The 144,179-nt window shown below is 35.7% G+C and overlaps 6 protein-coding genes and 1 pseudogene across 14 annotated transcripts in view; 3 read left to right on the forward strand and 4 right to left on the reverse strand.

Annotated features, from left to right (window-relative positions):
* LOC126694810 (G-type lectin S-receptor-like serine/threonine-protein kinase At4g27290) overlaps positions 1 to 1,937 on the reverse strand; it is a 5,400-nt gene extending 3,463 nt beyond the window's left edge. Inside the window, exon 1 of the mRNA XM_050391303.1 lies at positions 281 to 1,937. Coding sequence (XP_050247260.1) covers positions 281 to 1,640 — 1,360 coding nt within the window. The 5' untranslated portion in view covers positions 1,641 to 1,937. The remainder of the gene's footprint in view (positions 1 to 280) is intronic.
* A 23,401-nt stretch (positions 1,938 to 25,338) lies between these two features.
* LOC126694819 (G-type lectin S-receptor-like serine/threonine-protein kinase At4g27290) lies at positions 25,339 to 30,449 on the forward strand. The gene is made up of 7 exons (XM_050391326.1): positions 25,339 to 26,824; positions 28,453 to 28,587; positions 28,755 to 28,900; positions 28,970 to 29,180; positions 29,303 to 29,540; positions 29,618 to 29,768; positions 29,972 to 30,449. Exons 1-7 carry the CDS (start codon positions 25,567 to 25,569, stop codon positions 30,278 to 30,280), a joined length of 2,448 nt encoding a protein of 815 aa, XP_050247283.1. The 5' UTR covers positions 25,339 to 25,566; the 3' UTR covers positions 30,281 to 30,449.
* Positions 30,450 to 51,557: 21,108 nt separating this feature from the next.
* LOC126694827 (uncharacterized) lies at positions 51,558 to 63,578 on the reverse strand (annotated as a pseudogene).
* A 2,937-nt stretch (positions 63,579 to 66,515) lies between these two features.
* Positions 66,516 to 72,853, forward strand: LOC126694812 (G-type lectin S-receptor-like serine/threonine-protein kinase SD1-1). 5 transcript variants are annotated; one of them, XR_007645887.1, is made up of 8 exons: positions 66,516 to 66,719; positions 66,955 to 68,765; positions 70,804 to 70,938; positions 71,117 to 71,274; positions 71,346 to 71,556; positions 71,679 to 71,916; positions 72,022 to 72,146; positions 72,281 to 72,555. XR_007645887.1 is itself a non-coding variant. In XM_050391305.1 (8 exons), the coding sequence occupies exons 2-8, from the start codon at positions 67,490 to 67,492 to the stop codon at positions 72,569 to 72,571; spliced, it is 2,460 nt and encodes an 819-aa protein (XP_050247262.1). In that variant the 5' UTR covers positions 66,519 to 66,719; positions 66,955 to 67,489; the 3' UTR covers positions 72,572 to 72,853. The 5 variants fall into 5 exon arrangements, 4 of the variants coding, with proteins under 4 accessions (XP_050247262.1, XP_050247263.1, XP_050247265.1 ...); XM_050391305.1 differs by having other exon boundaries at positions 66,519 to 66,719; positions 71,996 to 72,146; positions 72,281 to 72,853; XM_050391306.1 differs by lacking the exons at positions 66,516 to 66,719; positions 66,955 to 68,765; positions 70,804 to 70,938 and having other exon boundaries at positions 71,120 to 71,274; positions 71,359 to 71,556; positions 71,996 to 72,146; positions 72,281 to 72,853.
* An 11,041-nt stretch (positions 72,854 to 83,894) lies between these two features.
* Positions 83,895 to 84,738, forward strand: LOC126695956 (probable glucuronoxylan glucuronosyltransferase IRX7). The gene is made up of 2 exons (XM_050392747.1): positions 83,895 to 84,052; positions 84,199 to 84,738. The coding sequence occupies exons 1-2, from the start codon at positions 83,895 to 83,897 to the stop codon at positions 84,671 to 84,673; spliced, it is 633 nt and encodes a 210-aa protein (XP_050248704.1). The 3' UTR covers positions 84,674 to 84,738.
* Positions 84,739 to 84,814: 76 nt separating this feature from the next.
* LOC126694813 (G-type lectin S-receptor-like serine/threonine-protein kinase SD1-1) lies at positions 84,815 to 90,179 on the reverse strand. 5 transcript variants are annotated; one of them, XM_050391309.1, is made up of 7 exons: positions 88,765 to 90,176; positions 86,594 to 86,728; positions 86,251 to 86,408; positions 85,969 to 86,179; positions 85,609 to 85,846; positions 85,379 to 85,529; positions 84,815 to 85,244 (listed from the first exon to the last, which is right to left on the reverse strand). In XM_050391309.1, the coding sequence occupies exons 1-7, from the start codon at positions 90,038 to 90,040 to the stop codon at positions 84,954 to 84,956; spliced, it is 2,460 nt and encodes an 819-aa protein (XP_050247266.1). In that variant the 5' UTR covers positions 90,041 to 90,176; the 3' UTR covers positions 84,815 to 84,953. The 5 variants fall into 5 exon arrangements, 4 of the variants coding, with proteins under 4 accessions (XP_050247266.1, XP_050247268.1, XP_050247269.1 ...); XR_007645888.1 differs by having other exon boundaries at positions 84,970 to 85,244; positions 85,379 to 85,503; positions 88,765 to 90,178; XM_050391310.1 differs by lacking the exon at positions 85,379 to 85,529 and having other exon boundaries at positions 85,209 to 85,244; positions 88,765 to 90,179.
* An 899-nt stretch (positions 90,180 to 91,078) lies between these two features.
* Positions 91,079 to 92,431, reverse strand: LOC126695957 (uncharacterized). Its single transcript, XM_050392748.1, has 3 exons — positions 92,262 to 92,431; positions 91,737 to 92,082; positions 91,079 to 91,654 (listed from the first exon to the last, which is right to left on the reverse strand). Exons 1-3 carry the CDS (start codon positions 92,429 to 92,431, stop codon positions 91,079 to 91,081), a joined length of 1,092 nt encoding a protein of 363 aa, XP_050248705.1.
* Positions 92,432 to 144,179: the final 51,748 nt, after the last annotated feature.

The following is a 144,179-nucleotide window of genomic DNA, read 5'->3' on the forward strand; positions in this document are numbered from 1 at the left end:
TAGTAACTCAATTTTAAAAAAGGGCCTTATGTTTTAAATGGGGAATACCTTTCTCTGCATTCAGCAAGAAATTTTAGTGAATTGTGGAAGTACTATGCCTGCAGGACAGTTGCTGCCAGTTTGAGCTTTTATTGTGTATCTTTCTATGAATCAATTCACTGATTCATCCAAAAAAGAAAAGTACCAACAGAAAACGAAGCAATATAGGTGGCCAATTTGTCCTTTATTTATAATAAATGAGAAAAATCAAAAGAAAACATACAAGAGAAGTAAAAAGTACCTATTTCTGAACTGGCCAGCCTTATATATAGGTCTTGCCCACCATGGGAGTATACTCTCATATCGTTCAGGTTATTGAACCAAAGCAAGCAGCCACTTCCTTTTCCCCTGATATCTAAATTTGAATATGCTGTGCAAGAACAGTTTTTCAAACACAATCCCTCACATTCTACAAGGCTCATGGTCATATTAAACCAGGAAGAAGATGTGTCAGGCAATTTCAACCCCGTGTATTTCTGGAAGACGTCTCCATCATTGCATTCCAATTGAGTCCTCCGAACACAACCATCAGACCAATCTACTGAATTCCAATGTTTTTGAGATTTGGACACAAACCCTTCCAAGCATGTACATACTGGAGAGCTATTAGCATTGCAGGTAGCATATGCACCACAGAAGGCATAATTTTCACACTGATCCACCTGGGATGTAGAGTAAAGCTCCCAACCGTGTGTCCGATCATTCCATGTAAAGCGTCCCGCAATGCCTGATGGGCTAAATACAAGCCTTGAAATGACTGAACTGTTCACAAGTGTGAACTCGTAATATACCTCATTCTCATTCAACACAAATTCATACTGAAATATTGGATTTGGTATTAACCCAGGATATCCTGTAAAACGTAGGCCATTCCATGACCCTGCTCTAGTAGTTATTTTATCTCCCTTCATAGCAACTAGCTGTGGAAACCCATGAGGATTTATTCTTAATAAAAACTCGCCTTGAGCAGGATTTTCTGTGCTCTTCCAAGATGTTAAAGAACATTCTAGACCTGTCACAAAGTTCTTTCCCAACTTCATTCCTGGCAGCAATGTGTCGCAAGGATAATCAAAACTCTGCCACAAAAAGTTCTCCAGGTCATCGTCATTTCCTTCTTTCACAACAAGATTTCCTGAATCCAAGAGCTGTACGACTGGACCCTCTGCAGCACTTGACGTATTGGATGACCAAACGATAGTATCTGTGTTGCTGAGAACAACAATATCTCCTTCATTTGTAACCTTCAAAACTCCGGAGCGATTAGGAACTGGAGTCTCCCTGTTGGCTACCCATACAACTGCGTCAGTAGATATCCTATACCATATTCCCAAGTATCGGCCTTTTGAATTTCCAGGACTGAAGAATCCCAGTTCAAAGGTTCCACCAGCTGAAATTAAAGTCTCACCGTCTCTGATGGAATGGCTTGGAGTGATAGTGTCTATTGCAGCAGAAAATCTTAAGAAGCAGGACAAGAAACAGTACACAACAAGAAGTTTAAAGACAATCATTGATTGTAGTGTACTTCTTTGTTTAGAGAAAGTAATATATATAGTATATATTATACAATCCCCTTGCTGCAATGAATGGAATACGCATATCATTGATCGTGGGTGAAATATAAATTTTTGCTTAACGGGTATCAAAGTGCAAGCTTTTGATGGACTATAAATAGGAAAAGACAATCAGTAATTTTCATAACGAGTAACAGACGATTCAAGAAGCTAGTTTTTTTATATTAAAGAGAAAACTGTTATTTGTTGTAATTCTGGGTCTCTGTACCTTCTCATACGTTTACACAATGTGCAGACGGATAGAGAGTCGGCAATTCTAAATCATCCTTCATATGAATTGGTGATGACTTTAGAGGATACCATGTTACTGTAAAAAATTTGAATATGGACCTTTATTGTTTGTTTACATTGTACCGGATAAAGTAAAAGAAGAATTTCCCTTTGAATATGGACCTTTATATATTTACATTGTTCCAGAAAATGTAAAAGAAGAATTTACCGTTTTGAGTATAGACCAGAGGTTCCATATTAATTAGTGTGAATGGAAAACATATTAATTTTGAGGATCCTTTTTCAAATACATGCAGTAGTAGTCCAACTTGTTATAATCAGGTTTTCTCTATGACCCGTCACGTGGGATTGAAAATTATTCTGATTTCCCAGCCCAAGCTGTCAGGTCATTCAAGGAACCTGGTTGCCGGTTGGTGGATTCTGAAATGTTTCTGTCTTTCTAGAGAATGAGAAATTTCTTCAGTTTGACGAGTAGACTTAGTTCAGGGTTTGACAGATCTCGAAATGCCATAGTTTTGATTTGACCAAAAAAAAAGAATCGAAGGAAGAAAAATAACTGACCCGATACGGTTTTTTTTTTTTTTTTTTTTTACTCGGGTAAAAACCTGACCCGTTTAACTCCAAATCGGGTCAACTTTTGACCGGTCTCAACCCGATTTTAAAGTAATTTTTTCCATATATCAAATTCGAAACAGTACATACATTCTTTTTCTGATGAATAAACAATAACTTTATAGTATGATGGAATTAGAGATCTTGACTTCAATTATCATTTATACCAACAATTAATTGATTTTTTGGTTTGATGATAAAAAGCGTAATCATTAAAAATAATTGTCATAAATTGAACCTCTATAAAAAAAAATACAGTACCTATATTCATTTCAATTGACAAACACATCTATGATTCACAGCATTTATGGTGGTGATATACCATACCTAAAACAATTTATGATTCATAGCATTTATAATATATTTTTCTTTTTCTTTTATGGTGATGGAAAATTAAGGATTGTGTAAACTTAAAAATTTATGCATTATTTAATTTTTATTTTTGAGTAATTTGTTATTAGTTCTCTTATATGTATTGAAAAGAAGACAAAAATAATAAATATATATATATATATATATATATATATGTGTGTGTGTGTGTGCGTGTGTTGGGGGGGGGGGGGGAGGGGGGATAATTATTATTATTATTATTATTATTTTGTACGAAAAAAATCCGAGTTGACCATAACCCAATCAACTTGACTCTTAACCAAATTGATTTGACTCTCTTGTAACCCATTTATCTTTTTTTTTTTTTTTTACTGGAACTAGATTAACCCAACCGAACCAATTTGCCAAGTTATCTAGGGTTGCATTCTTAAAATATTTTGTAAGAATCATTAAATAAAAAATATCTCATGTTTCTGAGATAACGTTTTCTAGAAAATGAATTATTTTCCAAAAAGTATTTTCTATAAAACTACCTCATTTTTCTATGTTCAGTAGAAACCTTAAATGAATTGAAAAATAATCTTCTAACTTCCCTTTTTAATTTGCTGAAAGATAGTCGTTTTCCAAAAAAATTTAATGGAAAACAATCTTTAAAAATAAGTCATACTTTTTCTGTTTATCAAAGATAGTTTTCATTTGACTCTTTTTATTTTTTTTTATTTTTTTTATTTTTTTTTATGTTACCAAATACTGAAAAACACAAAAAATTATCTTTATACAAAGTTTTCCATCAAAACGGACAAAGCAATATAATTTTTTATAAAATTTGAGGAATCGAATTGAATGCAATACGTAGGAGAGGCCCAATCCAATGTTTGCTATTACAAAGAAAATAATAAAGTGTAGAGTGAACCCATTAAAATGGAAGAGGAATGGAAGCATATCACTTGTATTATAAGTGTTAGATTTAGACACTTGAACAAATAGTATTTAACCAGTTTTAAGGCCAAGTTGTTAATTAGATTAATTATGCAAGCCTTTGGTTAAACAAATAATCAACCATATAATGCACAATGAAAAAGTAAATAATACAAGATATGATGACCTATGAAAACCAATAAAATAAACTAGTTTCACAGTAAAAAATTGGGGAACAAATCCCAAAGAAACAATTTCACTATAAGCTGGAGATTTACAATCTAGAATAACCCTATTTGTAGTAAATCTAACTTTAGTTACTTAACTGAGCTCTAAATCTCACAGATTTTCTTTACAATGAACTGTTACAACATGAACCTCCAATCCACGCACTTAAAAATCCCATTGAAGTTTTAAATCAACTTAAACCTCCTCCAGTCTATGACTTCAATACTACCCTTGAAGATTTAGATCTCTAGCAGCTTTGATGACTAGAATGAAGCAACAACTTCTACGACACCGGATCTTGAGTTTCTTCAAAGAATATTACCGATAGAAGATTTGAGAGAGTTTTGGGAACAAAAACCCTATATTTAGAATTGGAGGTACAAGAGGCACTTCTCTCTCTATCAATATAGTCTCTTATATAGTGTAAAATAAGTGGCACAAAACCCTAGTAGATAGGATGATGAGCTGGGCTTTAAAATCTGCAAATCAATCAATCGAAATTTCTAGATTTGCACTCTGAATTGTAGAACTTTGCAGCAATCTTGTCTTCAAAAATAATATTCTAAAGATACTTAAAACTTGTTTTTTGCTCATGAATTGCCAACATTAAAAAAAAATAAAAATAAAAAATAAAAAATAAAAAAAAACCTTAACAATAAGGATAATTATTGATTTACATTTAGCAGCACTACTCTTATAATTGATCGAGGACAGATTGTATGCCATATTGCTTTGTTTTCAATGAGTGCTTTTTTTTATTTATTTGAATGAATCAATGAATTGATTCCAAGAATTAGCAGAATATAAACCAGAACTAGCAGCTACTGGGCTGAAGACACAGTACATATTTAGGGTATTTCAGAGCAACAGGCTAGACCCAAAAAAAAAAAGGCCCTAAGGCTTGTAAGCTTAAAGTACTAGCAATTCATGCCCACAGATCGTGAAAACACAGCCCATGCAAATAAGCTCATGAATTTGGTCTTTCTAAGTATCTGTAAGGCTAAACCAGCATAAAAAGGCCAAACTTGGACCCATGAAGTCGGTGTCAGCAAGTAATTTCAGCCAGATCCATTTTACTGTGGACCAAGTCTACATGAAAAAGTAAGAAGCCCAACAAAGGAGTAATTGGGAGCGGTAAATTGGAGGAAAAAGGGTCATTTTGCATAAGTTTTGGCCTTTTGGGTTCATGAAAAGTCTCTCTGCTGAGCTTTGGAACACTTCAGAAACCATAGAGCCCATGAGCAATGCAATTTGCACACCCCCAACTCATGGAAGAACTAAAATATTTGTTGAATGGATTTGAAATCCCTTACCCATCTCAAAAAAATAAAACAAAAAGACAAACAAACTTTACAAGATAGAAATATTTGCTCATAATAAAGGATATAATTAGCATTTAATGTTGATTATCCTAATCCTCACATTCAGCAAATCGAGAAAGTCAAATCCCTATTGAAGAAATATATTTTCGTGGCCTCGGCCAACTAATCGTGTGAGACTTAAGAGGAATCAGTAGCAGGTTGATGCTTTTCAGTTTTCACTACTCAAAGCAAGTCAATAGTAGTATCTAGCAAGCACATCAAGTTTTCCTCTCATTCAACGGATTTTTTAGTGACTCAAAAATCTTTAAATGGAGAACTTGAACACTAGGAAGATCAGACCTTAGAAGATCCGGAGCAATACAGGAAATTATATTTGTATGCCTTTTACACTCTTCATAGACTTTCAAAAACATTCAATAGATGGTTCAAATCACTTCCATGAGTTTGTGAGGGCACTAAACAAGAGTGATTATTTTCTCCTTCATCCCACTAATCCCTATTATCCTTTATTCTAAAACTAACACGGTAACACCACAATTTGTCTAAATTTTGTGAGCAGGCCATTGTGTTTTTCCTTCTTTTATAGGCTTGTCAAGTACAGTGGCGACTCTAAGAATTTTTTCCAAGATATTCCTCAACAAGCATAAATTACACAATCTAATAAAAAGAAAATTTTATATATTAACAACAACAACAATAAAAAAACACGCAAATAAAGTCGACATGAATTCACTTAGAAGATGAAGATGAATCTTACACAGGAGATGAATCTTGGGTACGTGGTTTTCTTATCAAATATTTGTCCATAATTTTAACAAAAAAAAAACAATAAACTATAAGTTCATTTGAAATATTAATTAAATTATTAATTATTGTTGTTTAACTATTTCATTAATTTGTTTGTCTTTTATAAATTATAATTTGTTATATTGTTGTTTCATTAATTATAAAATTATTAATTGTTGTTTAGCCTAATATAATATAATTTGTTTATCTTTTATAATGTATTGGTTAATTAAATTATTAATTATTATTTATTAGTTGCTTCATTATTTTTCTTTACTAACTATTAGCACACACCCATATGCATTATCCACTGCCAACCCACTGCCTGCCTACTTGTACTTCCCACCTGGCCCCATGCCCTATTCACCCTTCCCCCCACTCAACAATCAAGCCCCAATCACAAGAGCCAATCAGAGATTCACGATCACAAATCACAATAGACAACACACTAAAAGACAAAAAAGAGAATCAGTCAATCACAAATATTAATAAGGTTACAATAAACCTAAGCAATTGCAGTTCAATAAAGCTAAGCAATTCACCAAAAAAAGAAAAAGAAAAAAGAGAATCAGCCAATCAAATTAAGTCTTTAGTCTTAAAGAGAGAGAGACTCTCATTTCACTTTCATACTTTTAGTCTTCAGATAAAAGAAAGAGAGAGACAGAGAGAAGTAAAAGAGTAGAGAGAACCCATTAGAGAAAAAGGGAGAGTCAGAGAGAAGAAAAGTGTAAAGTAAAGATGAAATACCTTGAGGTTGAGGGAGTAGGGAGGCCTGAGGCTGAGGGGCGGTGCCGTCGGGCTGGGCAGCACGTTGAGGCGACTGGCGAGGAAGGAATTTCCAATTCGATCTGTGCTATTCCAATCTCCGATCTGACTGGCGAGGCCGAGGCAATGACCAATCTTTGATCTGATTAATGATGACCGATGGCGATGAGCTCTGTTGCTTGAGTTTGAGGCGGAGGCGCCGTCTGTTGGTCGTTGATGACTGATGAGGTTTTTTTTATTTAGGTTAGGTTTCTCGGTTTCTGATTTCAGTTTTCACTACCATCCGTGGGTTAGGTTTGCTACCATCTGTCTTTAGGTTGGGTTTTTATTTATTTATTTTTTTTTTTTTTTTTTTTTGAGAATCCGTGGGTTTGCTACCATTTGTTAGGTTTGCCATATGTTGTTTTTTTCTTTAGATTGGGTTTGGTTTCTCATCTGTTGTTTAGGATTGATGTTGGGCTTTGGGCAGTGGGCTTGCTCCGTTACAAATTTTTTTTTTGGGCTTTTTTTTTTGTTTGAAAAAAGAACAGATAATTTTTTTATTATCATTTGAGGGTGTTCCTGATTTTGTGCTTGACGGTGTTCCTATTTTTTTTTTTTTAAGGGTAAAAAAATAAGAAAATTTAAATTATTAAATATAAAAAAAAATTTATTTTCAGGTCAGGGTGTTCTTGGGAACACCCTGGCCTCAACGTGGCGCAAGAACACCCTGACCTCAACGTGGCGTCACCACGACTCAAGTGCTACGTTGTACTAGGATGTGTTGCTAGCCTTCATCACTATCCGAGTAGATGAGACTGGCGGATTTAGCTCCCCAAACTAAATCCAAGTCAACAAGGGTGACCAACCAAGTGTGTCATGAGGTGACTCAAAAAACCCTCAACATACTTCCATAAAATAACCATAGCATTCTTAAGTAGGTAGCTGCTAAGGACAAACTAAAGTGCCCTTTTACCCTGATTCATAAACAAACATCAGACCTAATCTCTTACAATTCACTAACTATTATTCTTACTAGCTACAGCTTACGGAGAATGGGATTCCCTATTTACAGCTACCGTTAGACTCTTTTTTAATTGAGTAACATAGCTCCCTTTTGTTAGCTACAAAAAGTAAGCAATGGGAGACTAACAAGAAAATTTCTTATTTTTGCTTTGCAAGAAGAACGGGTACAAAGAACAGAACTTACTCTTACTATGTTTATCACATTTGCATTTTCATCACACACTCTGCCACCACATGGATGGCTTCTATCATTCCTCCCTCTGCTCTGCCCCCATCTCCCTCCTAGCCACCACCCAAAAATAGGGTAAAAGACCACAAAATTAAGCTATATTTTTCTAAGTCACAGCTAGAACTTAATTGAAACAAGGACTTCAAATGCAACTTGACTTTACAAGTGATGGAATTTAACAGCCGCAATCAACAGTTCAAATTTTTTTTTTTTTTCCTTCCATTGTAACAACTCAAAACAAGCTATATATATATATATATATCAATGTCCCAGGCATCTTAGTAGGCTCTTTTAATCTACTACAACTTCCTGTTTAATAGCTTGAGTTATACTGTCCTCTGATTTGAGTTCACAGGCAATTGGTTCTTTTCAAACATGCTAGCATATGTCAATTCAGACATTGCTCTCCGTGCTTTTGGGGTGAAGACTGAAGAACCGACATTTGTAAAACTTAAAGAACATCTTTGGGATATTTGGTTGGGGAAATCTGACACAACTGCAAGCTATAGAGAATTGAAATAACAATGAAAAGTGCCTGAAATTTGGTGGTTGCATGGAAACTAGAATGTTGTGGTGGTATTTCACCCTACTCCTTTATCTACCTTATTTCACGTCATGCCACTATACTCCTTTTATTTTAGATTTACACTTCCTATTTACGCTCAAGATGAATTCTACTTTCATGTAATATACCTGGCAAGCTGCGGGTACTTATTGCTGGGGATAGTGGGGTCGGGAAGAAGAATAATGAAGGCTTTAAGGCGCATAGTTGCTGTCTTTAACACTATAATCCAAAGAGTTTGCTAAGGGTTGCAAGCAATTAATTAGTCTCTTAGATACAACTAAGCTTGAGTATTTGTAGATAATAATTAAACTCAAGAACTTCTATTAGAAAATATGTTCTGGCAGTAAAATAATAGAAGTGCAAGAAAAAAATGAACTTGCCCTCTATTTATAGATGAAGTGAGGATTTAAATGAATAGGCACCATGAAAGGACACCAATTAGGTGTTATACCCTTTCAGAAAATAGTTTGAACCATTTCTGACCGTTAGACGCATGAAACCATGTCAAAAAGATCAGTAAAACTTTAAAAACACTGTAGAATTAATTTACAGGGATAAGGGTTTTCCTGACACTCACCTAACATCTTAATCGACCCAACTTGTCAGAATTGCTGACAGAGATCGAACCTCACCTAATCCTCATCTGACATCTCATTCCACTGAGATAATGAAGACTTTCACAATAGGATTCTTGTTCAATCTAACTTCTAATATTACAACCTACTTATATTTAACAAATATACAACACTTATGAAGCTGGTAACAAATGAAGTTAGGTTTCCACTCAATTGTAATTTGACAAATCAGGATCAAAAGTCAGATAAAATTTTCATTCATTGACTTGAGATATCATGTCTGTCTTCATTGATTATGTTATTTAGACAGCTGATATCTATTAATTTTGTTTCACATGGGCTGAGGTTACTAGTTATTAAATATTATTGTCATATGTGTAATTAACTTTTTGTAACCTATGGTTATTTGAGCTATTATTTTGTTATATTACTTGTTCTATTTTCCACAGATATGTGTAATGTGTTTTGTTCAAGTATTTCAGGAATTACAAGTTTTCTACAATTGCGTGCTGTATTTTATTGATTCTTATAAGTTAGTCAATCCTATTTTAGTTTATGGTTTCTTAGGATTGTCTATTTTAGATGAGATGAGTCTGTATCAAGTGTTTTGTCACCTAATGGCCAGAGGAGGAGATTGATAGTTTTTTCAGTGTTGTCTCATTCGATGACATTTGCTTGTAATCAAACAAAATTCTTGAAGTATTTTGTTTGATGTAAAATGTGTTAAAGTCTTTGAAAGAAAGCTTGAAGAATTTTGCTGGAAGATTCTGCTCAAGAAGAGTTCAAGGATGCTCAAGTGGAGATAGAAAGGCGCGCTCAAGTAGCTCACTAATCCCGCTCAAGCGAGAATGTGAGAAACAGTTGCCTACTCTATTTCAAACTCAGTTTCAGCTAGTGTTTTAACCCTCATTCAAGCACCTATTTAAACACAACTTAAGCACGATTTTAAGAAATGTAGAGGCTGAAAATTGGTGTTGTTCAGAGAGAAAATACAATCTCCATCCTTGTGCTTTCATGAGACATCCATGCTAGTTTGTTGATCATATTTGTGATAGAAGATCTTGAAACCACAAAGCCTACATAGTCACGTTGCTGTGAAGAATCTTCGAGGTGGTCCCAAAGTCATGAGCAGGAAGTTTGTGTCAACAAAATCTAGACTAGAAAAGTCCAACAACGTTGGAGTTGCACGTGGACATGTGAGTAGATATCTAGTGGAGGTGGAGGTAGCCATAGAGATTATTTAAGAGTTGATATTAATTTATTGTAAGCACTTTGATTTTACTTTAGTGGCTTTTTCTCTTACACTCTTAGGATTAAATTGGACATTTCAGTAAAAATACATCTCTAACTCTCTACAAAATAGGATCAACCTTCCGGTTAGTTTTTGAAACTCAACTCTCACATCTCTCCCATATTCCACTCACCTTTTCTACTTTTCTTTTTTCTTTTTTTCTTTTTTCCTTTATCCTTACTCTAATCTCACGGTTTTTTTTTTTTTTTTTCAAATCTCCACAATTTTTTTTTAAAAAAAAAAAAAAAAAAACTCCTACTATAAAAAACCATTATTATTCCATATCCCCAACTTTCCTATCTCTCCCATATTCTACTCACCCCATGTTTTTACCTTTTTTTTTCCCCCTTTATCAAGACTTATTTGTTTCTACCTAAATAAAAAGAGACTTATCTATTTCTTTTGTCCCTTTTTATTTTCAATAAATTTCCAGTTTCCTTACTCTAATCTCACGGTTATTTTTCTTTTTTCCCAAATCTCTTCTTCAATTGAAAAAAAAAAAAAAAAAAGAAGAAGAAGAAGAACACTCCAACTATGAAACCACTACTATAACTTCTCATCCATATCCTTAAATTTAGGTACCACCATTTTTTTTTTTTTTTTTTTTGAATGGCAAGCCAGTTGCCAAACAAAACAAAACATAAATAAATGTTCTCTCCCCCTCCATCTCTTTTTCACGAAGACATAAGCAAAGGTACATATTTTTCTTAGTACTCATTCTTTTCTTCTTCTTTATATATATATATATATATATTTTTTTTTTTTTTTTTTTTTTCTTGCTTGCATGTTTGTATGTGTATCTTTGTTTTATCTGTATATATTAAGAGGATTTAGAAAGTTAGTTATGGTTTCGAAAAAATGTCAAAAATACCTCTGTGAGAATAAATAGGCCGAGCAAGAGTATGGGGCCGTGGGCCATGCCCAAGGACACGTAGGAGCCCGAGGACGATCGAAAGGTTTGATAAGCTGTGGGGTTTATAAGCCGAGGATAAGGGAAGATAATAATGGACAGGCAATAGTTCCCTAGGAGCCGAGCCTCCTCGGAAAGTATTATGGGAGGATGGAGCTCTACTATCCTAGAAATTCTATACAAAAGGGAGCAACTCTTCTGAGGATAAATATCAAGGAGAGTAGCCAACAACAAAGGAGAAAATATCTGGGGAGAAGGCTGCCACCACCATATTAAATGCTATACACCAAACCACCTGACCGCATTTACGTGGAGATAACACCTAAACAATGATATCTTAGTTTACAGCTATTCACAAATCTTCCAGGAGGTTTTTGATGGAACAAGCATCCAAGAGATCACCTATATGATCAACAAGTGAAAGGTTGGGATGAAGAATGGAAGGACTATATAAGGAAAAGGCCCCCGTGAAAAATAAGGGAGGTGATCAGAGAATGAAGAAAAAAAGAAAGAATACCTTGTACTTAGATAAACTTGAGTGAATATATGAGCACTTCAACCTCAAACTTGACTGAGGAGTGTTATTTCTACTAAATTGTGTTTTCTTATCTTCTTGGCACGAAACCAATTAATTAAGGCCCATACTTGATTTGCTGAGTCTTTTTCCTGTAAAACCCATTTTCTAACAAATATATTGTTTTGGGTTTATTGGGCCATCATCCATTATTGATGGGCTAAGGGTCTAATTCCAGTCCTTACAACCTCTAATCTAATTAGATAATCCTTATTCTTAAAAAATAAAAAATAAGGTTAAAATTTTAATTCAACAAAATTCAAAAGGATTCAGAAAGTTAATTATGGCTTCGAAAATGTCAAAAATGCCCCTAATCTAATTAGATAACCTTTATTCTTAAAAAAAAAAAAAAAAAAAAAAAAAAAAAAAAAAAAAAAAAAAAAAAAAAACCTACCATAGAAAATTTTTTCCTAAAAATTAGCATACTCTTTATTTTAATATATCTCATACATGTTTAATACATTTTTTTCCTAAAAACTAGCACACACTAAACCCAACAATTTACTCCATATCAAATCCTAAATATTAGTTTCTTAAAAATCTTTCTACAATAGATAAATTCAAATTAAAAAATTACAATAAACTCAAAATAAAAAAAGAGCATCATCACACGTGTGAAGCGCATGTCATGAGGCTAGTACAAGTTTATAAATTTGAAAACGGGTTACTAACTCTCTTTATACAATTGTATCTTTATTTAATACAAAATGGACACTCCCTCAAACTACTCACTTACAGGTTATGTTTTGGGTTTTTCTCTTCCCTTTCTTTTATGAAGATGTGGAATTTGATGAGATTAATGCATTTGTGAAAGAAATAATTTTTTGGTATAAATATTGTTGATGCCTACTTTGGCAAGAAGACCCAATAACAGGAAGCCCCAACAACAAGAAGCCCAACAATATAGAAGAGTATTCTAAGATTAATCTTTGTTTCTCTTTGTTGATTTTATTTTTCAATAACAAGGACAAAAAAAAAAAAAAATACAAAAAACAAATATGACCCGGGACCAACCCGAAACCCGACTCGACCATGGGCCAAAATTTTTGGGTTGGGTCGAGTTCCTCCTTGGAAATACCGGTTCAGGTTTTGGGTGGATGAGAAACCGACCCGACTCGACAAAAGCTCTACCCTAAAACGCAATAAGCCTAATAATGGAAAAGTTAGTTGATTTGTAAGAGACGCATTGGCGTATTGTAGCCTTATAATGGAAAGTTTAGTTGATATGCGCCTCTAGGCAATAAGGTTTGCTGATTTATTAATGGGTTTGAATGGAAATAGGTTGGAACTTTGGCCATGAAATGCAAGTAATTATAGAATACTCCAAGAGTATTGATAGGCCAAGATTGTATTGACCCCTTGTGATAAATTGACCAATTAATTAGCCAATTGAATTAATTAAGTTAATTAACATGCAATACACGTGGTAGCACAAACAAATCACCAACTAAGTTAATATGCAGCGGACCACCGCACACCTTTGGTGTGTTAGTCACTCCACAAGTATAAGTGCTTATGGGATGTAGGGGGCAAGGGCCAGGGTTCAAGTCTCTAGGAGGAAGTTTCACACATATATATATACTTAGATTAAGTTAGAGTAGAAATTTTATCTTGTAAAAAAAAAATTTTAAAAGTTAATATGCAGCGGAAAATAAAGTTGATACATTGATTTGTTTTTGAATGGGGAAAACTTATATAGCAAAAACCCCACTGGGTAATTTTAAGGTCACCACTCCCGAGAATCCACTATTATCAAAACAAGCAGTTACAAGTAAAAGAATCACAGTACCTTATACCAACCTACATTTGAACCCTTACCCTAATACCCAATTGGACTTGTTCTAGAGTAACAATCTCTCATTTTCAATGCACGACTCCCAGTACGTAACTAACTAATTGATGTGCAAATCCTAGTATGTGGCTTACACACCAACTTGAGAAAGATGTTAGCTACAAATTTCTTCAGTTCATCAACATGATAAAGATCACAAAACTCTTTGGTTACAAAACCATACGGCATACAAATGCAACAGCTTCTTCAAGAGAAAGATGAACTAGGGCATATGTCTCCAATTCATAATATGCTTGTGAAAAACTTTTGCATTGATGTGCATCAATTGTGACAGCCCTTAAAACAATCCTTATATATGTTTAGGGTTGTGAGAAAAGAAATCTTAAACATTTATACACGGATTGGAGTGAAATCAGATCTGAAAAACTAATTTTCTTAAATCTCAATAGATAGGGTATCTATCGAGCAGCTGTTGAGCATCGGCAAAGGCTGCTTTTTAAACCTCGATAAATGCTATCTATTGAGCTAGTTGTCAAGTTTTAAAATCTAGCACTTCTTCACTTGATTTTTGGACAGATTTGCATGGTTTAACATTTGGACTTGAAACCTTGTTCCTTAAAGCACTAAACACATCCTAGATCAACCCAATTACTAGTAAACTGCGTTTTGTCAAAGGATTAGCCAATTCTATATTGACATATGTTCCTAACATGATTCACATATGTCCTAACAATCTCCCCCTTTGGCAATCCGTGACAAAACCACAACAAACAAATGAACATATGAGAGAAGTCATAAATCACTTAACTCATATTCACTTGTTGAATACAATAAAATCTATCTTAACACAAACTCTTGAAAAACTTTGCAAGAAGAGAGTTCATGGCAAGAAAGACTTTGACAACCTATATTTCTAAAACACTTGAAACAAAACTCATCACGGCATCTTAGTGTGAAACAGAAATATAAGATTGCATACAATATATAAGAAGCATGTGCATAAAGAGAGAAAAGAAACAACATATTTAGAGATAGGTGAAAGAACTATAATAACAACCTCATTATATACATACATATATATATATATACATATATATATATATATATATATATATAACATCATAAGTACAAGATTTGCTAACACTAAGTAAGAACAATGTGTCTATAAAAGAAGAAAAGAAAAAAAAAAAAAAATACACAAGTCCTCACTACATCCCTCAAAAAATCAACACTCCCCCTATCACAAAAATGTCCTATGCTAACTCTCCCCCTAAATACATGACTACTCTCATCCCAAAACTACTTCCCCTTTTTGTCATGAATGACAAAGTGTAAGTAACTCAAGCAGTCATCTCATCATCGTCGTCGTCAGAGTCACCATCATCATCGTCGTCAGAGTCACCATCATCATCCTCGTCCTTAGATGCCTCTAAAGAAGGAGAGGGAGACTCTATAAAGCCACCAAGGCGAGCGTGCCATTGACCAATACGGCCGACATGGGTGTTTACCTAATACAACTCAGTAGTAAGTGTATCAAAGCGAGCATCCATGCGCTCAAGCTGCGCCATGATTGCCTCGAGGGTTACACCACCTGCTGATGAAGAAGGTGCAGATGTGGAAGGAGTGGAAGAAGCCGGAGGAGTCACTGTCTCTGTTTGTTGCCGCTTCAGTCGAAACTAGGCCTCGCTCCGTCTAACAGTAGCAGCGTTTATGGCACACATAGGGGAAAAGTGTATAGACTCTAGACAAGAGACAAAAAAATGGCAAAGAATCCGCGTGATAGCCGAAAGGAAAATAAGTTTATTACAGGTCATCGTATCCCTATAGACATCTATAAGGGATAAAATGAAGTGAGAAGGAAAATCAATAGTGAGTCCCTCAAGAAGGGATAACAAAAATCGAGCATGAAACTCAGTGATAGAGTTATAGTGAGACAATGGATGGAGAACGAATGTTATCACCATGTTAAGGAATCTCAGACTTTTTTCAAAGTCCAAGCAAGGGGTGTTTTGACAATCACCCCAAGATGAAGGTGTCTCACAAAAGCGAGACTAGACAGTCTCCTAAAACTACTCTCCCTTTGGACACAGTCCACAGACACTCACAACCGGGGTAGTCAGTAAACTCTACCCTCAGTACACGTAGCACCTTGGATATAAGATCTGGAGTGACTAAAATGCGTGTACCTCAAATGCGAGCGATAAAATGAGGTACTGTATAATCGAATCCGTGCATATTGGAGTAGAACTCATGTATGATCGTGGTGGGACAAGTGACTAGAATGCCACATAGTGACTCCTAACCCCTACTGTAGATGATAGTGGGAAGGTCGGTATCGGAAAAATCCGATAAAACGACTTGGTGTTCCAAATGAATGCCTCGTTGTGAGAAGTTCTTCAAAAAGTTCTTACGAGCTTTATCATCACGGAACCGGACGTGAGATGAAGTAGAATCAAAGGGGGAAGAAGAAGAAGAAGATGCCCCGAAATGAAGAGGGTTTTGGGATAGAGTAGATTTGCGTTTAGGTGCCATAGAGCAAACTAACGCAAGATAGAGAGAGGGAGAGAGAAAGACACACAGAAAAGCACCAAACAATTTAATATCAATATGATAGAAACGAAATTGGTATGTATGCATGAAAAATGCATGAACATGTGACATGCAGTAGTAAAAACATCATGGGCTCAGCCCAATGAAATACTACCAGCACACAACATTTTAACATAGTAATTACACATCTAAAATGCATGAACATTTTTAAAAATGCAAATGTGATATAGTGCATGAACATTTAGGATCATTTACACAAAACCCATCCCAAAAATTTGCAAAAACCTCATCAATTTTGAAAAACCCCAAAAAAAATTTTCAAAAACCCAAAAACTTAGGTCTAATGTGTGAGATGCATGAAGAATGAAGGATTAAGGACCCTTACTAGAGAAGAAAAGCTTGGTCTAGGCCGAAAATCACTTGGGAATGAAGTTTGGAGTGAGAGAGAAGTGTTTGGGAAGGTGAGAAGTCAAAAAGGATCGAGAGAGATCAAGAAAAATGAAATGGAAATCGCACTGACCCTTTATATAGAAATCCCAGTTTCTTAATGGATTAAGAGGCGTCGAGAGCTATCGAGAATTAAAATAGCCAGAAGGAGATATCGAGAAGTTATTGAGCATTTATCAAGCAAACAGAAACTTCCTCGATGGATCAAGAGTCTATCGAGAAGCTATCGAGCCTAATTCTCAAAAATCTCGATGGATCGAAATTGCGATAATAGCTATCGAGAAAGGAAGCTCAAGAGGCTTGATAAATAGCCTAGCTGTCGAGAGGTATCGAGAAGCTATTGAGATTGCTTAAAAAAAAAATTTCAAAGAATAGAACAGCATAGATATGAATGCAATCAAACATGCTACTCATCCAAAGATCCAAACAACATTTTAAGCTCTCAAAAACATCTTTCCTTAAGAAAAATGTCAAGCATTTAGATCCAAAAACACACACACACACACACACTAAACAAGTCTAACCAATTTTATATTTCAAAAACAAGTCTAGATAGTTTAGTAAATATACATTAACACATGTATTCCTTGTGATGGCCAAATTACATTGTACCTGCACATGTATCAAGAGTAGCAAAGACTATTGCATGTTGTGTGTAAAAAACATCGCAAGATTGCATAAGTGTCTACATGTTATGACAATTTAAAATATGAGAAAATCACTTTAACTGCTTAATGGGGACTATCACCTTCGAGGTATATCCTATAACTCCGACACCTCCTAGAAGGCACGCTTGCAATCATATATAAAGTATTTTGATTCTTTTTGATTTTATTATTATTATTATTACTATTATTATTATTATTATTATTATTATTATCATTATTATTATTTTTGCATATTTTTCTTTTAAGCAAACCATGCATGGGCATATAAGAGAAAGAAAAAAATACCAAATTATGTTAAGCTTTTAACATTACACTTTCGCTATACCGAAGCATACAGATGTCATTTCATGATTGGCAGGCAACAATGGTGAGATAGTTATTTATGCCTTTCTCTTAGGATTTTCTAGTTCTTCCCATCAAAAAGAGTGATATGAGTGTTAAGTACAAAAGATTACTTAATCTTACTTATCACAAACACGAGTCACAAAGTTCATTTGCTTAGTTGTGCATAGAGATGCTCATCTAAGCTACAAAAGATACAAAGTTTAGAAAACTTTGTTTCAATGGTCATCCAAGGTACACAAATACCAATGTACACAAACACACTGTTTTTGTATTTTTCTGATTTTTTATTTTTTTTAATTTTTTATGAAAAGCAAAATAAAACAAAACTAAAAAAGACAAACAAAAACATGTTAAACAAAGAAAAGCATAAATTAAACTGACTCAAAACAAGAAAGCAAAACACACAAGTAATGCAAACTTAAAAACAAGAAAAGGGAAAGAGAGAGAGAAAAAGTGACTAAATCACTTGGAGCCTTTTTCCTTCCACACCTTAGAAGAACCTTTCCGTTTTGCAAACCCTTGATCCGGAGGTGAGGGAGAAGAATTAAAACCATTCAAGTTCAAAAGGAACGTGAGGGTTTTAAGTAGATCTCCAAGAGGAGAAAAGGAGGATGGAAACTAATTCTGGTTTCCCGATGAGATCATACTGTTACTCTATTGAGTGGCTAACTACGTATAGAAATTAGGTCAAGTATGTCCAGTCACCCCACAGTGATGATAGAGATGATGCTTCTTCTGTTTAGGCTTTTAAGTGTTTCCCTTCTTAGCCCTAGGGTTTTTAATCTCTTTCTTATCAAGCTTAGGGGGTGCGCCTAAGATAGATTTACTCTTGTCTATGTTTTCACTAGCTAAAACAGTTTTCACATTATTGTTCTCAGATTCAACATTATTAGCAGGTGAAACCAAAAATAGTTATACTAGTAGAAGCAATATTGGGAGAAGAGAAATCATACCCTAAATTGGTTCGATCATAAGCAAATTTTTGAATGCTAAGTATCTTGTCAAGCTTTGCACTTGAAGTCCTTTCCAACTTAGCTCTGATTTGGAACAACTCTGTCTTAAGCTTCTTGGTCTTCTTAACCAAGAAATTGTTCTCAAATCGTAGTACTCCAATGGTCTGATTGGCTTCATCAAATTTCATGAAAAGCTCTTCTCGATCAAGTTCCACATCACTCAGCTTCTTGGTGGCCAACCTATACAGTTTCTCATGCTTCTCAAAGACCTTATACAATTTTTCAAAGGTTGTATGAATATCATCTTAATCATCCATTTTCTCGAACTTAGATTCCACCAAGTCTTCTTCATCATCCACTTCTTTATCAATCCCTTTAGTAGGATTTATAGTAGCAGTGAAGGCATTCAAGATTCCATCATCCTCATTATCAGAATCATCCTCAGGCTCAGTGTCGCTTAAAGTAGCAGCAAGTGCCTTACTTTTCCCGATGGTCTTGAGATACGTAAGGCACTATTGTTTCATGTGACTGAAACCTTGACACCCAAAGCACTTTGATCCTGAGAGAATAGTGTACTGACCGCTATCCCTAGCATTCTTCTTTCCTTTGTCTTAGTTCTTGAACTAAGACGAATTGGACTGCTTGCGATCTTTGTCAAATCCTTTAGCATTGGCATTCCTCATAAACTTTTTGAATTTCCTGGTGATATAGGATTTTATCTTTGAATCTTCATCGTCTGAGGACTCATCAGTGTCACTACTCTTAGCCTTCAATGCCATGCTCTTACCCTTACTAGATTTCCCAATCCTCGTCAAAACCAACTCATAGGTCTGCAAATTGACAACCAGCTCTGTCAAAGGAATTTTTTCGATATCCTTTGATTCCTCAATTGTAGTGATCTTGGCGTGAAATCTCTTGGGTAGAGATCTGAGCACTTTTCGAATAATCTTGGGTTTGGGAATGGTTTCCCCAAGATAAGGCTAAGTTCACTATGTCCTTGAGCTTGGCATAGAACTCATCGAAGGACTCATCTTCTTCTGGCTTAATCTCGTAGTAAGCCTCTGAAACTTCAAATCCTTGACAGCCTTAGTTCCTTCATAGGTTGTCTGGAGGATGGACCATGATTCCTTTGCAGTTTTACTGGAGAACATCTTCTTGAACTCCTCATTTGTGATTGCACTGAATAAGACATTCAATGCTCTGCTGTTGTAGTTAGCCACTTTGATCTTAGCATCATCCCAATCAGTCGACACTTCCTTTGGCTTGGTCCAGCCTATCTCCCCACCTTGCTACACCTTTTCATCTAATGACTGGAAAAAAGCTCTCATACATACTTTCCAGTATGCATAATTAGTGCTATCAAATAAAGAAGGTATAATAAGAGATTATCCTCTATCCATGACAAACAGGGATCAATGGATCACACAGGAAAAATTAAAACTTAATCAAAGTGTGTCTACTTTGATACCACTTGATAGGCTAAGAATGTATTGACCCCTTGTAATAAATTAACGAATCAATTAACTAAGTTAATTAATTAAGTTAATTAACATGCAATACGTGTGGCAACACAAACAAATCACCAACTAAGTTAATATGCAACGGAAAATAAAGTTGATACGGTGATTTGTTTTTGAATGGAGAAAATCTGTACAGTAAAAACCCCATCGGGTGATTTTAAAGTCACCACACCCGAGAATTTACTATTATCACAACAAGTGGTTACAAGTAAATGAATCTCAGTACCTTATACCAACCTACAGTTGAACCCTTATCCCAATACCCGATTGGACTTGTTTTATAGCGATAATCTCTCATTTTCAATGCACGGCTCCTAGTACATGACTAACCAATCAATGTGCGGATCCTAGTAAGCGACTTACACACCAACTTGAGAAATATGTTGGCTGCAAAGTTCTTCAGTTCATCAACATGATGAAGATTACAAAACTCCTTGGTTACAAAACCCTACGGCGTACAAACGCAATAGCTTCTTTAAGAGAAAGATGAACTAGGGCATATGTCTCCAGTTCATAATATGCTTGTGAAAAACTATTGCATTGATGTGCATTAGTTGTGACGGCCCTTAAAACAATCATTTTATATGTATAGGGTTGTGAGAAAAGAAAGCCCCAACATCTATACACGGATTTGAGTGAAATCAGAACTGAAAAACTGATTTTCTTAAATCTCGATAGATAGGGTATCTATCGAGTAGCTGTTGAGCATCAGCAAAGGCTGCCTTTTAAATCTCAATAGATATTATCTGTCGAGCTAGCTGTCGAGTTTTAAAATCTGGCACTTCTTCACTTGATTCTTGGACAGATTTGAGTGGCTTTAACACTTGGACTTGAAACCTTGTTCCTTGAAATATTAAACATATTTTAGATCCACCCAATTACAAGTAAAGTGTATTTTGTCAAAGGATTAGCCAATTCTATATTGACATATGTTCCTAACATGATTCACATATATCCTAACAAGTATCACAAATCTAGCGTGTAACACACAATTCATATAAGAGAAAGGAACACTCATTTATGGTACTCTTAAAGTATTCTATAATTTTTCTTAAAATGTTAGTTGTATGATGTGGGATTTGCTTCATTAGTTTGTTAATTATACGGTACAATGTTGAGGACGATAGAGTTTGATGATTTTGTGAAATTTTAGAGATAGATTGTATAGAAAATTGGTATTTGGATTAGAATGGGTAGAAGTGTATCTCCTCATAAAATCTAAATGTATTCCAAATATTTATCAATATAGACCAATAAAAAAAAACCCAAATATAGTGAACAAAAATCATATTTTTAAAGGAGAAGACTTTTGAAATTGTGGGTAAGACTATTGCTCAATTTTATTTTGAGTATTCTCTCTCTCCCTCTCTCTCTCTCAAAATAAAAGTAATTGGATAAATTACAAAGTTGGTCCCTATACTTTACATTATATTTCAATTTGATCCTTAACCTTTCAATTGTGTCAATTTGGTCCCTAACTTTTCAATGTTGTCTCAATTTGGTCCCTGCCGTTATCCATTGGATGGAAAAGTCTGACATGTCAAACGGTGCAAATAAAAATTATTTTTTTGACATGTCAACTGACACCTGTACAGCCAGTCATATTAAAAAACAAAAAACCAAATTTCAATTCACGTTAAGCTAGGAAAAAACTAAAATCCCTAACTCTCTCTCTTTAATACCTCACCGAATCACCCTCACCTTCCCTCTCATTCTCACTCTCACTCTCATGGCATCAACCCCTAATCCCTAACTCTCCCTTCCGATGGTAGAAGGTATCCACAGGGAAATTATGGGTATTAGGGATGAATTGGAGAGTATCAAGATTGCCATCGCATCTACAATAACTCTTAAATACTCCTCTCTCTATCTCACATAGGGTTCCATTGCTCTATTATTTGTTGTGGTGTTCCTGTGGAATGGAAATCTTGGGTATTATAGATGAAAAGGAGTGGCAAAATGATTTTAATTCCCCAGACCAAGGATCATGAAGAGGTTAGGATAGTCAAAACTTATGAGAGAGAGAGAGAGAGAATTGAAATTTAATTTTATTTTTCAATATAATGTGGTTGTACAATTGACAGTTGATGTAGTAGGTAAATCAATTTTATATTATTCCATTTGACACCTCAGACTTTTTCATCCGAGGGATAACAACAAAAACCAAATTGAGAAGACACAGAAAAGTTAGGGACCAAATTGACACAATTAAAATGTTAGGGATCAAATTGAAATATAATGTAAAGTACAGTGACCAACTTTGTAATTTACCCTATTTTTTTGAAAAAAGTATTATTGGTTTTTAAAGATTTATTAATAGAAGAAAAAAAATTTGTGTTGTTTATGTGTACTTAATGGCAACCCATTTAATGAAAGACAGAAGTAAGGTTGTTCATATATTTGCTAGAACACTCAATGGATCCAACCAAACTTGAATGAGAAATCAACTAATTTGGTGACTATAGTGGTCAGCGGTAGGTTTCCTCCTTCAAAACCCAATGATGATAGGTCGAGTAGAGGGATTCCTTCTTCAAAATTTGACAAATTTGATCCAAACCAAAAAAAGAAAAAAAAAAAACCCATCTACATTGGAATCTCTGCCTAGATTGGTGGATATCTCACAATAACCAATGAGAATTAGTGGAGATCTCATAAATCTTTGACAAAATATGGCAAAGATCTCGTGATCTTGGACGAGATCTACAAGAAAGCTCATCATCACCATTTATCAAATTTTTACAAAAACTGACCAACGCCTTTGGACAACTAACCTGGACCAAACTATTACTTTTCTACCACCCACTAGGTCCAAGTTGAATCCAAAATCAACTTGACCTAATCTGTGGACGCCCATAGATAGAAGGATTGAATTAGGAAAAAATTAAAGTTGTTAATAGCTAGTTTTTCTAAAGGTTCTACAAGCCGCACCCAATAAGGCTCAATTCCTTTTGGGCCCACTATCTTTATTTGTAGTATTTTATTTTTCATACAAGATCCAAGCCCATGAAAAATTAATGGGAAATTTGAAGTAGTGTGGTATGAGAAGTAAAGAGTGGGCCTATTTGGGCTTCCCCTTGGACTTCACTAAGTGAGCTTGGGACACTAGAAAAATCTATGAGCGTAAGAGAATATGTGCAGATTTGCTTGTTTACCCCAAATTTTGGCCTAATTGTCTCCACCATGAAAATAGAATCTAACCTTATCTAATTTTGATTGACTTTATTCCTTTAGTTTAGCTAGAACTTTAGGGGTTGTTTTCTCCTGAGAAGGCACAATAAAGCTAGCTTTATCAACATATTACCCAAAATTGTTAGAAAACCATATTGTTATAATATCCAAACAAGAAGGATAGACACTATACATGCCTTGAACCTATTATAAACCTAGGACCCAGTCCATACATTAATCAACCTTCATTACCTTACAACACTACTCTTATTTTTAAGCTAAACTTCTTATTATAAGAATAAAATAGATCTCAAAGGTGTTTTATGTATGAGTTGTTGCCAAATAGTTTCTCTCTCTTCTCCATCAATTCCTTATTTTTCCTCATTTTACTATATTGTGATCATTATAACAATAATGATTATTTTCTATTGATATTCTCTTAAAGTGAGTTCATGTCTTTGAGTATTTATTCACTATGCACTTAAGGTACTGTGTCTAAGTTTTACATTTTTTAAAAAAAATATAGAAATCAAACAATTCTTTCTCTATTCCCCTATGTAATTAAAATTTAGATTTATAGGAAAAATTCATGGTTGAAACTGTTAAAAAGCAAAGAGAAGCAAGAGAAAAAAAGATAGTGTCATACATGCATATTTTTTTGCAATGTTCTGAATTTCGTTCCATTCCAACTGGAGCAACAGGAAAATCTTGCATCGGTAAGCAAACCGGAATGATAATCCCCTCTATTCTACCTAGGACAAAATTTGGGGCTATTTTGGTGTGTTTTGGAAAATACCAGCCGAAATGGAAGATTCAGCTAGAATGGATTCTAAGGTTTTCATCTCCTTAAATTGAAAGCAACATATGATTTCAGAGTAGAAGGAAAAGACAAGTAACTTACTTGTTTACTTTGTTGATGTTTGTAGAAGGAAAACAGTGGATCAGATTTGCTAGTGGGAAAAAGGGGGGGGGGGGGGGGGGAAATGGAACGAAGGAGCCATAGAGGCCACTAGTCTGTGAGAGAAAAAAAAAATACAAAGAAGAAGATAAAATTAATACTTTATATATATATATATATATATGTATGTATATATGTGTATATATATATATATATATATGTATATATGTATATATATAAGATAGAAATTCTACTCTAGTCTAATCTAAGTGTATATGTGTGTGAAACTCCCTCTTGAAAATTTGAATCCCGTCCCTTGCTCCCCACACCCTATAAGCACTTATACTTGTAAAGTGACCATTGTGCCAAAAGTGCACGGTGGTAGATGAAGTTAATACTTGATAGGACTCAGGTATGGTAATTTATTTTTCAAAAGATGACCCACCCTAATTAAGAAGGAATGGTAAAAAGTGAAAACTAATAAATTCTCCTAGAGAAAGATAACATTTACGTGGGTTGGAGGGAAACTTTTGCAAGTAATAGGAAGTTTCTACTTTGTTGGATGGTGCATTATTTATACAATGGATTTTTTTTTTTTTTTTTCCCAAATGTCAAACATTGTATTTTCTTAACAATTTGAATATTTATAATATAAATAACTATTTTATACATATTAGTGATTATTCTAGAATGTACACTGAAATAGGCCAATATCAAGTCGGTATCGGTATATTCCGTTCCAACAAAGAAACCAGAATAGACACCGAATCAATATTCATAACATTGCTAGTATTTTGTGTAAAATATATGATCCACTAATTGAAAATTTGAAATGCCGTGAAAAAGGATAAAATTTGGGATAAATAAGGTATGCTTTTAACTAAAACCGAAAAATAAAATAAAATAAAATTAAGTGCAGTTAGGTGGGTCAAGATAAAGCTGAAAGCTTTTAGTGTCAAGGAGCTTTAGCAACTTTATTTTTGTTGAAGTTAGGAACTTTAAGACTTAAGAGTGCGTTTATGTCATTATTTGTTTTTTCAATATTGGGGGGCAAATTCTTCTGATAATTATGTCAAGTGAAGAAAATTTTGGAGCAGTTTTTGTTGAAGCTTTGAGTGTCAAGGAGTTTATTGCCGCCCGCCCCCCTGGCTTCGCCGTTGAATTGGCCAAACATCTTTCATGCGTATAGCTTACTCCATGCATTGCAAGGGGCTTGTGTATGTATTATTTCACAATATTTTCTCTGAACAAAGAAGCCGACTATTAGACAATCGATGTTAGAAACCAAACCTCTTTTTGTGTTCTGTTTACTATCCTTCTCTAGGCTCTCTGCTACGATAGACACTATCATTCCAAGCCATTCCATCAGAGACGGTGAGACTTTAGTTTCAGCTGGTGGAACCTTTGAACTGGGATTCTTCAGTCCAGGCAATTCAAAAGGCCGATACTTGGGAATATGGTATAGGATATCTACTGACGCAGTTGTATGGGTAGCCAATAGAGAGACTCCAATTGCTAATCGCTCAGGAGTCTTGAAGGTTACAAATGAAGGAGATATTGTTCTTTTTAACAATACAAATAGTACTGTTTGGTCATCCAATACGTCGAGAGCTGCAGCAAGTCCAGTAGTAAAGCTGTTGGATTCAGGAAATCTTATTGTGAAAGATGGAAATGACAATGGCTTGGAGAACTTATTGTGGCAGAGCTTTGATTATCCTTGCGACACATTGATGCCAGGAATGAAGTTGGGAAAGAACTTTGTAACAAGTCGAGACTGGTTTTTAACATCTTGGAAAAGCACAGACGATCCTGCTAAAGGTGAGTTTTCTTTACGGATAGATACTCATGGGCTTCCACAGCAAGTTTCTATGAAGGGAGATAAAATAAAGGCTAGAGGAGGGCCATGGAATGGCCTTAGTTTTTCAGGATATCCTCGTTTAAGACCAAATCCAGTATTCGAGTATGAATTTGTGATGAACAAAACTGAGGTATATTATGTGTATACACTTGTGAATAGTTCAGTCTTTTCAAGACTTGTATTTTACCCATCGGGTGTTTGGGGACGGCTCATATGGAGGGACCAGACACACAGCTGGGAGATCTACTCTACATCCCAGGTAGATCAGTGTGAAAATTATGCCTACTGTGGTGCATATGCTACCTGCAATACCAATCGCTCTCCAGTATGTGCATGCTTACAAGGATTTGTATCCAAATCTCCAAAAAATTGGAATTCAGTAGATTGGTCTGATGGTTGTGTTCGAAGGACTCCATTGGAATGCAATAGAGATGGCTTCCTGAAATTCACAAATGTGAAATTGCCCGACACATCTTCTTCATGGTTTAATATAACCATGAGCCTCGAGGAATGTGAGAAATTGTGTTTGAAAAACTGTTCTTGCACAGCATATTCAAATTTAGATATCAGGGGAAAAGGAAGTGGCTGCTTGCTTTGGTTCGGTAACCTGAATGATATCAGAGTAGACCAGGACGGCCAAGACATATACATAAGGCTGGCCAATTCAGAACTAGGTACTTTTTACTCCTGTTATTTCATATTTGCTCTCTTTGGATTTGCTCTTTTATTATAAATTGTGGACATATTGAACGCCTAAATTGCTTGGTTTTCAATTGTTTCTTTTCTTTTCTTTTTTTTTTTCTTTTTTTTTTTTTTTTTTTGATGAATCAGTGAATTGATTCAAAGAAAGAAGAGCAATACAGGCTAGAACAAGCCACTACTGGGCTGAAGGCACAGCACCTTTATAGAACAAACTCAGTATCTAGCAGCTATAGAAAATCTAAGCCATCTTGTCCTAATTCATAACCAACCATCAGGCCTAATCCCTTACAATTCACTAACTAATATTCTTGCAAACTACAGAGAAGGGATTCCCCAGCTTGCATAAGACTCTTCTGAAATTGAGCTATGAAAGCTCCCTTTTGCTGGGTTAAAAAAGTAAATAATAGGAGACTTACAAGAAAATTTCTTATTTTTGCTATGAAAGGAGCACTGCTTATTACATTTGCATTTTCCTTACACTCTAGTACTACATGGAAGGTTTGTATCATTCCTCTTCTCTCCATTCCCCCCATCTCCCTCCAGTCCTCCACCCAAAGATAGGGTAAGAGACCAGCCGGGTTTTTCTTAGTCAGAGCTAGGCCTCAATTGAAAGGACTTTAAATGCAACTTGACTTCTTGAAGTGCTGGAATTTAACAGCTGCCGGAAGGGGTTTAATTTGGGTTTTCTTCTTCAATGGTAAAAACTCAAAGAAAGCTATCAATGCCCCACACATTTTAGTTAGCTTTCCTAACCTATGAAGTAAGCACCATAGTAGAATTCCAAATTATTTAATAGTTTAAACACCTTCAAGCACCAACCAACCATAACTTCCCATTTCATAGCTTGGATTACAATCCTCTGATTTGAGTTGAAAGGCAATTAGTTCTTTTTAAACATGCTAACATATGTTCATTCAGGGGATAAGAACAAAATTTATTAAACTTAAAGAAGACCTTTTAGGTGTTTTCTTGGGGAAGTCTGACATGACTGCAAGCTATATAGAATTGAAATAACAGTGTGAAAACTGTAACAAACTTGGTAGTTGCACGGAAACTAGGATTTTGTGGTTTTGCACCTTAATGCTCTATCCACCTTATTTTTCCTATCCAATTCATAGCTTAGGTTTTATTGTCCTCTGTTTGAGTTGACAGGCAATTGGTTCTTTTCAAACATGCTAGCATGTGTTCATTCAAACCTAGTCCTCCATGCTTTCAGGGTGAACGTGGGGGTTTGGGGAGAAAATTGGATAAGAACCAACACTAATGAATAATTTTTGGATGTTTGCTTGGGGAACTCTGACATGACTGCAAGCTATATAGAATTCTAAAAACAGTATTAAATTGGGAGAGACCTGGTGGCTCCACAGAAACTAGGATGTTGTGGTATTGGGCCCTACTGTTCTATGCACCTTATTTTTTCCTATTTAAGCTCAAGATAAATTCTGTATAAATTCTCTTTTCAAGAATTATAACTGGCAAGTTGCAGGTACTTATGAAGCTGGTAACAACAGAATTTAGTTTCCAACTCAATTGTGATTTAAGGAATTTTGAACAAAAGTCACATATATGTTCATTCATTGACTCTACTTCTCATTTTCAGATAATAGTGAGAAAAACAGGCATTCCAGCAAAATAAAACAAGTACGAATCATAGTCGGCTCTGCACTACTAGTCATGGGAATTCTTATACTTGGAGTAATATCATATGTATGGAAGAAGAAAATTAGTTTCAAAGGTAAAGCTATAAACATGAACTTATAATTTCTGATGCATGACAATGGATTTTACCACAGAAATTTCAAATTGAAAGTCTTAAACTTAGAAGTGCATCAGATTAGGTGGTTAGCTGATTCAGTAATACCATTCAAATTATTCATGCCAATCCATCTCCTATAATTTCAGGAATCACAAGGAAAAATTACAACTATGTAGGTGGGAATGAAAACATGGAGTTACCTGTATTTGATTTTATGACCATAGCTAATGCCACCTGTCACTTTTCGGGCAACAACAAATTAGGAGAGGGTGGCTTTGGACCTGTATATAAGGTAAACAAAAATATCCTAACTAGCTAAGCTATCTTCTTTGGAAAAATTTCCTAATCTTTTGATTTTTAGGGTACCCTGCAAGAGGGGCAAGTGGTAGCTGTAAAGAGGCTCTCCACCAATTCGGGACAAGGAATGAACGAGTTCAAAAATGAAGTTTTATTAATTGCCAAACTTCAACACCGCAATCTTGTGAAGCTTCTTGGTTATAGCGTTCAAGAAAATGAGAAAATGTTAATCTATGAATACATGCCTAACAAAAGCTTGGACTCTTTTATTTTTGGTTTGAGATTTGACCTTTCAAACTCCATCACATTCATGTTTAGTATTGTTATCTTCTGTTAATAAAATTGCTTGTTGAGAATTCAGCTAGGACAATGCTAACATGAAAATAAATTTGGTCAGATCATACAAGAAGCAAATTACTGAATTGGCATAACCGCCTTCACATTATTGGTGGCATTGCGAGGGGGCTTCTTTATCTTCATCAAGACTCTAGACTCAGAATTATCCATAGAGATCTCAAAGCTAGCAATATTCTACTAGATGATACCATGAACCCAAAAATCTCGGACTTTGGCTTGGCTAGAACATTTGGGGGAGATCAAACCGAGGCCAAGACCAAAAGAATTGTTGGAACGCAGTAAGTATACTTAACTTCTTATAGGTTTTATACTAGATATTTTTAAATTTCTTTCACTGAGCAATGACATTTTGCAGTGGATATATGTCTCCTGAGTATGCGGGGTATGGACAATTCTCTATCAAATCTGACGTCTTTAGCTTTGGAGTTTTAGTGTTAGAGATAGTGAGTGGGAAAAGGAACAAGGAATTTTGCCACTTTGATGACCACCTTAATCTTCTTGGACTTGTAAGCATGAAGAATTTTATTGTACTAATATACTGTGTCAAATGAAGTTGCAGTTTTAAATAGTATAGTTTCCTATGCAAATATTTGAATAACCTTCTTTATCAATCATACAATGCCCCTGTTATTCTTATAATCCAGCAATAGTCAGGGCCAATTACAAGTCCATTTTAACAACTGATACATTTGGTTTCAACCTATTTCAGGCCTGGAGATTATGGATTGAAGATCAGGCAATGGAACTGATTGATAAATCTATAGGCGACATGTTCACACTATCTGATCAAGTGCTACGCTGCATTCATGTGGGCTTGTTATGTGTGCAACAAAGACCAGAAGATAGGCCAGACATATCATCTGTGGTTCTGATGTTGAGCAGTGAGAGTTTATTGCCTAAGCCCAGGCAGCCTGGTTTTTATTCGGAAAAGGCTCAACCTATAGCAGATTCTTCATCAACAAAGCATGAGCCAGTTTCAACCAATGAAATTTCCATGACATTATTAGAGGGACGGTAAAATGACATGACATTGCTCAGGATTTAACAACTCTTTTGGTTTAGACTTTAGAGCAAGGGTCCAAGGGAACTCTTACTCTAGTGTTCAGACTTTATATCTTGTCTCTCATACTGAACATTCTATTTTGTGTGCGTTTGGATTCAACTGAATCCTGCGTCCACGTTTTCCAGTTTTACGTTTTCCTTTTTTTTTTTTTTTTTTTTGCCCGCATTTGTTGACTCTGGGAGACAACATTTACTGTTATGAACAGTATATGCACTGTTTATGCATACACTGTTCACGTATTAAAAAATATTAAAAATGGGTCCCACAGTACTATTTACACATTTAAAAATTATTTTACTACAATGTTTTTAGTTTTCAGTTTCAACAACAATAAGTTTAATCCAAACGGACCCTCTGTGTTGCCACTTTATTCGCTGATTTGTACTTTAGTGCATACCAATAATTTTCCTCTGAATTAGTAGAAATGCCATTAAATAATGGAATTCGAGAGTTTGATGAACCATGTGTCCCTCAAAGCCATACAATTATGATCACTATTTATTTTGAGTTTAATATAATTTTTCAATTTGAATTTATCTATTATTAGTGAGATTACACAAAAATAGAATTTTAAGAAATTAAAATTTAGGATGTGAAAATGAGTAAACTGCTGGGTTTAGTATATGCTAGTTTTTAGGAAAAAAAAAAATATATATATATATATATATATATATATATCAAAAGTACGTGAGATATGTTTAGATAGAAAGTGTGCTAATTTTTAGGGATAAAAAGTTTCTTTAGTAGTGTTTTTTTTTTTTTTTAATTTTGCTGAATTATAATTTTAACCCTATTTTTTATTTTTTAAAAAAATAAGAATTATCTAATTAGATTGAGGATATTTTAGACATTTTTTGAAGCCATAATTAACTTTTTGAGTCCTTTTAATATAGAGAAAATGAAAAAGTATAATCACTTTTGTTTCTATATATATTTTTTACAAAATTGAAGAATTTGAAAAAAATTTGTAGGCTTCCAATAGGTCAGATAAAATCGGAAATGCCCTTCATTTCATACTATTCTTTTAATATATAATCTAATGATTGATTTAAAAATTTAAAAAAAAAATATATATATATATATATATATATATATTTCTCATATTGAATTCAAAATGCCAAGCTATTATTGCTTAATAGTCATATTTCATATAGTGAAGACGTGACTTCACTTCAATACATTTATAATTTATATATGATTTTATTTCTTCTACACTACCCCTCTAAAAATTATTTATTGGTACATAACTTAAATAAGGTAAATCCACAAATTCAATTCAAAATTTTTTTTTCTAGTCTGACTAACCAACCACCTAAACCTAGAATTGCCTTATTTTATGACTCATCAATCAAATATATTAATTTTTTTAATGAACTTAGGAGGGGGTGGAGAATAAGGATTTTTCCCTGTTTAATCATTCACTTTTCCCATTGTCATTGTTGTTAGGTACATGTCATTAGGTTCCCAAATTAAAATCAAATACATGTTTTGTGTTGACCAATAAAACACAAACACGGTTATACTTCCAAAAATGATAATTAAATTCAATGCAGTCATGTATTTGAATTTAATTACTATACTTTAAAAAATATACATAAGTTTTACCAATTTTTGCTAAGAGCCTTATAGCTTGACTACTTTGCAGTTTCTCGTGTTTCTAATAGATACATTTAGGGTTAAAATTCCTCCTTCTATTGTTAATTTGATAAGCCAATTGATATATGGATGGATACACACACAACAATGAGTTCCAAAACAATCATAGGCACCCAAACACCATGAAGAGTTTACCAAAAAAAAAAAAAAAACCAAATTGGGCAAAAGACTCTTTGGCACCTGTAGCATCAAGCCATCGACCAATTTCACTAATAAGGATAGTTGCAAACTTGCAATACGTCCCACTTACAAACCCTCCAAGTTATGTAAATGATAATGTATTTGAGTTTCTTAATCTTACCCACCATTGATTGCACCAATCTTTTCTCCTTGCTAGCCATTGGTTCTGTGAGTTAAGCTGCTAACCACAAGACCAAGGCCACTCCCAAGACTTCTTGAAGATTTAGGGATTGCTCTAATGATTCACAAACATCAACAAAGAACACTCAAGGTTTCCATGTGTGTAAGGCTTGGGTCTCCAATCTAAGGATTTGGCAATATGAAAGGGTGAAGGTAGAGACTAAAATGAGTATTTGTCCTAAGGAAAATAGGTGGTTCTCTAGTTCTTCAATTTAAGAATTTGAAGGGTATTTTTGTGGGTATTGTAAGATATATACGAGGGGTAATTGGATAGGAAGGAAGAAAGCAATAACCTTCTCTCAAGTTAGGAAATTCGCTTGACTGAATTAATCACAAGTTGCTCACGAAACTCTCAATCTAACCGATTTTTAAAAAGTTATACCTTCACCTGAAATTTCGCCTGACATGTCTTGATTTGATCAACTGAAATTCCCAGAACAACAACGTTAGTCTTCAGCATTTGACCCTTTAATCTTTTTTTCTTTTTTTTGGGTCAATAACCCTTTAATCTCATATAAAATACAACTCAAAAAAAAAAAATTATACAAGCAAATGAGTGCAAATACAATAAAATTTGTTATGATAAATACAAGCAAATAAGTGCATATATATATATATATATATATATATATTTTTTTTTTTTTTTTTTTTGTTATTAAGATCAATCTAATACTTGTGTATACAATATTTTTATAAATTAGTTATTATTATTTTTCTTTTATTCAATGTTTATTAATTTATATATCATTCTATACTAATCAAATTTGTTAAGTAACTAGTATTTCTTTATAATTTATCATAATCCAATAGCCATTAATCATAGTTATGGATTCTATTCCATTTCGGCATGAATGGCCAAAAATACCATATTGGTAAGCAAACTAGAACAAAAAACCACCCCCTCATTCCACTTGGGCTAAATTTTGGTCCATTTCGAGTCATTTCAGCCAAATTGTTTGGAAACGCCGGTACAATCTAGAATAGTTTGGCATTTGAAGCAAGACGAGAGTATGGTTATTCTTGTCCTGGATATGGGTGTTTGTTGTATAAGATGTTGTGAAACAATGTTTTGGATTTCAAATGAGTGTTTGAAAAAAAAAAGAACTATGAAGAATTGTTGTTGTGAAATAGTGTTTTGGGTTTGTTGAGGGGAAAATTTCTGATGTTTCCAAATAGAATATGGGGTAGCCAAGCTGAAACTCGACGATGGGCCCTTGAAATAAAGCCCAAAGGCTATCGGTATGGTGTAAGTCCGCCCAAGCAAGAGAATAAGGCTATACCCTAACAAGAAGACAACAATAAAGCATAATAAACACGTTAGTGTTGTTAGTTTGTTATATTATTAGTCTTTTTACGGCGTTATAGTTCAAATTAGTCCTCTAGCGGTACGGTATTATCTTCAGCGGTGGGGGTGAAATTATACTTAGAGTCCAGCAGTCAATGATTAAATAAATTTAGGAAAATGTTTAGTCCTGGGGGTCCTTGTGTGTCTCGGTTAGGGGAACTTATAGTACTTTTAGCCATCATTACATCAATGTGAGGGAAAAATTCAATTGTTACAAATACATTATATCCATCATCATAATAATAATAAACAAGGATTAAAGGATCCATTGTTACAAATAAAAGAGGAAAAATAGGATGGAATGAAGGGAGAGAGAGATCCCCAGCTCAGTGCAGCAAGTATTAAGCTAAGATTTTGGTGAGTGTGTGTTTATAAGGCATGAATGAGGTGAATGTGAGCTATTTTGAGTGAGTGAGATGGGATTAACACCAAGATCAAGGATTTTTTGTGAGTGGTCTGTTTATGACTAGTTGAGAGATATTTATGGGTTGTGTTTGTGTGAAAAGGGGGAGAGAACATCTGAGATTAGATGAGTGTGGGCTAAGGATGATTAGTGGTGAGCTTGAGGGAGGCTAAACCATGAGCAAGATAGCAAACAAACCCAAAATTTCAGAGAGGGTCGCTGTCCTTTGATCAATTATGGGACGTTTATGGAGTAGGAAGGTGTAAGCAAGGTGGTGAATGTTGGTATTATGGTGACTATAGGCTGAGAAATGTTGTGAGTGAGCTCTAAATAGCTTGGGGAAGCTTAAGGGAAGCTTAATAGGGGCTCAATATCTATAGAATGTAGTCAATGACAAAAATCTTTAGAGAGGCCTCCTCCTTCCCCATGGGCTGAGGTGTGCATGTTTTTATAATAAAACTTTAGAGAAGTATCGATTGACAAGAATCCAAAAATGCATGACTCATCAAGGGTGACGAAATCAAGGTTTAAATTTCCTGAGATTTTGACCAGAAGTAGAAAAATCCACTTTGAGGGGTTGTCTTGCTTCTTTGGGTAATGATGGGATTTTAAAGTTTTTTGCATTAAATGCATAGATTTTCGGGGCTGAGCTTAATTATTGTGTATCAAAAATGAATCCTAATGTTGCAAACTGAGATTTGGTCCCCCAAGAAGTAAGATTTCAACACCCCAAGCCAAGTGTCAAGTTCTAGTCTACTTTAGGGGGTTCCGCTGGAGATCCCTTTATGCCCTCTAAACCACATATTCCCAAATTTTCCCCTTTATGATTCATGGGCTTAGTACATGAATCATGTCTTGATCGTTTTTAACATTTATAGCATCAATTTATTGAAGTTTGGATAATTTGGTTTTAGCTCTCCTTCCGCTGGAGGTGCAGTCTTGAGGAAGATCATGGAGTCTCTTCATCCTTTTGACTTTGGCTGATATGACAGCCCTTGAGCACTGTTCACGTCAGGCAGAGGGTGGCAGAAAATTGATGGGACAACCCTTAGTCCATTCTCAAAGGCTTGGTTCCCTTGTATGAGTCTCTAGTTGCCTTTTGGTTAGTTGCTTGTGTTTTTTGCTTGGGCTTGCTCACATGGGCTGGGTTGTGTGCACATGTTGCCATGGGCTTTCATTCCTCATGGATTTTATTAGTAAATATTTTTGGGTTTTTTCATAAATACTTGCAATGGGCCTTTGGGCAATTAGTTGTAATGTTTGAAACAATAGGACAAGTTTCAAAATACTTTTGTAAATACTATTTACTTTGATGAATTCCATGTTGCAATAATGTTCATGGTTTCTAATAATTGCATCATAACTTAAATGATGAGCTTGTGGGTTTGAATGTTTACCATGAGTGTCGAAGGCGTATATTATGGATATCGCAATGCAAATGATGTCCATGCATTTCATGGGTTTATAACAATGAATATATGTCATGGGTCTAACAATCATAACTTTCCTTGGGCTTTTATAAGATGATTGCCATGGGTTTTGAGAGTAGATAATTCATAAATTCCATGAGATTGTAATATCGTAATAATATGTTTAAGAATTTCAAAGTATTGTTTATTATCGGACTTTTAAGTAAAATAATTATGATATAGTATTTTGTCAAGTATTTAATAACCTTCGGCTTTTGATAGAATAGTGTCAAGTAATTAGCTTGGGCTTTTAATAGTATCAACGCAAGTTGGGCTTTTGATATTGCCAATGAGAATTGGGCTTTGATGTTGCCAATGAAAATTGGGCTTTAAATAGTGCCAACGTAAATTGGGCTTTTGATATTGCTAATAAGAATTGGGATTTGATGTTGCCAATGAAAATTGGGTTTTGATGTTGCCAATGAGAATTGGGCTTTGGATAAATAAATTGCCATGTGTTTAAATCTTGGGCTTTGATCATGGATTTGAATTCCATTGATAAAATTGTTTTGCCATGGACTTGAATCATGGGCTTCTTAAATATTGCCAAGCATAAGTATTCTTGGGCTTTAAATAGAATATGATAATAAAATTGGATAAAATATGAGTTTTGGGGTTTTTTGTGATAGTTTGTATTATAACCCAATTTATATAATGAGATATGAAACATTTGTGATTAACATAATAATAGAGCAAAAAATATTTGGGAAAACTCAATAACTTATTAGTGGTGTTTGAAAATAAATAGGTGGTACCCAAATAAAATTAGGTGTAAAAAAAAAGTACCCTAACAGGGTTTTAAATATGCACTGTTAGACTCCCAAATTCCCTAACCAAACGGATTCATAGTATCGATATTATAAATATCTTCTATACTAACCAGTACAAAACTGTATTGATAACCTTGATTGAAATGCACATATAACCATTTTATAATTCAAAAATTATATATTACACAACATAGCATTCAATGGAAAAGGTTTATCTCAAAATTAGTTTGGAAAGAAACCCTTCAAACTCCTCTTATATATTTTTTATTAGATGTGAATTTTGAAAATCTAATTGTTGGATTGCATATTCTTATTATATTCTTCCTGTTTGAAAATTTTCAAGAAGATCAAATGAAAGTTCAAATATGTGTATAAATACCCTTGAACGTTTAGACCCCCAATATACAAATTAACCAATTCAAGTTTTATGTCAAACAACTAGTGTGCGGAAAATGAACATAAGTTATAATATAGAATTGGAAAAACTATCTAAGCCAAATTAAAATCACAACCCACAGCAGATAATAAAAGGCAAAGCTAAAGGGAAGGAAGATGCAAACACAAAGACAACACGCGATGTGTTATCGAAGAGGAAACCGAAGCCCTCGGCGTAAAACCTCTCCGCCGCCCTCCAAGCGGTAAACAATCCACTAGAAAATGTAGTTGGGATACATGGACAGCAATAGACCCTCCAAACCTAATCTACCTAGTGCACCTAAGCCCTCCAAGCTTCTTGCTCCAACAAGGTTGCGCCGAACCTTTTTCTTTTCTAGCTTCCCGGATTTTGCTACTAGACCGTAGCATTAACCAATGTAAATTGGTTCCTTCCTAACTGCTTCCCAGAATACCAAACAGTCCTCTCACAGTGATGAATATGGTGAGAACAAGGTTTTGGTAAAATGACTCTCAAGGGTTTGACAATGGAGAGGAAGAGAGTTGAGGAATTTGAAGAGACTCTAATGTATAGATTGTAGGTGAATCAATCTTGTTTTTCTTTAGGGTTTCTCTCTCAAAATTTTCTCTGGAAGCTCTCTTTCATTTGTGGGTATAAGGGGTATTTATACTGAGGTGAGAGGAGAATGTGAAACGTCAGGTTTTACAAAACAGGGGGGGCTCGCGGCTTGGCCTCGCGACTTGACTGAGTCGCGAGATCTAGTCGCGAGATAACCGTATGGCCAGTTGTCCTGTTTTGTCCTGTAGTGCTCCAGCTAGTATGACTGTTCACCTTCTAGCATGCTTGGCACATGTGCTGCGTTTGGCGGCTTGCAGCCGCAAGCCACCCGCGAGATCAAGCCGCGAGTCTCTGTTTTCTTGCACACTCTTGAGCAATTAATACTCTATCTCACTCACTACCCTTACAACAAACCCACCTAAATACAGGGTTACTAAATGCTGAAATATAAGCAAATTTGGCACGGAATAAAGCCAATAAGATGGTTGATTAAATTCAACATTACAATCTCCCCCTTTGGCTATTCCATGACAAAACCCTAAAATAGACTCTAGACTTAACATGTGAGTTGGGAACAGTTGAACAAAACTCACTCACACCTAACTCTAGAAGTTGTGAAGCACTTGAATCATAAGAACATGAAACTCCTGAAACACAACAATACACCATGATCATTGTATGTAGAAAAGTATGAAATGCATATGAAACAGGCTGAAGGTGATCAAGCAAGGATGAAGTGAAGTTTCAAATCATGGCTTGATCAACCAAGTAATCACCACAAGGTAGTGATCACAGTGTTCATTCACACTTGGAATGAACACTAGAACATACAAGTTAACAAGAACAAAGCAAGTTAATTGTATGCCTAACACTCAACCAATGCATAATACACTAAGCATATGCATCTAGGAACAATCCTACAAGAGCACAAGAGTGACAGTACTTAAAACAAAATGCAAGACATTTAGATAGAAGTACTGATTTAAACAAAGCATAAAAGGCTGCATAAAGCATGGTACAAACCATAAAGCCTACAAATATGCATAAAACATAACCCTAAAAGCTTACATAAGCAACATGGGTACAAATCACAATATATACTGAATAACATCAACAATCTATATCTATATATATATATATATATAATAGCAAAAGCTGAGAGAAAATGAGTTCCTAGAATTAAGGAGGTAATGACAAATAGGAAAAGTCCCTACCTAAAATTCAGACATGTGTAACTTTAAAAAGCGATACATTATATTGTTTGGCAAGGCCACAACACCGTTTAAAAAAAAAAAAAATTAACCGGTTAAAATACAATTAAAAGGACTTACAATACTCCCAAAAAACACTTGCGTTACTGAGAACGAAGAAGGAGAGAAAGATCGAGAGATCAAAAACTGAAACCCAAAACATCAGACACCAATCAAGATGAAGAAGAGTCGTACAGTCTCTTCCAATATCCCCAAACTCTCTCTCTCTCTTCTCACGAACCCTAATCTTTTTCTTGAAGAATATTCAATCCCTTCAATCCAGGCTACAGGTTTGTTCTTTAATTTAATCTTTTTCCAATTTAAGATTCACGTATTTGTTTCTTTCCCTCTATATTATTGAATTCCTCAAATTTTTAATTTTTTTTGAAAAATCAGATTTGAATCGATCTTTGTGTGTGTATGGCGAACGGTATGGATTCGGAGGAGTTTGTGTTGCTATCTTGAGTTCGGACGGGTCACAAGCGCGAGTTCACCTCCGCAATGAAGGCGCAATCAGAGATCTGCGGGTCCTTGGGTCGGACCTGGTCCAGGAAGACCCGGAATGAGGCTGTGGCGACCAATAGAAGCAAGAAATTGAAGAAGTCGGATCCGAAGGACGCCAAGAATGACGAAGTTATGGATCAGAAGGCGAAGGATTTGGTCGATTCGATGAGCGAGGAGGAAGCAAAAAGCGACGTGCTGGACCTAACGAGCGACGACGAGCCGAAGGGGCACTTGGAGAATCGGAATTGGTCGGAGAAGGGGGTTCCAAGAAGGACAAGTCAATGCCGGTTTTCGACGAGGAATTGAAGGGTGGAGTGGTTGCAATGGTTTAGAATCCTGTGAAGGAAGAGGAATTAGTGTGTGAAAGCAAGCCGAATGTGAATGAAGAGATGAAGACGGAGCCAGGAGTCGAGAAAACGAATGAGGATTTGGTTAACGATGAGAAGATTGAGGGGGTTAGCATAATGTTTTTTTTTTTTTTTTTGGTTTCTCTCTTAATCAAATATTGTTTCTGCCAGTAGTTTGCATGGTTAATTGATGGGGGTAATGCTCTTTTTTTGGGTGCTCTTTCTTTGTATGTTTTTCCTTGGCGTATATAACCTCTTGCTTTCTATTTGCTTTCTAATGTATTCTTTTTTTTTTTTTTAATTCAAATGTCTTTCGTTAATGTTTCCTTTACCTTTTTGCTTTCTCTATTTCTTATTGTGTTGATTATAGGGTTTTGATTGAGGATTTTGGGTTAAATATGGTTTCAATAAAGGTATTTTGGTTATAATTTGTTTTTGCTTAGCTTTGGTTTTGGTTTGGATATTTGGATGATTTTTTTTTTGGGGTAATTTTGCAATCATTGTAGAGAGCAGACTGAATCAATATTGGATAGCATCTTTTGCTTTTTTGTTAGATTTCTGATTCAATATCTTGGTTTCTCTGTTTGTGTTTGGCTTTTGGTGGGCATCCAGATTGGAATATATATTGACTTTATATGTGGCATTGAAAATTTCATTGTAATGTGGCAACTGTGGAATGATAAGGTAGTGGGCAATGATTATGATCATTGTCAAAGACAATTGTGAAGAAGGCTTTAGACCTTTAGATTTGTTCTATTAATGTTCTCCAGATTTTTTGCTTTCTTACTCTTTTTTCATGCTTGATCTGTTCTTCTTTCCCCCCTATGTATGATGCTTTTATTAGATTTTTTTCCCCTGTTTATCTGTCATTGATTTTCCATCTGTGTATAGAGTAGAAAGTAGAAAAGTCAATTTTTTTTCCTGATTTTAAATTCAGTTACTTCTTCATTCTGCAGCCTTTGAAATGATTTGGCTTTGCTTGGAATGTTTGGATTTATTTTTTGGGGTACTCCAGACTTATAATTCAAATGATAAGATATTTAGATTGTTTTAATACTTGGGCTGCTAATTAATATACAACAGATTTATCTTAACTGAGTTAACAGTGTTTGTTTGACTGTTGGCTGAGTCTTGTAGCATGATACGTGTTTGACAAAATGTCTTATGGACTTGCATTTTAATTCTTTAGAATTATGTTGTTCAGAAAATATATACGTGCAAAACAAATCCTCTGACTTTTAATACCATTAAGATGATTGCACTATAGACTCAGAGGTATTAAAAGATGGTTTTATTATTGACTTATAAAATAGATGCCTACAAAAGAGAAGGCCAAGGATGGCCCATGGCTGTATGATGCCAATTACTATCTTTTCGATCCAAGGTTCTTTTTCTCTCTTTTGTTTTTTTGGTAATATGTTTGAAATATTCATAGAGGAATGCCTCCAGACCATAACCACCACCTTATACTTTGTAGGGCTGGAGTTGTCATTGTTCACAAAGGTCAATGATCTGCTTATTTACTTTGATTTCAAGGAAACATTTAAAATATAAATGAAAACAAACCAGCAGTAGTTTTACATAAATAAATTTTTAAAGTAAACATACTAGAATTGAGATACTTACTTCAATGCTTTTGACTGGCTTAGTGTAGGGGGATCTCTTGGGTTCTACACGTCTAAATATTGTAGTGCTTTTTACACTTAAACTCACATGACTGAATTTAAATATATAACTAAAGGAACTTATTGTGCATTTTTCATTCTTGAAGAGAATTTTCATGTTGATGATCATGACATGTATTGGTTTGGGGAAAAAATATAGTTGCACTTTTAATGGTTTTCAGCTCACTATGAATATAATTTAGTATAAATGTGTCCACATCTTTATTTGATTAAGCTTCAGTTGCATAAGAAAGTTAAGCTTAAAGTACATAATATGGATATGTTTTACACATTTTGATGAATCGTTTTCCTTAAATGTCAAACATTGTAAGAAACAAAAAACAAATTGTTGTAGGAAAACCAAAGGCTGCCAACTCCATCAAGAATCAAAAAATAGAAGTAGCAGAAAGTTTAACTAATAATTCTCCACTTGCTTCCCTCATAATTGTTGAAGCTCTAAAATGCCAATCCAAATGCTTCACAAATAATTAAATAACTTATCTTTCCTATTTTTTTTCTTGAAGGAAACATATATTTTATTGCAATTGCATCAAGGATAAATTGTAAGTAGAAATTGCATCAGACTTGAATTGGGTTGAATAGAAAGTATTGACTTTTAAAAAAATAATAGAAAACTAATCCAAAAAAAAAAAAAAACTCTACGATATAAGTTGCATTGTTAGGAATATCCCGCGCATTGCGCAGGTTAAAGACTAGTATATATAATGAGTGAACCAAGTTTAAAAGTTATGAGTTAGAAACAAGAATACACTAAAACCACAGCGTATGAAACCCATAAAAACACTAAATACCCAAAAACATAAACACAGATAAGCAATGTCTGATTTTGATGTCTGATTTTAACTGCTCCCCCTCAACATATTACTCTCCCTTAAGAGTTGCTTTTCTACTTCTCATCAATAAAAATCTCCCCCTTTTTGACCGGAATGGCCAAAGGGTCACTATCCATGTTAGGTGGTGAAGCTGTCAAGTTTTGCAGACAAAATATCAATCTGGTCCTGCATGGCTGCCATCCTCTCAGAGTGCTCGGTCTGGACCCCTCTAATTCCATCAAGTCGTTCCAGAATGACTTGAAATGCATCTGGAGGTGTATTTGAAGAAGTTGATGCTCTAGTCCTTTTGCCACTCCTCCGGGGTGTTGAGGTTGATGCATGCCCTGCTGCCTCTGCCTCAGTCTCCATTGGGACACCCTCTCCTTCATCACCTTCATCTTCTTCACCTGGAAGCCGAACACTTATCCTTTTGAAGGTTAGCTTGTTAATTGCAGAAGGTGTGGACATGGGACTGATGTCTCGAGGGATTGGAACACCCTCCTTTCTAAAGATCCTCATAAGCAGACTAGGGAAGATCAGTTTAGGTCTAGAAGTGGTTCTAGTCTTATCCACAATAGTGTCATATATGTGGGAACTGATGTCAATGAAAGTCTTTTCTTTGAGGTCCATCAGAAAAATTGTTCTTGCACTGTTGATTGTAGTCAAATTCCTTATGGGATATATGTTGAACATCATGATTATAGTGAGGCACCTCATGTCCACTGGAAAAGCTATGGTATTCAGACACTTCCCTTCTCTTTGTCCACCTATCCTCTGTTGTACAGTTTCAATCGACAGAATCCTATCTTTGTAATTGACAAACTCTTGATCTTCTAATCCTTTAAGACCTAGCACATCATCAATGTCATGTGCATCCAAAGTGAACTCTTTACCTCTAACCCAGTAGCTTAGTTCATCCTCCCTTATCACAGCATTAGAATAAAACTCCCTAATCAGGGGTTCACACACAATTGGGAGATCACACAGAAGCTTTTCCCATCCTCTCCCTTCAAAACAGCTGGGGATAAAAGTGCCCCTTAAATCCTCCAAATCCACAAACCTTTCTTGAATAATTCCTGCCTTTAAAAAGAAGTCATTGTATCTCTCAAAGTGGGAAACAGACCTGAACAAGTTAGAGTCCATTTTCATTCTCTTATCTGCCTTCTTTGCAGGTGTTTTCTTCTTTGAGGATGAAGGAGCCATCTGTGAACAATCAGAAGAGGCCACAATAGCATAATACAATACATGTGTAGAACCAATCAGTACTTTGTTACTAACAAGAACAAAAATGCAACCACACAGATGAACTTAAAACAATTAAACCTCATGCCACTTAAATCAACCATACATATGAACAAGTCTAAAAGTGGATACACAAGAACAGCTGGTATAATGCAAGGGAGTATTAAAGCAACAGAGATAGAAAACATCCAAAAGACAAATATATGTCAATGAGACATACAAATTGATGAGAATGACATGACTCAAAGAACAAAAGACAGATGCACACAATAGATGGACATGCACATATTCAGCACAGTAAACCTCATAGCCAAAACAGGAACATTTTGAATCAACACATCAGCATAAGATCAAATAACAAACCCTAGCTAAGCACATAATGAAGAACAAAACCAACAACTAAATAAAGATCAAACTAAATCAATAGCTTCCACAGGCTAAGCATGGACATAGAGCAACAGCCGAAACAAAAACCCATCTAAAAAACATAAACAAATGCGAATAATCCAGAGGGAAAAACACAAAATCAAGTAAAATAGAGTTCAAGAAAGAAAACCCATACCTGTTACTTGAAGATTTTGAGCTGAAAGGAAGCAACAATGGAGTTTGAAAAAGGGTACACGGAGTGTTTGGGAAGGAGACAGTTGAGAGAGAAGATGAATAGTCACAAAATTTCGAGGGAAAACTGAAAAAAATTTAAAAACTGCCCCTATTTTTACCAAACACGCGTTTTTCGCGACTGAGGTGAGTCGCCAACAAGTCGCTAGGTCAAGCTGCCAAAACACTCATAGCCAAACTTTTGAAAAAATTTTCTAAGTGTTTTTCGCGACTAGAAGGTCTACCCGCGAGGGAGTCGCGAGCTGAGCAGCGAAAATCTCTGAGTAACCCTCGCAACTGGACCTTCCACTCGCGAACAAGTCGCCAAAATTGACTCGCGAACTCGTGACTGAGGCCTGCGACTTGACTTACCCGCGACTGAGTCGCCAAAACAGGGCAAAAGAGATTTTTGAAAATTTTCAATTTTAAAGAACAAAATACTTTCCAAAAACACTTAAAACACTCAAAAATCTTTTCGTGTTTGAATCAACAAAGATTGAGCATGTGAAAACACATTTCATCAAGTACAATTACACAAATGAATATGGCATTTATTGAATATAGACTTGTGTGTTGTGTGTGGATATCAACAATGAGATAGTCCTTAGTCTAATGTGAAGCTTCAATGATCAATTCAACCAAGGCATACATAATTAGCACTAGATCATGTGACCCATCTCAATTATAGAAATATGCATATATGACCTCTCACAAAACTTGATAACATATCTTGGAGCTTTATATTTGACTCCATTTTCAATCATAACAAATGATCTTTATGATCCTTTTCGAGACAATCACCTCTCATTGTGAGAGTGATATTTGATATTTCACTTTAATGAACTAGCTTTTGGCTTTTTGAATAAACATTCACTTTAATTTTTGGTCGCTTTCCCTTTTTTCTAGTCGAATACTAGTATGTGCGACAGGCTTTTGCAGCTCAATATCTCTTTTCATTTGGAGATTTACATTTGGTGAGCTCTTTTTAGCAAAAACAAAAATAAAGAGTGGGAAGATATATAAACACAAGTCTATGCATGTCTCAAGATCATCATAACCATTCACTCATCATTCATAACAAGTTTGAAGATCTATTTACAATAATCACATAGATTCCAAGATTTCTCCCACAGTGATAAGAGTGCAAAGAAACAAGCTATGCTCGAAAATGTACAAAGCCATTAGCACAAAGGTACAAGACAAAACAAGTTATGAGACAAAACTCAACTCTGTCAATCAAACTTTTTGGTTTTCTAATTTTTATGTGTTTTTTGGATTTTTGACACAAGAAGAAAAAGATAGATAAAAAAAAAAAAGAAAACCAAAAGTATGCATAAATAGACAAACAAACAACCATCAACATAACCAATAAGCAAACAATCAAACACCATCACAAAGCATAGGAAGTATTAATGTATGGACATGTTGTAATGCTTATGCATGAGTACCCTTTTTCACCCACACGTCACTTACGTTTGGGGTGATTTCCTTATAGGATTGGGTACGGGAGTTAAGGCTTTCAAACCTTCATGTGAAGCTTTCCAAGCAGTTGGTAAATGCACCAATCATCTTCATCACTTCATCATTCCGGGATCACCATTTTGATCTCTCAATGGTTCACTTGCCCAATTTCTTCTATCATTTCTAGGTCCTCGTGACCTTTGAGGAGTTGCACTATTCTTTGCTCTCAGCTTTTGGCAATTTGGTCGAGTATGCCCTTGAAGTCCGCAATGATGGCACATATAATTTGATCTAGGACCTCTTTATGGTTGTAGACGAGACTTGGCTCGGGATTCAGACCTGCCCACAGATTGATTACGTGAATTCAACAGCCGTTTGTTCCCCACATTTCTCTTCTCCTCTATCTTGGGCTTCTCAGCAATAGGACCAACATCAGCTGATTCTTTGGCCTTTATAAACTTCACTTCTTTAGTAACATTTCCAGATGAGCTACTTCCTCCGGTATATCCTAATCCGGATTTGTCTGAAAAGCTCTTTTGAGATGAAATAACATCATCTAGCTTCTTGGTGGTGACCCTCTCAATTTTAGCATTTGCTTGCACAAACTCTTGCTCAAGAAATCTCACTTTTGAATACGCTTCTGACAGCTCACCATTCAGTGTTTCTATCTCACATTTGGCCTCCCTATATTGGATTAGGAGACTTTTATAATCCTCCTCTACCTTTTTCATTTTTCTCACAGCTGCCTTGGCCACCCTTGTGTACTCACCTGACTTCTCTAGGAGTGAGTTATAATTCTCTTGAAGATTGGCTGTGCTTTCATCTTCTTCAGCATCTGATTCTTCAACAATTCCCAGTGATTCTTCATCACTATGTTCTCCAAGGTCTCGTACAAGCAGATTCAACTCGTCTGAAGACTCAACATGGGCAATAGTCATAAAAGCTGAATAGTTCCCCTCTCCATCACAGCTTTTTTCAGAATCTGAGTCGGATGAATCCGAGTCACTCAATGTCGTGGCATACACTTTGCCTTTCGATTTCAAATAATTCGGACATTCTTTCTTAAAGTGTCCATGCCCGTTGCATTCGAAACAAGTGACACCTTATGTAGATTGGGATTCTTTTCCATCTTTCTTTTTGAATTCCCTTTTCTCCCTTCCTGAACTTTGGAATTTTTTTTTATCACCAAATTTGCCATTATTCTTGAACTTCAAGAATTTTCGGAAATTTTTTACAAGGTATGCAACATTTTTGTCAACCACATCTTCTCCCGATGAGTCATGATCTTCTACCTTCTCATTAATGGTCTTAAGAGCAAGAGATTTACTCTTCCGTTGATTGGGCAGCAACATCTCATAAGTCTGAAGAGAACCAACCAGATCCTGGACTTTGATGTCATCAAGGTCCTTACTCTCTTCAATCGCTGTCACTTTAGCACGAAAGCTTTCCGGCAATGATCGAAGGATTTTCCTTACAATTTTGGAATCCTCCGTTTTCTCTCCCAAATTGAACTTGCTTACAATCACCTCATTCAGCTTGTTATAGAAAGAGTCAAAGGACTCATCCTCACTCATTTTTAACTCCTCAAACCGAGTGGTTAGCATCTGCAACTTGGTGTCTTTTACTTTCTTCGTGCCTTCGTAAGTGGTCTCCAATATCTTCCATGCTTCTTTAGCAACGGTAATGTGAGAGATCTTGTGAAATTCATCTGGAGACACACCACAGAAAATAGCATTGAGTGCTTTACTGTTAGCATTAGATGCAGCGAGTGTTGCCTTATCCCATGTGGATTTGGCTTCCTCGGGCCTGGTCCAACCTATCTCAATAGCATACCAAACAGATTCATCAATGGAACACAGAAAAGCTCTCATGCGAACCTTCCAAAAAGTATAATTACTACCATCAAAATATGGAGGTGCATTTAGGGATTGAGACCGATCCATCTCAATAGGGAGTCAATGATCACACAATGGTAATGAAACCACTAGAATTGTACCCGCTCTGATACCAATTGAAAGTTTAAATATGTGTATAAATACCCTTGAACGTTTAGACCCCCAATATACAAATTAACCAATTCAAGTTTTATGTCAAACAACTAGTGTGCGGAAAATGAACATAAGTTATAATATAGAATTGGAAAAACTATCTAAACCAAATTAAAATCACAACCCACAGCAGATAATAAAAGGCAAAGCTAAAGGGAAGGAAGATGCAAACACAAAGACAACATGCGATGTGTTATCGAAGAGGAAACCGAAACTCTCGGCGTAAAACCTTTCCGCCGCCTTCCAAGCGGTAAACAATCCACTAGAAAATGTAGTTGGAATACATAGACAGCAATAGACCCTCCAAACCTAATCTACCCAGTGCACCTAAGCCCTCCAAGCTTTTTGCTCCAACGAGGTTGCGCCGAACCTTTTTCTTTTCTAGCTTCTCGGATTCCGCTACTAGACCGTAGCATCAACCAATGTAAATTGGTTCCTTCCTAACTGTTTCCCAAAACACCAAACAGTCCTCTCATAGTGATGAATATGGTGAGAATAAGGTTTTGGTAAAATGACTCTCAAGGGTTTGACAATGGAGAGGAAGAGAGTTGAGGAATTTGAAGAGACTCTAATGTATAGATTGTAGGTGAATCAATCTTGTTTTTCTTTAGGGTTTCTCTCTCAAAATTTTCTCTGGAAGCTCTCTTTCATTTGTGGGTATAAGGGGTATTTATACTGAGGTGAGAGGAGAATGTGAAACGTCAGGTTTTACAAAACAGGTGGGGCTCGCGGCTTGGCCTCGCGACTTGACTGAGTCGCGAGATCCAGTCGCGAGATAACCGTATGGCCAGTTGTCCTGTTTTGTCTTGTAGTGCTCCAGCTAGTATGACTGTTCACCTTCTGGCATGCTTAGCACATGTGCTGCGTTTGGCGGCTTGCAGCCGCGAGCCACCCGCGAGATCAAGCCGCGAGTCTCTATTTTCTTGCACACTCTTGAGCAATTAACACTCTATCTCACTTACTACCCTTACAACAAACCCACCTAAATATAGGGTTACTAAATGCTGAAATACAAGCAAATTTGACATGGAATAAACCCAATAAGATGGTTGATTAAATTCAACCTTACATCAAAGATAAATAGCAATTAAATTTCAAGTTTTTGTTGTCTAAAATTATGTATTAAAAATAAGTTTATTGATTCAATAGTAAATAACATCCAATTTGATATATATGTTAAGAACATAAAAAACATGCAATCTAACGGTTAGATTTTCAATCATTTTTCTCCATTTTTTTACTTTTTATTTTTTATTATTTAAGATATCATTCAACTGATTGTGTAAGAGACGAGCGAGGATGAGTTGATGTTGTTAGAGTTAAGCAATACGAGCATAAAGGAAAGAAACAGACAATCCTATGCTCATAATATTCAAAATAAATAAATAATTTGTGTTCATAAATAAATATACAAATTTAATATCCATCACGCTATCTGGCATGTTTTAGGCTTGAGGCTTTTTTTTTTGTGCTTCAAAGGGAATCAATGACATGATATTTTTCTATAAGATAATGCAATGTTGTTTCTGAAGTACAGATTTTCATTTAGGAAATTAACATTTTTCCAATTAAGCACAGTAAACAATGTTTTCTTTTCCTATCTGAAATGTAAAAAATTATTAATTGGGAATCAAGTAGATAGTTCCAATTGAATATATTTTCACCAACTAAACACATACATAAATTAGAATGAATAATTTTGCACGAGTCACTACAACTACAATTTTGGTTTGATCCTCAAATTGTAAAAATTGGAATTATTGACCATTGTATATAGTGCACTCCAAATTTAGGAAGCACAGGTGCGGATTTGGGTGTAGTGCGGTGACACGACAATTTTTGAAAAAGCTGGAAATGGGTGTGGTAAGATATGTTTGTTAGTTAATTATTAAAAATATTTTTATGTATATTTTTTATATATTGCTAAGCATTTTTTCATATAAAGGTATATATATATATATATATATATATCAATTTAAGAATAATAGTAGATAATAAAGTAAATACATATTACTATATTAGTATTATTATTTAGTAATTAATAGAATAATATTTTTACTAATTGCTATTATAAAGTCAAGTAAATTAATGAGTTTAATATAGTTTAAACAGAAAATCATAATAAAGGAGAGCGTCTTTGGTAAATATTCCACGTGACATCAAAATAATTATTTTAATATCATGGGTTGCCACCTGCCATATCGAGTACTAACTACTAAGGTTTGAAAATCATCTTATATTATCAAAAAAAAAAAAAAAAAAAAAAAATCCTCTTATCAAATTTACCAAATTACACTCCTAAAATTTTAGGATGATTAGATTTTACACCCTAAAATTTCAAAATTTAAATGTTAACCCCTGAAGTTTAGGGTGATTGGATTGTACACTCTAACATTTCAAAATTTAGATTTTACCCACTAAAATTTAGGCATATTTGGATTTTACACTCTCAAATTATGAAACTTTGAGATGAGAAATTCAAACACCCTTAAACTTTAAGGATCATAATTCAAACACCCATAAAATATAGTAGGTAAAATCCAAACATTCTCAAACGTTAGAGGATAAAGTCCAAATTCTGAAACTTTAAGGTGTAAAATCCAATCATCCCAAAATTTTTGAAGTGTAATTTGTAATTTACCTTAAAATTTAAAGTTTATAGACTATTTTAAAGTATTGGACAAATGTTAGGGATCAAAATGGTAAATATATGTTTCATCAAAAAAAATAAATGGTAAATTATTAATTAAAAAAAATAATTTTTTTGCTGAATAAAAAAAAAATCATTTCAGATATGAAATGCGAAAGGAAACCAGTCTATTCTCTCTCCACCGAAAGTAAATACATAAATAAAATTACATTAATCTGATTAAAATAAAAGGGGCACGATATTTCTTGATTTGATAGGATAGAAAGTAAGAGCGACTGTTTTCAAGTGAAAAGTTGGAATTATTTTTTTATTTTTATTTTTTTAAAGAACTATAATCGAGTAGTTCTACTTCTATCCTATTTTCTTTTTCTTTTTTTCTTTTTTAAGTTGCAGAAGGAACCGGTATTTGGACCAATTAGAAAGCCGAGGTGTACTGGTTTTTGGTTTATAAATTTGAATCATGAAGTTTTTGTGAGTTTTAATCTAACTGGTAAAGAGTGCAAATTGGAGTTACTCATTTGTTCTTAGCAGAAAAGGAAAAAGAAGAAGTTGATTACTGAGAAAAGAAATGGATTTCTTTCACTTTAGCTGCTGCATTGTGTTCTGATCGGTAGCAACCAGAAATTTTTTTATAGAAAAACTGCATATTGATTCAATGTTTAAACAAAGAAATTTTCTCTTGAATTGTTGATTCCGTAGACTTTCGTATAATTTATTCTTTCTTTTGTGTGTTGTTATTGTGCCTTATATTTTGGATTTTGATATCTGTTTTCTTATTAAACGTCTATGCATTGTACGTGTTTGTGAAAATGCGTGTGAGAATTATGTGATTTGTTTTTACATGCTTAGAGTTCATTGGAGTTTCTTTGCATTCCATTTGCTAGAAAATGCCCAATGCACGCCCCGGAGGGACATTAACTATTCAGACAATTGCTGTTGTTGTGAGCTTGGGTAAGGATTCAGTTCCATCCTTTTTACTTATCTCCCTTTCGGTTTCGTTTTCTTAATACTCATTCATTATTACTACAAATAATGAAAAACTGGATTCCGGATTTCTGAGACTAACCAAATGGATAAATTTATCAATGATATGAAATGAGAGAATCCAATTAGATTTACCTCTCGGTTAACTTTTCATGGCTACTAATGTTGTTTCTTAATTTTGGAGTTGTTGTAGGCAAATACATGCCTTTTGTTTCCCTTTATTAGAATTTTGTTTTGATTATATGTAACTATTGGGAAATTAATGCTCGGGCAATGTGCTCCGTCTATTTGATGTTTTTAGATTCGAGTTTTTGCGTACATATAGAGGGTGGATTGATCAAGCTAAAGATGGAAGGGAGATATGGCTACATTTAATGGTAATTTTCTATAGTATTAGCAATCACATTGCTATCTTCATATTGACATGCTTGTTTACCTTCACAGCTTTCTATGTTTATCAATTTCTTTTGAATTTTGTTCTCTTTTATATTCTTTGAGGCACCTTTCGATTTCTTCACCCGTTTTTCTTTTAGTTGGCTTTGTCTTGGGCATCCTGTTCTCTGGCTTTAGCCATTAGGTAGAGACCTAAAGGAACCAACTTTATTTATTTCAGCAAGAGAAACAAAATTAAAACACAGGATAGAATGTTCAATTTGAGTGATTAAGAGTTAATTTATAGCATATATTAAAGAAGGAATTAATGAATGTAGTACCAACATAGGATAGAACGTTCAGTTTGAGACATGGTATATAGTTCCATATAAAGTTTAATTAGATAGCTGAGAAACATTAGATAAAGAGCTCCCTTGCTATAAACTAAAGTGGCTATAATCTTGAACAATGTGATTACATTTTACCGTCCCATTAACAATGTGATGCTAATTTCATTAGTTGAACATGGTTCAAGCTTTGTTGATGAAGAATCTGCTTCAGGTAGAGCCTTTTCCATATAGAAACCTGGTTGTCTGGGTTTTGGCAATAAACTCTCACTGCTTAACATCAGAACCACAGATGACATATCTGGCCTATCTTCTGGTCTTTGTTGCACACACAACAAGCCCACATGAATGCATCGAAGCACTTGATCAGATAAGGTGCAATTGTTGCCTAAAGATTTATCGATCAATTCCGTTGCCTTATCTTCAATCCATAATCTCCAGGCCTTAAACAGGTCAAAAACATATATATCAGTGGTTGATTTGGACTTCTATTTCACTCCTAATTTGGACTTCTTTTTATCCCATGACTATTTTGCTGGGTTATAAGAATAACCAGGGCATTGTATATGATAATAACACAGGTCATTGGAAGATTTGATTAGAGGGACTACATGATTCAAAACTGAAACTCCAATTAACACAGTAAATTAGTAGAATAAAACTCTTCATGCTTACATGTCCAAGAAGATTGAGGTGGTCGTCTGAGTGGCAAAATCCCTGGTTCCTTTTTCCACTTACTATCTCTAACACTAAAACTCCAAAGCTAAAGACGTCAGACTTGATTGAGAACTTTCCATGCCCCGCATACTCAGGAGACATATAGCCACTACAAAAACCATCACAAATTAATAGAAGCTTAAAAAATAAAGCAGTGTTGGTAATAAAGCTTAGTTCTCTCCTTTGTAATTAGCTCTTTGTTGTTTTCCGTTTGTTTTCTTGTCTTTTTCTTCTTCTTTTTGTTTCTCTCTCTGTACCCTTTTCCCTACCTTATGTTTTCATGGGGTAGTTTCTTGAATATACATCTTTCTTATTTATCAAAAAAAAAATATAAGAAGTTAAAGTGTACTTACTACGTTCCGACAATTCTTTTGGTTTTGTCCTCAGTTTGATCTCCCCCAAATGTTCTAGCCAAGCCAAAGTCTGAAATTTTTGGATTCATGCTATCATCTAGCAGGATGTTGCTTGCTTTGAGATCTCTATGGATAATTCTAAGTCTAGAGTCTTGATGAAGATAGAGAAGCCCCCTAGCAATGCCACAAATAATGCGGATGCGGTTATGCCAATCTAGTAATGTGCTTCTTGTATGATCTGACCAATTTTAGGTTCATGTTAGTGCAATTTCAATGAAAGAAGATGATAATACTTAACATGAATTTAGTGGAGTACGAAAGATCAAATCATCTAACCAAAAATAAAGGTGTCCAGGCTTTTGTTAGGCATGTATTCATAGATTAACATTTTCTCATTTCCTTGAATGCAACAACCAAGAAGCTTCACAAGATTGCGGTGTTGCAGTTTAGCAATTGAAAAAACTTCATTTTTGAACTCGTCCAATCCTTGTCCCGAATTCTTAGATAGCCTCTTTACAGCTACCACTTGTCCTCCCTTCAGTGTACCCTAAGGATGAAAAGATTAGGAAATTTTGTGAAAGAAGATAGCTTAACTAGTTAGGATGTTTTTGTTTACCCTATATACAGGTCCAAAACCACCTTCTCCCAACTTGTTGTTGCTTGAAAAGTTACAGGTGGCATTAGCTATGTCCGTCATATCAAATATGGGTAACTCCATATCTTCATTCCCACCTTCATTGTTGTAATCTTTCCTTGTGATTCCTGAAATATTAGGAGATGGATTGGCATGAATAACTTGATTGGTATTATTGAATTGACTGACCACATAATCTGTTGTATTTCTGAGACCTTCAATTTAATATTTCTTTGCTGTAAGTCTATTATCATGCATCAGAAATTACCAGTCCATATCGTATAGCTTTACCTTTGAAACTCAGTTTCTTCTTCCACACATACGAGATCGCTCCAAGTATAAGAATTCCCATTACTAGTGTTGAAGAGGCGAATATGATTGCTTCTTTTCGTATCCTGCTGGAGTGCCTTTTTTTTGTAATATTATCTGAAAATGAGAAGTAAAGTATAAATGAACATATATGTGCTGTTGTAGCTTCATAGATACCTACAGCTTGCCCAGTTGAATTCATAAATAAGAATTTATCTTGACCTTAAATAGGAATTATAAATGGTACAAATAAGGTGGATAAAGCAGTAGGGTGCAACACCATGACATCCTAGTTCCCATGGCACAGAAATCGCCATAATTTCCACTTTTCACACTTTATTTCAGTTCTCTAACTTGTAGTTGTGTCGGACTTCTCCAACTAAACATTTTACAGAGTTTGTTTATGTTTTACAATGTTCTTTCTTATCTCCCACTTGCTCCCTCTTCACCCCGGAAACATACGGAAAAAAAAGTCTGAGTAAACGTATGCTAACGTTTTTGAAAATCACTAATAGTTTGTCGACTAAAATCAGAGGACATTACAATCCAAGCTATTAATTGGGAAGTTAGAGCTGGTTGGTGTTTGAAGGTAACCATAGTAACTCAAGTTTAAAAAGATTCTTATGCTTTAAATGGAAATCCCTTTCTCTGTATTTAGGAAGAATGTAAATTTGTGATTGCATGGGTTAGGCCTGATAGTTGGTTTTGAATTATGACAAATTGGAGGTTTAGTTTGTGATTGGTTTGTGCTTCTATCTTTGAGTCAATTCACTGATTCATCCAAAAAAGAAAAGCACCAATTGAAAACCAAGCAATATAGGTGTTTTTTTTGTCCTCAATTTATTATAAAAGAGCAAAATCCAAGGAGAACAGATAACAGAAGTAAAAAGTACCTAGTTCGGAGTTGGTCAGCCTTATATATAGGTCTTGCCCATCCTGGGAGAATACTTTCATATCATTCAAGATACCAAACCAAAGCAAGCAGCCACTTCCTTCTCCGCTGATATCTAAATTTGAATATGCCGTGCAAGAACAGTTTTTCAAACACAATCCCTCACATTCCTTGAGGCTCATGGTCCTATTGAACCAGGAAGAAGATGTGTCAGGCAATTTCAAATTCGTGTATTTCAGGAAGCCATCTCCATTGCATTCCAATTGAGTCCTTCGTACACAACCATCAGACCAATCTACTGAATTCCAGTCTTTTGGAGATCTGGACACAAATCCTTCCAAGCATTCACATACTGGGGAGCCATTGGCATTGCAGATAGCATATGCACCACAGTAGGCATAATTTTCACACTGATCTACCTGGGATGTAGAGTAGGTCTCCCAGCTGTGAGTCTGATCCCTCCACACAAGGCGTCCCATGACACCTGATGGGTAAATTACAAATCTTGAAAAGACTGAACTTTCTATGAGTGTGTACTCATAATATACCTCATTGTCATTCAACACAAATTCATACTTAAATATTGGATTCGGTTTTAACCGAGGATTTCCAGTAAAAGTAAGGCCATTCCATGGCCCTGCTCTATCCTTTATTTTATCTTCCTTCATAGCAACTAGCTGTGGAAGCCCATGAGTATCTATCCGTAAGGAAAACTCACCTTTAGCAGGTTCTTCTGTGCTCTTCCAAGATGTTAAAAACCTGTCCTGACCTGTTACAAAGTTCTTTCCCATCTTCATTCCTGGCATCAGTGTGTCGCAAGGATAATCAAAGCTCTGCCACAAAAAGTTCCCCAAGTTATTGCCACTTCCATCTTTCACAACAAGATTTCCTGAATCCAAAAGCTGTACGACTGGACTGTCTGCAGCTCTTGATGTATTTGATGACCAAACAATACTATTGTTGTTGAGAAGAACAATATCTCCTTTGTCAGTAATCTTCAAAACTCCTGAGTTATTGTAAAGTGGAGTCTCTCTGTTAGCTACCCAAACAACTGCATCAGTAGATATCCTATACCATATTCCCAAGTATCGGCCTTTCAAATCACCTAGACTGAAGAATCCCAGTTCAAAGCTTCCACCAGAGGAAACTAAAGTCTCACCATCTCTGATGGAATGGCTTGGAGTGAGAGTGTCTAATGTAGCAGAGAATCTTAAGAAGCAGGATAAGAAACAGTACACAAAAAGAGGTTTAAAGACAATCATTGTCTCATAGTATGCCTTTTTCTCCAGAGAAAATAACATATAATACACAAATTTTCTTGCAAGTTGCAAGGCATGGAATATGCACCACTGATTGTTGGCGTATTTCATGCATTATATCACAAAGACAGAAACAGATGATTCAAGGTGGTGTGCTTATTTAAGAGCAAGCTGTTATTTGTTGTAATTCAGGGCCTTCGTACCTTCTCATATGTTTACACAATCAGCAGAAGGATAGAAAGAATTTGGCATTTCGGAAACTTTTTTTTTCGCTGAAATGAGATCTAATCTTTCATTAAAATAAACGACAAAATGCGAACAGTTACAAAAGGGACTCTTCAAAAATGGACTTTTAAACAGCGGCAAACTTTAGTAGACCTTGAACATTTTGTGATGAAATGGTGACGACTTTAGAGAATAATATGTAAATGTGGAATATGAACGTAGACCAGAGGTTCCTGGATTATCAAGCGAGAAAGGAATATAAAATTTAAAATACAATGGAAAGGGATGTGTCATGAATCAGTTCATTTGAGTATACATTTTCCAACTACAAGTCTACAACAGTCCAACTTGCTATAATGATTAATGAGGTTTCCTGCAAGACCCACCCATCACGTTGAATTGAATTTTTTTTATCCCAATCCAATTTGTCAGGCCGTTCAAGTAACCTGATTGGCTGATTATTATGACATGTAGAAAAGTCTTCTAGGTGACTGGTAAGACTGTGATTGATATCTCTTTGACCATATCTTTCACACTTTCATTGAATTTTGCAAAGAAAATAAAAATAAGTGGAGTGTTCTGTTGGCATTTTTTGATACATTTTAAAATATGGGAACAAATGTTAGGAATCAAAATGGTAATTATATCATTAAAATATTTAATAATTCATCTCACCTATAAAATGAAACAAATCTATTACCCACACCTAAATCTGATTAAGAAAAAAGGGGCATTTTTTATCATGATTTGATTGAATAGTATTAAAATTAAAATTAAATTATAGAACTACTCGATCGGAGTTCCTCCTATAATTTTTAATTTTTATTTCTTAAATCAAGTTGGAGAAAGAAGCTATATTTAGGCCAATGGGAAAGTTGAGGCCCGAGGCATATTGGTTTTTGGTTTTTGGTTTTGGAATTTGAGTCATGAAGTTTTTGCGAGTTTTTATTCTCAATTTCTCACTTGTAAAGAGTGCAAATTGGAGTTACTGATTTGGTTAGTCATTTGTTCTCAGCAGAAAAGGAAAGCAAAAAAGAAAAAAAAGAAAAAAGTTAATTACTGAAAAATGAACTGGAATTCTTTCACTTTAGCTGCTTCATTGTCTTCTGATTGGTAGCAACCAGAAAATTTTTATAGAAAAACTTCATATTGATTCAAAGTTTAAACAAAGCAGGTTTGTTTTGAATTTCTGATTCCGAAGGGTATAAATGTGTTTATATATAGAGTGAAAAAAAAAAAAAAAAGGGTGTTTTAACAGACTTTGGTGTTTCTTTCTTACTTAAAATAATAATAATAATAATAAAAAGAGAGACTTTGGTGTAATTTACTCTTTCTTCCTCAAGTGCATGTTGTTATTGTCTTATATTTTGGATTTTCATGTTTGCTTCTTATTAAAAACTGTATCACATATCTCCCATTAGATTTACCTTTCAAATAGCTTATCATGGTTATTAGGAAAAGGCTTTCAAGTGAGTAATGTGCATTGCATATGACAAGGACGAATGTCATCTTCCTATTGGTGATTGGAGCTCAAAGCTCCAAACATGCTAGACTTTATACTTAATTTTATTTCATAATTTTGGATATAATGTAAGAAAACATATCCTTTTTGTTTTCCTTTATTAGAATTTGTTTTGATTATTTATAAATATCGGGAAATTAATTCTTGGGTTATGTGCTCCTTCTATATGATGTTTCTAGATATGGGTTTTTGCATATGTATAGAGGGCAAATTGATTGAGCAAAAGTTTGAAGGGAGATATGGCTTCATTTTATGATAATCAATATCAATATAAAAGTAGAGACCTCATGCATAAATGCATGAGGTTCTGTTATGTGGCCTCTAATTTTGCATTTAATATTTTTTTTACCTCTTTTTGTTAACTCTTTTTTTTACTATTACCCAAAATATCACATTAACTTATTTTTACTATTATACATTTCTCTCTTTTTCATGACTTTTAGCATACCCACCATTTTAGTATTAAAAACAAAAGCAAAAAATAATAATTCTAATACAAAATATGCTTATGGAGGAATATTGGAGAAATTATTAATTTTTTTTGTTACACTGTTGCCTTTTCTTTCATACGTGGTTTGTCTCTCTATTTTTAATCTTTAACTCATTGTTGTGATAAAGAACACTTTGCCATTGACTCATTATATAGTTCGAGTAGGTTGATCTTTAAGATACATTGCTACTAATTTAATTTTTAACATCTCAAAATGTGTATGTTTATTTGTTTTAATTATTAAATTAGTTTACTTTTTCTTTATAATATATGTATGACATTCTCCAAAACTCTCTTATATAAAACATCACAACATTATTCATGCGTTGCACGAGCAACTTACTAATTTTCTATAATAATGGCAAGCTCTTTGCTATCTTGATAATCACGTGCTTATAACCTTAACAGTTTTCTTTGTTTCTCAATTTCTTTTCGTATTTTGCTATCTTTTATTTTCTTAGAGGTGCTTTCCATCTCTTCACCAGTTTTGGTTTTAGTTGGCTTTGTCTTGAGCATCCTTGTAGTTGTGGCTTTAGCCATTAGGTTAGGTAGAGACCTAAAAAAACGAACTTAAATTGTTTCAATTTGAGAGAAATAAAATTAAGTTATACATTTATGAAAAGCTTTTCCATGCATCGTACTAGTTTGTGACAATTTACCCTCTCATTTTTTTTTCTTCATAAAGAAGCTTTTTAAGGGTATTGCTTTCAACTCTCAAAATCCAAGATCCCAAAAAATAATAAAAATCGTAATAGCATGGCTTTTATGGTCATATACGGTTCATCAAACTATCAAATTCCATTATTTGATAATTCTCTAATCTATCGCCATCGATAATTCAGGCTTTGGATCAAGATGGCCCCAGGCACAAACTGGATTGTAGCTCTTTGGTTTGCAGTAAATAAAGTATTTATTCAGCAAAAAAAAATAACAAATTCCATTATTTAATGTCATTTCCACTAGTTTAGATGTAATATTATAGCATGCATATAGAAGGAATTAATAAAAAAAGTACCCACACATAATAGAAGGTTCAGTTTGAAAGACATGATCCAGTTGCGCATGTAAAGTCTAATTAGATTGATGAGAAACATCAGAGTAAGAGTTCCCTTGCTATAAACTATAGCTGTTTAGTCTTGAACAAATGAGATGACATTTTACCGTCCCTTTTCTAATGTGATAGTAATTTCATTGACTGAATATGGTTCATGCTTTGTTGGTAGAGTCTTTTCCATATAGAAACCTGGCTGACTAGGCTGAGGCAATGAAATCTCACTGCTTAACATTTGAATCACAGATGACACATCTGGTCTATCTTCTGGTCTTTGTTGCACACATAACAATCCCACATGAATGCATCGTAGAACTTGATCAGATAAAGTGCACATGTCGCATAATGATTTATTGATCAATTCCATTGCCTTATCTTCCATCCATAATCTCCAGGCCTTAAACAGGTCAAACCATATATATATCAGTGGTTGATTTGGACTTCTATTTCATTTTTAATTAGGAATACTCTTTATCCATTACTATTTTTCTGGATTATAAGAATAACCAGGGCATTGTATATGATTGATTGGACAATTTCTTTAGAGGGACTACATGACATCAAACTGAAACTTCAGTCAACAAAGTAAATTAGTAGAATAAAACTCTTCACACTTACATAACCAAGAAGATTGAGGTGGTCGTCTGAGTGACAAAATCCCTGGTTCCTTTTTCCGCTCACTATCTCTAACACTAAGACTCCAAAGCTAAAGACATCGGACTTGATTGAGAACTTTCCGTGCCCCGCATACTCAGGAGACATATAACCACTACAAAAACCATTGCAAAGTAATAGAAGCTTAAAAAATAAAGTAGTATTGACCATATAAGAAGTTTAAATGTACTTACTACGTTCCAACAATTCTTTTGGTTTTGGCCTCAGTTTGATCTCCCCCAAATGTTCTAGCCAAACCAAAGTCTGAAATTTTTGGATTCATATTATCATCTAGCAGGATATTGCTTGCTTTGAGATCTCTATGGATAATTCTGAGTCTAGAGTCTTGATGAAGATAGAGAAGTCCCCTGGCAATGCCACAAATAATGTGGATGCGGTTATGCCAATCTAGTAACGTGCTTCTTGTATGATCTGACCAAATTTATGTTACATGTTAGTGCAATTTCATTGAAGAAAGATGACAATACTTAACATGCATGTCATGGAGTGCAAAAGGTAAAATAATCTAACCAAAAATAAAGGTGTCCAAGCTTTTGTTAGGCATATATTCATAGATTAACATTTTCTCATTTCCTTGAATGCAACAACCGAGAAGCTTTACAAGATTGCGGTGTTGTAGTTTAGCAATTGATAGAACTTCATTTTGGAATTCATTCAATCCTTGTCTCGAATTATTAGATAGCCTCTTTACAGCTACCATTTGCCCCCCATTCAGTGTCCCCTAAAAATCCAAATATTAGGAATTTTTGCCAAAAAAGATAGCTTAACTAGTTAGGATGTTTTTTTTTTTTTACCTTATATACAGGTCCAAAACCACCTTCTCCCAACTTGTTGTTGCTTGAAAAGTTGCAGGTGGCATTTGCTATGGCCATCATATCAAATATGGGTAACTCTATATCTTCATTCCCACCTTCATTGTTGTAATCTTTCCTTGTGATTCCTGAAATATTAGGAGATGGATTGGCATGAATAACTCGAACAGTATTATTGAATCAACTAACCACCTAATCTGATGCATTTCTAAGACCTTCAATGTAATGTTTCTTTGTTTTAAATGTATTATCATGCATCAAAAATTACCAGTCCATGTTTTATAGATTTACCTTTGAAACTAAGTTTCTTCTTCCACACATATGACATCAATCCAATGACTAGCATTGAAGAGGCAACTATGATTCCTGCTTGTCTTATCTTGCTGGAGACCCTGTTTTTTGTAGTATTATCTGAAAATGGGAAGATGAGTAAATGGACATGTATGTGGCTGTTATTACTAGCTTCATAGATACATGCAGCTTGCCAAGTCTAATTGGAAAAAAAAAAATTTATCTTGACCTTAAATAGGAAAGATAAATGGTAACAATAAGGCAGATAAAGAAGTAGGTTGCAACAACATGAAATCCTAGTTCCTATGGCACAACAACCACCACTGCACTTTTCAGACTTTATTTCAGTTCTCTGGCTTGCAGTTGTGCAGACTTCAACCAAACATCCAACAGATTTTCTTTATGCTTTACAATGTTGGTTCGTATCTCCCACTCGCTCCCCCTTCACCCCGAAGACACACAAATAATAGTCTGTCAAGCCTAATCAGAGAACATTTTAATCTAAGCTATTAATTAGGAAGTTAGAGCTGGTTGATGTTTAAGGGGAACTATAGTAACTCACTTTTAAAAAGATTCTTAGGCTGTATAGGGGAATCCCTTTCACTGTATTTAGCAAGAAAATTAATTAGTGATTGCAAGGGTTAGGCCTGATGGTTAGTTCTGAATCAGGACAAGATGGAAGTTTAGTTTGTCCATAGAAGCTAGATACTGAGATTGTTATGGTTCTTCTGTGCAAGTACTGTGCCTGCCACCCAGTGACCACTAGTTTGTGCTTGTATTGAGCTCTTATCTTTGAGTCAATTCACTGATTCTTCTAAAAATGAAAACCATCAATTGAAAACCAAGTGATGTAGGTGTCCAATTTTTCCTCAATTTATAATAAAAGAGCATCCAACGAGGAGAAATAACAGAAATAAAAAGTACCTTGTTTGTAGTTGGCCAGTCTTATATATAGGTCTTGCCCACCCTGGGAGGATACTTTCATATCATTCAAGATACCAAACCAAAGCACACAGCCACCTCCTTCTCTGCTGATATCTAAATTTGAATATGCCGTGCAAGAACAGTTTTCCAAACACAATCCCTCACATTCCTCGAGGCTCATGGTCCTATTAAACCAGGAAGAAGATGTGTCAGGCAATTTCACATTCGTGTATTTTTGAAAGCCATCTCCATTGCATTTTAATTTAGTCCTTCGAACACAACCATCAGACCAATCTACTGAATACCATTTTTTTGGAGATTTGGACACAAATCCTTCCAAGCATGCACATACTGGAGAGACATTGGCATTGCAGATAGCGTCTGCACCACAGTAGGCATAACTTTCACACTGATCTACCTGGGATGTAGCAAAGAGCTCCCAACTGTGTGTCCGATCCATCCACGTGAAGCGTCCTGCTGTCCCTGATGGGTTAAATACAAGTCTTGAAAAGACTGAACTGTTCACGAGTCTGAACTGGTAATATACTTCGTTCTCATTCAACACAAATTTAGACTCATATACTGGATTCGGTATTAACGCAGGACGTCCTGTATAACCAACGCCATTCCATGACCCTGCTCTATTCTTTATTTTATCTCCCCTCATAGAAACTAGCTGTGGAAGCCCATGAGTATCTATCCTTAAGGAAAACTCACCTTTAGCAGGATCTTCAGTGCTCTTCCAAGATGTTAAAAACCAGTCCTGGCCTGTTAAAAAGTTCTTTCCCATCTTCATTCCTGGAATCAATGTGTTGCAAGGATAATCAAAACTCTGCCACAAAAAGTTCTCCAAGTTATTATCATTTCCATCTTTCACAACAAGATTTCCTGAGTCCAAGAGCTGTACAACTGGACTGGATGCAGTTCTTGACGTATTCGATGACCAAACAATACTACTTGTGTTGCTGAGAAGAACAATATCTCCTTCATGGGTAATCTTCAAAACTCCTGAGTTATTGTCAAGTGGAGTCTCCCTATTAGCTACCCAAACAATTGCATCAGTAGACATTCCATACCATATTCCCAAGTATCGGCCTTTTGAATTACCTAGACTGAAGAATCCCAGTTCAAAGGTTCTACCAGGGGAAACTAAAGTCTCACCATCTCTAATGGAATGGCTTGGAGTGAGAGTGTCTAATGTAGCAGAGAATCTTAAGAAGCAGGAAATGAAACAATACATAAAAAGAGGTTTAAAGACAATCATTGTCTAAATCTGTGCCTTTATGTTCAGAGAAAGTAACATATAATACAATCCCGTTGCAGCGAATGGAATACGCATCATTGGCGTATTTCATGCATTCTATCACACTGTAAACTTTCTGTAGGAGAATATAAGACTTTTCTCTTTACAGGTATCCAAGTACAGGCTAAATGGACTCTAGATAGGCAAAGGCAGAAACAGATGATTCAAGGTGTGCTTATTTAAGAGCAAGCTGTTATTTGTTGTAACTCAGGGCCTTCATCGTATATGTTTACACTAAGCAAACGGATAGAAAGTATTTGGCACTTCGGAACCCCCTTTTTTTTTTTTCGCTGAAATTAGATCTAATCTTTCAGTAAAAATGCAACAAACGGCGAACTGTTACAAATGGGACCCTTCGAAAATGGACTTTCACTTTCAGACACCTTGGTCCACTCCGGCGAACTTTAGAGTGGGCCTTGAAAATTTTGCTATGAAGTGCAGAAATGTCAAGGTGGAATTTGAACGTAGACCAGAGGTTCCTGCATTATTTAGTGAGAGAAGTATACAAAATTACTAGTACAATGGATGCGGATGTAAGACCCATCCATCACGTGGAATTGAAAATTGTGTAGCGTTTGTTACTTGTTACACATTTTTTAAACTAAAATCGTGTCTTCCATTGAAAATTATTCTGTAAGTTGTCAAGCCATTCAAGAAACCTTAATTAGCTAACTATGACATGTTTTTGAACGTAATGAGAAAAGTCTTCCATGTGACGAGTAAGATTGTAATTGGTATCTCCTCTGACCATATCTTTCACATTTTCTAGAAGCTTATTACAATTTGCAAGGGGGAAAAAAGTGGAGTGCCCTGCAATATCGACATGTGTGCCTTTATGGGTGCACTTTAATGAATATATCAACTATAATGCACATTTGAAAAGAAAATAAGAGATATTTGTTATAGATTAGTTGTACAAAAAAATAGTTGCTTTGTGATATTGTATTTTATGTAGTTAACAAGATTAACTAATAAGCAAAAGTTGATAAGGCAAAATAAGAGCCCATATGATGATCACAGTATATAATAATTCAAATCTTAGAGTTCATATGTTTTGCATTCAAATATGTTCACAAGCAATTGATGTAGCTTTTGTATTATAACTTTAATGATTTGAATGGAAAAGATAGTTGGATTAAACTTACAAACATTTTATTAGTCTCTATGGGAATTTTAAAGAGAACCAATGAAAAGAACAGGAAATTAAATTGGAGTAGATTTAAAGGTGTGAATCAATCATTTTTTCCTCAATACAATATTTGCCCCAACTCAATTGAGTATACTAATAGGTCCAAAGCAATCGCCTCTAGGATATAACTAAACCTAGATTCAACAAGTAGCAATTTTGGAGAATCTTGTGACTTTCTCTATTGGTGTGCAAAATTTGTAAAAGCTTCAAATACCATAATTGATTTTGCAAATAACTTTATATGGATGACTAATTATAATTCACTAGTCATAGACCCATGCAATGCATGGGGAATAGATAATTATTTTGTAATTGTGATATAATGTATAATTTGTTCTCCTAAATTTGTTGAAGATAATTTGCTCTCCCTAAAATTTAAAAAATTTCTAAAATTATTTTCCATCTCTCTATCTCTACAAACACATAATTCTATTATTTTTGGGTTTATTTGATTGATATTTATCCATTTTGTGGGTGGCTCATATTCTTCTAAATTATGTTATAGTGCATTATGTTTTCCCAATTTTTTTTTCTTTAGAAACTAAATTTTTTAAGTTTTAAATATATTTTTCAAATTTCTCATCTCTTAAAGGATAATATCATGATAATCAAAACTCATCACAAAAATACACTTGATATTACTCAAATAACCAATAGACATACTCAAATACATAGCCAAGATTATGTTTTGATATAAATTCAAATTTTTACTTTCAAAATGACTAAGTATTAACTCAAACAAAAATTAAATCAAAACTACAAGAGGGAGAGAGAGGACTTGTGATAGGGAACTCAATTCAATTCAATTGGTCTTCTTCATATTTTAACCAAATTCAATTTCTTTAGATAGCCAAGCATACATCGTCTTGACATTTCTCACATCCAATTGGTCTTCGTGGATTTTGAGGCTTTGTCCAAACTTGGATAATCTTTCACCATGGCCTTTTTTTGGTTGTCTATTGCCACCATATCTAGTTTTATACATGTCCTTTGATTTGATTTTCTTTCCATTGACATCAAATTCTACAGTTTACAAAATCTTCCAACAATGGCATCACATAATAATATCTAAATTTGTTACAATACAAAACCAAAAAAAGAGTAGCATATCTTGTACTAAGTTATGCATCTACATTCATGTCACGACTAATATGTACATACAACAAAACTGGTTTATGCTACGCATATACAAAGAGAATACTTTATCCATAATGGTAAATACACCACACAAATGCACATATGAGGTATCCATTAGTGGAAAAAAAGATCACCCCTCTACAATTTACTGGAAAACTGAATATACATTTCTATCTAATACACCACTTTCTAACCATTGATTAACAATCACATAAACAATAATAGTCAAACCTCACTACAGTTCTTTTATAGTATTCTTCACCATGGCTTTGAGATTTTTTTTAGATGGTTTATGGGAACCAATTTTGTTGACACTTGAGAGGGACAAAAAGAAAAAAATCACTTTAGATGGACTTCCTAAATTCCCAGAAGTAGGGTAGAGCAATTGCACACACACACACACACACACACACACACATACACACACATATATTGGAATTCTAATAGGGTGGCAATTGAACAGTTTTCATAGCTACTTGATTAGAGAGAAGGAGAGCCATAGAGTTGAAGAGAGTTTGAATTATTATAAGATTGAGTTTGATGGAATAATAAATGGCAAGTTAAAAAGTTAGGAAATGTTAATTGAGAGAGAGAGAGAGAAAGAGAGAGAGAGAGAGACGGTGGTTGAATAGAAAATGACAATAGATTTGACTTGATGGAGTAATAAATTGGAAGTTAAAAAATGGTAACATTAATTGAGAGAGAGAGAGAGGGAGAGAGAGATGAAGTATTGATGTTCACAAATTAGGTTTGATAGAGTTTTTTTTTTTTTTTTTTTTTTTTTGATGAAATAATAATTGGGAAATATTTATTTATAAAATGAAGGAAAAGAAAAAGAAATAAATAGTAGTAAAAATAAGCTAAAATTGTAGATAAACCTAAATTTTCAACTCATCCCAAATGGATGCTTAGTAAGACATGGTGGGTGACGTGGCAGGTAAGATAATTACACAATAATTTCTAGTAATGCTAGGACCACAGACATATCTTCACTAATTACAACTCGCCATGTGGCGAGTTGTGTTATATAATTGTGCCAATTTCGGTGGTCCTAACATTATCCAATAGAGAGAACCTTCGGTCAAGAGCCAGCGTAAAGAGCCTTCTTTATGCCACCAATAAATGAATAACAAGTCATATTTCTATTGAAAAACCACATAATTATAACTCAATTTAGTCAATTAAGCTAAAATCCTCAAACTCGTAAAACACCTGAAGAGCTAAATAGCTCCAACGCCTAGACCCTTTCCAACTCCTCCTCTCCTCATACCACTGGAACTCTACCCCGCCGCTAGAGCCGCCACACGTCGGTCAGAAGCTGTCGCCGCCACACCGGAGCTCCACCCCGTCGGTCAAGGTTTGTTCTTTTATGATTTGTGTTTATTGTTTGATTAGTTATTTCCTCAAACTTTGGGTTTCGAAATTTTGATGGTTTTGGGTTATTTTTTGGATATCAATCTGTTCATATTGGTATGGGTTTTGTTGATTTGGTATGGATTTTTCTGTTTTTTGGTATTTTCATGGGTGTTCATTGGATTAGGTTCAAACCTAAAAAAAAATCTGATTGTGGTTTTTTTTTTTTTTGTTCCCAGCTAGCCTGGGTTCATATGAAGAGGCGGCGACACCACGATCATGGTGGCTCCAGCGCATTTTCCAGGTTCCAACACAAAGTCCGGTGGAGGCGTGGAGGTTCGGTGCTATGAAGAAGCGGACGACATGTGTTTGGGTATACCATTGTTTCCTCTGGAAACCGATATGCGACGCTGCTGTGTTTTTGTTTCGAATTTGGGGATTAATCTAAGTTATTCTTGTCTGTTGTAAGGTGTATGTGGTGTTTATTTGGTTAACAACGTGGTGTTCTCTCATTGGTGGCGTAAAACCTCACTTTTACGCCATCTCCTGACTGAAGTTAAGCTCTACCCAATAACTTCCTGTGATCTTGACCCGACCTAACACATATTTTAGAGAAGACTTGAGAAGTCTATAACTTTTCAGTACATTTATTTGTAAAAATCAGTGCCTATGGCCGCCGACAAAAGAAGAAGAAGAGCAGCAGAATGTGTTCCAAGTTTGCTTTTTGTTTAAGCAGTTATAATTTATAACATGTAGAAAAGCATTAGAAAATCGATGGAAGCCTTTACCTATCTTTTTGTCTTCGCAATCATATGGTCCTTCTTAAATCCTTCCAATACACTAGATACTATTACTCCAGTCCAATCAATCAGAGACGGTGACACCTTAGTTTCTGCTAGTCGAAGATTTCAATTGGGATTCTTCAGCCCAGGTAATTCAAAAGGCAGATACGTGGGGATATGGTACACGAAATCTTCTGGGACAGTTGTTTGGGTAGCCAACAGAGACACTCCACTGAACGATCACTCAGGAGTGTTGAAGGTCACTAATGGAGTTGTTATCCTTCTCAACAGCACAAATAGTGTTGCTTGGTCATCTAATACATCAAGAACTGCAGAAAATCCAGTTTTAGAGCTCTTGGACAACGGAAATCTTGTTGTGAAAGATGAAAAGGTTGATGGCCCTGTGAACTATTTGTGGCAGAGTTTTGATTATCCTTGCGACACTTTCCTACCGGAAATGAAACTTGGAAAGAACTTAGTGACTGGCTTAGATAGGTTCTTCACATCTTGGAAGAGCACTGATGATCCCGCTCAAGGTGAGTTTTCAATACGGTTAGATCTTCGTGGGCTTCCACAAGTGGTTGTTATGCAAGGAGACAGAGTAAAGACTCGAGCAGGATCATGGAATGGCCTTCGTCTTAATGGATATAGTGGTTTAAAACCGAATCCACTATTTGAGTATGAATTCCATTTCAATGAGAGTGAGGTCTATTATGATTACAAAGTCAAAAATAGTTCGGTGTTCACAAGATACATCTTAAACCCATCCGGAATTTCACAACGGTTCACATGGCTGGATCGGATAAACCGTTGGGAGCTATTCTCAACAACGCCAGCAGATCAGTGTGCAAATTATGCCTTCTGTGGGGCATATGCTAGCTGCACTATTGGTAACACTCCCGTATGTGCATGCTTGGAAGGATTCTTACCCAAGTCTCCAAAAGCTTGGGATTCAGTGGATTGGTCTGATGGGTGTGTTCGAAAGACTCCATTGAATTGCAGTGATGGTCCTGATGGAGATGGCTTCCTTAAGTACACGGGGTTGAGATTGCCTGATACATCTTCTTCCTGGTTTGATAAGACTATGAGCCTCAAGGAATGTGAAGAATTGTGTTTGAAAAACTGCTCTTGCACAGCATATGGAAGTTTAGATATCAGGATGGGAGGAAGTGGCTGCTTGCTTTGGTTTGGTAAACTAGTTGATATTAGAGAGATCGACAAGAATGCAGAAGACCAGTTCTATGTAAGATTGGCTGCTTCAGAACTAGGTACTATTTTACTTTACACTTTTATCTCTTTTCAATTTATTATTACTTATTTATTGTTTTTTAATGTTAAATGAGACGACAACTATGTCCTTTGTCTAACAAAGTATTTAAATCTTTTTGCTAAATATTGATAAAAAATAGTGTTTTATTTGTGATAGGTATACTGTCCAAAATTATTTAGTTATTTGAGAAAAGAGATCAATTTCGGTAATGGTATTGCAAATATTGTGAGAAAAAGTAAGAGAAATGAGAGATTTATTTGAGGAAAGAGATCAATTTTGGCAATAGTATTGCAAATATTGTGAGAAAAAGTAAGAGAAATGAGAGAGAAATAATGTAACTAGAGAAGAAAGAATAGCAATTTTGGCAATAATATTGCCGAAATTATTGTCCAATAAATTTGCATTGTGGCAACAGTGCAATATCATTGCCGAAATAGGAAATGAGAGATTTTTTTTTTTAATGATGACAATGCAAGGGCCAAAATAGGAGAGATGAGAGAGGATTTTTTTTTTTTTTTTTTTAAATTATTTTGGCAATGCAGAAATAAAAGAGAGAAGATAGTTCATATATACGCATATTATATACACATTTAATTATTTATTATATAGTTCAGCTTAACATATTTAATTATTTATTATATAGTTCAGCTTAACATAGAGTCTATACCTCTTTCTTAAAAAAAAAAAAAAGTCTCTATACCTACTGCCATGATATATATAGACCATAAAAATTGGAATCTTTCTTCGGTAACATTCAATGTGGATATAAAGTATCAATATTAAATGGTGTGAACTCAAATTCAATTGGAACTTTTTTTTTTTGGGAGAAAAAATTTAGTTGGAACATGAAATCAATTAACTCTTTACCTCGATGAATAAAACACGCGATGACTTTTTTGATCTTTCCACTGCTATAAATAGTATTTTTGCATTCTCCTCACCCCTATTTCGGTAATTCTATTGCCTCGCAATTAAAATTTTTTACTCACTTCTCTTCTATTTCGGTAATAGCATTGCTACACTACAAATTTTTCCTCTCCAGCAGTTTTGGCAATACCGAAATTAATTTTTTCTTTCCTTTCCTTGTCACATCATTTCCCTCCTTTCACTCTTTTTTTTTTCTTACAATTTTAGCAACACTGTTGCCAAAATCCATCTATCTCCTCAAACTGCCAAATAACTTTGAACAATACACATTTCACACATAAACTCTATTTTTACCAATATTTAGCCAGACCCAGAGTATTTGTTTATTCTGATTTTTTTTTTCTCCATGTTTTCTGGGATGAAGGGAAGGAAGTTGGGGATTTATACTTATAAGCAAAATTGGTAGACACTACAGAATATCTTTTAAAGTTTTCTTGTTAAACTGCAACATGTCTATAAGCTTAACAATTTGAGGTAAGAGTTTTCAAGAAAGTTGTTCAAAGTTCAAATCCTCCTTTCCAACTTTGAAATGATTAAAAATTATAAATGTGAAAGTGAACATATAGGGCATATAATGGTCAACCAAGTAACCTCCAGGAAATGAGGAAGTGGTGGCTTTAGTGGTGTTGAGATCTAGGGGGGTGGCCCAGGAAAATTTGGAGCCTAAGTTGCTGTTTAAATTAAGGTCTATATATATTTATATTTAATTGAATAATTATTCATTTTTTGAAATTTCACTTTTTTTATTAGTATATTGTGTTAATTGAGTAACAAATTATCTAGAGAATCCTTTTGAGACTTGATTAATTTTTCACAAAACTTTTTTCTTTTTGAAATATTCTTATTGGTTAAAATTTAGAGATATTGTTTCACTAGGGGTCTTAAGTGATAGCCTAATTTCCCTAGTGGTAAGGCCGGCCCTGAGCTCTACTACTTTATCCAACTTATATGTACCCATTTCCCTATTTTAACAATTCTGAATTGTAAATATATAGCTCTTTAGGAATATCTGTCGTGGACTAATGCCAAATTAGAATTCCTTTCATTTCTTTAGTTATGTGTAATTTGAGGTTGTTTACTCTAAGTCACCTGAAGTTTTGATCTTTCAGATCATGTTGAGAAAAAGAGGCGCTCCAGCAAGAAGAAACTAGCAGGAATCATAATCGGCTCTGCATTGTATGTCCTGGGAATGATAATAATTGGATTGGTAACATACATATGGAAGAAGAAACGCAGAAACCAAGGTTTGAAATAAGACATGGACTCTGAGAATTACTGATGCATGATAGTAGACTTATAGCTAAGAATTTTTATTTTTTATTTTGTAAGTTATTAATTGAGAATATAATAGGAAGTAAGCGAATGCTTTTCATAAAATATCTGTTTAATTTTTTCAAGTCCAACCATCTGCTATTATTTCAGCGATGACAAAAGGAAATATTGGGAAGGAATGTGACAATGTGGGCAGGAAGGAAGACATTGAGTTACCAATATTTGATCTGACAGCCATTGCCAATGCGACTGATAACTTCTCAAATAACAACAAGTTGGGAGAAGGTGGCTTTGGATCTGTCTACAAGGTAAGAATAACCTAACTAACTGAGCTCTTTTCTTCTTCCAAAATATGTTGACTATCTTTAAAAATTTTCAGGGTACATTGCTAGAGGGGAAAGAGATAGCAGTAAAAAGGCTATCAAAGAATTCTGGGCAAGGAATGTTTGAGTTCAAAAATGAAGTTATTTTAATTGCAAAACTTCAGCACCGCAATCTGGTGAAGCTTCTTGGCTATTGCATTGAAGAAAATGAAAAAATGCTAATCTATGAGTACATGCCTAACAAAAGCTTGGATTCCTTAATTTTTGGTTTGAGCTTTAACCCTAACTAAATCCATGACATTCATGATTAGTCTTATCATCTTTCAATAATAAAATTGCTTGTTGAGATTTCAACATATTTTTAGTGACATAAATGTGAAATTGGACAGATCAAACGAAGAGTAAATTGCTGGATTGGCATATGCGCATCAACATAATTGCTGGGGTTGCTAGAGGGCTTCTCTATCTTCATCAAGACTCTAGATTGAGAATTATCCATAGAGATCTCAAAGCTAGCAATATCTTACTTGATAATGACATGAATCCAAAAATTTCAGACTTCGGCCTGGCCAAATCATTTGGGGGAGATCAAGGTGATGCCGAGACCAATAGGATTATTGGAACATAGTATGTACATTTTATCTCTTTTTGTATTTTATGTTGAGCTGTTTTCAAACCTCTTTTTCCGTGCAATAATATTTCCTAGTGGTTATATGTCTCCTGAGTATGCAGTACATGGGCAATACTCAATCAAATCTGACGTGTTTAGCTTTGGAGTTTTAATATTAGAGATGGTGAGTGGGAAGAAGAACAGGGGATTTAGTCACCCAGAGCACCACCATAATCTTCTTGGACATGTAAGCAAGAAAAATAGCATTCTACTAAATTATGTTGCTAAACTAAACTTTTTATTTACTAATGCTCTTTTAATAGTGTTGTGCAAGCTGGATTGTAGATCGATCCATGTAACTATTATTTTAATTTGTTTCAGGCATGGAGACTATGGATTGAAGGTAGGCCAATTGAATTGATCGATAACTCAGTTGGTGACTTCTCTCTATCCGAAATGTTACGATGCATTCATGTGGGTCTGTTATGTGTGCAACAAAGATCAGAAGATAGGCCAAACATGTCATCTGTGGTTTTAATGTTAAGCAGTGAGAGTCTATTGCCTCAGCCAAGGCAGCCAGGCTTCTATATAGATTCACCTGAAGCAAATTCTTCATGTATCACACCTTGTTCAACAAATGGAATCACCTTTACATCGTTTGAGGCAAGGTAGAATATAATTTCTTAAGAGGAAATGGGAGGGGTTTCTTATGAAATTTATGTAAGAATGAATTAAAAACCTCATGCTCAACAAAAATGTTCTCTCAAGCCATTTTTGCGATATACCAGATTATGTTACTTGAATTGGATAATTGTGTTTTGTGTTGCCATATATAGAATCCAATGTGAGGAATTTACTAGATCAAACTGGGTTGTATAAGTATTACGAAGAGGCTTTACTGTAACTTGACTAGTCCTATTCAATATGAACAAAATTTGAGAAATTCTTTGTGTAGTTTTGGTTGAAAATTGCTATCCTTCCTACCTTTTCTACACTTATAAGTTCATTTTAATCTCTAGTTAACCCTAAAATGTAATCTACAAAATATATCTCTAATCTAAGAATCTAGTGCTATATAGTAATGAAGAATTAATATCATTGTATAAAATAAAACGTTAACAAAATCACATCAACTTAAGATTCTCTTTATTTACTTATTTATAGAATAATGGTCAATTGGTTCTAGTCAAAGTAGGCATTACCGTGCGTGAGGTTGTTTTGGTTTGATTAGGGAAATGAAATCTTTTGGTACCTAGTTAATATCGATTACCATTTTGGGTTACCAAAAGATGTAGTACCAAATGAAATCTATTGATAGTTAATACTAAATAGATACTTATTTGAAAGTTCAAAACTTTTTTTTTTTCTTACTTATACTCCGGTCCCTCTTAACTTGAAATCTTGGGTTCGTCCCTGATTGGATCTCAATTCAAAAGAAATGAAGTGAATATGAAACAAATTAATGTAAAGGTAATTGAAGGAAAAAGGACGTCAAGAAGAGAAGAAATTAACCACACACACACACACACAAAAAGCTACTTTATTTATTTGAACAACTCATTTAACAATACAATCAATATTTCATTTCTTATTTTTACATGCAACCCAATAAAATAAAATAAACTACACAAGCAAATAATATAAATCACTTTTCTCTTTCTTCCCTGTCTTCTTTTCCATCTCTCTCTCTCCTGAAATAAATCAACCAACTAGTCACTACTAAACCAATCACACCAAAAACTAAACCAATAACCAAACCAACTCCACCACTGAACCATCGAACTAGCCACCTGAATCACAAATCGCAACAATTCAAACCCAATGCAACCATCGAAACCAAAGACTAGCACCACCGACCACCAAAACAGAATCACCGAAGCACTAAAACCAATCACGACTGACAACCCATTCAAACCCAAGCCTCAAACACAAATTGAAATCCATAACACATGACCCACAGCCACCATGGAACCATTGGAAAGACCCATCCAAAAATGGCAAGCAACCCTACAACTAACATCCATCCACCATCATCGCTATCGTCACCTTCAATCTTCAAGCCGTCATCATCGCCATTGGGAGAGACTAAGCCAAGATGGGAGAGAGACATAGGGTGAGAGAAAGAGGGGAGAGTATTTATTTTATTTTATTTTTTATTATTAAAGGAAGAGAGAGATAATTACGAAAGAAAGAGAGAGATGTTGGGTGAGTAAAAAAATGGATTTACCATCACACACCCTTGATGCGATGGTCACTTCATAAGTATAAGTGCTAGTGGGGTGTGGGGGGTAAGGATCGAGGTTCAAGTCTTCAGGAGGGAGTTTCACACACATATATACTTAGATTAGACTAGAGTAGATTTCTACCTTGTATAAAAAAAATAAAAAAATAAAAAAATAAAATTAGATTTAATTTTTAACAATTGGCTACAATAATTGCTATAGGTAGCAAGTTATTGAAGTTGTGTGTAAAAAAAACAATATATATATATATATATATATATATATATTTAGATGTACCAACCGGATGTTTGTGGTTTTGGGCGTGTGTAGATCTATAATAGCAATTTGAGGGATTTTACACCCCTAATGCTAATGCTCTAAGTGAGGAAGAAGAAGTAAGTACTAGAAAAAGATGATTTGATGTTAAAATGAAGGATTTTATTAACGTGTGCCCTTAGAGCATACATTAGTAAATCATTTTAAGAAATTTTTTATGGAAAAATGAAAAAGTGATTAACTGTTTTGATAGCCTTTTCAATTCCTCATAAAAACTTTGTCAAAGTGGATAGTTAACATATGCCTGCCTTAAGGGCATACATTAACTGGACCCTAAAATGAAAGAAGAAGGTCAATTACATTGCATTTGATAACATATCTTTGAATTATCCTTTACTTTGTGATTATCTTAGGCAGATATTATTAAATGACATTCATAATGAGTTTTATATTAATGGTAATTATTAGGAAATATGTTTCTTCTTTAAATAATAATTTTAGTTTTTTAATTTCAAAATTTTATCTAACCACAAAAACTAATATATGCCTTGCACATACAACAAAAACTAGTTGGGATAAAAGTTTAGGGCTATGTGTTTGAGAATGAGAACAAAAATCAGCTTTGTTGTGTTTCTAGAATTAAAAATGGGTTTAGTTAGTTCAAAACAAGAGTGAGTACATTTCTCCATCAATGCCTGATTATTATTATGTATAATGTCTTATAAGAATCTATATCTATATATATATATATATATATATATATATATATATATAAAGGTTGAAACATAGCATTTATTATTGTTACACTCCTGTTGAGCTACATTAGCGTCCACCTCATTATCCTTTTTATTTTCAATTTTCCTATAATTGTTTTTAAATTACTGATTCACTCTTTTTTTTTTTAAATATTTACTCTTTCTCAAACCTTTCTCCCCCTCTTACCTTTTTGTCTCCCCATTACCCTTTCTCTTAATTGCAGTCTTCCTACTTTATCTTCCTTTATTTTGTCTCTTCTTATTCTTACTCTCTTACTATAAATTTGTCATTTTCTCTTCCATTCCATGCATAGTTTCTCCTCACAAAAAATTTTCTCTCTCTCTCACTCTATTTTTTGGTAGATTTTTTTTTTTTGGGGTAATTTTTGAGCCTTTATGATTATTTAGAGTAATTTTTGGTCCAATTTACGAATGGTTTGATAATTTATGCATGATACAAGCTTAAAATGATAATTTCTATCATTTTTGTTTGTTGCAACATGGTGTCTCCAATGCAAAACTGATGAATATTAAAATTTCAAGTTCATGGGGGCTCAAGCGGTATTGGTACATTTGCAATTTGGATAGCTATATACTATGGAGCAAGTGTTTGTTAATGTAGGTCCAATATCACTTTCTTCTAAAGCATAAGTTTAGTTTCCAAGTATTCATATAGTTTTAGATTGGATTGGCTTGGAGTGATTAAAAATTAGATGTTTTCAAGGATCTTGGGGCTGATGTGTGAATCAATTACAAGATAGAGGACTTTGTCAAAAGGGTGAGGGAATAAACAAGTGGAAAAGGTATTTTCTTTAATATTGAAACCTTAGTTTTCCTCAATGTTTATAGAGATTGATGTTTTTCATTATTCCTTTTGCAATGATTATTAGGTGATAAACAAAAGAACAATTAAATGTTTAATGGTAGCAATTGATAGTATTCTAGATCATATTGGAGTGTCCTACTTGAAATGTTTATAGAGATTGATGTTTTCATTATTCTTTTTGCAACAATTTATTAGGTGATAAATAAATAAATAAATAACAACAACAGCTAACTAAATGTTAAATGGCAAGAGTTGATGTTATTCTGGACCATATTGGAGCATCCTACTTAAAACAAAACCTTGAGAGCTTAAATTTTGATGGGAGGTTTTTAATTATTGGAACTATGGTTGGCTTTGTTACAATATATTTCTATCATGATCATGATAGAAATATATTGATATATGGGAAGTAAAACATGACATTTGAAATGTAGCTCTTTGTGTTGGAATGTACGATCTATGTAAACTAAGTTGTATGATATAGATATTGGGTAAACTTATTGACCGACAATGCTTTTTCTTTTGGGTTCTACCGCATTTTTTGAAACTATTCATAAATCTTACTATACTATTCAGCTTATTTTTTAACCTATTTTTTACACAATATTTTTAACTTCAGCTAAATAAACTGTTTTAAACAGACACTTAACTTCCCTTTAACCCATCAGTTGACTCAGTTTTGAGAGCATTTTCAAATTTTCTTTTTGAGATCAAATTCAAGATGTAAATGAAATATTGGCATCTGAAAACGTTTCTTCAAAATTTGTTTTATGGAATATCATAGACTCATAATACGTCTTTCATGGGATAATGTGTCATTTTTTTCCAACACCAAACAAAATTTATTTTGGCCGAAATCATCTCCAACTTCCTGCTTGCTAGCAACTGCAACCTTGACACTACCCCTTTCATCACCGCACGCCTCCATGTTTTCTCCATCATAATCCCTTGCCTCCTCATCCTGGATATAAAAATTCTTTGATGGGTAATCCAAATTTTTGGATCTGAGAGGTATATTGTCCCTCTATCAAAGGATGATAATGCTTGCTTCAAGATTCAAGCAATGAAAAAACTTTTCAAACAATGAATGGGCTAAGTCTACTTCTCTTTCTTTTTGTAAGATGAAATTCCTGTATTTCTTAGCCCATGAAATTTTCTGCCATAGGTGTTCTTGATGTTCTTTTATTTTTATTTTTATTTTGCTTTTCTTTGGTTTCCTTTGATACCCCTATTGATCTCTTTCATGATTATGGTTAGTCTTTGAAGGAATGATGTATCTTAAATGATTTTTGTTTTGGGTTTTTAGGAGTTTATGGCCAATTGATATCACAGCCTATGTTCATTCATCCCGTCACTATACTCCACATGTTTGATAAAGTGCCTAATGAAAAGACGGTCATCTTTAAAGAATTTGGGTATAGACTTTTCATGAAACTTGTTTATTTTCATGAGAAAAACTTAGTTCAATCATCAAGACTCATTCTTGGACACTACAAAGCTTAGTTCATTCTATAAGTTTTATTCTTTGTTTATGAGTGATGTGATCATTCTGGCCACTACATGTATGCATGCACTAGTGCTTTTTTTTTTTCCTCCATTTATAAAATTTCCAAATTATTATAGATTTGTCACATTTGGATATTGATATTTGGTAATTGATTCATAAATCTCTCTTTTTGATTGAAGTTCAAGTTATCCTTACCGTGAACAAAATCTTATTTTCACAACCAAAGGTAATATTTGATAGTATAAAGGCTTGTCTATCTAATTGACAATAATAATAATTGATATTGTGTTAGCAAACTTGTGTGTGTTCTAATGTACTTTTGCCAAGGATGAAGATGAGGATGAGCAATAGGCTAAGGATGAGGATTAGCAAGTTGAACATGAAGGAGCTGTTATTATCGACTTTGGATGAGATGGATAAGTGATGAAGTTCAAGATTGGAGGTTGGTTGTTCTCCTTAACCAAAAGGATTAGTTTGTAAGAGAGAAATTATTAATAGCTTGTTTCCTAGACTTTCTGAAGTGTAGAGAATAGGGTTCGGTTGTTTGCTAGTTGTTATCAACTTTATGTTTTTTTTTTTGTTTTTTTTTTATTATTTATTTATTTATGAATGTTATCAACTTTATGTTATGAGTTGGGTGCTTATCATAAGTTGTATCGCCCATGTGTTGTGTCCATGGTTTTAAAAACCGGAGCGGGGGAAAAATTGGATTTGCCTCCGATTATCGATTTTTTTTTTTCCAGTTTTCACCAGTTTTAGGCATTTTTTCCAGACTGGACTAGTAGTCGATTCTCAATTCAATTGATTGGAGCGGCCGGTCCGGTCTAGTTTTTAAAACCTTGGTTGTGTCCTATATGCTAGTTCATAACATTCTATAGTGTATATTAATATCATGGTTGTTTTAGGTTGAATGTTTGGCTGTGAACATTGGATAGCTATTACCAGGCAACTATTGGACTCTTTTAGTTGAATATTGCAAAAAAATGAAGTTTATTTGTGATATGTACATAGTTCAAACTTATTTGGGAAAATGAGGAGAGAGGAAAATTTCGGCTATGGTGTTGCCGAAATTTTGAAAAAAAAGTATGAAAGAAGGGAGAGAAATAATTGTATATCATTTCACTACAAAAGATTGCATAGATGAGAAACTAATGTCATCCTCGCATTGAGCTTACAAGGAATATTTTAATTTGTTGTGGTTATTAGTAATCATGTGAGTGTTGCATTACATTGATTTTTAATAATTGTTTACTCTAATAACCACATCAAATCAAAATATATTTTGTAAGCTCAATGCGTGGAAGGCATTAGTTTCTCATCTATGGAATCTTTTGTAATGAAATGAGAATCTTAAGAAAGCATCAGATATTGTGTCGTAAACGAAACTAAATGTAGACATAACATCATATCCCCAACTAGGCAAAAGTATACATTAAATTTTGTTTGGGTAAAATACTATTTTGATCCTTAAACTTTACTAAAAATTTGTTTTTTGTCCCTAAACTTTAAAAAGATCTTTTTTCATCCCTAAACTTTGTAAAGAGTTTTTTAAATAGTATAGAGACAAAAATAATGATGAAAAAAGAACTTTTTCAATAGTTTAGGGATAAAAGCAAACTTTTAGTAAAGTTTAAAGATATAAATAAAACATTTTCAATAGTTTAGGGACAAAAATGAACTTCTTAAAGTTTAGGGATGAAAAACAAATTTTTGGTAAGGTTTAGGGACTAAAATAATATTTTACCCATTTTGTTTTATCCCTTTCTCAAAAAAAAAAAAAAAAAAATTGTTTTATCCAATTTGGCATATGAAGAAAAAATCGAAATAATCATTTTGTTAAAAAAAAAAAAAAGATCAATGATGAATTAATTAATCTTCAAGTGCCATTGTTGGGATCCCGTGCTCAAGAGCAAACAGGTTCAGTGCCCACCCAAAAATAAATTAAACTCTATGAAACATTTCAACAAATAGGTTCAGTGCCCGCCCAAAAAATAAAAAATAAAAAAGAGGGCTAAATCACATCGACTTCAGCCTCAGCAACAGCAAGTAATTCCAACATTAAGCAAATGGGTAGGTCCGCTTAATTCAATCTAATAAGATTGACTAGAACATTAATTTATTTTTGAGAAATGCTAACGGATGCTTTAGAACAATAGTTAATAATTCATTTAAAAAAAGTTTTTAATAGAAAATGAAAAAAAAAAAAATTAATGTTTTGATAATTTTTTCTATTTCTCATAAAAATAGTGTCAAAACTTTCCTAAAATAATTTGTTAACCTTTATCCTAAGACACCCGTTAACATAACTCCTTATTTTGTGATGAAAATGATAGCTATGGTTTATTAATTATGAAAATTTGTGTAGAATGGGTAACCAGAAAAAAAGAATTTTCTAACTAGGTCCAGATTTGTAAATCCAAATGCTTTGTTTTAAGTAATCACGTTACAGACAACATTCCACATTAGATTGCCAGCAAACCAAATATTAAACTACTTCAGAAATGCACTATCAATTACAAGATGTTTAAACCCATGGATTGGTAAAAGAACGAAATATTTAAAGAAAAAAAAAAGACAATTTCTTAAACAGAAAGGAGATACCAAAACGAAACAAATGGGGGAAAAGAAGGTTTGGTTTGACCATTAAAGCATCAATACTCAGAAATCCGTGAAAGACTAAACAAATAAATAAACCTAGTCCCTAAAATTCCTGGTGATGGAGGCCAAGATGAAGAGGGAGCTCAAGAGAATGCGGCAGTAGGAAGAGAGGGATAGGGCAATTTGCAGCTGAACATTTCGGGCGAGCAAAGTACCCATCCAGGAAACTTTATTTGCCAGATTCGAAGGTAAAAAAAACGAAGAGTTTTTTATATTTCCAAAATTTTTTTTTAAGAGAGTTTCAATATATGGCGTCCACTCTTATAATATCTCATTATCATCATACCAAGATACCAATCAGTTTTTGGCGTAGATAAGGATTAAAACTCAGATCTCTTGTCTAACCATCAAAAATTTTACCAATTGAGTTAATTGGAACCCACTATTCCCAAAATTTTCAAAAACCCGCTGGGTCAATTCACATCTAAAATTTAGAAAAAAATTGAATTGGCTTTAACGGGTTTAACAAACGTTAGAAGAGTCAGATTTATTGGGTTGACATGGCAGGTAAGATGATGTCATCAGTTTTTAATGATCTGTCTTCTCCTCATTGGCGAAAGATGGTATTGCAGTCATGGACTATCCAATAATTTTCTAATGTGATTGCTCTAAACATCTCAATTTCAAAGCACCTAATTATCATCTTGGGTGTTGAAGTTAGAGGGAAATATATATTATATTATATTATATTATATATATATATATATATATTGTATTACATGGGCTTAGAACATAATTGGACTTTGGGCCATTACATAATATTGTATAAGTCCAATGTAGGAGCATAATTATTAATGTCAATCTGTTTTGACTGAAAATTGTTGTTCATATATGCTAACCGAAACAGGAAACTTCCCATGTTTTACCTCAGATGAAATTTCGGGTCATTCAGGTCAATTTTGGCCCATTCTGGCCTATTTCGGATAAGTCCAACCAAAATTGATGTTTCGTCTGCTGTGAAATTTCGTCTAGTGTGAAGTTAGCCTCTCATTTTTCCCCTCACATTAAACATAAACTTTAGATCAGCGCTGTTACCAAATGATTTGTGAATTGTGAGAGAGAGAGAGAGAGAGAGAGAGACAGAGAGGAAAAAAAAGAAAATGAATAAAAAGCTCTGCAGTCAGCATTGGTGTTTGACAAACTGGTTGGTCCTTTGGAACTATCTGGCATCTTTTCACATTGAAAACGTTTGCATTTTCCTTTTGCTTAGAAGTTGTCGACTTTACGCTATTGACCACTGATGGCCCAAGTTGAAACTTGATACGTTTCAGACTTTCGCCTACTTGATTGACTTGATCTTAATAAATAATTGATCTCTGGTAAGACTAAAATCAGTGGATGCTACAAAAGTACTTTTTGGAAACCAGGTTCCATACAAACCAGATTCTCATTAACCTTTGCTTTCTTTTTCTGTTATGTTTGATTCAGGATATACATTGTCAAAGTCTGAATCAAATTGTCAATGGCGATGTAAAAAGTGAGGAAAGTACTCTTCTAGAATATTTAAGATAAATACTACCTTGAATATACCCAAATTTCTGTACCCTTTTTAATCTTCACTTCTAAGAGACAAATTGGATCATTTCTTGTGCTCATTTATTTCACAAAGAAAAAGATGGATCACTTGTATCGGCTACAGCCACTGGCCAGGCGTTTTTTTTTTAATAAATAAAAAATAAAAACCCTGTCATTTCTATCCCTTTATAATAATAATAATAAGAAAGAAAGAAAGAAAGATGAAATGATTTTCTAAATGAACTTTTGTGTGACACTTATGAATCAGTATTTATTTATTTACATTTAAAGGCCATGAGTTCTATATCTTATAGAAAAAAATAAAAAGCAAAACAGGGGGTGGAATCCTTGGCCCAATGACCGCACAAGTACTAAATTGAACCATTCCACAAGTCCAGATGATGATATTTAATAGAAGGATTTTGGATAAGAATTTTACCAGGAGCTTGCTAAAACTTTCATATACATGCAATACAAATGCGTGTGTCAATTTTCAAGAAATGCCCTAACCACTCCTCAACATTATGTAAAACCTGAATTAACAACAATAACAACCAAGTTTTAGTCTCAAAATTTTGAGGTTGTACAAAGATCCTCAACAAACTAACCAAGGTTGATTAGTTATATTATTTTTTCTCATTCTAATATTCCATACGAAGTTATATTCTCAGTTACTTTCTTAATTGATATGTTATTTTTTATTTCTATAAATTTTTTTTTTTTGTTTTCTCTTCCTTTTTTCTTTCCCTAACTTAAATCAACTTATTCTTTTCACAGTGGTGCACAAATTGCTTTCCTCTTAATATGACCAAATCATTTCAAGAATCTTTCTTTCTTATCTATACATATATATATATATATATATATATATATATATACACTAAAAGTTGAAACGTAGCATTTATTGTTGCTACACTCCAGTTAAGCCACATCAACGTCCACGTTATTATTCTTTTTTCTTTTCAATTTTCCTATAATTTTTTTTAACATTCACTTTTTTTTTTTTTATAATATTTACACTTTCTTTAATCTTTCTCCCTCCCTTACCTTTTCATTTCCCCACTACCCTCTACCTTAATGTCACTATTCATCTTTCCCTTCATCTTCCTTTATTTTGTCTCTTCTTATTTACAATCTCTTACTATAAATTTGTCATCCCCTCTTCCATTTTTTGAATAGTATTCCCTCACAAAAATGTTATTTCTCTCTCTCTCTCTCTCAATTTTTAATTTGGTGGATTTTTTTATTTTTCTTGCATCTCTACTTTAGGTTGATAAATTTTTGTATTTTTTAGAACTCTAATTTGGGTTGATGAGATTTACTTTTGTGTTTTAAGTTTTTTTTTTTTTTATTATTATTATTATTTTTTTATTGTTAAATGTTATCCTATTATTGCATTATAAAGAATTAAAGATAGTATATAAAAAAATTATTATTATTCTATTACATAGCATGATTTGGATAATTTAGTGTTTACTGTTATATCTTTTCTTTTTACTTTTTTTTCTTCTCATCTTATTTTATTTAACATTGAAATAAGATGAAATTCTCTAGCTATATCATTAAATTATATATATTTTTACATCTTTTTTTATTTTTTTTTAAATATAATATTTTACACTTTCACCAACCTTTCTCACTCTCTTTACCTTTTCATCTCCCCAAATCCTCTACCTTAATATCACTCTTCTTCTTTCCTTTTATCTTATTTTATTTTGTTTCTTCTTATTATCATCCTTTTAGCATAAATTTGTCATTCACTCTTCCATTCTATGCACAATTTTCCATCAAGAAAAAAAAAAAAAAGTTATTTTTGTCTCAATTTTTTGGAGGATTTTTTAATTTTTCCTGCATATATGTTTTAGGTTGATAATTTTTTTTTTCTTTAGAAATTTATTTTAGGTTGGTGCGATTCAATTTTGTTTTTTATGTTGTTGTTGTTGTTGCTTTTTTTTTTTTTTTTTTTTCACTTTAATTGTTGAATTTTATCATATTACATTATAAAAAATTAAAAATAATATATAAAAAATATTATTATTATATTACATAGCATGCTTTTGATAATTTGGTGTTTATTATTATATCTTTTATTTACTTTTTTTCTTCTCACATTATTTTATTTAACATTTAAATTTAGCTACATCCTTCATATCATTAAATTATTTATATTTCCTCTCCTTTCATGTAATATTTTACTTAAATTCAATAAATAAAATTGTCCTCATAAAGTGAAGTAATGCTAGGGAAACACTCATTCTCACCTTATATTCCGCCGGAAAGTGTACGGACAACCTTAGAGAATTTTCCGGTGACTGGTCGGAGAAATATTTTCATGTTCTTCAGGGGCAAAATGGAAGTCCACCCAAAAAATATCAGCGGTCGATTTTACAGCAAGTAATTGATTTGATTCAATTCATTCATTATTTTCTCTAATCAAACTTGTAATCATGTGTTTTATGTTTTGTTTTGACTAAATTACCCTCGTGGGTGTTGTTTATTACGTTGTCTAATTTGACTTTTGTGTTCTTTGTATGTGTTAGGCGTGTGAGGACGGTGATTTGGAGGAAATTCAATAGTGACAGGAGGTTTTATCTAAGGAGGCATAGATTTGCCGGTTACCAGTCAGAAATCGTACGGTCTGTGTTTTGTTTATGTTCGTTGGGGTGGGCCCCGTGGAGTCCGAGGCTGGTTGAGTCCGTTGTGTTGGGTTGCGTGCCGGTAATAATAGCTGATGGCATCCGTTTGCCCTTCCCCTTCGCCGTGAACTGGGCGGAGATATCACTCACGGTGGCGGAGAGGGACGTGGGAAATTTGGGAACGATTCTCGAACACGTGGCGGCAACCAACCTTAGCACCATGCAAAAGAACTTGTGGGACCAACGGAACAGGCGGGCCCTACTGTTCAACAATCAGGTCCAAGAAGGTGACGCCACGTGGCAGGTGTTGCTCTCTTTGGCTGGGAAGATGGACAGGTCGCATGAGAGTAGTAGTCGAGGTTCGAGGGTTTCCAGCTAATGGGATCGCGACACGTGGCGTGGCTGGCTTTTTTTAATTGGGTGGGTGGAGATTCGAAGTTGCCAGCTAATACTTATACAACCCAGTTTGATCTAGTAAATTCCTCACATTGGATTCTATATATGGCAACACAAAACAAAATTATCCAATTCAAGTAACATAATCTGGTATATCGCAAAAATGGCTTGAGAGAACATTTTTGTTGAGCATGAGGTTTTTAATTCATTCTTACATAAATTTCATAAGAAACCCCTCCCATTTCCTCTTAAGAAATTATATTCTACCTTGCCTCAAACGATGTAAAGGTGATTCCATTTGTTGAACAAGGTGTGATACATGAAGAATTTGCTTCAGGTGAATCTATATAGAAGCCTGGCTGCCTTGGCTGAGGCAATAGACTCTCACTGCTTAACATTAAAACCACAGATGACATGTTTGGCCTATCTTCTGATCTTTGTTGCACACATAACAGACCCACATGAATGCATCGTAACATTTCGGATAGAGAGAAGTCACCAACTGAGTTATCGATCAATTCAATTGGCCTACCTTCAATCCATAGTCTCCAGGCCTGAAACAAATTAAAATAATAGTTACATGGGTCGATCTACAATACAGCTTGCACAACACTATTAAAAGAGCATTAGTAAATAAAAAGTTTAGTTTAGCAACATAATTTAGTAGAATGCTATTTTTCTTGCTTACATGTCCAAGAAGATTATGGTGGTGCTCTGGGTGACTAAATCCCCTGTTCTTCTTCCCACTCACCATCTCTAATATTAAAACTCCAAAGCTAAACACGTCAGATTTGATTGAGTATTGCCCATGTACTGCATACTCAGGAGACATATAACCACTAGGAAATATTATTGCACGGAAAAAGAGGTTTGAAAACAGCTCAACATAAAATACAAAAAGAGATAAAATGTACATACTATGTTCCAATAATCCTATTGGTCTCGGCATCACCTTGATCTCCCCCAAATGATTTGGCCAGGCCGAAGTCTGAAATTTTTGGATTCATGTCATTATCAAGTAAGATATTGCTAGCTTTGAGATCTCTATGGATAATTCTCAATCTAGAGTCTTGATGAAGATAGAGAAGCCCTCTAGCAACCCCAGCAATTATGTTGATGCGCATATGCCAATCCAGCAATTTACTCTTCGTTTGATCTGTCCAATTTCACATTTATGTCACTAAAAATATGTTGAAATCTCAACAAGCAATTTTATTATTGAAAGATGATAAGACTAATCATGAATGTCATGGATTTAGTTAGGGTTAAAGCTCAAACCAAAAATTAAGGAATCCAAGCTTTTGTTAGGCATGTACTCATAGATTAGCATTTTTTCATTTTCTTCAATGCAATAGCCAAGAAGCTTCACCAGATTGCGGTGCTGAAGTTTTGCAATTAAAATAACTTCATTTTTGAACTCAAACATTCCTTGCCCAGAATTCTTTGATAGCCTTTTTACTGCTATCTCTTTCCCCTCTAGCAATGTACCCTGAAAATTTTTAAAGATAGTCAACATATTTTGGAAAAAGAAAAGAGCTCAGTTAGTTAGGTTATTCTTACCTTGTAGACAGATCCAAAGCCACCTTCTCCCAACTTGTTGTTATTTGAGAAGTTATCAGTCGCATTGGCAATGGCTGTCAGATCAAATATTGGCAACTCAATGTCTTCCTTCCTGCCCACATTGTCACATTCCTTCCCAATATTTCCTTTTGTCATCGCTGAAATAATAGCAGATGGTTGGACTTGAAAAAATTAAACAGATATTTTATGAAAAGCATTCGCTTACTTCCTATTATATTCTCAATTAATAACTTACAAAATAAAAAATAAAAAATAAAAAATCTTAGCTATAAGTCTACTATCATGCATCAGTAATTCTCAGAGTCCATGTCTTATTTCAAACCTTGGTTTCTGCGTTTCTTCTTCCATATGTATGTTACCAATCCAATTATTATCATTCCCAGGACATACAATGCAGAGCCGATTATGATTCCTGCTAGTTTCTTCTTGCTGGAGCGCCTCTTTTTCTCAACATGATCTGAAAGATCAAAACTTCGGGTGACTTAGAGTAAACAACCTCAAATTACACATAACTAAAGAAATGAAAGGAATTCTAATTTGGCATTAGTCCACGACAGATATTCCTAAAGAGCTATATATTTACAATTCAGAATTGTTAAAATAGGGAAATGGGTACATATAAGTTGGATAAAGTAGTAGAGCTCAGGGCCGGCCTTACCACTAGGGAAATTAGGCTATCACTTAAGACCCCTAGTGAAACAATATCTCTAAATTTTAACCAATAAGAATATTTCAAAAAGAAAAAAGTTTTGTGAAAAATTAATCAAGTCTCAAAAGGATTCTCTAGATAATTTGTTACTCAATTAACACAATATACTAATAAAAAAAGTGAAATTTCAAAAAATGAATAATTATTCAATTAAATATAAATATATATAGACCTCAATTTAAACATCAACTTAGGCTCCAAATTTTCCTGGGCCACCCCCCTAGATCTCAACACCACTAAAGCCACCACTTCCTCATTTCCTGGAGGTTACTTGGTTGACAATTATATGCCCTATATGTTCACTTTCACATTTATAATTTTTAATCATTTCAAAGTTGGAAAGGAGGATTTGAACTTTGAACAACTTTCTTGAAAACTCTTACCTCAAATTGTTAAGCTTATAGATATGTTGCAGTTTAACAAGAAAACTTTAAAAGATATTCTGTAGTGTCTACCAATTTTGCTTATAAGTATAAATCCCCAACTTCCTTCCCTTCATCCCAGGAAACATGGAGAAAAAAAAAAATCAGAATAAACAAATACTCTGGGTCTGGCTAAATATTGGTAAAAATAGAGTTTATGTGTGAAATGTGTATTGTTCAAAGTTATTTGGCAGTTTGAGGAGATAGATGGATTTTGGCAATAGTGTTGCTAAAATTGTAAGAAAAAAAAAAAGAGTGAAAAGAGGGAAATGATGTGACAAGGAAAAGAAAGAAAAAATTAATTTCGGTATTGCCAAAACTGCTGGAGAGGAAAAATTTGTAGTGTAGCAATGCTATTACCGAAATAGAAGAGAAGTGAGTAAAAAATTTTAATTGCGAGGCAATAGAATTACCGAAATAGGGGTGAGGAGAATGCAAAAATACTATTTATAGCAGTGGAAAGATCAAAAAAGTCATCGCGTGTTTTATTCATCGAGGTAATGAGTTAATTGATTTCATGTTCCAACTAAATTTTTTCTCCCAAAAAAAAAAAAAAGTTCCAATTGAATATGAGTTCACACCATTTAATATTGATACTTTATATCCACATTGAATGTTACCGAAGAAAGATTCCAATTTTTATGGTCTATATATATCATGGCAGTAGGTATAGAGACCCTTTTTTTTTTTTTTTTTTTTTTTTTTTTTTTTTTTTTTTTTTTTTGAGAAAGAGGTATAGACTCTATGTTAAGCTGAACTATATAATAAATAATAAAATGTGTATATAATATGCGTATATATGAACTATATTCTCTCTTTTATTTCCGCATTGCCAAAATAATTAAAAAAAAAAAAAATCCTCTCTCATCTCTACTATTTTGGCCCTTGCATTGTCATCATTAAAAAAAAAAATCTCACATTTCCTATTTCGGCAATGATATTGCACTGTTGCCACAATGCAAATTTATTGGACAATAATTTCGGCAATATTATTGCCAAAATTGCTATTCTTTCTTCTCTAGTTACATTATTTCTCTCTCATTTCTCTTACTTTTTCTCACAATATTTGCAATACTATTGCCAAAATTGATCTCTTTCCTCAAATAAATCTCTCATTTCTCTTACTTTTTCTCACAATATTTGCAATACTATTACCGAAATTGATCTCTTTTCTCAAATAACTAAATAATTTTGGACAGTATACCTATCACAAATAAAACACTATTTTTTATCAATATTTAGCAAAAAGATTTAAATACTTTGTTAGTCAATGGACATAGTTGTCGTCTCATTTAACATTAAAAAACAATAAATAAGTAATAATAAATTGAAAAGAGATAAAAGTGTAGAGTAAAATAGTACCTAGTTCTGAAGCAGCCAATCTTACATAGAACTGGTCTTCTGCATTTTTTTCGATCGCTGTAATATCAACTAGTTTACCAAACCAAAGCAAGCAGCCACTTCCTCCCATCCTGATATCTAAACTTCCATATGCTGTGCAAGAGCAGTTTTTCAAACACAATTCTTCACATTCCTTGAGGCTCATAGTCTTATCAAACCAGGAAGAAGATGTATCAGGCAATCTCAACCCCGTGTACTTAAGGAAGCCATCTCTATCAGGACCATCACTGCAATTCAATGGAGTCTTTCGAACACACCCATCAGACCAATCCACTGAATCCCAAGCTTTTGGAGACTTGGGTAAGAATCCTTCCAAGCATGCACATACGGGAGTGTTACCAATAGTGCAGCTAGCATATGCCCCACAGAAGGCATAATTTGCACACTGATCTGCTGGCGTTGTTGAGAATAGCTCCCAACGGTTTATCCGATCCAGCCATGTGAACCGTTGTACAAATCCGGATGGGTTTAAGATGTATCTTGTGAACACCGAACTATTTCTGACTTTGTAATCATAAAAGACCTCACTCTCATTGAAATGGAATCCAACCTCAACTAGTGGATTCGGTGTTAAACCACTATAGCCATTAAGACGAAGGCCATTCCATGATCCTTGTCGAACCTTTACTCTGTCTCCTTGCATAAGAACCACTTGTGGAAGCCCACGAAGATCTAACCGTATTGAAAACTCACCTTGAGCGGGATCATCAGTGCTCTTCCAAGATGTGAAGAACCTATCTAAGCCAGTCACTAAGTTCTTTCCAAGTTTCATTCCCGGTAGGAAAGTGTCGCAAGGATAATCAAAACTCTGCCACAAATAGTTCACAGGGCCATCAACCTTTTCATCTTTCACAACAAGATTTCCGTTGTCCAAGAGCTCTAAAACTGGATTTTCTGCAGTTCTTGATGTATTAGATGACCAAGCAACGCTATTTGTGCTGTTGAGAAGGATAACAACTCCATTAGTGACCTTCAACACTCCTGAGTGATCGTTCAGTGGAGTGTCTCTGTTGGCTACCCAAACAACTATCCCAGAAAATTTCGTGTACCATATCCCCACGTATCTGCCTTTTGAATTACCTGGGCTGAAGAATCCCAATTGAAATCTTCGACTAGCAGAAACTAAGGTGTCACCGTCTCTGATTGATTGGACTGGAGTAATAATATCTAGTGTATTGGAAGGATTTAAGAAGGACCATATGATTGCGAAGACAAAAAGATAGGTAAAGGCTTTCATCGATTTTCTAATGATTTTCTACATGTTATAATTGTGTTGAAGAAAGTTGTGAATCAGATCAGAAAGGAAGAAAAGGAACGAAGAAAAAGAAGAAAGAGGACAAGAAATGAAGTTTGAGATAAGGTTTTTTTTTTTTTTTTTGAGAAAAAGTTTGAGAAAAGTAGTGTAGTGTGTTTGTTGTAGAATTGTGGTGTCAGTAATGTATAGGTTCACACGTGAACTAGAATGTGTTCACACCTGACTAGAATGTGCTCACACGTGAGTTAATTGGCTGGCATATGTACTGTAACTAAACCTGTGTAGTTTGGGATATTTTGGGCCTTACTTTGTTTTTGTATTTAGGCTCCGCTTGGGAGTTCATAAAGGAATTGAATAGAATGAAATAATCATTAAAGGAATGGAATAGAATTGAATAGAATGGAAAGTAAAAAGGAATGGAATGGAATGAAATTTAAAAATCGTGTTTGGATGTTATAAAATAAAGGAATGGAATGGAATGAAAAATAAGTAACCCTGTTTGGAAGTAACATTGGAAGGAATGGAATGGAATCATTTTATAATAACATTACTATTATACCCCTCATTTTAAAAAACATAAAAAATAATTAATGAGAACTTATAATTACTTTGAAATGTTTAGAATTTAATGGATGATGTGAAACTAGTTAGCCACAATTGGGTCTGTTAGATTATTAAATTACAATATAGTTTTTCAAGGTGAATAGATTGCATCATGTTAAGACCAGAGGTGATAGAACTATTAACAAATCAATTTCCTGATATAAAACTAAAATAATTCTAGTTTAAGGAAAAAAGAAAATATTATTGTAGTTAAAAAACAAGTTATGTATATTTCTATGTTATAAAGCAATTTGCGAATCACATATTTCTTCTTAACAAAATAAATATTCTCTAACAATGCAAACAAATATCTTTTAAAAAAAAAAAAAAAACTCTAGTAATGAGTCTTGCTAAAATAAAACAAAATAACATAATCCATTCCAAAACTTAGGTTGGCCAAAAAATTCCACACTCTTTTTAATTTTTAGACCTAGACATCAGTGTCAATAAGACACATTTGCGCTTATGATCTGGGCAACCAAAGAACATCTCCTTATATGTTGGATTTTCCATAAAAAATATGTAGGCCTCAGTCTTTGATATTGGATCTAAGTCCAATATGCTCAAAGCTGTGTGAACTTCTGTTCCATATGACTTTGAAAAGCACTTTGGCATAACCTCAGTCGCCCTATCAATTGCCTTTGATACATTATCAAATGATTGGGAAATTACATTCCTGAGTTCATCATCTTCTGCCAGTCGTCTTTTCTTACTTTTAGAAGACATTGCATCTTGTGATGACACTCGAGAACGTGCAACATTAATTTTTGGTGATCTCTGATCATTTTCCACTTCAAAGTTCTCCAAAGAAACTTCATTTTGAGATATCATATTATCAATCTCATCAATAGTGGTAGATGTATCATACCTAGCACGTTTCTCCCTTGCAGTTTCAGCATGATCACCTTTTGTTCTATCTTTAACCCAAAGTTGTGCCATCTTAGAGTAATTAGGTATAGGTGTTGTCATCCACTTCTTGGCTGTAGGTTTAGACTGTTACAAACCAATACAAATGGTTAAACAACAGATATAATTATGTAATACAAAATTAAACTCACAAAAAATGGTAATTTACCACTATGAGTGGCTCCCAAACTTCTGGTTCAGCTGTCCACATATTTAAAGAATCATTCCATCCAAAACCACTCAATCCATCTTTAAATATGTCATAGCATTCATGAAAATTCTTTTTCAGTGTCTTCTGTCGATTTTTCACCTTATCCTTGGTGATCTCCATGTCAAATTTTTCAACCAACTCTTTCACTATGTCATCATATGCCTTAGAGGTAAAAGTTCCATTAACTCTACCACCTATGATCACCTGATGTAAAAAAGCATCCACTAAAGCATCATCCATAACACTACTCCATTGTACTTCTTTGCTTGGATCTCCACCATTCTTCTTTGATATCTTACCCATGCTATAATTAATAGGACAAAAAACACATATAAAATATTGTGTAAATATTAATATTAATTATCAAAAGATAGAGAGCAATATCAAAATGAAAAGAGAAATTTGCATAACATTTAGATCTAAGTAATTGAAACATAGCATAGTCTTAAATGACATGACAACAATAAACTCAAAAGCTATCACATTTGGACATAATTTTGCCACATGGCTAATGCTATAGAATCTCTTATAATTTCTCCTTGTCTAGCATCCTCATCATCTTCTCTTGAAGTAGGGGCCACACGTTTACGATGAGAATGCAAAACCTCTTCATCAACTTCAGCAATAAGACTTTCATCAGGATCGACACCCATTAAATAATTATGAAGTATGCAACATGCTAAAATGATTTCATTTTGTATGTCAACACAATAATTAGGCTCTGTAGTACTTGCTATGATAGAAAATCTCTTTTTAAGTACACCAAATGCTCTTTCAATAGCAGTACGCAATGATGCATGTCGCAAATTAAACAATTCTTTAGCATTTTCAAGAGGACGAACAGAGTACTCTTTTAAATGATAACGCACTCCCCTATAAGGTGCAATCAGACGACTTCTATTCATGTATCCCGCATCAACAAGATAATATTTACCTAATAAACAATAACAACCATTAATTATATACTACAAATTTTTTAATTATAAAGAATACACCCTAATACGTATTTGAATTAAATTTACCTTGTGGGATTTTCAAGTTATCGTTTCTAGTTAAAGCATTCTTTATTATTCTTGAATCAGAAGCAGTTCTTTCCCAACCTGGTAATACATATGTGAATTTTAAATCAAATGAGCATGCTGCTAACACATTTTGTGTTGTGTAACCCTTCCTACCCCGATATCTTAGTGCATCCTCATTAGACACTTTGACACGAACATGTGTTCCATCAAGTGCCCCAATACAATCCTGAGATTAACATTATCTCTTAAAAATATTTACCTTAAAATATATTTGTACTAAACTACTATCAAATATAAATTATATGCATGATATATTTAACTTAAAATATAGGTAGAACCTACTACTTTGTAGTATTTCAAGTGGCACTTGGGTTCCATCAGGTTGTCGAAGGAATTGATCCTCTAGCATAATTATTGATCTTAACACGTTATGAAAATGGCGACTAATGGTCTCACGGGAACGACAAAAAAAGAAGGACATTATACGATGCGTCTGATTATGTGCTAGCATGTGAAGAAACTTGCCAACTTGCTCTTCAACTGTGGCACGCTGTGTGTCTTGAAGATCACCATCTCTCCGTAAAATGTCACACAAACCTTGAAAAGCTTGTGGACCCATGCGTATTACATCATAGCATTTTTCACTATTCCTAAGTCGAGACATTATTTCATCGCGAACTTTTTGTTTTTCTATGGTTGATTGTGTAGGAATGTGGGTAACACGTCTTCTTTTTAGTCGTTGCCTTTGATGGATAATGTAACACAAATAACGGCATACAGCATGAACCAAGGCAAGTTTTCGTACAAAATCCGAAAAGATTATGGTCTTAAGTACCTCATCATTCAAATCCATCAATGTAAAAAAATAGTTATATTATCAGTCCAACTTAAAAAAATTATGGGCACATTTTCTAAAAAAATATTTACGTTATTAGTCTAACTAATTATGAATGTGTTACAACTAATTTAAAAATAAAATTGTTTAACTATAAAACTGAGATTGAAGGATAAACAATTATCCTGAATGAGTTGCTATCAATTATCCTTAACGAAGAATGCATGAATGTAAGTCATGTAAGTCATGCAAGAATGCATGAATGTAAGCCTATTAATTATTAAAAAATGTCACAAATATAATCCTAAGGGGTAGCACAATCGGCTGGGGCCAAATTTCATGAAGCAAAGGCCACTAGTTCAAATCTAAACTTCCTCTTCCCTTGGGGCCTAACTCATTAAGAAAGAAAGTCACATGCATGCAGGTGCAGGTGCAGGTGCAGGTGCAGGTGCAGGTGTTCTGCTTAGGAATACTAATCCGCATACTAAGGTTTAAGAAGGGGCAATAAACTTGTAATATGCCCCCATCAAACAACAATAACGAGAAGCAATAAACAGACAAAACACAAACTCAACAAATTCGTATTTGTACTGTAATCTATGTAAGATACACACACATCTTTTTAAATATAGAAGTGCGTGAAACTAAAACTAAAAGTAAAGAATGTGTAACTGGGGGAAGGTATTAAGCAAAAGCCCAAGTTTAAAAATTGAATCACACCCATTTGAAGATTATATATAAAAATAAAATTAATTTATAAAATTAAAATAAATAAAAAAACCCATTTTTATTTACACTAGTCTAAAGGATCTTCCCAGACTAGGCCAATTGAGAGTCTGAATGCTGAAAGGGTCAGTGATGAAGCAAATAAAGGAAATGAAATGGGAAAAGTGGAATCTTTTTTAATGCTAAAAGATGAAACATGCAAAAGTTATTAGTGATTAGTGAAATACTAAGCTAGCAACAAAATTAAATTATATCATACAATCAAACAATCGAAATGACAAATAAAATAAATAAAATAAAATAAAGTAGGAAAAAGTGTACCTGGCAACGAGCAACGATGTCGAAGTGATGGGCCAAGATGTCGACCAGTTTGCCTTTGCCTTCGTCTCCCCACTGACAGCCCAACACTCCTGATACTTGACTATTACTTCGTTACTTTGAACTCTACAGTGATAGCAACGGCAACATAAAACTAGATGAAGCAAATTGATTTTCATTGCATGTACAAACTTTCCCTGTGTTTCAGTATCGGATTTTGCTTCAGCGGTTGAACATGACTCTCCTGATGGAATGTTAAACCTATAGCTTTAAATGCTGGTTGTGTCTACATGCTTTTATGCCTAGCTCAACATAAACGGGTAAACTGGGGAGATTCAAACAATGGGAGTATATATATATATATATATATATATATATATTTTTTTTTTTCTGTGCTGTGTTTGTTGATATATACAGGTGTTCGGCAATAAGCAAATAAGCAATTTAAACCTGTTCAGACAAGTGTTCGGCAAGCCACCACTACAATCTAGTCATATAACATGGTTGTTTCATGTAATTTACAGAGTATATACCCTGTTCCAGCATACTAAATACAGGGGAATGAAAGGAAAAAAAGAAAAAAGAAAAAAAAAAGAAGCAAAACAAAACAATTGAAACAATGAAAGCAAAACAATTGAAAAACTTTTTAATAGTAAATAGATCAATGAAATCAAAACAATTGAAAAACTCACAGTTGGGATTAGCAGTAGCATGAGAAAGGAGCAGCAAAGAGATAGCAAAAATATTGGTACAGTTGGTTGTGATTAGCAGTAGCGTGAGAAAGGAGCAACAAAGAGAGAGCAAAAATATTGGTACGGCTGGTTTGGTTGAGAATACATAGGGCTAAGATTCAAGGGGTAATTTAGGAATTTTAATAAAATTTTCATTAAACCTAAATCCATTCCCTCCTATTCCCCTCAATTTGGGAGGAACAAAAATTTGAGAGGAACAAAAATTTGAGATTTTGAGGGCTTAGGAGGGAATGAGTATTCCCTCTTAACCATTCCATTCCCTCTCACCTAAACTCGCAAACAAGGGAATGGAAAGTCCATTCCTTCCGTTAAAACTCCCAAGCAAGAGGGAGGGAAGAATATTCTAAAAATATTCTTTTCATTCCATTCCATTCCATTCTATTCCCTCCTCCCAAGCAGAGCCTAGTCTCTATTTGACTTGTACAGTTTCATTCATTCAGTTTTATAAGATCAGTTCAGTTAAAAGAAAGTTCCAGATTCTTTCAACTCTATGTCATTTTGCATGGTATCAGAGCATATTTTCCCTCATTTTCTTTCTTGCCAAACAGAAATTTTCTTCTGATTTTTTTTGGTTTTCTTCATTTTCTTGGTTGCTCATGGCCTCAAATTCGTCAAGTGCACCGTCTTCTTCATCTACACGAACTGCAAGTGCAGCTATGGCAGATGAATCTGCCAATAATCCCTTTTTCCTACCAGCAAATGAAAATCCTGGTTTAATTCTCACATCTTAGCCTCTCACTGGTCCTGAGAATTACATGACTTGGGCGAGATCAGTGTTTCTTGCTTTGAGTTCGAGAAATAAATTTGGATTTGTCAATGGTTCAATTTCAGAACTAGCTTCAACTTCACCTTTGTTCAATTCTTGGAACAGGTGTAACACTACGATCCTTTCATGGCTAACAAATTCACTCAATCTTGATCTTAAGGCTAGTGTGATTTACATCAATTCTGCAAAAGATTTGTGGATTGATCTCAAGAACAAGTTATCTCAGGACAACACTCCAAGACTGTTTAAGCTTCAAAAGGAAATTTCACATTTGGTTCAAGGATCAATGTCAGTGAGTTCCTATTTTACGAAATTCAAGACTTTATGGGATGAATTTGTGAATAATCAACCTTTCACAGTCTGTAATTGTCCTTGTGTTTGTGGTTCTAAGTCTTCTCAGCTAAGGGTGAGTTTGGTTCAGCTTTTTGCAAAAGTGCATAATGAAAAAGTGGAGCTTTCAAAAAGTACATAATGAAAAAGTGTATTTTTAAAAAAGCTGAGTGTTTGGTAAAAGCTGTTAAAAAGTGCTTTTTGAAAAAGTTAAGTGTTTGGCTAGCACTTATAAAAGTGGCAATTTGAGGGATAAATTACCAAAAAGGACAATGTATATACAAGGGAGTTTATTTCATACTTAAATCAATATTGTGAAATTATTTTTTTTTCTTACCAATATTAACTAATAATAACCTACCACTTAAAATTTATTGTGAGAGTATTTTGATAATTTATACTGATTTTAATTTGCACGTACTATTACAATTATTTTTTTCTCTTTCTAAACAAATTATTTTTTTTTCTCACCAATATTAACTAAATAATAATTTACTACTTAAGATTTATTATGGAAGTATTGTGAAAATATTGTGATAAAAATTTATACTGATTTTAATTTGAACGTACTATTAAAATAATTTTGTTTTCTTTCTAAAAAAAAAAAAAATTTCCTACCAATATTAGCTAATAATAACCTATCACTTAAGATTTATTGTAAAAGTATTGTGAAAATATTGTGATAAAAATTGATACTAATTTTAATTTGAACGTACTATTAAAATTATTTTTTTCTCTTTCTAAAAAAATTATTTTTTTCTCACAAGCGTTAGCTAATAATAACCTACTACTTAATATTTATTGTGAAAATATTGTGATAATATTTCCTTCTTTTTCATTTTTTTTCTCCTCCACTCACTTACCGCATTTTCTTCTTCTTTTTTCTTTTTTTTTTTCCCCTCTTTTTTTCCGGTCCACACACGTACCCACTCTTTTCCTTTATTTCCTTCTTTCCTTTCTTTTTCCATATCACTTCTCCAAGTTCCAGAACGTCCCACAGAGCTCTCCTTCTTCCTCTTTTTTTTTTTTTTTTTTTTCTTAGCTCTTTGTCTGCATGATTCTTTCCCTCTATCCCATCAAAACACACAAACTTAAAGGTCACACACACCACACCATTTGATTCTTATCAAACGAAGATAGAGAGGAAATCCAAAAGGGAGGAATGGGTCAGATCGGTGCTTGATCTCTGCCTTCACCGCTGCCTGTCTTCCTCTCCACCGTTGCTTGATCTCTTCCCCACTGCCAACGACATGCGGCGGAAATGGTTCAACTCGGTTTTTTTTTTTTTTTTTTTTGGTTATGATTTCATTATTGGGTTCCTTTGTAAAATTGTGTAAAATTGGTTTGATTTTGTTGATTTTGTGTCTGGATTATCAAATGTTGAAATGGGTTGTGGTGGTAGACTGGTGATTGTTGGGTGGTGCTCTGTTTGTATTTGGTTGATACCTTCTTGACCGATGTTGGTCTGTAACAAAGGAGCAAAAATATGAGGGAGAAGAGAAAAGGGAAAAGTTTATTGGTGATGGGTATTTCGGTATTTTCAATATTGCAACGGTAATAATACAAAACGCACAGAGCGCGTTTTCATTTATGGACCCTCAGGGGTCCATAAGCCATTCCGCGTTTTCCCTTAATTTTTTCTCAATGCTCAAAATGCAACTTTTATAAAAAAGTTGTGTTTTGGGCTTACCAAACCCAGATTTTGGTTTAGCTTTTTTCAAAAAGTGGAAACAAACGGGGTCTAAATGCATAGCATAAAGAGCATGTTTTTAGGTTTTTAATGGGGTTGAACGACAGTTATGGCACTCTGATTGGGCAAATCTTGCTAATTGAGCCTTTTCCTTCTCTTAGCAAGGTATGTTCATTGATTTTGCAAGAAGAGAAAAGGAGAAGCATAGGCAACACTGTCAATGTGGTTCAACAAGTTCAGCAATTGGATCTTGTTGCTATGTATGTGAATGGCACTAGACCTTTTCAAGGCAATCAAGGTCATGTTCGAAACAATGGAGGAAAAGGAGGTAACTCTAAGAAGGAAATACCAGTCTGTACTTACTGTGGTTTCGCTGGTCATATTGCTAACAAATGCTACAAGCTTCATGGATATCCCCCAAGGTATATGCCAAAAGGTGGGACAAAGGCTATGGCTAATCAAATCACATGAGGTTTTGGTTTTGATGGTCATTCTAATGCTCAGTATGGTGATGTTACTCAGACCAACATTGGCTTGCAGACTCCTTTTAATGTTTCACATTCAGGTTGGAGGTTTTCCTAGTGGTTTTGGTTTTTAGACTTGCCAACAAACCACTCAACCTCAATTTCCAATCTCACAAGTTCAATGTGAACAGCTTCTCAATTTTCTGAAAGCTCACAATGCATTAGGTTCAGGTTTTGGTACTCCAAATGGACTTAGTGCTCAAACTGCATCACAGGTTGCATTAGTGATGGCACTTACTCTTCCATCTTCCACAACTACTTCTACTTCATCATCTTCTTCCAATTTCTCAGGTAATCCCTTTTGGATACCTCCCAATTTCACTCATTCTATTTTTTCTGCTCAAGTCATTGATAGGCAATGTTTTAAGTCTAATTCTTGGATCATTGACACTAGGGCCACTGATCACATGGTGCACTCAGTTTCTCAATTGACCACAATCACTTCTATAGTTCATTCTTGTGTCTATTTGCCAAATGGGGAAAAGGCTGTTGTAACACACATAGGCACTGTGCACATTTCTTCTACACTTACACTCACAAATGTTTTGTGTGTCCCTTCCTTCAATTTCAATCTTATTTTTGTTAGCAAACTTACTCAGACCAAACATTGTTGCCTTATTTTTCTTGGTGACTGGTGTTTCATCCAGGACCTTGCTCAATGGAGCATGATTGGTCTGGGTAAGGAAAGCAATGGTTTATACCTGCTTCAAACTACTGTTCCTCCTTCAAATTCAGCTGCTCTTGCCACCACTGTCAGTCATATTTCTTTAGATTTATGGCATTCTAGATTAGGTCACCCTTCTTTAGCCAAACTTCAATTGTTGAAGTCATTTGTAAATATTGATGTTTCTAATAAGGCTTCTTGTTGTGATGTTTGCCATTTTGCAAAACAGAAAAGGCTTTCTTTTCCCTCTAGCATTCACGTAACCACTAAACCTTTTGAATTGATACATTGTGACCTATGGGGTCCTTTTTCTACTCCTACAATTGATGGTTACAAATTTTTCCTGACTATTGTGGGTGATTTTACTAGATGCACATGGGTCTATTTGCTTAAACATAAATCTGAAACTCAAACTCTATTTCCTAAATTTGCAACTATGATTTCTACTCAATTTGATTGCAAGATTAAAACCATTAGAAGTGACAACGACACAAAATTTTTCTTAAAAGATTTTTTCCATTCTAATGGTATTTTGCATTAGCTATCATGTGTTAATACTTCTTAGCAGAATGGTATTGCTGAAAGGAAGCATCAACACATCCTAAATGTTGCAAGGGCTTTGTAGTTTCAGTCTAAACTCCCTTTGTGTTTTTTGGGTGACTGCATCTTAATAGCAATTCATCTTATTAACAGGATTCCTTCTAAGGCTTTAAGCAATAAATGCCCTTATGAAGTCCTTTTCAATTCTACTCCTTCTTATCATCATCTAAGAAATTTTGGCTGCTTGTGTTTTATTTCAACTTTATCTCACCTTAGGCACAAGTTTGCACCTAGGGCCAGAAAATGTGTGTTTCTTTGCTATCCTCATGGCATTAAGGGTTACAAAGTTCTTGTTCTTCAATCCAATTCTGTTTATGTTTCTAGAGACATTGTCTTTTATGAAACCATTTTTCCTTATGCTGAGTGTTCTCCATCTCCCACTTCAATTTTGGATAATTTTGTTTTTCCTTATGCTTCTATTTCTGATTTCCCTCCATTTGATCCTATTCATAATATCCCTGATCCTTCACCAGACTATGTTTCTGCAGAACCACTTTCTGTAGATTCTATTTCTGTTGATCCTATTATTGTTGTAGATCCTTCTCTTGCTTCCTAGTCTTCCAATCCTATTTCATGTGATTCCACTTCCCTTGTTCCTCTTAGAAGATCCACTAGGTCTCACAAACCTCCTTCCTACTTGTCTAATTACTCTTGTCAATTTGCTAGCACCAAACCATGTTTTTGTATGCCTTATGCTCTTTCAGATCACTTGAGTTACTCACACCTTGGACCTGCTTTTCACTCCTTTGTCATGGTTGTTTCTTCCACTCCATCAAAACCTGTCTCTTTTCAACAGGCAGTTCAATTTCTTGAGTGGAGAGCTGCCATGGGCAAAGAAATTGAGGCTTTAGAGGTGAATAACACTTGGACTTTAACCCCTTTGCCTCCTGGTAAGTCAGCCATTGGCTACAAATGGGTTTATAAAGTGAAATACTTACCTGATGGCATTATTGAGAGGTATAATGCTAGGCTTGTTGCCAAGCGTTTTACTCAAAAGCATGGGCTAGATTACTCAGAAACTTTTTCCCCAGTTGCAAAATCAGTCTCAATTAGAATTGTTTTGTCATTGGCTACTGTGAAAGGGTGGTTTCTTCATCAAATGGATGTGAATAATGCATTTCTTCATGGTGAGCTGCTTGAGGATGTTTACATGTGTTTACCACTTGGCTTTCACAGCAAGAGGGAGCATCATTTGGTTTGTAAACTAAATAAGAGTTTATATGGTCTCAAACAAGCATCTAGACAATGGTTTGAGAAGTTTTCCTCAACTATTATACAAATGGGGTTTGTCCAATCAAAGTTTGATTACTCCTTGTTCACTCATACTCAAGGAGCTTCATTCACAGTCTTACTAGTATATGTTGATGATATACTCTTGATAGGAAAGAAAGTTCTTGATGATAAGTTTGGTTTGAAGGATCTCGGCTCATTAAGGTATTTTCTAGGATTGGAAGTGGCTAGGACTGATGAAGGAATCAGTCTTAACCAAAGAAAATATGCTTTGGAAATCCTCAAGGACACTAGTTTTATTGGAAGTAAACCTGTTAAGTTTCCCATGGAACAAAACTTGAGGTTAAACAAAAATGAAGGCAAGTTGTTGGAGGAACCAAGTCAGTATAGAAGACTAATTGGAAGACTCTTATACCTTACCTTGACAAGACCTGACTTGACTTATGCAGTGCATAGGTTGAGTCAGTTTGTCTCACAGCCAAGGGAACCACATTTGCAGGCAGCTCACAGGGTGCTTCAATTCATTAAAGGGTCACTAGGTAAAGGCATATTATTCCCAAGCAACATAGAGTTGCATATCAAGGCCTTCTGTGATGCAGATTGGGCTAGATTCCCAAATACAAGGAGGTCTCTCAATTGTTATGTAGTATATTTGGGAGATTCCTTGATTTCTTGGAGATCAAAGAAACAAGGAGTAATGTCCAGGTCCTTAGCTAAAGCTGAGTATAGAGTTATGGCAAGTGTGGCCTGTGAAATCACTTGGGTTTTGCAATTGTTGAAAGACTTGAAGATTGAGCATTCAAGACCAGCTATGCTATTTTGTGATAACCAGGTTGCACTGTACATAGCAGCAAATCCGGTATTCCATGAAAGAACCAAGCATACAGAAGTTGACTGCCATTTAGTGAGAGATAAAATTTTGGAGGGAATGATCAAGACTTTCCATGTTGCTACAAATTCTCAAGTTGCAGACATCTTCACTAAAGCTTTGGGTTTTTCATCCTTTGTGAGATTGTCAGAGAAACTAGGACTGAAAGACATTTTTCAACCTAAGCTGTTAAAGGAGCAATCTAAGCAAGTACAGGTAGCTTCTTTAGTTCAAGTCTCAGAGCCTAATACTCTAGACTTAAGGGGGAGTGTTGAAGAAAGTTGTGAATCATATCAGAAAGGAAGAAAAGGAATGAAGAAAATGAAGAAAGAGGAGAAGAAATGAAGTCTGAGATAAGTAGTGTAGTGTGTTTGTTGTAGAATTGTAGTGTTCAGTAATGTATATGTTCACACATGAACTAGAAGAATTGTAGTGTTCAGAAATGTATATGTTCACACATGAACTAGAATGTGTTCACACGTAACTAGAATGTGTTCACACGTGAGTTAATTAGCTAGCATATGTACTGTAACTAATCCCATGTAGTTTGGGATATTTTGGGCCTTACTCTGTTTTTGTATTTAGTCTCTATTTGATTTGTACAGTTTCATTCCTTCAGTTTTATAAGATCAGTTTAATTAAAAGAAAGTTCCAGATTCTTTCAACTCTCTGTCATTTTGCAAATTGCTTATACAAAAAGCAAACTTGGAACACATTCTCCTGCTCTTCTTCTTCTTTTGTCGACGGCCATACGCCACTGATTTTTACAAATAAATTTACTGAAAAGTTAAAGACTTTTCAAGTCTCCGCTAAAATATGTGTGAGGTCGAGTCAAGCTCAGGGGAAATTATTGAGTAATGCTAGGGAAATTGCTACAACTCTCCACATGGCGAGTTGTGATTAGTGAAGGTATGTCAGTGGTCCTAGCATTACTCAAAATTATTGTGTAATTATCTTACATGCCATGTCACCCACCATGTCTCACTAAGCATCTGTTTGGGATGAGCTGAAAAATTAGGTTTATCTGCACTTTTAGCTTATTTTTGCTACTATTCGTGGGTTCCACCGCATTTTTTGAAACTATTCATAGGTCTCACTATACTATTCGGCTTATTTTTTAACCTATTTTGTACACAAAAAATTTTCAACTTTAGCTAAATAAACTGTTTTAAACAGACACTTAACTTCCCTTTAACCTGTTAGTTGACTCAGTTTTGAGAGCATTTTCAAAATTTCTTTTTGAGATCAAATTCAAATTTGAGATGTGAATGAAATATTGGTATCTGTAAACATTTCTTCAAATTTTGTTTTATGGAATATCATAGATTCACAAATATGTCTTTCATGGGATAATGTGTCATTTTTTCCAACACCAAACAAAATTTATTTTGGCCGAAATCATCTCCAACTTCCCACTTGCCAGCAACGGTAACTTTGGCACTACCCCTTTCATCACTGCACATCTCCATGTTTTCTCCATCGTAATCCCTCACCTCCTCATCCTGGATATAAAAATGCTTTGATGGGTAATCCAAATGTTTGGATCTGAGAGGTATATTGTCCCTCTATCAAAGGATGATAATGCATGCTTCAAGATTCAAGCAATGAAAAATCTTTTCAAGCAATGAATGGGCTGAGTCTACTTCTCTTTCTTTTTTTAAGATGAAATTCCCAATTTCTTAGCCCATGAAATTTTCTGCCAGAGGTGTTCTTGATGTTATTTTATTTTTATTTTGCTTTTCTTTGGTTTCCTTTGATACCCCTATTGATATCTTTCATGATTATGGTTAATCTTTGAAGGAATGATGTATCTTAAATGATTTTTGTTTTGGGTTTTTAGGAGTTTATGACCAATTGATATCACAGCCTATGTTCATTCATCCTGTCACTGTACTCCACATGTTTGATAAAATGCCCAATGAAAAGACTGTCATCTTTAAAGAATTTGGGTATAGACTTTTCATGAAACTTATTTATTTCCAGGGGAAAAGCTTAGTTCAATCATCAAGACTCATTCTTGGACACTACAAAGCTTAGTTCATTCTATAAGTTTTATTCTTTGTTTATGAGTGCTATGATCATTTTGTCCACTACATGTATGCATGCACTATGTTGTGCAAAGCGAATCTAAGTAGAAAATTTGCATACATTTGGTTCTTCTCTTGTATCTTGGGATATCTCATTTTTAGTTATTTGATCAAATGCATGCTATTCTTGGATTTATGATTGAAATCTTCCAAGTGCTCTTTGTTTCTCCATTTATAAAATTTCCAAATTATTATAGATTTGTCACATTTGGATATTGGTATTTGGTAATTGATTCATAAATCTCTCTTTTTGTTTGAAGTTCAAATTATCCTTACCATGAACAAAATCTTATCTTCACAACCAAAGGTAATATTTGATAGTATAAAGGCTTGTCAATCTAATTGATATTGTGCTAGTAACTTGTGTGTCTTCTATTGTACTTTTGCCAAGGATGAAGATGAGGATGAGCAACAGGCCGAGGATGAGGATTAGCAAGTTGAACATGAAGGAGCTGTTATTATCGGCTTTGGATGAGATGGATAAGTGATGAAGTTCGAGATTGAAGGCTGGTTGGTCTCCTTAGCCAAAAGGATTAGTTAGTTAGAGAGAAATTATTAATAGCTTATTTCCTAGACTTTCTGAAGTGTAGAGAATAGGATTCGGTTGTTTGCTAGTTGTTATCAACTTTATTTATTTATTTTTTTAATTTATCTATGAACATTATCCACTTTATGTTATGAGTTGGGTGCTTATCATAAGTTGTATTGCCCATGTGCTGTGTCCATGGTTTTACAAACCAGACCAGGGGCAAAATTGGATTTGCCTTCAATTATTGGTTTTTTTCGGTTTTCACTGGTTATAGGCATTTTTTCCAGACTAGATTGGTGGTCGATTCTCAGTTCAACTAATTGGATCGGCCGGTCCAAACTGGTTTTTAAAACCTTAGTTGTATCCTGTATGCTATTTTAAGGGAAACAAATTAATAAAAATGGAAGCAGATATACTCTAATAACCGCATCAAATCAAAATATATTCTGTAAGGTCAATGCGTGGAAGGCATTAGTTTCTCATCTATGGAATCTTTTGTAATGAAATGAGAATCTTAAGAAAGCATCAGATATTGTGCCATAAACGAAACTAAATGTAGAGATAACATCATATCCCCAACTAGGCAAAAGTATACAATAAATTTTGTTTGGGTAAAATACTATTTTGGTCCTTAAACTTTATTAAAAATTTGTTTTTTTGTCCCTAAACTTTAAAAAGTTCTTTTTTATTCCTAAACTTTGTAAAAAAATTTTAAAATAGTATAGAGACAAAAATAATGATGAAAAAAGAACTTTTTCAATAGTTTAAGAATAAAAACAAACTTTTAGTAAAGTTTAAGGATATAAATAAAACATTTTCAATAGTTTAGGGATGAAATATAAACTTTTCAATAGTTTAGGGACGAAAAATGAACTTCTTAAAATTTAGGGATGAAAAACAAATATTTAGTAAAGTTTAGGGATTAAAAGAGTATTTTACCCATTTTGTTTTATCCCTTTCTCAAAAAAAAAAAAAAATAATAATAATAAATTTTTTTATCCAATTTGGCATATGAAGAAAAAAATTAAAATAATCATTTTGTTACCAAAAAAAAAAAAGAAAAAAAAGATCAATGATGAATTAATTTTTTTTCCCTTCCCAATAAAAGAAATCTTCGTTAAAAAGAATTAATTAATCTTCAAGTGCCATTGTTAGGATCCTGTGCTCAAGAGCAAACAGGATCAGTGCCCACCCAAAAATAAATAAAACTCTATGAAACATTTCAACAAATAGGTTCAGTGCCCACCCAAAAAATAAAAAATAAAATAGAGGGCTAAATCACATCAGCTTCAGCCTCAGCAACAGCAAGTAATTCCAACATTAAGCAAATGGGTAGGTCTGCTTAATTCAATCTAATAAGATTGACTAGAGCATTAATTTATTTTTGAGAAATGCTAACGGATGTCTTAGAACAATAGTTAATAATTCATTTAAAGGAAGTTTTTAATGGAAAATGAAAGAAAAAATTAATGATTTGATGGCTTTTTCTATTTTTCTTCTCATAAAAGTAATATCAAAACTTTCCTATAATGAATTGTTAACTATTACCCTAAAAACACTCGTTAGCATAACTTTTTATTTTGTGATGAAAATGATAGCTATGGTTTATAAATTATGAAAATTTGTGTAGAATGGGTAACCAGAAAAAAGGAATTTTCTAACCAGGTCCAAATTTGTAAATCCAAATGCTTTGTTTTACGTAATCACGTTACAGACAACATTCCACATTAGATTGCCAGCAAACCAAATATTAAACTACTTCAGAAATGTACTATTAATTACAAGATGTTTAAACCCACGGATTGGTAAAAGAACGAAATATTAAAAAAAGAAAAAAAAGAAAAAAGAAAAAAAAAAGACAATTTCTTAAACAGAAAGGAGAAACCAAAACGAAACAAATCGGGGAAAAGAAGGTTTGGTTTGACCATTAAAGCATCAGTACTCAGAAATTAGTGAAAGACTAAACAAATAAATAAACCTAGTCCCTAAAATTCCTGGTGATGGAGGCCGAGATGAAGAGGGAGCTCAAGAGGATGCGGCAGTAGGAAGAGAGGGATATGGCAATTTGCGGCTGAACATTTCGGTGAGCAAAGTACCCATCCGGGAAACTTTATTTGCCAAATTCAAAGGTAAAAAAACGAAGAGGTTTTTATATTCTTAATTTTTTTTTTTTTAGAAAATTTCAATCTATGGCGTCCGTTCATAGTAATAGCTTATTATCATCAAACCAAAATACCAATTAGTTTTTGGTGTAGGCAGGAATTAAATCCCAGATCTCTTATCCAACCATCAGAAACTTTATCAGTTGAGCTAATTGAAACCCACTATTCCCAAATTTTTCAAAAACCCACCGACTCAATCCACGTCTAAAATTTAGAAAAAAATTGAATTGACTTTAATGAGGTTAACGGGTGTTAGAAGAGTCTAATTTATTGGGTTGACATGGCAGGTAAGATGATATCATCAATTTTTAATGATCTGTCTTCTCTCATTGGCAGGAGATGGTATTGCAGTCCCGAACTATCCAATAATTTTTTAACAAAAATAATACTAACAAAATAAGAATTTGGGGAAGGAACATTATTCCCTAATAAATATAGGAAAATGCGCTGGTAGGGAGTCCAATGTGGGGCTCTTTTTTGGGCTTCTACCCTATTTTAGAGAATCTAATGTGATTGCTCTAAACATCTCAATTTCAAAGCACCTAAATATCATCTTGGGTGTTGAAGTTAGAGGGAAATATATATATATATATATATATATATATATATATATATATATTGTATTACATGGGCTTAGAACATAATTGGACTTCTTGGGCCGTTACATAATATTGTATAAGTCCAATTGAGGAGCATAATTATTAATGTCATTCTGTTTTGACTGAAAATTGTTGTTCAGATATGCTAACCGAAACAGGAAACTTCCCGTGCTCTACCATTGATGAAATTTCAGGTCATTCAGGTCAATTTTGGCCATTCTGGCCTATTTCGAAGAAGTCCAACCAAAATTGATGTTTCGTCTACTGTGATTTTTTTTTTTAAGAGTCTAGTGTGAAGTTAGCCTCTCATTTTTCCCCTCACATTAAACATAAACTTTAGATCAGCGCTGTTACCAAATGATTTGTGAATTGTGAGAGAGAGAGGAAAAAAAGAAAATGAATAAAAAGCTCTGCAGTCTGCATTGGTGTTTGACAAGAACTGGTTGGTCCTTTGGAACTGTCTGGCACCTTTTCACATTGAAAACGTTTGCATTTTCCTTTTGCTTAGAAGTTGTCGACTTTACGCTATTGACCACTGATGGCCCAAGTTGAAACTTGATATGTTTCAGACTTTCGCCTACTTGATTGACTTGATCTTAATAAATAATTGATCTCTGGTAAGACTAAAATCAGTGGATGCTACAAAAGTACTTTTTGGAAACCAGGTTCCATACAAACCAGATTCTCATTAAACCTTTGCTTTCTTTTTCTGTTATATTTGATTCATGATATACATTGTCAAAGTCTGAATCAAATTGTCAATGGCGATGTAAAAAGTGAGGAAAGTACTCCTCTAGAAAATCTAAGATAAATACTACCTTGAATATACCCAAATTTCTGTACCCTTTTTAATCTTCAATTCTAAGAGACAAATTAGATCATTTCTTGTGCTCATTTATTTCACAAAGAAAAAGATGGATCACTTGTATCGGCTACAGCCACTGGTCAGGCGTTTTTTTTTTTTTTTTTTTTTTTTTTTTTTTTTTTTTAAATAAATAAAAAATACAAACCCTGTCATTTCTATCCCTTTATAATAATAACAATAAGAAAGAAAGAAAGAAAGATGAAATGATTTTCTAAATGAACTTTTGTATGATACTTATGAATTAGTATTTATTTATTTACATTTAAGGCCAAGAATACTATATCTTATAGAAAAAATAAAAAGCAAAACAGGGGATAGAATCCTTGGCACAATGACCGCACAAGTATTAAATTGAACCATTCCACAAGTCCAGATGATGATATTTAATAGAATGATTTTGGATAAGAATTTACCAGGAGCTTGCTAAAACTTTCATATACGTGCAATACAAATGCGCGTGTCAATTTTCAAGAAATGCCCTAACCACTCCTCAACATTATGTAAAACCTGAATTAACAACAATAACAACCAAGTTTAGTCTCAAAATTTTGAGGTTTTACAAAGATCCTCAACAATCTAATCAAGGTTGATTAGTTATATTATTTTTTCTCATTCTAATATTCCATACGAAGTTATATTCCCAATTACTTTCTTAATTGATATGTTATTTTTTATTTCTATAAATTTTATTTTTTGTCTTCTCTTGCTTTTTTCTTTCCCTAACTTAAATCAACTTATTCTTTTCACAGTGGTGCATAAATTGCTTTTCTCCGAATATGACCAAATCATCTCAAGAATCTTTTCTTCTTTTATATTTATATATATATATATATATATATATCTAAAAGTTGAAGCGTAGCATTTATTGTTGCTACGCTCCAATTAAGCCATATCAATGTCTACGTTATTATTCTTTTTTCTTTTCAATTTTCCTATAATTTTTTTAACATTCACTTTTTCTTTTTTAATATTTACACTTTCTTTAACCTTTCTCCCTTCCTTACCTTTTCATTTCCCCACTACCCTCTACCTTAATATCAATATTCATCTTTCCCTTCATCTTCCTTTATTTTGTCTCTTCTTATTCACAATCTCTTACTATAAATTTGTCATCCTCTCTTCCATTTTTTGAATAGTTTTCCCTCACAAAAAGGTTATTTCTCTCTCTCTCTCTCTCTCTCTCAATTTTTATTTTGGTGGATTTTTTATTTTTCTTGCATCTCTACTTTAGGTTGATAAATTTTTGTATTTTTTAGAACTCTAATTTGGGTTGATGAGATTTACTTTTGTGTTTTAAGTGTTTTTTTTTTTTTTTGATTGTTAAATGTTATCCTATTATTGCATTATAAAGAATTAAAGATAGTATATAAAAAAAAAAATATTATTATTTTATTACATAGCATGATTTGGATAATTTAGTGTTTATTGTTATATCTTTTCTTTTTACTTTTTTTTCTTCTCATCTTATTTTATTTAACATTAAAATAAGATGAGATCCTCTATATCATTAAATTATATATATTTTTACATCTTTTTTATTTTTTTTTAAATAAAATATATAATATTTTACATTTTCTCCAACCTTTCTCATTCTCTTTACCTTTTCATCACCCCAAACCCTCTACCTTAATATCACTCTTCCTCTTTCCTTTTTATATTCTTTTATTTTGTTTCTTCTTATTATCATCCTTTTAGCATAAATTTGTTATTCACTCTTCCATTTTATGCACAATTTTCCGTCACAAAAAAAAAGGGTTATTTTTGTCTTAATTTTTTGGAGGATTTTTTAATTTTTCCTGCATATCTGTTTTAGGTTGATAATTTTTTTTTTTTCCTTAGAAATTTATTTTAGGTTGGTGCAATTCAATTTTGTGTTTTATTTTATTTTTATTTTTTTTGTTCACTTTGATTGTTGAATGTTATCATATTGCATTATAAAGAATTAAAAATAGTATATAAAAAATATTATTATTATATTACATAGCATGCTTTTGATAATTTGGTGTTTATTGTTATATCTTTTATTTACTTTTTTTCTTCTCATTTTATTTTATTTAACATTTAAATTTAGCTACATCCTCCATATCATTAAATTATTTATATTTCCTTTCCTTTCATATAATATTTTACTTAAATTCAATAAATAAAATTGTCCTCAAAAAGTGAAGTAATGCTAGGGAAACACTCATTCTCACACCCAATACATTAAAGGAAAAATGGAATTCAAAACAGATGTCAATTTAGAAACACTTAATTTAAAAAAATTAATGAGGATATCAAACCAAATATAACGTAAAGAAAATAATAATGCAGAGTTAATGCCATAGAATCATCATCAAATTTTAGAAAACAATAGGTTGCCAATGGAGAGAGAGAGAGAGAGAGAGAGAGAGAGAGAGAGAGAGAGAGAGAGAGAGAGAGAGATGGTAAAGAAAAAAAATACAAAGTAATAAAGAGTAGATATGGTAAAGAAAAAAATACAAAGTAACAAAGAGTAGATAAAGAAAAAAAATCAAATGTCATTAGTAGCCGTTAATTGGAAAACAAAGAAGCTATAAGGAGAAGTAAAAAATAAAATAGAGATGTCCATACAAAGAATATTAAAAACTTTACAATGTAGTAAAATAAATTGTTATGTTCACTTTAAAAAATTAAAAATTAAATCAATAATCAACAATTAAATACAATCATAGTACTAAATTTAAACTTAAAACTAACCAAACTTTAAATATAGAAACCATATTTCCAGTCATAACTAAAAAAAGTGATGTTCTCCAAGTTAGAAAATTTTAAAATCCTTTTAAAATTGCGTAATAAATAATATATATATATATATATATATATATATATATATATATATATGTGTGTGTGTGTGTGTGTGTGCGTGTGTGTGTGTGTGTGTGTGTGTGTACTTTTTGAAAATCTAATGAACGATGCTACCTCTCATTTAACGTCTCTGTTATGCAAGTCATCGAATAGTAAATATACAATGGTAATAAGCATTATAAATGAGATCATTAAAAAATAAAGTAGTTAGCAACTATTATTATGGGGTAGTAGTTTATGGTTTTACGTATCCAAATAAGTGGAATATATAGAGTTTACTTAAAGGTATATGTAAAGATTCACATTATATATATATATATATATATATATATATATATATATATATATAAGGGTTTAAAAAAAGTTATATGTAAGGTTTTTTTTAAAAAAAAATATTTAATAAGATCACTGTTGAGGTCCAAAAATTCACAGCACCCAAGCCCAAAGAAATAAGCACAAGGGGCCACGAAAAAAAGAGAAGAAATGGTAAGCCCAAAAGGCTTGAAGCCCAAAAAAACATAAAGAAGAAAACAAGGCAAGCCCGGAAGTTTATGAGAAAAGAAGAAAGAAAAAGAAAAGAAGCCCAGATCAGAAGATTGAAGAAGAAAGTTAAGCCGGTATCCTCAGAGACTGCCAAAAGGCTCGGGATCCCTGAGGCGTGTAAATACAGTCAAGAAAGGATTAAGACAGCTCAAAAGAAAAAGCCAAAAAGGAACACAAGAAACAGAAGATGGGCACGTCCTTCTCAAGTATCAAATGACCCAGTAAGAAAAATGTAAGGTTGAATTTATTCAACCATCTAATTGGCTTTATTCCGTGCCAAATTTGCTTGTAATTCAACATTTAGTAACCCTGTATTTAGGTGGGCTTGTTGTAAGGGTAGTGAGTGAGATAAAGTGAAGTTTGCTCAAAAGTGTGCAAGAAAACAGAGACTCGCGGCTGGGACTCGCGGGTGACTCGCGGCTTCAAGCCGCCAGAAGCAGCACACGTGCCAAGCATGCTGGAAGATGAACAATCATGCTAGCTGGAGCACTACAGGACAAAACAGGACAACTGGCCATACGGTTAACTCGCGACTGGGTCTCGCGACTTAGTCAAGCCGTGAGGTCAAGCCGCGAGCCACCCCTGTTTTGTAAAACCTGACGTTTCACATTCCTCTCCCACTCCAGTATAAATACCCCTTTTACCCACGATTGAAAGAGAGCTTCCAGAGAGAATTTTGAGAGAGAAACCCTAAAGAAAAACCAGTTTGTTTCACCCACAATCTCTACCTTAGAGTCTCTTCAAATTCCTCAACTCTCTTCCTCTCCATTGTCAAATCCTTGAGAGGCATTATACCAAACCTGGTTATCACCATCATCATCACTGTGAGACAGTTGTTTGGATTTCTGGGAAGCAGTTAGGAAGGAACCAATCTTCATTGGTTGATGCTACGGTCTAGTAGCGGAATCCGGGAAGCTAGAAAATAAAAAGGTTCGGCGCAACCTCGTTGGAGCAAGAAGCTTGGAGGGCTTAGGTGCACTGGGTAGATTAGGCTTGGAGGGTCTATTGCTGTCCTTGTATCCCAACTGTATTTTCTAGTGGATTGTTTACCGCTTGGAGGGCGGCGGAGAGGTTTTTCGCCGAGGACTTCGGTTTCCTCTTCGATAACACATTGCGTGTTGTCTTTGTGTTTGCATCTTCCTTCCTCTCTATCTTTGCCTTTTTATTATCTGCTGTGGTTTTATTTTGTTATGGCTTAGATAGTCTTTAACCAATTTCGTATTATAGCATGTGTTAAGTTTTCGCACACTAGTTGTTTGACATATTGCTTGTATTGGTTAAGTTGTAATTTGGGAGTCTAAACGTTCAAAGGTGTTTTGTACACGTTTTTGAACTTTCAATTGGTATCAGAGCGGGTACACTGCTATTGGTTTCATTACCATTGTGTGATCCTTGACTCCCTTTTGAGATGGATAGGTCTCAATCCCTAAATGCACCTCCATATTTTGATGGTAGTAATTATGCTTTTTGGAAGGTTCGCATGAGAGCTTTTCTATGTTCTATTGATGAATCCGTTTGGGATGCTGTTGAGATTGGTTGGACCAAACCTGAGGCAGCCAAATCCACATGGGATAAGGCAGCACTTGCTGCATCTAATGCTAATAGTAAAGCACTCAATGCTATTTTCTGTGGTGTGTCTCCAGATGAATTTCACAGGATTTCTCACATTACCATTGCCAAAGAAGCATGGGAAATTCTGGAAACCACTTATGAAGGCATGAAGAAAGTGAAAGACACCAAGTTACAAATGCTGACCACTCGGTTTGAGGAGCTCAAAATGAGTGAGGATGAGTCTTTTGACTCTTTCTATGGAAAGCTAAATGAGGTGGTTGTTAGTAAGTTCAACTTGGGGGAGAAAACGGAGGACTCAAAGATTGTAAGGAAGATCCTTCGATCATTGCCGGAAAGTTTTCGTGCTAAAGTGACAGCAATTGAAGAGAGCAAGGATCTTGATGACATCAAAGTACAGGAGCTGGTTGGTTCTCTACAGACTTATGAGATGTCGCTGCCCAATCAACGGAAGAGTAAATCCCTTGCTCTAAAGACCATTAATGAGAAGGTGGAAGATCAAGACTCATCGGGAGAAGATGTGGTTGACAAAGATGTAGCTTACCTTGTCAAAAATTTCAAAAAGTTCTTGAAATTCAAAAATAATGGCAAATTTGATGATAAAAGAAAATTCCAAAGTTCTGGAAGGGAGAAGAGGGATTTCAAAAAGAAAGATGGAAAAGAATCCCAACCCACACAAGGTGTCACTTGTTTCGAATGTAACGGGCATGGACACTTTAAGAAGGAATGTCCGAATTATTTGAAATCGAAAGGTAAAGTGTATGCCACGACCTTGAGTGACTCGGATTCGTCTGACTCAGAATCTGAAGAGAGCTGTGATGGAGAGGGGAACTATTCAGCTTTTATGACTATTGCTCATGTTGAGTCTTCGGATGAGTTGAATCTGCTTGTACAAGACCTTGGAGAACATAGTGATGATGAATCACTAGGAATTGTTGAAGAATCAGATGCTGAAGAAGATGAAAGCACAGTAAATCTTCAAGAGAATTATAACTCACTCTTGGAGAAGTCGGGTGAGTACACAAGGGTGGCCAAGGCTGCTGTGAGAAAAATGAAGAAGGCTGAGGAGGACTACAAAAGTCTCCTAATTCGATATAGGGAGGCCAAATGTGAGATAGAAACATTGAATGGTGAGTTGTCCGAAGCTTACACAAAAGTGAGATTTCTTGAGAATGAGGTTGTGCAAGCGAATGCTAAAATAGAGAGGGTCACCACCAAGAAGCTGGATGATGTTATATCATCTCAAAAGAGCTTTTCAGACAAATCCGGATTGGGATATACCGGAGGAAGTAGTTCATCCGGAAATGTCACTAAAGAAGTGAAGTTTGTAAAGGCCAAAGATCCAGTTGTAGCTGACCTTACTGGTGAGAAGCTCGAGGTGGAGGAGAAGAAGAATGTGGTGAACCAACGGATGCTGAATCCCCGTAATCAGTCTGTGGGCAAGTCTGAATCTCGTGCCAAGTCACGTCCACGACCACAAAGAGGTCCTAGAGGAACTTATGTGTGCCATTATTGCGGAGTTCAAGGGCATACTCGACCAAATTGCCAAAAGCTGAGAGCAAAGAACAGTGCAACTCCTCAAAGGTCAGGAGGACCCAGAAATGATAGGAGAATTTGGGCAGGTGATCAATCTAGAGATCAAAATGGAGATCCCGGAATGATGAATGTGATGAAGATGATTGGTGCATTCACCAACTGCTTGGAAAGCTTCTCACGAAGGTTTGAAAGCCCTAACTCCCGTACCCAATCCTATAAGGAAATCACCCCAAACGCAAGTGATGTGTGGGTGAAAAAGGGTACTCATGCATAAGCATTACAACATATTGCCTGATTCCTATTAACTCCATCAGACCATAGTTTTTGAATACCACAGACCATAGTTTGCAGTACCATTCACATATCGAATGATTCGCTTAGCAGCAGTCAGATGAGATTCCTTTGGATTAGCTTGGTACCTGGCACAAACGCCCACACTGAAAGCAATGTCCGGTCTACTGGCTGTAAGGTAGAGCAAACTTCCTATGATGCTCCTATACAATGTAGGACTTACTTCGACTCCCGACGAATCCACATTCAGTTTAGTGGAAGAGCTCATGGGAGTGGAGGCATGTTTTTTGGAGTCTAGTCCAAACTTCTTGACAATGTTTCTGGCATACTTCTCTTGAGATACAAATATACCCTCCTTCTGTTGTTTGACTTGAAGACCCAAAAAAAATGTGAGCTCCCCCACCATACTCATCTCAAACTCCTTCTTCATCTCCTCAGAAAATTCAGTAGCACGATCTTCGATGGTTGCCCCAAACACTATGTCATCAACATAGACTTGTGCCACAAGGAGATAATCTTCATCATTTTTGACAAACAGAGTTCGATCGGCATACCCTCTCTTGAAACCTCTGTCTAGAAGATAATGTGTAAGACGATCGTACCAGGCTCTAGGCGCTTGTTTTAAGCCATAAAGGGCTTTCTTCAATCTTAATACATGATCTGGAAAATGAGGATCCTCAAATCCTTTTGGTTGCTCAACAAATACTTCTTCATTTAGATATCCATTCAGAAATGCGCACTTTACATCCATTTGATAAAGTTTGAAATTCAAAGTGCACGCAATGGACATGAGGATTCGAATGGATTCGAGTCTTGCCACCGGAGCGAATGATTCATCAAAATCCACTCCTTCTACTTGAGTGTATCCTTGAGCTACTAACCGAGATTTGTTTCGAATTATCTCTCCATCTTCATCAGTTTTGTTTTTAAAAATCCACTTTGTGCCTATAACATGAACGTTCTCAGGCCGTGGAGCAAGTTCCCACACATCATTCCTCACAAACTGATTCAGCTCTTCATACATTGACTCAACCCAATTCTCAGCTTGAAGAGCCTCTTCAACCCTTTTTGGTTCAAACTGTGCAAGATAACAGTGATATGTTACATGATTGGCTAGCAGAATGTTTCCTTTCCTGAGGCGAAGACCGTCATCAAGAGATCCTATGATATTACTTTCTGGATGATTCTTGATAACTCTTGAAGATGGCCTTTTTGAAGTGGAAACTTCATCACTACGAGAGATAAGATGGCCTTTTTGAAGTTCTAGACATCGATCTCGATTCCATTCTTGGGTTGATGGGAGTTGATTCTACTTCTGGTATAGGTTCTTCACCTTCTATATCCAAAGCTTCTACCTCAACATCGGGCTCTTTGGTGCTCGGCCCTTCTACATCATCAATCATTTCCACCTTAGGTAAGGCATCATCAATCTTGACATTTATGGACTCCATCACAGCCTTTGTTCTCTTGTTAAACACTCTATATGCTCGACTTGTAGTAGAGCAGCCAAGAAAAATACCCTCATCACTTCTCGCATCAAACTTCCCAAGATTCTCTCGATCATTTAAGATATAGCATTTACTTCCAAATACCCGGAAATAATTCACTTTAGGCTTCTTCACATTCCATATCTCATAGGCAGTCTTCTTTGTACCAACTCGAAAGAAAATCCTATTGCCAATGTGACATGAGGTGTTGACAGCTTCTCCCCAAAATTTTTGAGGTATTTGCTTGTTAAGCAACATGACTCTTGCCATCTCCTGAATCACACGATTTTTTCTCTCTACCACTCCATTTTGTTGTGGAGTTTTGGGAGCTGAAAACTCTCTTTTAATTCCATTCTTCTCACAGAAGGACTCGAATCTTGCATTCTCAAATTCCCTCCCATGATCACTTCTAACTTTGGCTATCGGAATCCCTTTTTCGTTTTGTAGTTTCTTGCACAGAATCTCCAACCTCTCACAAGCTTCTGATTTTTCTCTAAGGAATTCAACCCAAGTGTATCTTGAGTAGTCGTCCACAATGACCATAATGTATCTCTTCCCCCCTAGGCTTTCAGTTCTAGTAGGCCCCATTAGATCAACATGAAGTAACTCTAAGCACCGAGAGGTGGCTATCACATTCACCTTGTGATGACTTGCCTTAGTTTGCTTCCCCATTTGACATGCACCACAAACGGTCTTCTTCACTTTTCCAAACTTAGGAAGTCCCTCGACTGCTTCAAGTTTGGAGACTTTTGCTACTTGTTTGAAGTTGGCATGCCCAAATCTGTGATGCCACAGCTCCAACATATCCACACGAGCACTTCTACACGATATTGGTGCCGTGGGAACTATTCCATAACAGTTATCTGTAGTCCGATTTCCTTCCAAAACCTGAATCCCCTCTTCATTGATGATCAAACATCCTTTCTTAGAGAATTGTACCAGGAAATCATCATCACAAATTTGAGTGATGCTCAGCAAATTCGCCTTCAGCCCTTTTATGAACAGCATATCTTTCAACAGAGGCAAACCAGGTATCTCAATGGTTCCTTTGCCTAGGACTTGAGCATGACTTCCATCACCAAAGGTCACATAGTCACCAACCTTTTCTTTGAGTGTCTTAAACAGTGACTTATCCCCTGTCATATGGCGAGAACACCCACTGTCAAGATACCACAAACACGCATTAAACACCTTCAATGAGGTATGCACAAATAGGTTCACATGTGACAGACATTCTTGACCTTCAAACACAAACTCATCATCAGTTTTCATGCTTCTTTCAGATTGATTTTTCATTTTCAGATTCTCAATCATCTCACACAACATTTTATTCTTTCTTTTATATTTCTTAATCAATGATTTAGATTCAGATATGCTACTGTGTAAGACAAGATTCTGATTTTCAAGATATTCCAGCATGTGAACAAATACTCTAGCATGTTTCTTAGTTTTTAACAACTCTACAAGATCATCAGTAAGACACCTTTCAAACATATGCATAAAGTCATTTTCACAAACACTTAAGCTACAATTCAGCATGGTATATTCCAAAACAACAACCACAACACAGGGGTCTAGGATCACACTTAGGTAATAAAACCACAACAAGTGTATCTGCTCTGATACCAATTGAAAGCTCAAAAACGTGTACAAAACACCTTTGAACGTTTAGACCCCCAAATTACAACTTAACCAATACAAGCAATATGTCAAACAACTAGTGTGCGGAAACTTAACACATGCTATAATACGAAATTGGTTAAAGACTATCTAAGCCATAACAAAATAAAACCACAGCAGATAATAAAAAGGCAAAGATAAAGAGGAAGGAAGATGCAAACACAAAGACAACACGCAATGTGTTATCGAAGAGGAAACCGAAGTCCTCGGCGAAAAACCTCTCCGCCGCCCTCCAAGCGGTAAACAATCCACTAGAAAATACAGTTGGGATACAAGGACAGCAATAGACCCTCCAAGCCTAATCTACCCAGTGCACCTAAGCCCTCCAAGCTTCTTGCTCCAACGAGGTTGCGCCGAACCTTTTTCTTTTCTAGCTTCCCGGATTCCGCTACTAGACCGTAGCATCAACCAATGAAGATTGGTTCCTTCCTAACTGCTTCCCAGAAATCCAAACAACTGTCTCACAGTGATGATGATGGTGAGAAGCAGGTTTGGTATAATGCCTCTCAAGGATTTGACAATGGAGAGGAAGAGAGTTGAGGAATTTGAAGAGACTCTAAGGTAGAGATTGTGGGTGAAACAATCTGGTTTTTCTTTAGGGTTTCTCCCTCAAAATTCTCTCTGGAAGCTCTCTTTCAATCGTGGGTAAAAGGGGTATTTATACTGGAGTGGGAGAGGAATGTGAAACGTCAGGTTTTACAAAACAGGGGCGGCTCGTGGCTTGACCTCGCGGCTTGACTAAGTCGCGAGATCCAGTCGCAAGTTAACCGTATGGCCAGTTGTCCTGTTTTGTCCTGTAGTGCTCCAGCTAGCATGACTGTTCATCTTCCAGCATGCTTGGCACGTGTGCTGCTTCTGGCGGCTTGCAGCCGCGAGTCACCCACGAGTCCCAGCCGCGAGTCTCTGTTTTCTTGCACACTCTTGAGCAAACTTCACTCTATCTCACTCACTACCCTTACAACAAGCCCACCTAAATACAGGGTTACTAAATGCTGAATTACAAGCAAATTTTGGCACGAAATAAAGCCAATTAGATGGTTGAATAAATTCAACCTTACAATCTCCCCCTTTGGCTATTCCGTGACAAAACCCTAAAACAAACTCTAGACTTAACATGTGAGTTGGGAACAGTTGAACAAAACTCACTCACACCTAACTCTAGAAGCTGTGAAGCACTTGAATCATATGAACATAATACTCCTGAAACACAACAATACACCATGATCATTGTAAGCAGAAAATTATAAATGCATATGAAACAGGCAATATGTGATCAAGCAAAGATGGAGTTAATAAACAAACCATGGCTTGATCAACCAAGTGAACACCACAAGGTAGTGATCACAATGATCATTCACACTTGGAATAAACACAAGGACATACAAGTTAACAAGCACAAGGCAAGACACTTGTATGCTTAACACTCAACCAATGCATAACACACAAGGCATATGCATCTAGGAACAATCCTACAAGGGCACAAGAGTGACAGTACATAAACCAAAATGCAGAACATTTAGATTAAAGTACTGATTTCAACATAGCATAAAGGCTGCATTAAGCAAGGTATATACCATAAAGCCTACAAACTATGCATAAAACATTAACCCTAAAAGCTTACAAAAGCACATGGGTACAAACACAAAAACATCCTGAATAACAGTTTACAAAACACAATATATCAACTTAAAGAGAAAATTGAAACTGAAGAAGAATGTAAAGACACTCCCCCTTTGGTAATATCCTCCCCCTGAGAGACATACATTATGTTATCATAAAAACTCAGTAACCAATACCGAACACCAACATCAATACTTAAGCAAGTGAAATGAGTAAGTCAAATAGACACCAAACCCATTTAAGAAAAGATTTTCAGACTCAATAATAGGCAAAAATCAGAACAATGAAAAAACACATTGTGACCGCTCAGCATGAAAACAGGTGAGAACAATATCAAACAAGACACTCCATACCCATTACACAAAGAGAGAAGTATTTCGAACACACTATCAGTCCAAACGGTAACAAAAATATGCAGGAAAAAGGAAAATGAGATAGAGAAAGCAAAACCCATACCTTTTCTTGATGATTTGGATAAGAAATGAAGCACCAATGAGGTTTGAAAATGGATTCTAAACTGTTTAGGTCAGTTCATCACTTTGAGAGATACAAGGATAACTTCTTGAATGCAGGAATTATTCAAGAAAGATTTGTAGATTTGGAGGACTTAAGACAAACCTTTATCCTCAGCTGTTTTGAAGGAAGAGGATGGGAAAAGCTTCTGAGTGATTTCCCTGTTGTGTGTGAACCCCTGATTAGGGAATTTTACTCAAATGCTGTGATAAAGGAGAATGAGTTAAGTTGCTGGGTTAGAGGTAAAGAATTCATTTTGGATGCACATGTCATATATGATGTACTAGGACTTGAAGGATTAGAAGATGAGGAATTTATCAATTACAAGGATAGGAGTGTTTCTATTGAAACAGTTCAACAAAGGATAGGTGGGCAGAGAGAAGGGAAATGTTTGAATACCACTGCCTTTCCAGTGGACATGAGGTGTCTAACAATAATCATGATGTTTAACCTCTATCCCATTAAGAAATTGACTACAATCAATTGTGCTAGAGCAGTTTTTCTGATGGATCTCAAAGAAAAGAATTTCATAGACATAAGTTCCCACATATATGACACCATTGTGGATGAGACAAGAACAACCTCTAGGCCTAAATTGATCTTTCCCAGTTTGCTAATGAGGATTTTTAGAAGGAAGGGTGTTCCAATCCCTCAAGACATCAGTCCCATGTCCACACCCTCTGCAATTAACAAGCTTACCTGCAAAAGGATAAGTGTTAGGCTTCCAGGAGAAGAAGATGAAGGTGATGAAGGAGAGGGTGTCCCAATGGAGACTGAAGCAGAGGCAGCAGGGCATGCATCAACCTCAACACCCAGGAGGAGTGGCAAAAGGTCTAGAGCTTCAACTTCTTCAGATACACCTCCAGATGCTTTCCAAATCATTCTGGAAATACTTGATGGGATCAGGGAAGTCCAGACTGAGCACTCTGAGCGGATGAGAGCCATGCAGGACTAGATTGATGTCTTGTCTGCAAAACTTGACAGCTTCACCACTCAGCCTGAACAGTGACCCTTTGGCCATTCCTATCAAAAAGGGGGAGAAGTTTCTTTCTGTTGATAATGTCATTGATGATTGAGAAGCAGAAAAGCAGCTCTTAAAGGGGAGTAATGAGTTGAGGGGGAGTTGTCAAAATCAGAGACTTTGTTTATATATGTTTATGTTTTGGGTACTTTTAGTATTTTTATGGTTTTGATACACTCTGTTTTGGTGTATAGCTGTTCCTAACTCTTTACTTATACTCTTGGTTTAAACTTTAATATATTTTGATGATGTTATTCAGGATGTTTTTGAGTTTGTACCCATGTGCTTTTGTAAGCTTTTAGGGTTAATGTTTTATGCATAGTTTGTAGGCTTTATGGTATGTACCTTGCTTAATGCAGCCTTTATGATATATTGAAATCAGTACTTTAATCTAAATGTTCTGCATTTTGGTTTATGTACTGTCACTCTTGTGCCCTTGTAGGATTGTTCCTAGATGCATATGCCTTGTGTGTTATGCATTGGTTGAGTGTTGAGCATACAAGTGTCTTGCCTTGTGCTTGTTAACTTGTATGTCCTTGTGTTCATTCCAAGTGTGAATGAGCACTGTGATCACTACCTTGTGGTGTTCACTTGGTTGATCAAGCCATGGTTTGTTTATTAACTCCATCTTTGCTTGATCACATATTGCCTGTTTCATATGCATTTATAATTTTCTGCTTACAATGATCATGGTGTATTGTTGTGTTTCAGGAGTATTATGTTCATATGATTCAAGTGCTTCACAGCTTCTAGAGTTAGGTGTGAGTGAGTTTTGTTCAACTGTTCCCAACTCACATGTTAAGTCTAGAGTTTGTTTTAGGGTTTTGTCACGGAATAGGCAAAGGGGGAGATTGTAAGGTTGAATTTATTCAACCATCTAATTGGCTTTATTCCGTGCCAAATTTGCTTGTAATTCAGCATTTAGTAACCCTGTATTTAGGTGGGCTTGTTGTAAGGGTAGTGAGTGAGATAGAGTGAAGTTTGCTCAAGAGTGTGCAAGAAAACAGAGACTCACGACTGGGACTCGCGGGTGACTCGCGGCTTAAAGCTGCCAGAAGCAGCACACGTGCCAAGCATGCTGGAAGATGAACAGTCATGCTAGCTGGAGCACTACAGGACAAAACAGGACAACTGGCCATACGGTTAACTCGCGACTGGATCTCGCGACTTAGTCAAGCCGCGAGGTCAAGCCGCGAGCCACCCCTGTTTTGTAAAACCTGACGTTTCACATTCCTCTCCCACTCCAGTATAAATACCCCTTTTATCCACGATTGAAAGAGAGCTTCCAGAGAGAATTTTGAGAGAGAAACCCTAAAGAAAAACCAGATTGTTTCACCCACAATCTCTACCTTAGAGTCTCTTCAAATTCTTCAACTCTCTTCCTCTCCATTGTCAAATCCTTGAGAGGCATTATACCAAACCTGGTTCTCACCATCATCATCACTGTGAGACAGTTGTTTGGATTTCTGGGAAGCAGTTAGGAAGGAACCAATCTTCATTGGTTGATGCTACAGTCTAGTAGCGGAATCCGGGAAGCTAGAAAAGAAAAAGGTTCGGCGCAACCTCGTTGGAGCAAGAAGCTTGGAGGGCTTAGGTGCACTGGGTAGATTAGGCTTTGAGGGTCTATTGCTGTCCTTGTATCCCAACTGTATTTTCTAGTGGATTGTTTACCGCTTGGAGGGCGGCGGAGAGGTTTTTCGCTGAGGACTTCGGTTTCCTCTTCGATAACACATCGCGTGTTGTCTTTGTGTTTGCATCTTCCTTCCTCTCTATCTTTGCCTTTTTATTATCTGCTGTGGTTTTATTTTGTTATGGCTTAGATAGTCTTTAACCAATTTCGTATTATAGCATGTGTTAAGTTTCCGCACACTAGTTGTTTGACATATTGCTTGTATTGGTTAAGTTGTAATTTGGGGGTCTAAACGTTCAAAGGTGTTTTGTACACGTTTTTGAACTTTCAAAAAAGAAGAAAAACTTAAAGCGACTTCTCATAGTACAAGTGGGTGGCACCTTGGGGAACCAGAATGAAGAAGTATAAAAAAGGGGAGTAGCAGCGAAAGACTTTCAAATCGGCAAAGTGGGATTTTGCCCATTTGAGAAAAAAGATAAAGAAGAAGAACGGCCAAAAGCTGGACCGTGAAGAACGTGACCTCAGCGTACTCCGAAATAGGTAGTCAACCATGGACTTTCAAAGAAACAACACTAGAAGGAAGGAAAGAATGAAGAACAGAGAAACTGAACCTTCTGGGCGATGGGCACAACACAGGCTCTGGTACCCAGGGGGCAAAACAGGGGAATCAATAGTTCCCCTAGGACTTCAGAATAATACTATAAAAAGGGGGGAAGGATTGCGAAGAAGGCAGAGAAAAATTGGTAACAGAATCATTAAGAAAGTTCTGTCGAGAAGAAAACTCAGAAAAACTAATAAAATTACTCCCCGGTATCCTAGAAAAAAAGCCACTATAGCACATACTCAGATTCAAAAAGAATCAAATTTTGCAAGTCTTAGAGGTTTGAATAACCATCTAAGACTGTAATTTTTGAGTTTGCTTGAACCTTGTATCATGTCTTAGTGAGCACACTGTAATCATAATAAAGAAAACTCAATGAAATATTCCCTATTAATTTGAGGATCCCTAACCATTATTTTGTGCTTTTTACTGTTTTTCTTTTGCATTCTTTTGCTGTTTTGATTGTTGTTCAATACAAATATCCTTATTTGTTAGTTTATGTGTATTGTAGGAAGTATGTCCTGTGCACCACTTGATTCTTAATTAGTCCTTTAGCTGCGGTGAATCAAAGCCCAGTTCACCAAACTACAACTATTTGGCCCAGGATATTTGAGCCTGAGTGCTAGAGAAAAAGCACTCTCACATTTTGGCGACTCCACTTGGGGGGGTAAAGAAGAGGGAAGAAGCAATCCCTTTGCAGAGCATGCCTCCAAGACAAAGGAACAGCGAAGGTACTAATATGCCACCTGCGGCCTCTAAGCCCGTGGGAGAAAATGAGGTAGCTTCCAGACAGAGAGGCTCGGTACCCCTAGTGGAGCAGGAAGTCGTGTCAGGATAAAGGCACGCAAGGCAGGAACCATACCCCATGGCTCGGATGACAGTAATGTTGAAGGATCTGGAGCAAGAAGTTCACCTTCTCAAAGAAGGCAGGACACAGGAAATCAGGGACAATATTCCCCCTGTTGGTAACCAAGACAGAACTTAACCAGAAGGAGGGTCAGTAGTGGGAAGGAGAACCAACCCCCAGTACTTTGTTGTTTTTCTTTTGCATTACTTTACTGTTTTGATTGTTGTTCAATACAAATATCTTTGTTTGTTAGTTTATGTGTATTGTAGGAAGTATGTCCTGTGCACCACTTCATTCTTAAATAGTCCTTTAGCTACGGTGAATCAAAGCCCAGTCCACCAAACTACAACTATTTGGCCCAGGATCTTTGAGCCTGAGTGTTAGAGAAAAAACACTCTCACATTTTGGCGACTCCACTAGGGACTGGGTAAAGAAGAGGGAAGAAGCAATCCCTTCGCAGAGCATGCCTCCAAGACAAAGGAATAGCAAAGGTACTAATATGCCACTTGCGGCCTCTGAGCCCGTGGGAGAAAACGAGGTAGCTTCCAAACAGAGAGGTGAGGTACCCCTAGTGGAGCAGGAAGTCGTGTCAGGATAAAGGCACGCAAGGCAGGAACCATAACCCATGGCTCAGATGACAGCAATGTTGAAGGATCTGGAGCAAGAAGTTCGCCTTCTCAAAGAAGGCAGGACACAGAAAATCAAGGACAATGTTCCCCCTGTTGGTAACCAAGACAGAACTCAACCAGAAGAAGGGTCAGTAGTGGGAAGGAGAACCAACCCCCAGTACTTAACACTGGCAGATGTTAGTGCCCTCTTGGAGGAAGAAAGGGAAAAGCTTTCGAGGATCCCTAAACAATTCTCTCAAGATCCCCCGTTCCCTCTAGAACTTCTTGGCAAGCCATACCCCAAGGGGTATGAATCCCCAAAGTTCCATCCTTTTGACGGAAGAAATAGAAGTACTATGGAACACGTGAGTAGGTTCATTCATACTATGGGCCCCTATGCAGGAGACAGAGAACTATGTCTAAGAGAATTTGCTAAATCCTTAGTGGATAGAGCATCCACTTGGTCCACCACACTGAGACCTAGGTCTATCAAAACCTGGGATGATATGATGGAGAGATTCTGTGCTAAATGTTACCCCGATGAGGACAAGATCACTTTTCAAAACCTCCAGATGGTAAGGCAGAGGCCTAGAGAGGATCCCGTCCAGTTCATTAAAAGATTTGAAGATGTGTCCCTAGATTGCTATAGGGACCACGAAGAAAAGGAGCTCGAAGAAATCTGCATATCCAACATGCTTTTCGATTACAGACTCAACCTCAAAAATCTATGCATTGCACAGTTTGCTGACCTGTTACAGAGAACTAGAAGGATAACACAGACTATGAGGACAAAAAGGATGCCAGTATCCCAAGCCATGACGGCATCAGTGGGAGAGAAAAGGAAGAGGCCTGACGGGAAGGTGTTTGAGGAACCACCAATGATCCCATGTACAGCTGAGGAGTTAAACCATGTCTTGAACAAATGGATCGGAGATCGAGTTGTTAGGCCATTTACTATGTCCAGGCCGCCAACTAAAGAAGAAAGGAAGAACCCTTTGTTTTGCAGGATCCATAATTATGTCAAGTATTCTACCAAGGATTGCTGGACCCTCCGTAGAATCTTCCACAAAAAGCTAAGAGAAGGAACCCTGGAACTCACTTAGAAGGAGCCAGAAGTGCAGAGGAACCCCTTGCCTAACCACAAAGGGAAAGGGATGGTAGCAGTAGTAATCCATGGGAACCCAGCAGAAGCAACAGAATCCGAAGGATCCTTCCACCCAAGCACAGTCAGGACTCTCCAGAAGAATACCAAGTTCAGGTCACTATTCAACCAACTGGGATTTGGACTAGAAGTAAGAAGGGTGGCCACAGAGTCTCTCATGAGTATAGCAGCAGATTCGGGAATGGAATGTTTCACAGCAGAGTCATAGGCTAGTCGAGTTTTCCTGGAGACAATAAATGCAATAACCTTCACCAATGAGGATATAGAGGTTGAGCATCTAGACCACCGTAGGCCCCTTTATCAAATGGCCACCATAAATGGTGTCCAAATCAGAAGAGCATTGGTAGACACAAGGGCATCACTCAACTTCATAGCCTTGAGTACCTTAGAAGCTGTGCGCCTAGTTGGCAGAAGGATCATGGGGGCTCCCATGAAGATAACAGGAATTGAAGGGTCAGTGGTATCAACTGAAAGGTATGTGTAGCTAGCCTTGAGAGTAGGACCAATAGTGGCCCTGACAAGGTTTCATGTAATTAATGCAGAGGTATCTTACCATGTATTGTTGGGACGCCCATGGCTCCATAAACACCGCCTTATTCCATCTACGTACCATCAGTGCATTAAAAAGAGATTAAACGGGAGGCCCATGAGGATCCCTGTCAACTGTAACCCCTTCAACTAGGGAGAAGTGAACTTTGCAAAAACAATGTTTTATGATGAGCTAGAGTGGGATGATGAGAGCCCTGCTCCAGGTACTCTAAGGGCACCTATCCTGGAAGAAGAAGAAAGAGGAGGAAAAAGCATCCGTGACTTGAGAAACCTTCTGGAAAGAAAAAGGAAAAAGAGAGAGCTTAGCTCTTCAAGATCCCGAGAATGTGTGGTGATGCGAGAACCTGGAGGAAGGCTGATTTATCGTTTGTGAAGGTGCGCGGGACTTGAATGCATCACGCAGAAAGGTCCCGGACCACCAAGTTACATGATGGCCCAAGAAGAAATCCTAGAGGAGCCAGTCAAGGAAGCCCAGATTCAGCCTGAGGAAGAACTAAAGGAAATAAATTTGGGAACCGAGCTGGGATCCCAGAAGCTTGTTTTTATTAGTAGTCAACTGATGGCACAAGAAAGGGAACAATTGGTGGCCTTACTCCAGAAATACAAAGATGTGTTCGCGTGGACCTATGATGAAATGCCTGGTTTAGACCCGGGATTGATAGTTCATTCTCTTAACGTGGACCTGGGAATAAGACCAGTAGTTCAGCCGGCTAGGGTCTTTCACACCAAGGTAGAAGCTCAGATAATTCAGGAAGTCAAAAAGCTGCTAACAGTTGGTTTTATCAAACCCATCCAGCACCTCAAATGGCTTTCCAACATAGTACTTGTGAAAAAGAAAAATGGTCAGATCCGCTGTTGTGTAGACTTTCGCAACCTGAATAAGGCATGCCCAAAAGATGAGTTCCCCATACCCAATATCGACCTCCTTGTAGATTCGGCTGTAGGAAGCTCTATGTTCTCGTTTATGGATGGGTACAATGGGTACAACCAAATTTGCATGGCTGCCAAAGATGCAGAGAAAACGACATTTAGAACTCCAATCGGGAACTTTTATTACACTGTAATGCCTTTTGGCCTAAAAAATTTAGAGGCTACGTACCAGCAAACTATGATAGCTATCTTTCATGACATGATACATGAGGAGATGGAAGATTACGTAGATGATATTGTGGTCAAATCAAAAACTAGAACAGGACACCTCCGGGTACTTTATTAAGTTTTTGAAAGATGCAAGAAGTTCAAACTACATGAACCCCATGAAATGTGCCTTTGGGGTGTCTGCTGGAAAATTCCTTGGGTTTCTGGTACATCACAAAGGTATAAGTGTAGATCCAGCCAAGGCTATAGCCATCGCCACAATAAAAAGACCAACAACTGTGAGGGAGCTCAAAAGCTTCCTGGGAAAGGTCTCTTATATTAGGAGATTTGTGCCTGGGTTAGCTTCAGTTACGACGGGTTTATCCAAACTATTGAAAAAGTGAACTGAGTTCACATGGGGAACAGAATAGCAGGAGGCCTTCCAGAAGATTCAGCACATCATGAATCATTTGCCCATCCTCCAAGCGCCAGTGCACAGGCGACCTTTGTTACTATATTTAGCATCAAACTCCCAGGCAATAGGAGCTTTGCTAGCACAGGAAGATAACCATGGAAATGAGTAACCTGTTGATTATGTAAGCAGGACACTCAAAGATGCTGAGACCAGGTATCCCAAAATAGAGAAAGCCTGCCTAGTAATCATCTACGCATCCTAGAGGTTGAAAAAGTATTTCTTAGCTCACCAGATCCTTTTGGTGACTAAGTCCTACCCCATAAAGGCGCTCCTACATAAGCCCCTTCTCACGGGAAGGATAGCACAATGGCTAGTCTTGCTCTCTCAATATGACATAGGTATTAGAACCCCTAAGGCTATCAAAAGCCAAGCCATAGCAGATCTGCTGGCTCAATTCCCAGGAAAGGAAGAAAGCCCACTGAGTGAAGAAATCTCGGGTGAGGTGGCAATGACAGAGATCCCAGGAAAGAAATGGACAATGAAATTCAATAGGTCAGCTACAGCAACTTCAAATGGAGTAGGAGTCGTACTAAGCTGTGAGAATGGGGACGCCATACCCTTGTCTTTCAAGTTTGGTTTCTCATGCTCTAATAACGCAGCTGAATATGAGGCATACTTGACCGGGCTAACTATAGCACTCAGTATAGGAGTAAAGCATATGAGAGTATTGGGAGACTCCAATCTTGTAGTTTCCCAGGTGAAAGGTGACTTTGCGCTAAAAGAACAAAGTTTAGTAGCCTACAGGACTTGGGCGCAAAAGCTGGAGCTGGAATTCCAGACCTTTAGCATGGAGTACACTCAAAGAAGTGAAAACAGGTTTATTGATGCGCTCGCCACCCTAGGATCCCAAATACCATTCAAAGGAAGGGACACGCTGGTAAAAATAGGAAAGCAAGAACATTCTATCATAAGAATCCTCCAAGAGATGTACCCCAGAGAGTCCAAGCAGTGGGACTGGCGAAGCGAAGTCAAAGAAAAAAAGAAAAAGGTAGGACTCGAAGGGAACATCAAAGAACTGAAGGATTACACTCTGATAGAAGGGGAATTATATAGAAGGCTGCCACGGGGAATCCTATCCAGGTGTATCAACGAGAAGGAAGGAAAGTTGAAGCTGGAAGAACTACATACCTAAGCTTGTGGGATCGTAGAAAAGATCAGCCTATATAGAAGAATGCAACGCATGGGATACTACTGACCAAATATGAACAAAGAGGCAGCAACTATATAGGAAAAATGTCAAGAGTGTCGGCTTACGATAGATAAGGAAGAAAGTTATGCTGTGTTTACTATAGAAGATTTGAGAATTTCCTTCATAGAATACTTGGATCAAGGGATCCTACCAACTGATAGGACATTAGCCCACTAGCTCAAGAAACTTGCAGACAAGTATTTCTTGCAGAACGGGATCTTATTCAAAAGGGGATACAGTGGGGATCCCCTAAGATGCCTGGAGCCAAAGGAAACTAAAGAAGTAGTCAGGGAAGTCCATTCCGGTGATTGTGGGAGTCACCTAGGAAAAAGAAGGCTCTATAAGCATTTATTACTATTGGGATATTACTGGCCAACGATGAAAAGAGATTTTGAGGAGCTAGTCAAAACTTGTCACACCTGTCAAGTCCTTGGAGATGTGATCCATACTCACCCAAATGTGTTGCAGGATATGACAACACCATGGCCTTTTCACACTTGGGGGCTCGATCTCATAGGGCCTATAAACCCTCCATCCAATGGTTACATATGGATCATAGCAGCCACAGAGTACTTTACAAAATGGGTAGAGGCCATCCTCTGAAAAAAGCTACTGGAGTAGCCGTAGCAAATTTCGTTCGAGAACATATCATTACAAGGTTCGGGATTCCCAGGAGCTTGATCAGTGACAACGGGACCCCATTCATAAACAAAGACATGAAGGGGTTGATTAAGGCATATCACATCAAGCATGGAAGGTTTACCCCATACTACCCACAAGGAAACGGTTAAGTTGAGGCCACCAATAGGGTGATGCTAAAGATCCTTAAAAAGATGAAGCACGAGTATGGAGGGAAATGGAGTGACCATTTGGCAAATGTACTTTGGGCATGTAGGAGCTTTGTAAAAACAGACACTTGATTTTCGCCATTTTCTCTAGTTTATGAAACAGAAGCTATCAGCCCTGTGGAATTAGTTATTCCTACACCAAGAGTGGTCCTTGAAGAAGGCCAAGAAGAAACTGAGGACGCAAACAATGAAAGGAGATTGGTAGATCTGGAAGGGGTAGAAGAAGAAAGAGAACTAGCCAAGAAGAGAAGCCAGTGGTACCAGCAAAGAATAACTAGAGCATATGCATAAGCAGTACGCCCAAGAACTCTCACTGAAGGGCAGTTGGTACTAAGAATGGCAGAACACGTAAGAAGGAACTTTCCGGTACCCTCCAAATTCGCCCCAAAATGGGAAGGACCTTACATCATCAGAACAGCTCATAAAAGTGGGTATTACTACCTTACAAAAGAAGATGGGACAGTCCTAACAAAACCCATAAATGGGAAATGGCTGAAACAGTACCATGCATAAGAAAGAAGGGGTTTCAGCATGCCAGGGTCCTTTTGCCAACTTTATAACTCGCTAAGTGTTTTTTCTTTTATCATTTCTTCGCTTTGTTATGAATTCTTTTGTCCAGGAACCTATGATAGAATGACATTCTATGGTCCATACTATCTTTAATGACTTTTCCTATGTTCCTTAAATGATGACCATATTTTAATGAAATTTTCTTTTTCCTTCAGCCTTTGAATCTTAAATATTGCAAAGTCCAAGTTCGGACAAAATTGAGGAAGGATATCTGGGTCAAGACAAAAAGAAAATGTATGCCTTTTGACACATGACCTAGGATCCACCTCACAAATGATTTGAAAAAACCCCACAGATAATTTCAAGTGCATGGTCTAGGATTACAAGCAAAAGTAAGTGCCCTGGATGCCCAGCCTTGCACTTGACAAAAAGGGGACCTGTCAAGTTCACGAACTGGAACTGTATCTCTAATAAATAAATAAATAAATAAATAAATAAATATATATATATATATATATTAAAAAGGGAAGGGATACCCAGTGTACCTAGTTCAGTACTTGCGCAACAAAGTAACCACCGCGTACCTGATCCAAGACCTACAGTCAGGCTTGTAGGAACCATGGCCCAGGACTTAGTAAGAAAAAGGAAAAAAAAGGAAAAGAAAAAGCAATGTATTAAAGGGAAACAAGCAAATCCGCATGCTATTGAAAGAAATTAGAAGCAGTCTTGAAACACAAACACAAATCTATGCAAAAAAGAAAAAGAAAAAAAAGTAGTGTTAAAAAAAAATAGAAAACTTATACAACCCCAAATTGTTTATACGCATCTAAAAAGGGAGAAAGGAAAAGCTAAGAAATGAGGCCGACCAATAGGGAGCTATTTAGAGAAATAACAGGTATAGCTAAAGAAGAAAGAATTCTCTACCTTTTGACCTTCAAATCTTGCAAAGCCTTGTGAGCACGAGATAGAGCTTCCTCAGTAGCAGCAATCTCAGTATCTATGCTCCTGGAAGCTTGCCTCTGGAATAGCACACGGGCCAGTAGGTGCAAATGATCTAGCAAGAAGGACAGGTTGAACTTGGCCTCTAGAAGGTCCTAAACCACTCCCCTCCACTCCAAAAGATTTTCTTCGGATAAGGAGTCTACAGAAGAATCTCTCAAAGAAACTAGCATAGCACACAGCAATTTCATCAAGATATTACCTAGAAAAACACCTCCCCTAAAACTGCTGGTGAAATCTCCGTGACCCTTGAGCAAACTTTCTAGCAATGGCAGACCCTCCATAGGCACGAAGAAATGCAGGAAGTTACCGTAAGAAGACCCAAAGGAGTAGAAGTAGCTAGCAGGAACGCTATTAAACTCCAAGCTATGAAGGTGGAAAGCCTTGAATCAAGATCTAAAGCAGCCACTCCTGAAATGTCTCCCATCACTGTACCCCCATCTATAGGAACTGGAGAACCTTCAGCCTTTTGGTTTGTTTGAAGATCAGCAATCTGAACAAATCTCACAACTCTGTCAAGAACAACAGACTCAGAATCCCTGACACCTGTATCAACACTCACAAAAAAAAAAAGAAAAAAGAAAAAAAAAAAGACTTAGTTCAAAAAAAAAGGGGGGGGCAAAAAAAAAAAAAGAAAGAGAGAAGGAAAAGGAACAGACCAGTATCAGCCTCCTGAGGCGGAACCTCCTCCTCCTGTTCCTCTGGTTTTTTGGAAGATTCTAGGAAAGGACACAAAGCAAGTTGAAAAAAGGGTGAGGAAACTGTGGCGAAACTGTGGCAAAACGACTAAAAGAAGGCAGAGATGCAGGGGGCTTTGCCATAGAAGAAGAAGGCGGGGAAAAGGTGTAAAAAAAAGAAAAAAAAAAAAAGGAGACACAATAGGAGCGATCTACACTCACCTTCAAAATCCTCTGATTCCAAAGAAGAAGCAACACTGGCTTGACCTAAAAGGAGAAAGGAAAGAAGAAGCTTAAAAAAAGGGGGGAAGGGAAGAAAAGGGGGACAAAAGAGAAATAAAGGTAAACACTATTATAAAGAGAAATATGGCTCACCAGTTTGTTTAGATAGAGGCGTGCCTCCCAAAGTCTCTTTACTTAACACTGTCTAAGGAAACACGGTTCTGATGGAACTGGGAGTTCGCTCAAGCTGAGGACTTTGGGATGCAGGGAGTTGGGAAGCTTCAGGATCCTGAGTAGTTTTGACACCCTGCATTAGCTGCCTGGTCCCCTCAACCTTGATGACACTAGGGGGCTCCTCCTCTATACTAGGAAACACAATAGAAAGGGTTGTAACCGTCTCTTCCTCCAGAATCCTACCAGTTACGGGAGGAGACACCTCTACCTAAAAAAAGAAAGGAGAGGGAAGACAAACAATAATAAGTGAAGACAGCAGGGTGCCCCAAACACACAATACCAGAGAAAGGACTAAGAGTAAACGAAGAGGTGTGAATAAGGAAAAGCCATACCACATCATCACCGGATGACTGACTTCTACCCTTCTTAAAGTCCGACTTGCATTTGGACTGCAAAGGAAACAACCGCTCATTACATAAAAGGAGAAAGTGACTGCAACAATAGTAACAAATATAAAAGAGAGAAGAAGGAAAGACGTCTTGCACTTTTATCTCTCTCTCCACAGATTCTTTGACGATCTTTTGTTTACTATGAGTACGCCCAGAGGGTCCTAAGGGGGGCTGAGATACAAAATCAGAGGATCCCAAAGGACCATGGACTGAAGAAGTCACAAGAACCTGGGAAAAAGAAGACTCTAACTTAGTCTTCTTCCGGGTCCTTGTAGCCAAAGGTTGCCCGACTTCCTTTTCCTCTTGAGACACCAACTGTTTCTGGGATTTCCCATTCTTTCTCTTTTTTGCCTTAGGACCAGCCTTCATGCCCTCTGTACTTTCTTTAACATCAACTGCTTTCAATTTTTCCGTCCTAATCTCCTTTCCTTTACCCATTAGAGTAGCAACGCCTATTGTCTCCATTGCACCCTTCTTAATAGGTACCCCGAAGGAAGTACCAATAATAAAACCACAGCCCAACCAAGTTGCTGGAAAGTCTTGTGCATATGTTACCCAGCCTCCCCTGGAGGCATGCCATTCTACAAATCCCGTCTTACTACTTACAGCAGCAGAAACAATCCCAGCAGTGGGCAGGGATAAGCGTTTATTAGATGTTGGAGCAGAGGAAATACTAAGATTAGGGGTTTACATAATTATGCCAGAGCCAACATAATCAACAAAAGATTTTTGTATTCTCCTCCAGTAGCCAGTATAGCCATTGGAGGCAAAAACTCCTCACTGGGAATTAGGCACTATAAACTGAGGGCTCCTCCGTGACCAATAAGAGAAGGCCTGCAGCCTCAAAAAATGATCCAAAGAGGGGAGTGACGGTACTATATCCTTAAAAACTAGGGGAGTATCCTGGTCGAAACCGAACTGCCGAAATACCTGGTGTGCCGAGTAATGAGTATACCTTGGGCCACTCGAAGAAGGCACAGGAAGCCAAGATGGACTAATGCAAGTGAGGTAGGCTAAATTGCCCTTGTCACCGTGGCACAAATCAAAAGTATTCCCTGTAGAAGTTAAAAAAAGAAGACAAAACAGAGTCGCAGGTAAAGCCAGGACCAAACTCACGAGGAGATCTCCAATGTAAATTTCCTGCTTGATCAAATAACTCAACAAGATTGAGACCACCACCTTTTAGACTAATCCAACGAAAGATGATGGGAAAAGTATTAGTCGAATTACCATAAAGACCCTTAACTATATCGGGGGATCCTTGGAATTTGTCCATCAAAAACTTCAAATTCCTACACTTAGCCAAAATGGCTGAAGAACGATCCCACATAAATATCTGGAGAATGGCATAGTGAAGAGATGAACTGATCACATAACAAGAATCGCCTTCGGCCTCATCTCCGTGGAGCTAATCTAACTGGGAATAAACATGGCCCAAAAACAAAGGGGCTAAAGGGTATTGAGTGCCTCGAGCCAACTTAATTGCTAATGGAAAGAAAGTAGACTTAACCCCGTACCCCGGGAACTCACTGAACAGAAATTCGCTAAGCCAGAATGCTAGGAAACCAGCTTGCCTAACTTCTTTATCCTTCTCACGAGAAAGGGTCATGACCCATCTCCCCATCCTGGCCGGCTTACCACCGGGAGAAGCAGTGCGACCACCAAAATGGCTAAACAACTTATTTTCTACCACGAGATCCTCTTCAGAAAGACTAATGTCAAAAGGATTCTTATCCCTAAATACCGGGAGAAGGAAGTTGTTGACCACATCCTCCAGGGTAATTATCAACTCACCAACAGAAAAGAAAAAGGTATGAAGAGAAGGGCACCAACGGCGTACAGATGCCTGAGCCCCTTAGCGTCTCTAAAACCCTTAAGATTCCTGGAAATCGCCATTGCTTTCAGGATACCAGCGCACTCCAGGCAACCCACGAACTCCTCATCAGATAGTTCCTTATGCACCCAGATGGGCCAACCTTGGATTTTCCCCGAAACGAAATCAAAAAAGACAGGCACTGCCTCTCGAAGTCCCAGCTTGATCCGAAGATCAAAAATTTTTCTAGGGTTTGGAACCTGAGCGGAACCAGCGAAACCCGCCTGACCAGAAAACACCCAACCATGAGGGGATGAAGGAGCCTTGCCATGAGACACCTGAGGGAAAGAAAGACTGGGAGAGTACCAGGGGTCCCGTAAAGGAAAAGTTGGGCGCTCAGTGACTTCATGAGATTCGCTCTGTGCAAAACCAGAAGAGCCTTCGCCCTCAAAAGGGCTAGGGGTACGCTCCCTTCTTTTTCGAGAAGAAGAAGAAGCCATTAAAGTAATGAGAATAATGAGAAGAATGGAGGATTGGAAGAATGGAAAAGGGAAATGGGAATAGCAGACTGGTTGAAAAGAGAGAAAAGAGACCTAAGAATGAAAGACTCAGGGAAGCAAAGAGATAATGTGAAACGCCCGCAATAAAGGCACAAAGAGTAATTGGAGAAGACAGTGTATAGAAAGACGCGCCAGTTGCCAAAATATTTAATTTTGAAGAAGAGATTAATTAGCAGTTATTAATGGAAGTTACAGGAAACGAAAAAGGTGGGTAAAGGAAGTTTTACTCCAAATACTCAACTGCCACGTCTTGTGCAAAGGGGAAATTGCAAAATAAAGAAACACGATGCACATAAAAAACAAAGATAACCAAAAAGCAGTAGGAAACGTCCGGATCCTAAAGAAGGAAGAAGGGAACCCAGGGATAATTAAAAGGAAATCCTACAGAATCTAAGAAACCCTGAATTACTCACACGTGGGCTTCAGGCAACCCACGAGCTTGGGGGGCTAAATGTTGAGGTCCAAAAAGTCACAGCACCCAAGCCTAAAGAAATAAGCACAAGGGGCCACGAAAAAAGAGAAGAAATGGTAAGTGTAAAAGGCTTAAAGCCCAAAAAACATAAAGAAGAAAAAAAGGCAAGCCCGGAAGTTTATGAGAAAAGAAGAAAGAAAAAGAAAAGAAGCCCAGATCAGAAGATTGAAGAAGAAAGCTAAGCCGAGATCCTCAGAGACTGCCAAAAGGCTTGGGATCCCCAAGGTGTGTAAATACAGTCAAGAAAGGATTAAGACAGGTCAAAAGAAAAAGCCAAAAAGGAATACAAGAAATAGAGGATGGGCACGTCCTTCTCAAGTATTAAATGACCCAGCAAGAAAAAGAAGAAAAACTTGGAGCAACTTCTCATAGTGCATGTGGGTGGCACCTCGGGGAACCAGAATGAAGAAGTATAAAAAAGGGGAGTAGCAGCGAAAGACTTTTAAACCGGCAGAGTGAGATTCTGCCCATTTGAGAAAAAAGATAAAGAAGAAGGACGGCCAAAAGCTGGACCGTGAAGAACGTGACCTCAGCATACTCCGAAATAGGTAGTCAACCATGGACTTTCAAAGAAACAACACTAAAAGGAAGGAAAGAATGAAGAATAGAGAAACTGAACCTTCTGGGCGATAGGCATAACACAGGCTCTGGTACCCAGGGGGCAAAATAGGGGAATCAATAGTTCCCCTGGGACTTCAGAATAACACTATAAAAGGGGGGAAGGATTGCGAAGAAGGCAAAGAAAAATTGGTAACAGAATCATTAAGAAAGTTCTGTCGAGAAGAAAACTCAGAGAAACTAGTAAAATTACTCCCCGGTATCCTAGAAAAAAAAAGCCATTATAGCACATACTCAAATTCAAAAAGAATCAAATTTTGCAAGTCTTAAAGGTTTGAATAACCATCTAAGACTGTAATTTTTGAGCTTGCTTGAACCTTGTATCACGTCTTAGTGAGCACACTGTAATCATAATAAAGAAAACTCAATGAAATATTCCCTATTAATTTGAGGATCCTTAACCATTACTTTGTGCTTTTTTCTATTTTTCTTTTGCATTACTTTGCTGTTTTGATTATTGTTCAATACAATTATTCTTGTTTGTTAGTTTATGTGTATTGTAGGAAGTATGCCCTGTGTATCACTTGATTCTTAAACATCCCTTTAGCTGCGGTGAATCAAAGCTCAGTCCACCAAACTACAACTATTTGGCCTAGGATCCTTGGGCCTGAGCGCTAGAGAAAAAGAACTTTCACAATCACAAAAAAAAAAATAATAATAATAATTATCACGCGCAACATGCAGGTTTGTGACTAGTTCTCATTAATAGAGGCCACCTATATCTTCATCATTTCAAATCATCTATTTCCTTGTAGTTTAGCTATTTGTTGAGGTCTAAAAAAAATCATGACACAAGGCCCAAAGAAATGGCACATTGGGCCAACCCTAGGGGAAGTAAAATTAGAAAGGGCTTGAGCTCACAAAAGAAAAGGATGGTAGGCCCAAAATCCATGAAGGGGCAGGTTTTAAGAGCCCATGAAATAGAGGGAAGAAAGAAAAGGGCCCAGCCCACCAAGATCAAAGGACTAAAGAGAGTCCAGTAGAAAGAACTAGGCTTGAGATCCCTGGGACGTGTAGCGCAGCCAAAGTGGGATTAAGATAGCTCAAGAGGCGAACTGAAAAGCATAAGAAATGAAGGACAGATATGTGCTTCTCGAGCACACAGTGATGCAACAAAGAACCAGAGGGCTTGGAGAGCAACAACTCACGAGCAAAAGGCTGGTACTTTGGGTAACCTAGAAAGAAGAACCACAAGGGGAAGTAGCTGGGAAAACCTTCAACTGGGCAAGGAAGGATTCTACTCACTTGGGAAAAATGACTGATGATACCGAAAAAATCACCAGTGAGCCACACGGTTCTCGCACACTCGAAACAACACCTGCACAACAAAAAGAGAAGACCTCGCAGAGAGCATCGGTGTGGTGCCGGCCAAATACCCTCCGAAGGTTAAGTTAGGACTTCTCACAACTCTAAAATGCTAGAGCGGGGTCAATTGTGCGTATCTTAGCTAGTGAGGGTATTGGGGCTTTTATAGTAGTAGAGGATTGACCTCTTTTTCTTGCTGTAGAAGTCTTTTCCTTATAGGAGTCTTTGTGAGCGTATTTTGCGGAATCCTTTCCTTGTAGGAGTTTAACACTGAGCGTGATGTGCAAGATATTTCCTTATATATCCATGCGTGGAAGCCAAGTCAAGGTTATGTCGGAACCGTCAGCTTTGTGCATCCCCTACAGCCTTAAGCCGTCAGCTTTCCAACGTCAACGAGTTGACCCTGTCGCCTTAAAGTTCTTGATTCCCTACTGTCACTTGCCAATGGACAAAAGTGAGGCTGATGGGTCTAGTTGGAACGTCACTTCACGCCACATCAGGGTTGTCAGCTTCGCCTACTACCTCGTCAGGGTCGTCAACTTCACCTATTCCCTCGTCGGGGTTGTCAGCTTCGCCTACTCCCTCGTTGGGGTCATCAACTTCGCCTACTCCCTCGTCAGGGTCGTCAGAGATTCATATATCCCCTTTAGCTTATTCTCTTCAACTCACTGCCTTCAACTTACTGCCTTCAGCTTACTGCCTTCGGCTTAGTGTCTTCAGCTTACTATCTTCAACTTAGTGCTTCAACTTACTGCCTTCAGCTTAGTGTCTTCAGCTTACTCTCTTCAGCTTACTGCCTTCAGCTTACTGCCTTCGGCTTTACTGCCTTCAGCTTACTACCTTCAGCTTAGTGCCTTCAACTTACTGCCTTCAGCTTAGTGTCTTCAGTTTACTGCCTTCAGCTTAGTGCCTTCAGCTTAGTGTCTTCAGCTTACTATCTTCAGCTTAGTGCTTCAGCTTACTGCATTCAGCTTACTGCCTTCAGCTTAGTGCCTTTAGTTTACTGCCTTCAACTTACTGCCTTCAGCTTAGTGTCTTCAGCTTACTATCTTCAGCTTAGTGCTTCAGCTTACTGCATTCAGCTTACTGCCTTCAGCTTAGTGCCTTTAGCTTACTGCCTTCAGCTTAGTGCCTTCAGCTTACTGCCTTCAGCTTTCTATGCCCAAGATGCATCCGTCAGGTATGGGGTGGAGCTATAGACTTTATAACAAGGTTGTCTCTCATGAATGAAGTTGACAACCTTGTTATGTCTGTCGCCTTTTTGTTTCATCATGGGTTAATTACAAAATTACCCTTATCAATGACAAAAAGGAAAGGCAACCAAAAAAGCTAAGTTTGAAAAGGTAAAAGTGTGGAAGCATTGGAGGAAGAGAGATTGAAGGATAGCTCTCCCAAGACACCCTGGAATGGAAGGTCAGCGAGAGGCTTTTAGGGAAACAGCACCAAAAGAAGGAAACTATGAGAAACAAGGAAAGAATCAGTCGTCAAAAGGGCTGGAACAACAAGGGCTCTGGTACCCTAGAGTGACATTATAAAAGGAGAAGCGACCAACATTGAAAAGGAAAATTCGGCAGTAGTGAACCATAACAGAATCATTGAGAAAACTCTATCAAAATCTAGAGAAAGTAGTAAAAGAAAGAGAAATACCCCCGGTATCCCAATATAACCACTGTAGAACATACTCGGATTCAAAGAGATTCAAATTTTGCAAATCTTGGAGGCTTGAATAGCCATCTAAGTCTGTGATTTTTGAGCTTAATTGGACCTTGTAACACGTCTTAGTGAGCACATTGTAATCCATAATTAAGAAAATAGTCAAATATTTCATACTGATTTGAGGATCCCTAACAGTCATTGTGTGCTTTTTCCCTATTACATTGTTTTTCCTTTTGCTGTTTTTTTCTTGCTGTTCAATACATATATTCCTGCTTGTTAGTGTATACGTGTTGCAGCCCTTGACCTGTGCACCACTTGGTTTGTAAATAGCCCATTTAGCTGCGATGAACCAAGCCCAGTCCATTAAACCACAAGTATTTGGCCCAGGATCCTTGGGCTTGGGAGCTAAGAAAAAAAAGCACCCACACACTATCAATATTAAAATTCTAATTATAACTACACTCATTTTATAAATATGATTCTTCTTAACAACCTAAAATTTAGTGTCATAAATTATAATTACTCTTATGATAGTTTTATAAATTTTTTCCTTTAACTTAATAGGTATTCCAAAATCACACTATACTCTTAATGCACTTCCCCTCTTAAGCCACCACAATCTTATTGGATGATTTACATCCTCTTCAATATCTCAATCTTTATGAATTAACAATCCAAGAAATCAAAAGTTCTCGCTCTTCAGATCTTTTATTCATCAAGTCTTACAACCATTCATCTTTATTTCTATTTTTACTTAGATTACATTCCATGTATTTTTTTTAAGTCATACTTAACCAAAAGATTTTAGATTCCAAATTGACATTAACTCCACGTCTAGTTCTATCTTCTAAAACTATATTATCAGCAAAAAGCATACACAAAAAGTTTCCTCTCGAATTAATGTAGTGAGCTCATATACTCTGTATCCGTTTGGAAACAACTTATTTAGTTTTTTGCCAAAAACATTTTGCTGAAAGTGGAGTAAAGTATACTTATACTTTAAAAAAGTGCAAAAAAAAAAAAAAAGTTTTAAAAAGTGTACATAAAAACTAAAAACTAAAAATTGTGCTTATACGCATAAGCCAGACACACACTGAATTAATGCAATTCTTCATGAAAATCTTTAGTTGTAGGAAACTCACTTGTGAAGGCTCTGCTTGTTCTTACACTAATTACAACTTCGTTATATGTATCCTTAATCAACTTAATATACTTTAAAAGTCTGCTTTCTTTGCCAAAACCTACCATGAACCTTTTCACATGCTTTCTAAGTCAATAAAAATCATATAAAGATCTTTATGGGCTTCTTTATATTTTGCGTATATGTAAATATATAAAGATTTCGAAGTCAATAAAAACCATTTGAAAAAACCAGTTATTACACACCAAATTCACAATTTCAATATTGCATTGCAAAAACCTGCACATCATACTCTAACCACCACCAACACTACCACTACAGGGAAAAAAAAAAGGGAAAGAAAAATAAGAACTAACACATCGTACACAGCATATAAGCAAATTGACATTTCAAATAATTTGAATAAACCAATACAACCTTAAAATATCGAAAAACACAACCAAAAAAAAGCCAATCAAAATCAACAATTTCACAAATTTGAGTACAATTCCACAAAAAACCACTGCCGGATTTAGTCAAACCCCAAAAAACTACCTTTACAATAATCATGTTTTACAAGAAAGTAGACAATTTTTTGGTGGATACAAATAGCAAGTAGGGATGGCAATGGGGCGGGGCAAGGCCGAAGGATGGGGTCTTTCTCCCCGCCTGCATGACGGGGAAAACTTACTCACCTCATCCCCACCACTTGGAGCCCTGTGAAACCCCACCCTGTAAAACTATACTTGAAATTACAACTAAATTTATTCCATAAAATCAAATCAATTTTTAGAAAAAAAATTGAATAATATATCCAAGCGTTTAACAAGACAATCACAAAATAAAAAATAAAAAATCTCATAGTACAATACATAACAAAATAAAGATAGAGAACTACATTGGGTAGAATAAAATAAGTTAATATTGGAATTTTGTTTAAATATTAGGGTTTTAGGGTATGAAAAATTTATAATTATAACCCTTAGCAATGCGGGGCAGGTCTAAAAAGTTTAAATCCATCCCCGCCCCACCCCATAGTGCGGGGCTAAAATTTTGCCCCATCCCTGCCCTACCACCTTTGTAGGACAGAGAAAACCTGCGCAAGGTGAAGTGGGGAAGGGTAGGTTAAGCAGGGTGGAGCAAAATTGCCATCCCTAAGTGAGAACAATAATACACAAAGAAAAAGAATTAAAAAAAAAAAAAAAAAAAACCGAAGATAACAAAAAAGAAAATACTAGGTACATTGGGATGAACCTGTGATAGTTTTGATCACTTCCTTTACCTTGGATGGCAAATAATGATGTTCCCAAGGATTCAGATAATGATCAATCTCCCATGATAGACTGGGACTGAGATGTAGGGAATTAACCCGAATTCCCAACTTGTGAGAAACAAAAAATAGAGAAAACTCATGCCAAAGAAAACAATCACACGCACAAGACAATATTTACATGGTTCGGCAATTTGCCTCCGCTCCATAGATTAAGCATCAGAAAATCTCTCATTAAAACCACACAACATTATTCGGGTCGTTGAACCAGATCAAACAAAACTAGGCTCCACAAAGCCCAACATGAGATTCGTGGTGGGTTTTCATGATTTTAGTCTTAGGCAGCACTAGTATTGGTCAGTTTTTCGTGCTTACTTGGGGGATTTTAAATTGGCCTTGCAAACAGGTCGGGCATGAATACAATATGATCCACGGTTTATTGGTCTATCTAGCTTCCGGCATAGTTACAGTCAATTAAATTTTCTCAATGTGATACTTCGTTTCTTAAAGCTGTATCTGCATTGCAGGAGCTTCTTTCCATGAAGAAACTAGGCTGTTTAGGTTGAAGCAGAACTGCTCTCTCAAACACCAACATAGAAACCACTGTTGACGTTATTGGTCTGTCTTCAGGGAACTCTTTGGACACATATAGCATACCAAGTTGTATACATCTAGTACTTAATTAGTAGAGTAAAATCACGCCATAGGTGTGTCAGTATATATAATTATTTTTTGGTATAATCTATAATTTATTCTCTAAATTTTATTGTAGATAATTTATTCTTTTGAAAATTAAACAAAATTTCTCAAAATAATTGTTTATTGAAGGACAAGCTGGTATTTGAAGTAACTTTTTATTTTATTTTATTTTATTTGTTTGATTTTTTTGGTGTAATGGAACAAAAACACAAGTAAGGTCTAATGCTATGGACGTAGCTTTGGTTGGCTTGTCTAGCCAATTCCGGCATTGTCCTTAGGGATGACCTGGGTGCCACTATGAAGTAAATCCGGTGGTACATTCCTTTTGCTGTGACGATCGTAGAGTTTGGCTGGAACTTGTTAACGTGTATTGTGTTATGGGCTTTAGGCCCAATTAGGTTACTTGTATAGCACACTTGTACTTGTACTACACTCTACTTGTACTGCACACATATGCCTCCTATATAAAGGCAGTGATGTATATTCTTTTATTCAAGAAATACAATACAATCATTCAGTATTTCTAACATGGTATCAGAGCAGTGGCTCTTAGCAGTCTTGTCTTCATTAGTGTGAATTTCTTTTTAACAACGCTTCCGCTATCACACTGCCGCCGCAGCCTCTCGCCGTTGAACTTCCGACGTCATCCAGTCGTCGTCCTTGGGTTTCGGACCTGCAGCCGTCGTCGTTAAGGAGTTTCACACTGCACAGACCACTGCTCTTTGCATCGCCGCTGCAATTATTGCTCCAATTACGTTTTTGAAGGTACCACTGAGTTCGTCCAGCGCCGATCTACACACTCGTGGAAGCCTCGTCGCCATCGGAGACTGCACGCGCCCCCACGCGCCGTTCAAAGTTGCTGTTCCGCAGATCACGCGCCACACGCGCCACAATTTCTTTTCACGCGCCGATAACGCGCCGTCACGTGCCATCACGCGCCACATCTTCTTTTCACGCTCCGACCACTCGCCGTCACGCGCCTCCACGCGCTTCCACGCGCCGTCATGCGCCGTCACGTGCATGAACGGCCTCGCTGACGTCAGCCCTAACAGCTTGCTGATGTCACTGCTTACGTCATCCGCTGACGTCACCTTCTGATCTGGATTTGACCGTTGACTTTCAGGTTGACCGTTGACTTTGACTGGCCGTTGACCGTTGACTTTTCCAGGGTTGACTTTTTTAGTCCAGGTTCTCCTTACCCAGTTTTTCGCTTAGATT

This window comes from Quercus robur, chromosome 8 (genome assembly GCF_932294415.1).
Source record: "Quercus robur chromosome 8, dhQueRobu3.1, whole genome shotgun sequence".
In the NCBI taxonomy this organism is placed as follows: Eukaryota; Viridiplantae; Streptophyta; class Magnoliopsida; order Fagales; family Fagaceae; genus Quercus; species Quercus robur.

Coding starts and splice junctions, on each gene's coding strand:
- LOC126694819 (XM_050391326.1), top strand. CDS start 25,567: ATGTTAGAAACCAAACCTCTTTTTGTGTTCTGTTTACTATCCTTCTCT. Junction 29,541..29,617: donor AAAAGAATTGTTGGAACGCA/GTAAGTATACTT, acceptor GACATTTTGCAG/TGGATATATGTCTCCTGAGT. Junction 29,769..29,971: donor ACCTTAATCTTCTTGGACTT/GTAAGCATGAAG, acceptor AACCTATTTCAG/GCCTGGAGATTATGGATTGA.
- LOC126694812 (XM_050391305.1), top strand. CDS start 67,490: ATGGAAGCCTTTACCTATCTTTTTGTCTTCGCAATCATATGGTCCTTC. Junction 70,939..71,116: donor GAAGAAACGCAGAAACCAAG/GTTTGAAATAAG, acceptor CTATTATTTCAG/CGATGACAAAAGGAAATATT. Junction 71,275..71,345: donor GCTTTGGATCTGTCTACAAG/GTAAGAATAACC, acceptor AAAAATTTTCAG/GGTACATTGCTAGAGGGGAA.
- LOC126695956 (XM_050392747.1), top strand. CDS start 83,895: ATGCTAGGGAAACACTCATTCTCACCTTATATTCCGCCGGAAAGTGTA. Junction 84,053..84,198: donor AGCGGTCGATTTTACAGCAA/GTAATTGATTTG, acceptor TGTATGTGTTAG/GCGTGTGAGGACGGTGATTT.
- LOC126694813 (XM_050391309.1), bottom strand. CDS start 90,040: ATGAAAGCCTTTACCTATCTTTTTGTCTTCGCAATCATATGGTCCTTC. Junction 85,530..85,608: donor AATAGGATTATTGGAACATA/GTATGTACATTT, acceptor AATATTTCCTAG/TGGTTATATGTCTCCTGAGT. Junction 85,245..85,378: donor ACCATAATCTTCTTGGACAT/GTAAGCAAGAAA, acceptor AATTTGTTTCAG/GCCTGGAGACTATGGATTGA.
- LOC126695957 (XM_050392748.1), bottom strand. CDS start 92,431: ATGGGTGTCGATCCTGATGAAAGTCTTATTGCTGAAGTTGATGAAGAG. Junction 92,083..92,261: donor TGGCAAAATTATGTCCAAAT/GTGATAGCTTTT, acceptor TATTAATTATAG/CATGGGTAAGATATCAAAGA. Junction 91,655..91,736: donor TTTGGGAGCCACTCATAGTG/GTAAATTACCAT, acceptor GGTTTGTAACAG/TCTAAACCTACAGCCAAGAA.